This window comes from Nerophis lumbriciformis, linkage group LG08, assembly GCF_033978685.3.
Source record: "Nerophis lumbriciformis linkage group LG08, RoL_Nlum_v2.1, whole genome shotgun sequence".
In the NCBI taxonomy this organism is placed as follows: Eukaryota; Metazoa; Chordata; class Actinopteri; order Syngnathiformes; family Syngnathidae; genus Nerophis; species Nerophis lumbriciformis.
The window spans coordinates 51,184,900-51,329,078 of record NC_084555.2 but is presented as its reverse complement, the minus strand read 5'-3'; the positions used below and the strand labels follow the sequence as shown (position 1 = coordinate 51,329,078).

General features: G+C 40.3%; 1 protein-coding gene across 5 annotated transcripts; it reads left to right on the top strand.

Moving 5' to 3' along the window:
- Positions 1–60,398: 60,398 nt before the first annotated feature.
- On the top strand, positions 60,399–105,665 carry mbip (MAP3K12 binding inhibitory protein 1). Of its 5 annotated transcripts, none has more exons than XM_061969179.2 (10): positions 60,399–60,841; positions 61,776–61,943; positions 73,700–73,816; positions 81,046–81,258; positions 81,803–81,899; positions 84,537–84,602; positions 89,324–89,479; positions 89,554–89,651; positions 105,362–105,400; positions 105,487–105,665. In XM_061969179.2, exons 2-10 carry the CDS (start codon positions 61,818–61,820, stop codon positions 105,592–105,594), a joined length of 1,020 nt encoding a protein of 339 aa, XP_061825163.1. In that variant the 5' UTR covers positions 60,399–60,841; positions 61,776–61,817; the 3' UTR covers positions 105,595–105,665. The 5 variants fall into 5 exon arrangements, with proteins under 5 accessions (XP_061825163.1, XP_061825162.1, XP_061825164.1 ...); XM_061969178.2 differs by having other exon boundaries at positions 84,534–84,602; XM_061969180.2 differs by lacking the exon at positions 73,700–73,816 and having other exon boundaries at positions 84,534–84,602.
- Positions 105,666–144,179: the final 38,514 nt, after the last annotated feature.

Below are 144,179 nucleotides of genomic sequence, written 5' to 3'. Positions count from 1 at the left end.
ATGCCTATTGGACATGTTTAGGACACCCTAGTAAGGATGCTTATTGGATACTTTAAGGATACTATTAAAAATACTTATTGGACACTTTTAGGACACTATTAAGGATGCCTATTGGGCACTTTTAGGGCACCTTAGCTAAGATGCCTATTGGACATGTTTAGGACACCCTAGTAAGGATGCTTATTGGACACTTTAATGACACTATTAAGGATGCTTATTGGACACTTTTAGGACACTATTAAGGATGCTTATTAGACACTTTAGGACACCTTAGTAAAGATGCCTATTGGACATGTTTAGGACACCCTAGTAAGGATGCTTATTGGACACTTTAATGACACTATTAAGGATGCTTATTGGACACTTTGAGGACACTATTAAGGATGCTTATTAGACACTTTAGGACACCTTAGGAAATATGCCTTTTGGACATGTTTAGGACACCCTAGTAAGGATTCTTATTGGACACTTTAAGGACACTATTAAGGATTCTTATTGGACACTTTAAGGACACTATTAAGGATGCCTATTGGACACTTTAAGGACACTATTAAGGATACTTATTGGACACTTTAAGGACACTATTAAGGATGCTTATTGGACACTTTATGGACACTATTAAGGATGCCTATTGGGCACTTTTAGGGCACCTTAGCTAAGATGCCTATTGGACATGTTTAGGACACCCTAGTAAGGATGCTTATTGGATACTTTAAGGACACTATTAAAGATACTTATTGGACACTTTTAGGACACTAGTAAGGATGCTTATTGGATACTTTAAGGACACTATTAAAGATACTTATTGGACACTTTTAGGACACTATTAAGGATGCTTATTGAAAATTTTAGGACACCTTAGGAAATATGCCTTTTGGACATGTTTAGGACACCCTAGTAAGGATTCTTATTGGACACTTTAAGGACACTATTAAGGATGCCTATTGGGCACTTTTAGGGCACCTTAGCTAAGATGCCTATTGGACATGTTTAGGACACCCTAGTAAGGATGCTTATTGGATACTTTAAGGATACTATTAAAAATACTTATTGGACACTTTTAGGACACTATTAAGGATGCCTATTGGGCACTTTTAGGGCACCTTAGCTAAGATGCCTATTGGACATGTTTAGGACACCCTAGTAAGGATGCTTATTGGACACTTTAATGACACTATTAAGGATGCTTATTGGACACTTTTAGGACACTATTAAGGATGCTTATTAGACACTTTAGGACACCTTAGTAAAGATGCCTATTGGACATGTTTAGGACACCCTAGTAAGGATGTTTATTGGACACTTTAATGACACTATTAAGGATGCTTATTGGACACTTTGAGGACACTATTAAGGATGCTTATTAGACACTTTAGGACACCTTAGGAAATATGCCTTTTGGACATGTTTAGGACACCCTAGTAAGGATTCTTATTGGACACTTTAAGGACACTATTAAGGATTCTTATTGGACACTTTAAGGACACTATTAAGGATGCCTATTGGACACTTTAAGGACACTATTAAGGATACTTATTGGACACTTTAAGGACACTATTAAGGATGCTTATTGGACACTTTAAGGACACTATTAAGGATGCCTATTGGGCACTTTTAGGGCACCTTAGCTAAGATGCCTATTGGACATGTTTAGGACACCCTAGTAAGGATGCTTATTGGATACTTTAAGGCCACTATTAAAGATACTTATTGGACACTTTTAGGACACTATTAAGGATGCTTATTAGACACTTTAGGACACCTTAGGAAATATGCCTTTTGGACATGTTTAGGACACCCTAGTAAGGATTCTTATTGGACACTTTAAGGACACTATTAAGGATGCCTATTGGGCACTTTTAGGGCACCTTAGCTAAGATGCCTATTGGACATGTTTAGGACACCCTAGTAAGGATGCTTATTGGATACTTTAAGGATACTATTAAAAATACTTATTGGACACTTTTAGGACACTATTAAGGATGCCTATTGGGCACTTTTAGGGCACCTTAGCTAAGATGCCTATTGGACATGTTTAGGACACCCTAGTAAGGATGCTTATTGGACACTTTAATGACACTATTAAGGATGCTTATTGGACACTTTTAGGACACTATTAAGGATGCTTATTAGACACTTTAGGACACCTTAGTAAAGATGCCTATTGGACATGTTTAGGACACCCTAGTAAGGATGCTTATTGGACACTTTAATGACACTATTAAGGATGCTTATTGGACACTTTTAGGACACTATTAAGGATGCTTATTAGACACTTTAGGACACCTTAGTAAAGATGCCTATTGGACATGTTTAGGACACCCTAGTAAGGATGCTTATTGGACACTTTAATGACACTATTAAGGATGCTTATTGGACACTTTGAGGACACTATTAAGGATGCTTATTAGACACTTTAGGACACCTTAGGAAATATGCCTTTTGGACATGTTTAGGACACCCTAGTAAGGATTCTTATTGGACACTTTAAGGACACTATTAAGGATTCTTATTGGACACTTTAAGGACACTATTAAGGATGCCTATTGGACACTTTAAGGACACTATTAAGGATACTTATTGGACACTTTAAGGACACTATTAAGGATGCTTATTGGACACTTTATGGACACTATTAAGGATGCCTATTGGGCACTTTTAGGGCACCTTAGCTAAGATGCCTATTGGACATGTTTAGGACACCCTAGTAAGGATGCTTATTGGATACTTTAAGGACACTATTAAAGATACTTATTGGACACTTTTAGGACACTATTAAGGATGCTTATTAGACATTTTAGGACACCTTAGGAAATATGCCTTTTGGACATGTTTAGGACACCCTAGTAAGGATTCTTATTGGACACTTTAAGGACACTATTAAGGATGCCTATTGGGCACTTTTAGGGCACCTTAGCTAAGATGCCTATTGGACATGTTTAGGACACCCTAGTAAGGATGCTTATTGGATACTTTAAGGATACTATTAAAAATACTTATTGGACACTTTTAGGACACTATTAAGGATGCCTATTGGGCACTTTTAGGGCACCTTAGCTAAGATGCCTATTGGACATGTTTAGGACACCCTAGTAAGGATGCTTATTGGACACTTTAATGACACTATTAAGGATGCTTATTGGACACTTTTAGGACACTATTAAGGATGCTTATTAGACACTTTAGGACACCTTAGTAAAGATGCCTATTGGACATGTTTAGGACACCCTAGTAAGGATGTTTATTGGACACTTTAATGACACTATTAAGGATGCTTATTGGACACTTTGAGGACACTATTAAGGATGCTTTTTAGACACTTTAGGACACCTTAGGAAATATGCCTTTTGGACATGTTTAGGACACCCTAGTAAGGATTCTTATTGGACACTTTAAGGACACTATTAAGGATTCTTATTGGACACTTTAAGGACACTATTAAGGATGCCTATTGGACACTTTAAGGACACTATTAAGGATACTTATTGGACACTTTGAGGACACTATTAAGGATGCTTATTGGACACTTTAAGGACACTATTAAGGATGCCTATTGGGCACTTTTAGGGCACCTTAGCTAAGATGCCTATTGGACATGTTTAGGACACCCTAGTAAGGATGCTTATTGGATACTTTAAGGCCACTATTAAAGATACTTATTGGACACTTTTAGGACACTATTAAGGATGCCTATTGGGCACTTTTAGGACACCTTAGTAAAGATGCCTATTGGACATGTTTAGGACACCCTAGTAAGGATGCTTATTGGATACTTTAAGGACACTATTAAAGATACTTATTGGACACTTTTAGGACACTATTAAGGATGCTTATTAGACACTTTAGGACACCTTAGGAAATATGCCTTTTGGACATGTTTAGGACACCCTAGTAAGGATTCTTATTGGACACTTTAAGGACACTATTAAGGATTCTTATTGCACACTTTAATGACACTATTAAGGATTCTTATTGGACACTTTAATGACACTATTAAGGATTCTTATTGGACACTTTAAAGACACTATTAAGGATGCTTATTAGACACTTTAGGACACCTTAGGAAGTATGCCTTTTGGACATGTTTAGGACACCCTAGTAGGGATTCTTATTGGACACTTTAATGACACTATTAAGGATTCTTATTGCACACTTTAATGACACTATTAAGGATTCTTATTGGACACTTTAAGGACACTATTAAGGATGCCTATTGGGCACTTTTAGGACACCTTAGTAAAGATGCCTATTGGACATGTTTAGGACACCCTAGTAAGGATGCTTATTGGATACTTTAAGGACACTATTAAAGATACTTATTGGACACTTTTAGGACACTATTAAGGATGCTTATTAGACACTTTAGGACACCTTAGGAAATATGCCTTTTGGACATGTTTAGGACACCCTAGTAAGGATTCTTATTGGACACTTTAAGGACACTATTAAGGATGCCTATTGGGCACTTTTAGGGCACCTTAGCTAAGATGCCTATTGGACATGTTTAGGACACCCTATTAAGGATGCTTTTTGGACACTTTAATGACACTATTAAGGATGCTTATTGGACACTTTTAGGACACTATTAAGGATGCTTATTAGACACTTTAGGACACCTTAGTAAAGATGCCTATTGGACATGTTTAGGACACCCTAGTAAGGATGCTTATTGGATACTTTAAGGACACTATTAAAGATACTTATTGGACACTTTTAGGACACTATTAAGGATGCTTATTAGACACTTTAGGACACCTTAGGAAATATGCCTTTTGGACATGTTTAGGACACCCTAGTAAGGATTCTTATTGGACACTTTAAGGACACTATTAAGGATGCCTATTGGGCACTTTTAGGGCACCTTAGCTAAGATGCCTATTGGACATGTTTAGGACACCCTAGTAAGGATGCTTATTGGATACTTTAAGGATACTATTAAAAATACTTATTGGACACTTTTAGGACACTATTAAGGATGGCTATTGGGCACTTTTAGGGCACCTTAGCTAAGATGCCTATTGGACATGTTTAGGACACCCTAGTAAGGATGCTTATTGGATACTTTAAGGACACTATTAAAGATACTTATTGGACACTTTTAGGACACTATTAAGGATGCTTATTAGACACTTTAGGACACCTTAGGAAATATGCCTTTTGGACATGTTTAGGACACCCTAGTAAGGATTCTTATTGGACACTTTAAGGACACTATTAAGGATGCCTATTGGGCACTTTTAGGGCACCTTAGCTAAGATGCCTATTGGACATGTTTAGGACACCCTAGTAAGGATGCTTATTGGACACTTTAATGACACTATTAAGGATGCTTATTGGACACTTTTAGGACACTATTAAGGATGCTTATTAGACACTTTAGGACACCTTAGTAAAGATGCCTATTGGACATGTTTGGGACACCCTAGTAAGGATGCTTATTGGATACTTTAAGGACACTATTAAAGATACTTATTGGACACTTTTAGGACACTATTAAGGATGCTTATTAGACACTTTAGGACACCTTAGGAAATATGCCTTTTGGACATGTTTAGGACACCCTAGTAAGGATTCTTATTGGACACTTTAAGGACACTATTAAGGATGCCTATTGGGCACTTTTAGGGCACCTTAGCTAAGATGCCTATTGGACATGTTTAGGACACCCTAGTAAGGATGCTTATTGGATACTTTAAGGATACTATTAAAAATACTTATTGGACACTTTTAGGACACTATTAAGGATGCCTATTGGGCACTTTTAGGGCACCTTAGCTAAGATGCCTATTGGACATGTTTAGGACACCCTAGTAAGGATGCTTATTGGACACTTTAATGACACTATTAAGGATGCTTATTGGACACTTTGAGGACACTATTAAGGATGCTTATTAGACACTTTAGGACACCTTAGGAAATATGCCTTTTGGACATGTTTAGGACACCCTAGTAAGGATTCTTATTGGACACTTTAAGGACACTATTAAGGATTCTTATTGGACACTTTAAGGACACTATTAAGGATGCCTATTGGACACTTTAAGGACACTATTAAGGATACTTATTGGACACTTTAAGGACACTATTAAGGATGCTTATTGGACACTTTATGGACACTATTAAGGATGCCTATTGGGCACTTTTAGGGCACCTTAGCTAAGATGCCTATTGGACATGTTTAGGACACCCTAGTAAGGATGCTTATTGGATACTTTAAGGACACTATTAAAGATACTTATTGGACACTTTTAGGACACTATTAAGGATGCTTATTAGACACTTTAGGACACCTTAGTAAAGATGCCTATTGGACATGTTTAGGACACCCTAGTAAGGATGCTTATTGGACACTTTAATGACACTATTAAGGATGCTTATTGGACACTTTGAGGACACTATTAAGGATGCTTATTAGAGACTTTAGGACACCTTAGTAAAGATGCCTATTGGACATGTTTAGGACACCCTAATAAGGATTCTTATTGGACACTTTTCGGACACTATTAAGGATGCTTATTGGGCACTTTAAGGACACTATTAAGGATGTGCATTGGACACTTTATGACACTTTAGTAAAGATGCCTATTGGACATGTTTAGGACACCCTAGTAAGGATTCTTATTGGACACTTTACGGACACTATTAAGGATTCTTATTGGACACTTTAAGGACATTATTAAGGATGCCTATTGGGCACTTTTAGGGCACCTTAGCTAAGATGCCTATTGGACATGTTTAGGACACCCTAGTAAGGATGCTTATTGGATTCTTTAAGGACACTATTAAATATACTTATTGGACACTTTTAGGACACTATTAAGGATGCCTATTGGGCCCTTTTAGGACACCTTAGTAAAGATGCCTATTGGACATGTTTAGGACACCCTGGTAAGGATGCTTATTGGACACTTTGAGGACACTATTAAGGATGCTTATTAGACACTTTAGGACACCTTAGTAAAGATGCCTTTTGGACATGTTTAGGACACCCTAATAAGGATTCTTATTGGACACTTTTCAGACACTATTAAGGATGCTTATTAGACACTTTAAGGACACTATTAAGGATGTGCATTGGACACTTTAGGACACTTTAGTAAAGATGCCTATTGGACATGTTTAGGACACCCTAGTAAGGATTCTTATTGGACATTTTAATGACACTATTAAGGATGCTTATTGGACACTTTTAGGACACCGTAGTAAAGATGCCTATTGGACATGTTTAGGACACCCTAGTAAGGATTCCCTATTGGACACTTTAATGACACTATTAAGGATGCTTATTGGGCACTTTAAGGACACTATTAAGGATGCTTATTGGGCACTTTAAGGACACTATTAAGGATGTGCATTGGACACTTTAGGACACTTTAGTAAAGATGCCTATTGGACATGTTTAGGACACCCTAGTAAGGATGCTTATTGGACACTTTAATGACACTATTAAGGATGCTTATTGGGCACTTTAAGGACACTATTAAGGATGCTTATTGGGCACTTTAAGGACACTATTAAGGATGTGCATTGGACACTTTAGGACACTTTAGTAAAGATGCCTATTGGACATGTTTAGGACACCCTAGTAAGGATGCTTATTGGACACTTTAATGACACTATTAAGGATGCTTATTGGGCACTTTAAGGACACTATTAAGGATGTGCATTGGACACTTTAGGACACTTTAGTAAAGATGCCTATTGGACATGTTTAGGACACCCTAGTAAGGATTCTTATTGGACATTTTAATGACACTATTAAGGATGCTTATTGGACACTTTTAGGATACCGTAGTAAAGATGCCTATTGGACATGTTTAGGACACCCTAGTAAGGATGCTTATTGGATTCTTTAAGGACACTATTAAATATACTTATTGGACACTTTTAGGACACTATTAAGGATGCTTATTGGGCCCTTTTAGGACACCTTAGTAAAGATGCCTATTGGACATGTTTAGGACACCCTGGTAAGGATGCTTATTGGACACTTTGAGGACACTATTAAGGATGCTTATTAGACACTTTAGGACACCTTAGTAAAGATGCCTTTTGGACATGTTTAGGACACCCTAATAAGGATTCTTATTGGACACTTTTCAGACACTATTAAGGATGCTTATTAGACACTTTAAGGACACTATTAAGGATGTGCATTGGACACTTTAGGACACTTTAGTAAAGATGCCTATTGGACATGTTTAGGACACCCTAGTAAGGATTCTTATTGGACATTTTAATGACACTATTAAGGATGCTTATTGGACACTTTTAGGATACCGTAGTAAAGATGCCTATTGGACATGTTTAGGACACCCTAGTAAGGATGCTTATTGGATTCTTTAAGGACACTATTAAATATACTTATTGGACACTTTTAGGACACTATTAAGGATGCCTATTGGGCCCTTTTAGGACACCTTAGTAAAGATGCCTATTGGACATGTTTAGGACACCCTGGTAAGGATGCTTATTGGACACTTTGAGGACACTATTAAGGATGCTTATTAGACACTTTAGGACACCTTAGTAAAGATGCCTTTTGGACATGTTTAGGACACCCTAATAAGGATTCTTATTGGACACTTTTCAGACACTATTAAGGATGCTTATTAGACACTTTAAGGACACTATTAAGGATGTGCATTGGACACTTTAGGACACTTTAGTAAAGATGCCTATTGGACATGTTTAGGACACCCTAGTAAGGATTCTTATTGGACATTTTAATGACACTATTAAGGATGCTTATTGGACACTTTTAGGACACCGTAGTAAAGATGCCTATTGGACATGTTTAGGACACCCTAGTAAGGATTCCCTATTGGACACTTTAATGACACTATTAAGGATGCTTATTGGGCACTTTAAGGACACTATTAAGGATGCTTATTGGGCACTTTAAGGACACTATTAAGGATGTGCATTGGACACTTTAGGACACTTTAGTAAAGATGCCTATTGGACATGTTTAGGACACCCTAGTAAGGATGCTTATTGGACACTTTAATGACACTATTAAGGATGCTTATTGGGCACTTTAAGGACACTATTAAGGATGTGCATTGGACACTTTAGGACATTTTAGTAAAGATGCCTATTGGACATGTTTAGGACACCCTAATAAGGATTCTTATTGGACACTTTTCGGACACTATTAAGGATGCTTATTGCGCACTTTAAGGACACTATTAAGGATGTGCATTGGACACTTTAGTAAAGATGCCTATTGGACATGTTTAGGACACCCTAGTAAGGATTCTTATTGGACACTTTAATGACACTATTAAGGATGCTTATTGGACACTTTATTTCAGAATATTTGTTTTCGTGATAAAATAGGTCACAAAAACTCTTTAAAAGGCTATTTTCTAAGCTTTTGTTCAATTGTAACATGGTAAATATAACAGAATATAAAGATAACATTCATTTTAAACCCAGCATACGCAACTTTTGGTTCATAATATTTGTTTATTGGCAAATGTGTATTTGTTTTTCTTAGTTACATTTCACTTCCATTTCCCGGTTGTGGACGGTAAAAACGGCGGTGGAGCAGCTCCGAGACCACATGCTGTGTCTGAGGTTTTGCTTTCCTAACCCCTCCACTGATCCCCATTGCCTGGGCGCGGGCCAATCAGGGCCCACCCACACGCTCATTACCCCCGCTGGCCTGCGACATGACACGGGAACAAAGTAGACATTAAGCAACATTAAACCCTGCGATGGAAGTCATCAGGAGGCCGTTATCTCGCAATGAAGGCAAACACATGCGCGGCGATACACACACACACTAATCAATAGAGGCCCCCAGCCCGGACAAAGGGAGAGGGGAGGGGTCCGTGTACCCGCCCGCCCCCAAGCCTCCTCGCCTCCCTTTACTCCTGGAAAGGGAAATCAATTAGAATGTGGGCTTCTTTCAGTCCATTTGCAATAATGGCGTCTGCTTTGAAGATCATTTGTGCTCAGGTCACTAAGACGACACACGGCTCACGTCCAAGTGTCCTGGTAGGGTGGACACTTTACTAAGGATGCTTAGTGGACATGTTCAGGACACTTTACTAAGGACGCTTAGTGGACATGTTCAGGACACTTTACTAAGGATGCTTAGTGGACATGTTCAGGACACTTTTAGGGAGGATGCTTAGTGGACATGTTCAGGACACTTTACTAACGACGCTTAGTGGACACGTTTAGGACACTTTACTAAGGATGCTTAGTGGACATGCTCAGGACACTTTACTAAGGACGCTTAGTGGACATGCTCAGGACACTTTACTAAGGACGCTTAGTGGACATGTTTAGGACACCCTAGTAAGGATGCTTATTGGAAACTTTAAGGACACTATTAAGGCTGCTTATTGGAAACTTTAGGACACATTAGTGAAGATGCCTTTTGGACATTTTTAGGACACCCTAGTAAGGATGCTTATTGGACAGTTTTAAGGACACAATTAAGGATACTTATTGGACACTTTAAGGACACTATTAAGGATGCTTATTGGACACGTTTAGGACACTATTAAGGATGCTTATTGGACACTTTAAGGACACTATTAAGGATGCTTATTGGACACGTTTAGGACACTATTAAGGATGCTCATTGGACACTTTAGGACACATTAGTGAAGATGCCTTTTGGACATTTTTAGGACACCCTAGTAAGGATGCTTATCGGACAGTTTTAAGGACACTATTAAGGATGCTTATTGGACACTTTAAGGACACTATTAAGGATACTTATTGGACACTTTAGGACACCTTAGTGAATATGCCGTTTGGACATGTTTATGACACCCTAATAAGGATTCGTATTGGATACTTTTAGGACAGTATTAAGGATTCTTATTGGATACTTTTAGGACACTTTTAAGGATACTTATTGGACACTTTAAGGACACTATTAAGGATACTATTAACGATACTTATTGGACACTTTAAGGACACTATTAAGGATACTATTAAGGATACTTATTGGACACTTTAAGGACACTATTAAGGATACTATTAAGGATACTTATTGGACACTTTAAGGACACTATTAAGGATGCGTATTGGATACTTTAAGGACACTATTAAGGATACTTATTGGACACTTTAAGGACACTATTAAGGATGCTTATTGGACACTTTAGGACAATATTAAGGATGCTTATTGGACACTTTAAGCACACTATTAAGGATGCTTATTGGACACTTTAAGGACATTATTAAGGATGCTTATTGGGCACTTTTAGGACACCTTAGTAAAGATGCCTATTGGACATGTTTCGGACACCCTAGTAAGGACGCTTATTGGACACTTTAAGGACATTATTAAGGATACTTATTGGACACTTTAAGGACACTATTAAGGATGCTTATTGGACACTTTAGGACACCTTAGTGAATATGCCTTTTGGACATGTTTAGGACACCCTAATAAGGATTATTTTTGGATACTTTTAGGACACTATTAAGGATACTTATTGGACACTATTAAGGATGCTTATTGGATACTTTTAGGACACTGTTATGGATGCTTATTGGACACTTTAAGGACACTATTAAGGATACTTATTGGACACTTTAAAGACACTATTAAGGATGCTTATTGGATACTTTAAGGACACTATTAAGGATACTTATTGGACACTTTAAGGACACTATTAAGGATGATTATTGGATACTTTAAGGACACTATTAAGGATGTTTATTGGACACTTTAGGACACATTAGTGAAGATGCTTTTTGGACATTTTTAGGACACCCTAGTAAGGATGCTTATCGGACAGTTTTAAGGACACTGTTAAGGATACTTATTGGGCACTTTTAGGACACAATAGTAAAGATGCCTATTGGACATGTTTAGGACACTCTAGTAAGGATGCTTATTGGACACTTTAAGGACACTATTAAGGATACTTATTGGACACTTCAGGACACCTTAGTGAATATGCCTTTTGGACATTTTTAGGACACCCTAATAAGGATTCTGATTGGATACTTTTGGGACACTATTAAGGATACTTATTGGACACTTTAAGGACACTATTAAGGATGCTTATTGGATACTTTAAGGACACTATTAAGGATGCTTATTGGACACTTTAAGGACACTATTAAGGATGCTTATTGGACACTTTAGGACACTATTACGGATGCTTATTGGACACTTTACGGACACTATTAAGGATATTTATTGGACACTTTAAGGACACTATTAAGGATACTTATTGGATTCTTTAAGGACACTATTAAGGATACTTATTGGACACTTTAATGACATTATTAAGAATACTTATTGGACACTTTTTGACACCTTAGTGAATATGCCTTTTGGACATGTTTAGGACACCCTAATAAGGATTCTTATTGGATACTTTTAGGACACTATTAAGGGTACTTATTGGACACTTTAAGGACACTATTAAGGATGCTTATTGGATACTTTAAGGACACTATTAAGGATGCTTATTGGACACTTTAAGGACACTATTAAGGATGTTTATTGGACACTTTAAGGACACTATTAAGGATGCTTATTGGATACTTTAAGGACACTATTAAGGATGCTTATTGGATACTTTAAGGACACTATTAAGGATGTTTATTGGGCACTTTAAGGACACTATTTGTACTGTAAAATTCTGGCAACGAAACTAAAAATTACTTTAAATTAGATAGATAGATAGATAGATGGATAGATAGATAGATAGATAGATAGATAGATAGATAGATAGATAGATAGATAGATAGATAGATAGATAGATAGATAGATGGATAGATAGATAGATAGATAGATAGATAGATAGATAGATAGATAGATAGATAGATAGATGGATAGATAGATAGATAGATAGATAGATAGATAGATAGATAGATAGATAGATAGATAGGGACGGACCGACCGACCGACCGACCGACCGACCGACCGACCGACCGACAGACAGACAGACAGACAGACAGACAGACAGACAGACAGACAGACAGACAGACAGACAGACAGACAGACAGACAGACAGACAGACAGACAGACAGATAGATAGATAGATAGGTAGGTAGGTAGGTAGGTAGGTAGGTAGATAGATAGATAGATAGATAGATAGATAGATAGATAGATAGATAGATAGATAGATAGATAGATAGATAGATAGATAGATAGATAGATAGATAGATAGATAGATAGATAGATAGATAGATAGATAGATAGATAGTACTTTATTGATTCCTTCAGGAGAGTTACCTCAGGAAAATTGAGATTGAATTTAAAAAGTAAAAAGTAAATAATAAGTATATATTATTATAGTTATAAAGCGCACCAGATTTTAATGTTTTATAGTCCAAAAAATTCGGAACCTGCCTTAATTTGTACAGGACACCTTTGGCCACCGAGGTGCTAGTTTTTTATCACGTAAAATGTGCGCTTCACGTTTTTACAGTAAATATAAAACAGTTATTTTTACAGTAAAATTCTGGCGACGGAAATACAGATTTTTTTTTTTTTTTACCATAAAATCAACTTTTCTGTAAATGGAAAAACAGCACCGCTGTTATTTTTAGGGTCAAATTATAGCGATTGAGGCACCATTTTTTGTTGTTTTGGTGTTTTTTTGACAGGAGGAAGCAGACTGTGATGTTTGAGAGATGTTTTACTCCATCATTGTGATCTGCATGCATGATTTTTATTCATCCTTGCTTTTACCAAAGCTCCCCTGGTTGGTTGCTATAGCGTTTTCAAGCACCACTCTGCTAACTCCCCCACCCCCACACGGACATGCTCTGCACACTTATAATAAATTATCCTCAAGTGAAGGGGGAGGGGGGGAATATTACCAAAAAAAAAAAAATCAAATAAAAATCCAAAAAGGAGCCTGACCAGAGCTGGACGGCCGCACTTGAGTTGGCTTTCTACATGCGAGGGCGCAGTCTGGATCGGGTGTTGCTGTTACCGCGAGGCAAAGTCTTGAGGATGCGCCTCGTCGTCGTCGTCGCCTGAAGTGCGAACACATGCGAGGAGAGCAGCGATTTGCTGATTAATTAAACACGTCCCCCTCACAATGCTTCATAGCGGCAAGTTTAGTGGCGCACAAGTGCCGATGTCAATCACACCCCTTTACGCCGGCGTCTTCGCCAAATTGAATGCAGATTGAAAATATCTTTTGGGCTCTTGACTCGGGGCCTATTCACCGCCCCGTTCAATTGACTTTGCCGCCGTAGCGCGCCGACACACAAACGTCAATAAACGGGCGGGAAATCCTTGTGGTGAATGCTCGCGCTCACTTAGAAGAAGAGTGTTATAGAATAAAGCAATATTTGAATGGAGTCGTCGCACGCAACTTTAAAATGGTTTCATGCAAGGTTCCCGACGACCGGGGTGGATATCCAATCAATCTTTTCCAGGGTCGGACTGAGACGCCTTCGTTTTTAATCAGGCTTTAGCATCCTTTAAGTCAGAGCTGGGCAAATATTGTGGCCCCCGGGTGCTGGCTGTCCAGAGTCGGGACCCGGGGTGGACCGCTCGCCTGTGCATCGGTTTGGGAAACATCTCTGCACTGCTGACCCGTCTCCGCTCGGGATGGTTTCCTGCTGACCCCACATTGGACTGGACTCTTACTATTATGTTAGATCCACTATGGACTGGACTCTTACTATTATGTTAGATCCACTATGGACTGGACTCTGACTATTATGTTAGATCCACTATGGACTGGACTCTTACTATTATGTTAGATCCACTATGGACTGGACTCTTACTATTATGTTAGATCCACTATGGACTGGACTCTGACTATTATGTTAGATCCACTATGGACTGGACTCTCACTATTATGTTGGATCCACTATGGACTGGACTCTCACACTATTATGTTAGATCCACTATGGACTGGACTCTTACTATTATGTTAGATCCACTATGGACTGGACTCTCACTATTATGTTAGATCCACTATGGACTGGACTGTCACTATTATGTTAGATCCACTATGGACTGGACTCTCACACTAATATGTTACATCCACTATGGACTGGACTGTCACTATTATGTTAGATCCACTATGGACTGGACTCTCACACTAATATGTTACATCCACTATGGACTGGACTCTCACACTAATATGTTACATCCACTATGGACTGGACTCTCACTATTATGTTAGATCCACTATGGACTGGACTCTCACACTAATATGTTAGATCCACTATGGACTGGACTCTCACTATTATGTTAGATCCACTATGGACTGGACTGTCACTATTATGTTAGATCCACTATGGACTGGACTCTCACACTAATATGTTAGATCCACTATGGACTGGACTGTCACTATTATGTTAGATCCACTATGGACTGGACTCTCACACTAATATGTTAGATCCACTATGGACTGGACTCTCACTATTATGTTAGATCCACTATGGACTGGACTCTCACACTATTATGTTAGATCCACTATGGACTGGACTCTCACTGTTATGTTAGATCCACTATGGACTGGACTCTCACACTATTATGTTAGATCCACTATGGACTGGACTCTCACTATTATGTTAGATCCACTATGGACTGGACTCTCACTATTATGTTAGATCCGCTATGGACTGGACTCTCACTATTATGTTAGATCCACTATGGACTGGACTCTCACTATTATGTTAGATCCACTATGGACTGGACTCTCACACTATTATGTTAGATCCACTATGGACTGGACTCTCACTATTATGTTAGATCCACTATGGACTGGACTCTCACACTATTATGTTAGATCCACTATGGACTGGACTCTCACTATTATGTTAGATCCACTATGGACTGGACTCTCACTATTATGCTAGATCCACTATGGACTGGACTCTCACTATTATGTTAGATCCACTATGGACTGGACTCTTACTATTATGTTAGATCCACTATGGACTGGACTCTGACTATTATGTTAGATCCACTATGGACTGGACTCTCACTATTATGTTAGATCCACTATGGACTGGACTCTCACACTATTATGTTAGATCCACTATGGACTGGACTCTCACTATTATGTTAGATCCACTATGGACTGGACTCTCACTATTATGTTAGATCCACTATGGACTGGACTCTCACTATTATGTTAGATCCACTATGGACTGGACTCTCACACTAATATGTTAGATCCACTATGGACTGGACTCTCACTATTATGTTAGATCCACTATGGACTGGACTCTCACACTATTATGTTAGATCCACTATGGACTGGACTCTCACTATTATGTTAGATCCACTATGGACTGGACTCTCACACTATTATGTTAGATCCACTATGGACTGGACTCTCACTATTATGTTAGATCCACTATGGACTGGACTCTCACTATTATGCTAGATCCACTATGGACTGGACTCTCACTATTATGTTAGATCCACTATGGACTGGACTCTTACTATTATGTTAGATCCACTATGGACTGGACTCTGACTATTATGTTAGATCCACTATGGACTGGACTCTCACTATTATGTTAGATCCACTATGGACTGGACTCTCACACTATTATGTTAGATCCACTATGGACTGGACTCTCACTATTATGTTAGATCCACTATGGACTGGACTCTCACTATTATGTTAGATCCACTATGGACTGGACTCTCACTATTATGTTAGATCCACTATGGACTGGACTCTCACACTAATATGTTAGATCCACTATGGACTGGACTCTCACTATTATGTTAGATCCACTATGGACTGGACTCTCACACTATTATGTTAGATCCACTATGGACTGGACTCTCACTATTATGTTAGATCCACTATGGACTGGACTCTCACACTATTATGTTAGATCCACTATGGACTGGACTCTCACTGTTATGTTAGATCCACTATGGACTGGACTCTCACACTATTATGTTAGATCCACTATGGACTGGACTCTCACTTTTATGTTAGATCCACTATGGACTGGACTCTCACTATTATGTTAGATCCACTATGGACTGGACTCTTACTATTATGTTAGATCCACTATGGACTGGACTCTCACTATTATGTTAGATCCGCTATGGACTGGACTCTCACACTATTATGTTAGATTCACTATGGACTGGACTCTCACTATTATGTTAGATCCACTATGGACTGGACTCTCACTATTATGTTAGATCCACTATGGACTGGACTCTCACTATTATGTTAGATCCACTATGGACTGGACTCTCACTATTATGTTAGATCCACTATGGACTGGACTCTCACTATTATGTTAGATCCACTATGGACTGGACTCTCACTATTATGTTAGATCCACTATGGACTGGACTCTCACTATTATGTTAGATCCACTGTGGACTGGACTCTCACTATTATGTTAGATCCACTATGGACTGGACTCTCACTATTATGTTAGATCCACTATGCACTGGACTCTCACTATTATGTTGGATCCACTATGGACTGGACTCTCTCACTATTATGTTAGATCCACTATGGACTGGACTCTCACTATTATGTTGGATCCACTATGGACTGGACTCTCACTATTATGTTAGATCCACTATGGACTGGACTCTCACACTATTATGTTAGATCCACTATGGACTGGACTCTCACTATTATGTTAGATCCACTATGGACTGGACTCTCACTATTATGTTAGATCCACTATGGACTGGACTCTCTCACTATTATGTTAGATCCACTATGGACTGGACTCTCACACTATTCTGTTAGATCCACTATGGACTGGACTCTCACTATTATGTTAGATCCACTATGGACTGGACTCTTACTATTATGCTAGATCCACTATGGACTGGACTCTCACTATTATGTTAGATCCACTATGGACTGGACTCTTACTATTATGTTAGATCCACTATGGACTGAACTCTTACTATTATGTTAGATCCACTATGGACTGGACTCCTACTATTATGTTAGATCCACTATGGACTGGACTCTCACTATTATGTTAGATCCACTATGGACTGGACTCTCACACTAATATGTTAGATCCACTATGGACTGGACTCTCACTATTATGTTAGATCCACTATGGACTGGACTCTCACACTATTATGTAAGATCCACTATGGACTGGACTCTCACTATTATGTTAGATCCACTATGGACTGGACTCTCACTGTTATGTTAGATCCACTATGGACTGGACTCTCACACTATTATGTTAGATCCACTATGGACTGGACTCTCACTATTATGTTAGATCCACTATGGACTGGACTCTCACTATTATGTTAGATCCGCTATGGACTGGACTCTTACTATTATGTTAGATCCACTATGGACTGGACTCACTATTATGTTAGATCCACTATGGACTGGACTCTCACACTATTATGTTAGATTCACTATGGACTGGACTCTCACTATTATGTTAGATCCACTATGGACTGGACTCTCACTATTATGTTAGATCCACTATGGACTGGACTCTCACTATTATGTTAGATCCACTATGGACTGGACTCTCACTATTATGTTAGATCCACTATGGACTGGACTCTCACACTATTATGTTAGATTCACTATGGACTGGACTCTCACTATTATGTTAGATCCACTATGGACTGGACTCTCACTATTATGCTAGATTCACTATGGACTGGACTCTCACTATTATGTTAGATCCACTATGGACTGGACTCTTACTATTATGTTAGATCCACTATGGACTGGACTCTGACTATTATGTTAGATCCACTATGGACTGGACTCTCACTATTATGTTGGATCCACTATGGACTGGACTCTCACACTATTATGTTAGATCCACTATGGACTGGACTCTTACTATTATGTTAGATCCACTATGGACTGGACTCTCACTATTATGTTAGATCCACTATGGACTGGACTCTCACTATTATGTTAGATCCACTATGGACTGGACTCTCACACTAATATGTTAGATCCACTATGGACTGGACTCTCACTATTATGTTAGATCCACTATGGACTGGACTCTCACACTATTATGTTAGATCCACTATGGACTGGACTCTCACTATTATGTTAGATCCACTATGGACTGGACTCTCACACTATTATGTTAGATCCACTATGGACTGGACTCTCACTGTTATGTTAGATCCACTATGGACTGGACTCTCACACTATTATGTTAGATCCACTATGGACTGGACTCTCACTTTTATGTTAGATCCACTATGGACTGGACTCTCACTATTATGTTAGATCCGCTATGGACTGGACTCTTACTATTATGTTAGATCCACTATGGACTGGACTCACTATTATGTTAGATCCACTATGGACTGGACTCTCACACTATTATGTTAGATTCACTATGGACTGGACTCTCACTATTATGTTAGATCCACTATGGACTGGACTCTCACTATTATGTTAGATCCACTATGGACTGGACTCTCACTATTATGTTAGATCCACTATGGACTGGACTCTCACTATTATGCTAGATTCACTATGGACTGGACTCACACTATTATGTTAGATCCACTATGGACTGGACTCTCACTATTATGTTAGATCCACTATGGACTGGACTCTCACTATTATGTTAGATCCACTGTGGACTGGACTCTCACTATTATGTTAGATCCACTATGGACTGGACTCTCACTATTATGTTAGATCCACTATGCACTGGACTCTCACTATTATGTTGGATCCACTATGGACTGGACTCTCTCACTATTATGTTAGATCCACTATGGACTGGACTCTCACTATTATGTTGGATCCACTATGGACTGGACTCTCACTATTATGTTAGATCCACTATGGACTGGACTCTCACACTATTATGTTAGATCCACTATGGACTGGACTCTCACTATTATGTTAGATCCACTATGGACTGGACTCTCACTATTATGTTAGATCCACTATGGACTGGACTCTCTCACTATTATGTTAGATCCACTATGGACTGGACTCTCACACTATTCTGTTAGATCCACTATGGACTGGACTCTCACTATTATGTTAGATCCACTATGGACTGGACTCTTACTATTATGCTAGATCCACTATGGACTGGACTCTCACTATTATGTTACATCCACTATGGACTGGACTGTCACTATTATGTTAGATCCACTATGGACTGGACTCTCACACTAATATGTTACATCCACTATGGACTGGACTCTCACACTAATATGTTACATCCACTATGGACTGGACTCTCACTATTATGTTAGATCCACTATGGACTGGACTCTCACACTAATATGTTAGATCCACTATGGACTGGACTCTCACTATTATGTTAGATCCACTATGGACTGGACTGTCACTATTATGTTAGATCCACTATGGACTGGACTCTCACACTAATATGTTAGATCCACTATGGACTGGACTGTCACTATTATGTTAGATCCACTATGGACTGGACTCTCACACTAATATGTTAGATCCACTATGGACTGGACTCTCACTATTATGTTATATCCACTATGGACTGGACTCTCACACTATTATGTTAGATCCACTATGGACTGGACTCTCACTGTTATGTTAGATCCACTATGGACTGGACTCTCACACTATTATGTTAGATCCACTATGGACTGGACTCTCACTATTATGTTAGATCCACTATGGACTGGACTCTCACTATTATGTTAGATCCGCTATGGACTGGACTCTCACTATTATGTTAGATCCACTATGGACTGGACTCTCACTATTATGTTAGATCCACTATGGACTGGACTCTCACACTATTATGTTAGATCCACTATGGACTGGACTCTCACTATTATGTTAGATCCACTATGGACTGGACTCTCACACTATTATGTTAGATCCACTATGGACTGGACTCTCACTATTATGTTAGATCCACTATGGACTGGACTCTCACTATTATGCTAGATCCACTATGGACTGGACTCTCACTATTATGTTAGATCCACTATGGACTGGACTCTTACTATTATGTTAGATCCACTATGGACTGGACTCTGACTATTATGTTAGATCCACTATGGACTGGACTCTCACTATTATGTTAGATCCACTATGGACTGGACTCTCACACTATTATGTTAGATCCACTATGGACTGGACTCTCACTATTATGTTAGATCCACTATGGACTGGACTCTCACTATTATGTTAGATCCACTATGGACTGGACTCTCACTATTATGTTAGATCCACTATGGACTGGACTCTCACACTAATATGTTAGATCCACTATGGACTGGACTCTCACTATTATGTTAGATCCACTATGGACTGGACTCTCACACTATTATGTTAGATCCACTATGGACTGGACTCTCACTATTATGTTAGATCCACTATGGACTGGACTCTCACACTATTATGTTAGATCCACTATGGACTGGACTCTCACTGTTATGTTAGATCCACTATGGACTGGACTCTCACACTATTATGTTAGATCCACTATGGACTGGACTCTCACTTTTATGTTAGATCCACTATGGACTGGACTCTCACTATTATGTTAGATCCACTATGGACTGGACTCTTACTATTATGTTAGATCCACTATGGACTGGACTCTCACTATTATGTTAGATCCGCTATGGACTGGACTCTCACACTATTATGTTAGATTCACTATGGACTGGACTCTCACTATTATGTTAGATCCACTATGGACTGGACTCTCACTATTATGTTAGATCCACTATGGACTGGACTCTCACTATTATGTTAGATCCACTATGGACTGGACTCTCACTATTATGTTAGATCCACTATGGACTGGACTCTCACTATTATGTTAGATCCACTATGGACTGGACTCTCACTATTATGTTAGATCCACTATGGACTGGACTCTCACTATTATGTTAGATCCACTGTGGACTGGACTCTCACTATTATGTTAGATCCACTATGGACTGGACTCTCACTATTATGTTAGATCCACTATGCACTGGACTCTCACTATTATGTTGGATCCACTATGGACTGGACTCTCTCACTATTATGTTAGATCCACTATGGACTGGACTCTCACTATTATGTTGGATCCACTATGGACTGGACTCTCACTATTATGTTAGATCCACTATGGACTGGACTCTCACACTATTATGTTAGATCCACTATGGACTGGACTCTCACTATTATGTTAGATCCACTATGGACTGGACTCTCACTATTATGTTAGATCCACTATGGACTGGACTCTCTCACTATTATGTTAGATCCACTATGGACTGGACTCTCACACTATTCTGTTAGATCCACTATGGACTGGACTCTCACTATTATGTTAGATCCACTATGGACTGGACTCTTACTATTATGCTAGATCCACTATGGACTGGACTCTCACTATTATGTTAGATCCACTATGGACTGGACTCTTACTATTATGTTAGATCCACTATGGACTGAACTCTTACTATTATGTTAGATCCACTATGGACTGGACTCCTACTATTATGTTAGATCCACTATGGACTGGACTCTCACTATTATGTTAGATCCACTATGGACTGGACTCTCACACTAATATGTTAGATCCACTATGGACTGGACTCTCACTATTATGTTAGATCCACTATGGACTGGACTCTCACACTATTATGTAAGATCCACTATGGACTGGACTCTCACTATTATGTTAGATCCACTATGGACTGGACTCTCACTGTTATGTTAGATCCACTATGGACTGGACTCTCACACTATTATGTTAGATCCACTATGGACTGGACTCTCACTATTATGTTAGATCCACTATGGACTGGACTCTCACTATTATGTTAGATCCGCTATGGACTGGACTCTTACTATTATGTTAGATCCACTATGGACTGGACTCACTATTATGTTAGATCCACTATGGACTGGACTCTCACACTATTATGTTAGATTCACTATGGACTGGACTCTCACTATTATGTTAGATCCACTATGGACTGGACTCTCACTATTATGTTAGATCCACTATGGACTGGACTCTCACTATTATGTTAGATCCACTATGGACTGGACTCTCACTATTATGTTAGATCCACTATGGACTGGACTCTCACACTATTATGTTAGATTCACTATGGACTGGACTCTCACTATTATGTTAGATCCACTATGGACTGGACTCTCACTATTATGCTAGATTCACTATGGACTGGACTCTCACTATTATGTTAGATCCACTATGGACTGGACTCTTACTATTATGTTAGATCCACTATGGACTGGACTCTGACTATTATGTTAGATCCACTATGGACTGGACTCTCACTATTATGTTGGATCCACTATGGACTGGACTCTCACACTATTATGTTAGATCCACTATGGACTGGACTCTTACTATTATGTTAGATCCACTATGGACTGGACTCTCACTATTATGTTAGATCCACTATGGACTGGACTCTCACTATTATGTTAGATCCACTATGGACTGGACTCTCACACTAATATGTTAGATCCACTATGGACTGGACTCTCACTATTATGTTAGATCCACTATGGACTGGACTCTCACACTATTATGTTAGATCCACTATGGACTGGACTCTCACTATTATGTTAGATCCACTATGGACTGGACTCTCACACTATTATGTTAGATCCACTATGGACTGGACTCTCACTGTTATGTTAGATCCACTATGGACTGGACTCTCACACTATTATGTTAGATCCACTATGGACTGGACTCTCACTTTTATGTTAGATCCACTATGGACTGGACTCTCACTATTATGTTAGATCCGCTATGGACTGGACTCTTACTATTATGTTAGATCCACTATGGACTGGACTCACTATTATGTTAGATCCACTATGGACTGGACTCTCACACTATTATGTTAGATTCACTATGGACTGGACTCTCACTATTATGTTAGATCCACTATGGACTGGACTCTCACTATTATGTTAGATCCACTATGGACTGGACTCTCACTATTATGTTAGATCCACTATGGACTGGACTCTCACTATTATGCTAGATTCACTATGGACTGGACTCACACTATTATGTTAGATCCACTATGGACTGGACTCTCACTATTATGTTAGATCCACTATGGACTGGACTCTCACTATTATGTTAGATCCACTGTGGACTGGACTCTCACTATTATGTTAGATCCACTATGGACTGGACTCTCACTATTATGTTAGATCCACTATGCACTGGACTCTCACTATTATGTTGGATCCACTATGGACTGGACTCTCTCACTATTATGTTAGATCCACTATGGACTGGACTCTCACTATTATGTTGGATCCACTATGGACTGGACTCTCACTATTATGTTAGATCCACTATGGACTGGACTCTCACACTATTATGTTAGATCCACTATGGACTGGACTCTCACTATTATGTTAGATCCACTATGGACTGGACTCTCACTATTATGTTAGATCCACTATGGACTGGACTCTCTCACTATTATGTTAGATCCACTATGGACTGGACTCTCACACTATTCTGTTAGATCCACTATGGACTGGACTCTCACTATTATGTTAGATCCACTATGGACTGGACTCTTACTATTATGCTAGATCCACTATGGACTGGACTCTCACTATTATGTTACATCCACTATGGACTGGACTGTCACTATTATGTTAGATCCACTATGGACTGGACTCTCACACTAATATGTTACATCCACTATGGACTGGACTCTCACACTAATATGTTACATCCACTATGGACTGGACTCTCACTATTATGTTAGATCCACTATGGACTGGACTCTCACACTAATATGTTAGATCCACTATGGACTGGACTCTCACTATTATGTTAGATCCACTATGGACTGGACTGTCACTATTATGTTAGATCCACTATGGACTGGACTCTCACACTAATATGTTAGATCCACTATGGACTGGACTGTCACTATTATGTTAGATCCACTATGGACTGGACTCTCACACTAATATGTTAGATCCACTATGGACTGGACTCTCACTATTATGTTAGATCCACTATGGACTGGACTCTCACACTATTATGTTAGATCCACTATGGACTGGACTCTCACTGTTATGTTAGATCCACTATGGACTGGACTCTCACACTATTATGTTAGATCCACTATGGACTGGACTCTCACTATTATGTTAGATCCACTATGGACTGGACTCTCACTATTATGTTAGATCCGCTATGGACTGGACTCTCACTATTATGTTAGATCCACTATGGACTGGACTCTCACTATTATGTTAGATCCACTATGGACTGGACTCTCACACTATTATGTTAGATCCACTATGGACTGGACTCTCACTATTATGTTAGATCCACTATGGACTGGACTCTCACACTATTATGTTAGATCCACTATGGACTGGACTCTCACTATTATGTTAGATCCACTATGGACTGGACTCTCACTATTATGCTAGATCCACTATGGACTGGACTCTCACTATTATGTTAGATCCACTATGGACTGGACTCTTACTATTATGTTAGATCCACTATGGACTGGACTCTGACTATTATGTTAGATCCACTATGGACTGGACTCTCACTATTATGTTAGATCCACTATGGACTGGACTCTCACACTATTATGTTAGATCCACTATGGACTGGACTCTCACTATTATGTTAGATCCACTATGGACTGGACTCTCACTATTATGTTAGATCCACTATGGACTGGACTCTCACTATTATGTTAGATCCACTATGGACTGGACTCTCACACTAATATGTTAGATCCACTATGGACTGGACTCTCACTATTATGTTAGATCCACTATGGACTGGACTCTCACACTATTATGTTAGATCCACTATGGACTGGACTCTCACTATTATGTTAGATCCACTATGGACTGGACTCTCACACTATTATGTTAGATCCACTATGGACTGGACTCTCACTATTATGTTAGATCCACTATGGACTGGACTCTCACTATTATGCTAGATCCACTATGGACTGGACTCTCACTATTATGTTAGATCCACTATGGACTGGACTCTTACTATTATGTTAGATCCACTATGGACTGGACTCTGACTATTATGTTAGATCCACTATGGACTGGACTCTCACTATTATGTTAGATCCACTATGGACTGGACTCTCACACTATTATGTTAGATCCACTATGGACTGGACTCTCACTATTATGTTAGATCCACTATGGACTGGACTCTCACTATTATGTTAGATCCACTATGGACTGGACTCTCACTATTATGTTAGATCCACTATGGACTGGACTCTCACACTAATATGTTAGATCCACTATGGACTGGACTCTCACTATTATGTTAGATCCACTATGGACTGGACTCTCACACTATTATGTTAGATCCACTATGGACTGGACTCTCACTATTATGTTAGATCCACTATGGACTGGACTCTCACACTATTATGTTAGATCCACTATGGACTGGACTCTCACTGTTATGTTAGATCCACTATGGACTGGACTCTCACACTATTATGTTAGATCCACTATGGACTGGACTCTCACTTTTATGTTAGATCCACTATGGACTGGACTCTCACTATTATGTTAGATCCACTATGGACTGGACTCTTACTATTATGTTAGATCCACTATGGACTGGACTCTCACTATTATGTTAGATCCGCTATGGACTGGACTCTCACACTATTATGTTAGATTCACTATGGACTGGACTCTCACTATTATGTTAGATCCACTATGGACTGGACTCTCACTATTATGTTAGATCCACTATGGACTGGACTCTCACTATTATGTTAGATCCACTATGGACTGGACTCTCACTATTATGTTAGATCCACTATGGACTGGACTCTCACTATTATGTTAGATCCACTATGGACTGGACTCTCACTATTATGTTAGATCCACTATGGACTGGACTCTCACTATTATGTTAGATCCACTGTGGACTGGACTCTCACTATTATGTTAGATCCACTATGGACTGGACTCTCACTATTATGTTAGATCCACTATGCACTGGACTCTCACTATTATGTTGGATCCACTATGGACTGGACTCTCTCACTATTATGTTAGATCCACTATGGACTGGACTCTCACTATTATGTTGGATCCACTATGGACTGGACTCTCACTATTATGTTAGATCCACTATGGACTGGACTCTCACACTATTATGTTAGATCCACTATGGACTGGACTCTCACTATTATGTTAGATCCACTATGGACTGGACTCTCACTATTATGTTAGATCCACTATGGACTGGACTCTCTCACTATTATGTTAGATCCACTATGGACTGGACTCTCACACTATTCTGTTAGATCCACTATGGACTGGACTCTCACTATTATGTTAGATCCACTATGGACTGGACTCTTACTATTATGCTAGATCCACTATGGACTGGACTCTCACTATTATGTTAGATCCACTATGGACTGGACTCTTACTATTATGTTAGATCCACTATGGACTGAACTCTTACTATTATGTTAGATCCACTATGGACTGGACTCCTACTATTATGTTAGATCCACTATGGACTGGACTCTCACTATTATGTTAGATCCACTATGGACTGGACTCTCACACTAATATGTTAGATCCACTATGGACTGGACTCTCACTATTATGTTAGATCCACTATGGACTGGACTCTCACACTATTATGTAAGATCCACTATGGACTGGACTCTCACTATTATGTTAGATCCACTATGGACTGGACTCTCACTGTTATGTTAGATCCACTATGGACTGGACTCTCACACTATTATGTTAGATCCACTATGGACTGGACTCTCACTATTATGTTAGATCCACTATGGACTGGACTCTCACTATTATGTTAGATCCGCTATGGACTGGACTCTTACTATTATGTTAGATCCACTATGGACTGGACTCACTATTATGTTAGATCCACTATGGACTGGACTCTCACACTATTATGTTAGATTCACTATGGACTGGACTCTCACTATTATGTTAGATCCACTATGGACTGGACTCTCACTATTATGTTAGATCCACTATGGACTGGACTCTCACTATTATGTTAGATCCACTATGGACTGGACTCTCACTATTATGTTAGATCCACTATGGACTGGACTCTCACACTATTATGTTAGATTCACTATGGACTGGACTCTCACTATTATGTTAGATCCACTATGGACTGGACTCTCACTATTATGCTAGATTCACTATGGACTGGACTCTCACTATTATGTTAGATCCACTATGGACTGGACTCTTACTATTATGTTAGATCCACTATGGACTGGACTCTGACTATTATGTTAGATCCACTATGGACTGGACTCTCACTATTATGTTGGATCCACTATGGACTGGACTCTCACACTATTATGTTAGATCCACTATGGACTGGACTCTTACTATTATGTTAGATCCACTATGGACTGGACTCTCACTATTATGTTAGATCCACTATGGACTGGACTCTCACTATTATGTTAGATCCACTATGGACTGGACTCTCACACTAATATGTTAGATCCACTATGGACTGGACTCTCACTATTATGTTAGATCCACTATGGACTGGACTCTCACACTATTATGTTAGATCCACTATGGACTGGACTCTCACTATTATGTTAGATCCACTATGGACTGGACTCTCACACTATTATGTTAGATCCACTATGGACTGGACTCTCACTGTTATGTTAGATCCACTATGGACTGGACTCTCACACTATTATGTTAGATCCACTATGGACTGGACTCTCACTTTTATGTTAGATCCACTATGGACTGGACTCTCACTATTATGTTAGATCCGCTATGGACTGGACTCTTACTATTATGTTAGATCCACTATGGACTGGACTCACTATTATGTTAGATCCACTATGGACTGGACTCTCACACTATTATGTTAGATTCACTATGGACTGGACTCTCACTATTATGTTAGATCCACTATGGACTGGACTCTCACTATTATGTTAGATCCACTATGGACTGGACTCTCACTATTATGTTAGATCCACTATGGACTGGACTCTCACTATTATGCTAGATTCACTATGGACTGGACTCACACTATTATGTTAGATCCACTATGGACTGGACTCTCACTATTATGTTAGATCCACTATGGACTGGACTCTCACTATTATGTTAGATCCACTGTGGACTGGACTCTCACTATTATGTTAGATCCACTATGGACTGGACTCTCACTATTATGTTAGATCCACTATGCACTGGACTCTCACTATTATGTTGGATCCACTATGGACTGGACTCTCTCACTATTATGTTAGATCCACTATGGACTGGACTCTCACTATTATGTTGGATCCACTATGGACTGGACTCTCACTATTATGTTAGATCCACTATGGACTGGACTCTCACACTATTATGTTAGATCCACTATGGACTGGACTCTCACTATTATGTTAGATCCACTATGGACTGGACTCTCACTATTATGTTAGATCCACTATGGACTGGACTCTCTCACTATTATGTTAGATCCACTATGGACTGGACTCTCACACTATTCTGTTAGATCCACTATGGACTGGACTCTCACTATTATGTTAGATCCACTATGGACTGGACTCTTACTATTATGCTAGATCCACTATGGACTGGACTCTCACTATTATGTTACATCCACTATGGACTGGACTGTCACTATTATGTTAGATCCACTATGGACTGGACTCTCACACTAATATGTTACATCCACTATGGACTGGACTCTCACACTAATATGTTACATCCACTATGGACTGGACTCTCACTATTATGTTAGATCCACTATGGACTGGACTCTCACACTAATATGTTAGATCCACTATGGACTGGACTCTCACTATTATGTTAGATCCACTATGGACTGGACTGTCACTATTATGTTAGATCCACTATGGACTGGACTCTCACACTAATATGTTAGATCCACTATGGACTGGACTGTCACTATTATGTTAGATCCACTATGGACTGGACTCTCACACTAATATGTTAGATCCACTATGGACTGGACTCTCACTATTATGTTATATCCACTATGGACTGGACTCTCACACTATTATGTTAGATCCACTATGGACTGGACTCTCACTGTTATGTTAGATCCACTATGGACTGGACTCTCACACTATTATGTTAGATCCACTATGGACTGGACTCTCACTATTATGTTAGATCCACTATGGACTGGACTCTCACTATTATGTTAGATCCGCTATGGACTGGACTCTCACTATTATGTTAGATCCACTATGGACTGGACTCTCACTATTATGTTAGATCCACTATGGACTGGACTCTCACACTATTATGTTAGATCCACTATGGACTGGACTCTCACTATTATGTTAGATCCACTATGGACTGGACTCTCACACTATTATGTTAGATCCACTATGGACTGGACTCTCACTATTATGTTAGATCCACTATGGACTGGACTCTCACTATTATGCTAGATCCACTATGGACTGGACTCTCACTATTATGTTAGATCCACTATGGACTGGACTCTTACTATTATGTTAGATCCACTATGGACTGGACTCTGACTATTATGTTAGATCCACTATGGACTGGACTCTCACTATTATGTTAGATCCACTATGGACTGGACTCTCACACTATTATGTTAGATCCACTATGGACTGGACTCTCACTATTATGTTAGATCCACTATGGACTGGACTCTCACTATTATGTTAGATCCACTATGGACTGGACTCTCACTATTATGTTAGATCCACTATGGACTGGACTCTCACACTAATATGTTAGATCCACTATGGACTGGACTCTCACTATTATGTTAGATCCACTATGGACTGGACTCTCACACTATTATGTTAGATCCACTATGGACTGGACTCTCACTATTATGTTAGATCCACTATGGACTGGACTCTCACACTATTATGTTAGATCCACTATGGACTGGACTCTCACTGTTATGTTAGATCCACTATGGACTGGACTCTCACACTATTATGTTAGATCCACTATGGACTGGACTCTCACTTTTATGTTAGATCCACTATGGACTGGACTCTCACTATTATGTTAGATCCACTATGGACTGGACTCTTACTATTATGTTAGATCCACTATGGACTGGACTCTCACTATTATGTTAGATCCGCTATGGACTGGACTCTCACACTATTATGTTAGATTCACTATGGACTGGACTCTCACTATTATGTTAGATCCACTATGGACTGGACTCTCACTATTATGTTAGATCCACTATGGACTGGACTCTCACTATTATGTTAGATCCACTATGGACTGGACTCTCACTATTATGTTAGATCCACTATGGACTGGACTCTCACTATTATGTTAGATCCACTATGGACTGGACTCTCACTATTATGTTAGATCCACTATGGACTGGACTCTCACTATTATGTTAGATCCACTGTGGACTGGACTCTCACTATTATGTTAGATCCACTATGGACTGGACTCTCACTATTATGTTAGATCCACTATGCACTGGACTCTCACTATTATGTTGGATCCACTATGGACTGGACTCTCTCACTATTATGTTAGATCCACTATGGACTGGACTCTCACTATTATGTTGGATCCACTATGGACTGGACTCTCACTATTATGTTAGATCCACTATGGACTGGACTCTCACACTATTATGTTAGATCCACTATGGACTGGACTCTCACTATTATGTTAGATCCACTATGGACTGGACTCTCACTATTATGTTAGATCCACTATGGACTGGACTCTCTCACTATTATGTTAGATCCACTATGGACTGGACTCTCACACTATTCTGTTAGATCCACTATGGACTGGACTCTCACTATTATGTTAGATCCACTATGGACTGGACTCTTACTATTATGCTAGATCCACTATGGACTGGACTCTCACTATTATGTTAGATCCACTATGGACTGGACTCTTACTATTATGTTAGATCCACTATGGACTGAACTCTTACTATTATGTTAGATCCACTATGGACTGGACTCCTACTATTATGTTAGATCCACTATGGACTGGACTCTCACTATTATGTTAGATCCACTATGGACTGGACTCTCACACTAATATGTTAGATCCACTATGGACTGGACTCTCACTATTATGTTAGATCCACTATGGACTGGACTCTCACACTATTATGTAAGATCCACTATGGACTGGACTCTCACTATTATGTTAGATCCACTATGGACTGGACTCTCACTGTTATGTTAGATCCACTATGGACTGGACTCTCACACTATTATGTTAGATCCACTATGGACTGGACTCTCACTATTATGTTAGATCCACTATGGACTGGACTCTCACTATTATGTTAGATCCGCTATGGACTGGACTCTTACTATTATGTTAGATCCACTATGGACTGGACTCACTATTATGTTAGATCCACTATGGACTGGACTCTCACACTATTATGTTAGATTCACTATGGACTGGACTCTCACTATTATGTTAGATCCACTATGGACTGGACTCTCACTATTATGTTAGATCCACTATGGACTGGACTCTCACTATTATGTTAGATCCACTATGGACTGGACTCTCACTATTATGTTAGATCCACTATGGACTGGACTCTCACACTATTATGTTAGATTCACTATGGACTGGACTCTCACTATTATGTTAGATCCACTATGGACTGGACTCTCACTATTATGCTAGATTCACTATGGACTGGACTCTCACTATTATGTTAGATCCACTATGGACTGGACTCTTACTATTATGTTAGATCCACTATGGACTGGACTCTGACTATTATGTTAGATCCACTATGGACTGGACTCTCACTATTATGTTGGATCCACTATGGACTGGACTCTCACACTATTATGTTAGATCCACTATGGACTGGACTCTTACTATTATGTTAGATCCACTATGGACTGGACTCTCACTATTATGTTAGATCCACTATGGACTGGACTCTCACTATTATGTTAGATCCACTATGGACTGGACTCTCACACTAATATGTTAGATCCACTATGGACTGGACTCTCACTATTATGTTAGATCCACTATGGACTGGACTCTCACACTATTATGTTAGATCCACTATGGACTGGACTCTCACTATTATGTTAGATCCACTATGGACTGGACTCTCACACTATTATGTTAGATCCACTATGGACTGGACTCTCACTGTTATGTTAGATCCACTATGGACTGGACTCTCACACTATTATGTTAGATCCACTATGGACTGGACTCTCACTTTTATGTTAGATCCACTATGGACTGGACTCTCACTATTATGTTAGATCCGCTATGGACTGGACTCTTACTATTATGTTAGATCCACTATGGACTGGACTCACTATTATGTTAGATCCACTATGGACTGGACTCTCACACTATTATGTTAGATTCACTATGGACTGGACTCTCACTATTATGTTAGATCCACTATGGACTGGACTCTCACTATTATGTTAGATCCACTATGGACTGGACTCTCACTATTATGTTAGATCCACTATGGACTGGACTCTCACTATTATGCTAGATTCACTATGGACTGGACTCACACTATTATGTTAGATCCACTATGGACTGGACTCTCACTATTATGTTAGATCCACTATGGACTGGACTCTCACTATTATGTTAGATCCACTGTGGACTGGACTCTCACTATTATGTTAGATCCACTATGGACTGGACTCTCACTATTATGTTAGATCCACTATGCACTGGACTCTCACTATTATGTTGGATCCACTATGGACTGGACTCTCTCACTATTATGTTAGATCCACTATGGACTGGACTCTCACTATTATGTTGGATCCACTATGGACTGGACTCTCACTATTATGTTAGATCCACTATGGACTGGACTCTCACACTATTATGTTAGATCCACTATGGACTGGACTCTCACTATTATGTTAGATCCACTATGGACTGGACTCTCACTATTATGTTAGATCCACTATGGACTGGACTCTCTCACTATTATGTTAGATCCACTATGGACTGGACTCTCACACTATTCTGTTAGATCCACTATGGACTGGACTCTCACTATTATGTTAGATCCACTATGGACTGGACTCTTACTATTATGCTAGATCCACTATGGACTGGACTCTCACTATTATGTTACATCCACTATGGACTGGACTGTCACTATTATGTTAGATCCACTATGGACTGGACTCTCACACTAATATGTTACATCCACTATGGACTGGACTCTCACACTAATATGTTACATCCACTATGGACTGGACTCTCACTATTATGTTAGATCCACTATGGACTGGACTCTCACACTAATATGTTAGATCCACTATGGACTGGACTCTCACTATTATGTTAGATCCACTATGGACTGGACTGTCACTATTATGTTAGATCCACTATGGACTGGACTCTCACACTAATATGTTAGATCCACTATGGACTGGACTGTCACTATTATGTTAGATCCACTATGGACTGGACTCTCACACTAATATGTTAGATCCACTATGGACTGGACTCTCACTATTATGTTAGATCCACTATGGACTGGACTCTCACACTATTATGTTAGATCCACTATGGACTGGACTCTCACTGTTATGTTAGATCCACTATGGACTGGACTCTCACACTATTATGTTAGATCCACTATGGACTGGACTCTCACTATTATGTTAGATCCACTATGGACTGGACTCTCACTATTATGTTAGATCCGCTATGGACTGGACTCTCACTATTATGTTAGATCCACTATGGACTGGACTCTCACTATTATGTTAGATCCACTATGGACTGGACTCTCACACTATTATGTTAGATCCACTATGGACTGGACTCTCACTATTATGTTAGATCCACTATGGACTGGACTCTCACACTATTATGTTAGATCCACTATGGACTGGACTCTCACTATTATGTTAGATCCACTATGGACTGGACTCTCACTATTATGCTAGATCCACTATGGACTGGACTCTCACTATTATGTTAGATCCACTATGGACTGGACTCTTACTATTATGTTAGATCCACTATGGACTGGACTCTGACTATTATGTTAGATCCACTATGGACTGGACTCTCACTATTATGTTAGATCCACTATGGACTGGACTCTCACACTATTATGTTAGATCCACTATGGACTGGACTCTCACTATTATGTTAGATCCACTATGGACTGGACTCTCACTATTATGTTAGATCCACTATGGACTGGACTCTCACTATTATGTTAGATCCACTATGGACTGGACTCTCACACTAATATGTTAGATCCACTATGGACTGGACTCTCACTATTATGTTAGATCCACTATGGACTGGACTCTCACACTATTATGTTAGATCCACTATGGACTGGACTCTCACTATTATGTTAGATCCACTATGGACTGGACTCTCACACTATTATGTTAGATCCACTATGGACTGGACTCTCACTGTTATGTTAGATCCACTATGGACTGGACTCTCACACTATTATGTTAGATCCACTATGGACTGGACTGTCACTTTTATGTTAGATCCACTATGGACTGGACTCTCACTATTATGTTAGATCCACTATGGACTGGACTCTTACTATTATGTTAGATCCACTATGGACTGGACTCTCACTATTATGTTAGATCCGCTATGGACTGGACTCTCACACTATTATGTTAGATTCACTATGGACTGGACTCTCACTATTATGTTAGATCCACTATGGACTGGACTCTCACTATTATGTTAGATCCACTATGGACTGGACTCTCACTATTATGTTAGATCCACTATGGACTGGACTCTCACTATTATGTTAGATCCACTATGGACTGGACTCTCACTATTATGTTAGATCCACTATGGACTGGACTCTCACTATTATGTTAGATCCACTATGGACTGGACTCTCACTATTATGTTAGATCCACTGTGGACTGGACTCTCACTATTATGTTAGATCCACTATGGACTGGACTCTCACTATTATGTTAGATCCACTATGCACTGGACTCTCACTATTATGTTGGATCCACTATGGACTGGACTCTCTCACTATTATGTTAGATCCACTATGGACTGGACTCTCACTATTATGTTGGATCCACTATGGACTGGACTCTCACTATTATGTTAGATCCACTATGGACTGGACTCTCACACTATTATGTTAGATCCACTATGGACTGGACTCTCACTATTATGTTAGATCCACTATGGACTGGACTCTCACTATTATGTTAGATCCACTATGGACTGGACTCTCTCACTATTATGTTAGATCCACTATGGACTGGACTCTCACACTATTCTGTTAGATCCACTATGGACTGGACTCTCACTATTATGTTAGATCCACTATGGACTGGACTCTTACTATTATGCTAGATCCACTATGGACTGGACTCTCACTATTATGTTAGATCCACTATGGACTGGACTCTTACTATTATGTTAGATCCACTATGGACTGAACTCTTACTATTATGTTAGATCCACTATGGACTGGACTCCTACTATTATGTTAGATCCACTATGGACTGGACTCTCACTATTATGTTAGATCCACTATGGACTGGACTCTCACACTAATATGTTAGATCCACTATGGACTGGACTCTCACTATTATGTTAGATCCACTATGGACTGGACTCTCACACTATTATGTAAGATCCACTATGGACTGGACTCTCACTATTATGTTAGATCCACTATGGACTGGACTCTCACTGTTATGTTAGATCCACTATGGACTGGACTCTCACACTATTATGTTAGATCCACTATGGACTGGACTCTCACTATTATGTTAGATCCACTATGGACTGGACTCTCACTATTATGTTAGATCCGCTATGGACTGGACTCTTACTATTATGTTAGATCCACTATGGACTGGACTCACTATTATGTTAGATCCACTATGGACTGGACTCTCACACTATTATGTTAGATTCACTATGGACTGGACTCTCACTATTATGTTAGATCCACTATGGACTGGACTCTCACTATTATGTTAGATCCACTATGGACTGGACTCTCACTATTATGTTAGATCCACTATGGACTGGACTCTCACTATTATGTTAGATCCACTATGGACTGGACTCTCACACTATTATGTTAGATTCACTATGGACTGGACTCTCACTATTATGTTAGATCCACTATGGACTGGACTCTCACTATTATGCTAGATTCACTATGGACTGGACTCTCACTATTATGTTAGATCCACTATGGACTGGACTCTTACTATTATGTTAGATCCACTATGGACTGGACTCTGACTATTATGTTAGATCCACTATGGACTGGACTCTCACTATTATGTTGGATCCACTATGGACTGGACTCTCACACTATTATGTTAGATCCACTATGGACTGGACTCTTACTATTATGTTAGATCCACTATGGACTGGACTCTCACTATTATGTTAGATCCACTATGGACTGGACTCTCACTATTATGTTAGATCCACTATGGACTGGACTCTCACACTAATATGTTAGATCCACTATGGACTGGACTCTCACTATTATGTTAGATCCACTATGGACTGGACTCTCACACTATTATGTTAGATCCACTATGGACTGGACTCTCACTATTATGTTAGATCCACTATGGACTGGACTCTCACACTATTATGTTAGATCCACTATGGACTGGACTCTCACTGTTATGTTAGATCCACTATGGACTGGACTCTCACACTATTATGTTAGATCCACTATGGACTGGACTCTCACTTTTATGTTAGATCCACTATGGACTGGACTCTCACTATTATGTTAGATCCGCTATGGACTGGACTCTTACTATTATGTTAGATCCACTATGGACTGGACTCACTATTATGTTAGATCCACTATGGACTGGACTCTCACACTATTATGTTAGATTCACTATGGACTGGACTCTCACTATTATGTTAGATCCACTATGGACTGGACTCTCACTATTATGTTAGATCCACTATGGACTGGACTCTCACTATTATGTTAGATCCACTATGGACTGGACTCTCACTATTATGCTAGATTCACTATGGACTGGACTCACACTATTATGTTAGATCCACTATGGACTGGACTCTCACTATTATGTTAGATCCACTATGGACTGGACTCTCACTATTATGTTAGATCCACTGTGGACTGGACTCTCACTATTATGTTAGATCCACTATGGACTGGACTCTCACTATTATGTTAGATCCACTATGCACTGGACTCTCACTATTATGTTGGATCCACTATGGACTGGACTCTCTCACTATTATGTTAGATCCACTATGGACTGGACTCTCACTATTATGTTGGATCCACTATGGACTGGACTCTCACTATTATGTTAGATCCACTATGGACTGGACTCTCACACTATTATGTTAGATCCACTATGGACTGGACTCTCACTATTATGTTAGATCCACTATGGACTGGACTCTCACTATTATGTTAGATCCACTATGGACTGGACTCTCTCACTATTATGTTAGATCCACTATGGACTGGACTCTCACACTATTCTGTTAGATCCACTATGGACTGGACTCTCACTATTATGTTAGATCCACTATGGACTGGACTCTTACTATTATGCTAGATCCACTATGGACTGGACTCTCACTATTATGTTAGATCCACTATGGACTGGACTCTTACTATTATGTTAGATCCACTATGGACTGAACTCTTACTATTATGTTAGATCCACTATGGACTGGACTCCTACTATTATGTTAGATCCACTATGGACTGGACTCTCACTATTATGTTAGATCCACTATGGACTGGACTCTCACACTAATATGTTAGATCCACTATGGACTGGACTCTCACTATTATGTTAGATCCACTATGGACTGGACTCTCACACTATTATGTTAGATCCACTATGGACTGGACTCTCACTATTATGTTAGATCCACTATGGACTGGACTCTCACACTATTATGTTAGATCCACTATGGACTGGACTCTCACTGTTATGTTAGATCCACTATGGACTGGACTCTCACACTATTATGTTAGATCCACTATGGACTGGACTCTCACTATTATGTTAGATCCACTATGGACTGGACTCTCACTATTATGTTAGATCCGCTATGGACTGGACTCTTACTATTATGTTAGATCCACTATGGACTGGACTCACTATTATGTTAGATCCACTATGGACTGGACTCTCACACTATTATGTTAGATTCACTATGGACTGGACTCTCACTATTATGTTAGATCCACTACGGACTGGACTCTCACTATTATGTTAGATCCACTATGGACTGGACTCTCACTATTATGTTAGATCCACTATGGACTGGACTCTCACTAGTATGTTAGATCCACTATGGACTGGACTCTCACTATCATGTTAAATCCACTATGGACTGGACTCTCACACTATTATGTTAGATCCACTATGGACTGGACTCTCACTATTATGTTAGATCCGCTATGGACTGGAATCTTACTATTGTGTTAGATCCACTATGGACTGGACTCTCACTATTATGTTAGATCTACTATGGACTGGACTCTCACGCTATTATGTTAGATCCACTATGGACTGGACTTTCACTATTATGTTAGATCCACTATGGACTGGACTCTCACTATTATGTTAAATCCACTATGGACTGGACTCTCACTATTATGTTAGATCCACTATGGACTGGACTCTCACTATTATGTTAGATCCACTATGGACTGGACTCTTACTATTATGTTAGATCCACTATGGACTGGACTCTCACTATTATGTTAGATCCACTATGGACTGGACTCTAACACTATTATGTTAGATCCACTATGGACTGGACTTTCACTATTATGTTATATCCACTATGGACTGGACTCTCACTATTATGTTAGATCCACTATGGACTGGACTCTCACTATTATGTTAGATCCACTATGGACTGGACTCTTACTATTATGTTAGATCCACTATGGACTGGACTCTCACTATTATGTTAGATCCACTATGGACTGGACTCTCACACTAATATGTTAGATCCACTATGGACTGGACTCTCACTATTATGTTAGATCCACTATGGACTGGACTCTCACACTATTATGTTAGATCCACTATGGACTGGACTCTCACTATTATGTTAGATCCACTATGGACTGGACTCTCACACTATTATGTTAGATCCACTATGGACTGGACTCTCACTGTTATGTTAGATCCACTATGGACTGGACTCTCACACTATTATGTTAGATCCACTATGGACTGGACTCTCACTATTATGTTAGATCCGCTATGGACTGGACTCTTACTATTATGTTAGATCCACTATGGACTGGACTCTCACTATTATGTTAGATCCACTATGGACTGGACTCTAACACTATTATGTTAGATCCACTATGGACTGGACTCTCACTATTATGTTAGATCCACTATGGACTGGACTCTTACTATTATGCTAGATCCACTATGGACTGGACTCTCACTATTATGTTAGATCCACTATGGACTGGACTCTCACTATTATGTTAGATCCACTATGGACTGGACTCTCACTATTATGTTAGATCCACTATGGACTGGACTCTCACTATTATGTTAGATCCACTATGGACTGGACTCTCACTATTATGTTAGATCCACTATGGACTGGACTCTCACACTATTATGTTAGATCCACTATGGACTGGACTCTCACACTATTATGTTAGATCCACTATGGACTGGACTCTCAGATTATTATGTTAGATCCACTATGGACTGGACTCTCACTATTATGTTAGATCCACTATGGACTGGACTCTCACACTATTATGTTAGATCCACTATGGACTGGACTCTCACACTATTATGTTAGATCCACAACTGACTGGACTCTCACACTAGTATTTTAGATCCACTATGGACTGGACTCTCACTATTATGTTAGATCCACTATGGACTGGACTCTCACTATTATGTTAGATCCACTATGGACTGGACTCTCACTATTATGTTAGATCCACTATGGACTGGACTCTCACACTATTATGTTAGATCCACTATGGACTGGACTCTCACTATTATGTTAGATCCACTATGGACTGGACTCTCACTATTATGTTAGATCCACTATGGACTGGACTCCCACTATTATGTTAGATCCACTATGGACTGGACTCTCACACTATTATGTTAGATCCACTATGGACTGGACTCTCACTATTATGTTAGATCCACTATGGACTGCACTCTCACTATTATGTTAGATCCACTATGGACTGGACTCTCACTATTATGTTAGATCCACTATGGACTGGACTCTCACTATTATGTTAGATCCACTATGGACTGGACTCTTACTATTATGCTAGATCCACTATGGACTGGACTCTCACTATTATGTTAGATCCACTATGGACTGGACTCTCACTATTATGTTAGATCCACTATGGACTGGACTCTCACTATTATGTTAGATCCACTATGGACTGGACTCTCACTATTATGTTAGATCCACTATGGACTGGACTCTTACTATTATGCTAGATCCACTATGGACTGGACTCTCACTTCTATGTTAGATCCACTATGGACTGGACTCTCACACTATTATGTTAGATCCACTATGGACTGGACTCTCACTATTATGTTAGATCCACTATGGACTGGACTCTCAGACTATTATGTTAGATCCACTATGGACTGGACTCTAACACTATTATGTTGGATCCACTATGGACTGGACTCTCACAATATTATGCTAGACCCACTCGACTTCCATTGCATCTGGTCTTGTTATGTTTGACTAAGGGGAGATGACGGCAACAGACACCATGGGACAGTATGTACAATGATTCATTATATATATAGTCAATAAATATATATATATATATATATATATATATATATATATATATATATATATATATATATATATATATATATATATATGATAATAACAACCAATACTACTAAACTATAAAATGGAGTGTGTGACCAAAATACAAGACCGTGTAGTGTAAGACTATGTGTGTAATTATCTGTTGTGTGTTACCGTGATGTTGAAACAAGGAGAGGGAACAAGGCAGGAAGACAGTCTGAGGGGCAGGCAGATGATCCAGGGCACGAGAGAGAGGCGTCAGAGTTCCGAGTCCAAAGTGGGGGTCGAGGATGGAGGAAGGCAGTCCAAATGCACAATGATAAAGACTCAGGAAGGAAGGTACACCAAGCGAACTACGGGAGAACAAACAAGGATGTCAGACACGAGGGAAAAACGCAGAGAGAGAGAGCATAAGCGTTACGGTATCCAAAGAGGTAAACTAAGTCCCCGCATGGATCCTTGGGTCCACTGGTCCTTTATCCAGCTCGCCCTCATCAGTCCCAGGTGTGCAGATTGCCGATTGTGTGCAGGCTTGTCGCTGCGTGGGCGTGCTGTGCTCAGCGTGAGCGGGGGCGTGTCCGGGCGAACTGTGACACTCAGTTGCAGGAGGGAAGCGGGTTCGAATCCACGCCGTGACAGGTCTCCCCACATCTGCGGTCCTCTCCAAGGTTTCTCACAGTCATTCTCATTGACATCCCACTGGGTTGTGAGTTTTTCCTTGCCCTTATGTGGGCTTTGTACCGAGGATGTCGTTGTGGCTTGTGCAGCCCTTTGAGACACTTGTGATTTAGGGCTATATAAATAAACATTGATTGATTGATTGATTGATTGATATATTTGAACATGCTGAGCCCATACCCTCTTATTCCTAATTTCCTATATCGTAATATATGTATAGTTCTTCCGTTCTGAATATCTTAATTTATACAGCCCTACCTTTCTATTCCTGATTTCCTATATCTTAATACATTTGTAGCTCTTCTCTTCTATTCATATATTTTAATATACGCAACCCCATACCCTTCTATTCCTGATTTCCAATATCTTAATATATTTATAGCCCTACCCATCTATTTATATATCTTAATATGGGCAACCCCGTCCTTCCATTCCTAATTTCATTTATCTTAATATATGCGTAGCCCTACCTTTCTATTCATATATTTCAACATGCTGAGCCCATACCCTTCTATTCCTTATTTCCTATACCTTAATACATTTGTAGCCCTACCCCATACTTGCCAACCCTCCCGGATTTTCCGGGAGACTCCCGAAATTCAGCGCCTCTCCCGAAAACCTCCCGGGACAAATTTTCTCCCGAAAATCTCCCGAAATTCAGGCGGACTCAGGTCCTCCACAATATAAAAACGCGTACCTGCCATCACGTTATAACTATAGAATGGTGGAGGGCGAGTTCTTGGTTTCTTATGTGGGTTTATTGTTAGGCAGTTTCATTAACGTCCTCCCAGCGTGGCAACAACACACAACAACAGCAGTCACTTTTTTTGTATACCGTAAAGCAGTTCGTCTGCAGTAAACAGCAATGTTGTGACACTCTTAAACAGGACAATACTGCCATCTAGTGCATTTGATGAAAGCACTTTTGTGCGTGCCACACACATCAATGCATCATCAGAGAGGTTCAGCATGGTTCGAAAAATAGTGACAGAGAATAGAACAAGGATGGACAATTCAACCCTTAACTCAACAATGAGTAGATGAGTGTTATGTGTGTATATGTGTAAATAAATGAACACTGAAATTCAAGCATTTATTTTATATATATATATATATATATATATATATATATATATATATATATATATATATATATATATATATATATATATATATATATATATATGTATATGTCTTAATAAGGTTATCCAAAAAATAGTGCTCGATACCGTAGTAGAGCGCAATATATGTATGGCAGCCATGACAGCAACCACCCACCCACCCCCACGAAAAGAATACCTACCGGAATTAATAAAAGGCTATCGATGCTGTCATCTGGTAAAGCTGAATTTGACCAAGCAACCCACCCGTACCAAAAAGCACTTGATGAAAGCGGATACAATTTCACCCTCACCTATGAACCCACGCCAGGAAACCAACCAAAAAAGAACAGAAAACGAAACAACATCATCTGGTACAACCCCCCATACAGCAAAAACGTCTCAACTAACATTGGCCACAAATTCCTCACTCTGATCGACAAACACTTCCCCAAAGGCAACACCCTAAGAAAAGTATTCAACAAGAACAACATTAAATTGAGCTACAGCTGTATGAACAATATACGACAGATTATCTCAAACCACAACAAAACAATTGCAAATGAGCCGTCGGCCCCCAGACAGAGCGACTCCAAAACCAACAAAGGCTGCAACTGCCGCAAGAAACCTGATTGCCCTCTCAACGGGGGGTGCTTACAAACATCAGTTGTTTACCAATCTAAGGTAACACGCAAGGACATTAACACATCCGACACATATGTAGGATTAACCGAGGGAGAGTTTAAAACCAGATGGAACAATCACAAGGCTTCTTTCAGGAACCAAAACCTGCGGAATACCACAGAACTCAGCAAACACATTTGGGACCTCAAAGACAATAATGTTGAATATTCAATAACATGGCAAATTCTTGCATCCAGCACACCTTACAATAGTGGTAATAAAAGATGCAACCTATGCTTGAAAGAGAAACTGTTTATTATTTACCGTCCAGACCTGTCATCCCTCAACAAGCGCAGCGAAATTGTATCAGCATGCCGCCACAGACGGAAACGCCTCCTAGGTAACACATGAGCCAATCACCACGCCCCTACGCCAGCCTGTACCTACCCACTCTGTGCCCTATATAAACCATGGTATGTGAATGCTTCCATTCAAATCTCCTGATGATTGAGGGAACCCCTCATGAAACAGGCCTGTAGAGATGAAGTAGTCTTGTGATTTTTTTCCCACACGTACATATATTGCGCTCTACTACGGTATCGAGCACTATTTTTTGGATAACCTTATTAAGACATATATATATATATATATATATATATATATATATATATATATATATATATATATATATATATATATATGAAATACTTGACTTGGTGAATTCTAGCTGTAAATATACTCCTCCCCTTTTAGCCACGCCCCCCAACCACGCCCCTGTCCCACCCCGACCACGCCCACCCCCACCTCCCGAAATCGGAGGTCTCAAGGTTGGCAAGTATGCCCTACCCTTCCATTCTTATATTTTAATATACGCAACCCATACCCTTCTATTCCTAGTTTCCAATGTCTTAATATAATTATAGTCCTATCCTTTTATTCATATAGCTTATTATAATTCAACTGCCACCTGTATTTTTGTCATACTCTCATGTTTGATGGCAATAAAGCGATCTATTCTATTTGTGCAACCCTACTTAATATATGTAAAGCCATACCCTTCTACTCGTACATCTTAATATACACAGCCCCAAACGTTTGTATTCCTATATTGTCATGTCTGTGTGATCATGTTTTGTTTTAGTAATGTTCGGTTTAAATTTTGGACTTTTTGTGCACTTTTGTTTTGTTTTGTCACCATAGCAACCATTAGTTTCACCTGTCACGTCACGCACCTGTTCCACGTTTGGACTCATTGTGCACTCTTGTCACCATAGCAACCATTAGTTTTCACCTGTCACGTCACGCACCTGTTTCACGTTTTGAGTCACGCACCTGCTTTCACTAATCATGTCCAGAGTATTTAAGTTCATTCATTTTCTGTTGTTCGTCCTGACGACATCCCCGCATTTATGCTCCTGCACACTCTCCACACCCTGATGACCCTTGCTACTCTTTTTTTCATGCCGGCTCCATGCCAAGTAAGTTTTTGTTTGTTAAGCCACAGTTAGTGTTTTGTTTAATTGTTCATAGTGCTGTTCATAGTTGCCAATGTGCAAGTTTTGTGTTTAAAGTCTAGTTTTGTACCTCCGCCCCTGTGCGCGCTTTTCGTTTATTCCTTTTTTGATAGTTTAAATAAATCATGTACCCACCTTCAAGCCTTGACCAGTCCAGTTCATTTGCACCACGGGAGAACAAACCAAGCCATAGTCCAAATCTTGACATATATGTTATAAGGACTACCTTTCTATACACTTTAACATACACAACCCCACTCTTTTATTCCTGATTTCCAATATCTTAATATACCCTTCTATTCCTAAAATATCCTCATTTATGCCTACTCTTTTGGAGCTCACCTCTACCAGTGGGCCCGGGGTGCAGAAGCAAGCGCGCCTGCTGCTCTTTTGGCAGGAAATCAATACAGAGGGAAATGTGTCCTAATCATCTGTACATTTACCATCACAATCAACAATCAAAGCCAAGACCCTGAACCTTTATTCGCAGGCCCGAGCGCAACAATTTCTCCCACTGTGAAAGGCACGCCAAATTAGAACCCTCGGCTCGGGTTAGCGGCGCCTAATGGCTCTGACTGCTAAACGAGGTTATGTAAATGAGGATAAATGTAGGCAGCGGGCCCCCAGGTGACAGGTGCAGTCGCACTTTAAAAAAAAAAGAAGGAAAAAAAAAAAGGGGGGTGGCGGGGAGAAATCAAACAGGAGGTAATACGGCGAAACGCATTTCTGTTTAATTAGAATATAAAAAGTAGTGTAAGTTTAGAGAATGTTAAGACGGCATGATCACAAGTGGACACCTCATTAGGTACACCTGCATGATCAAGTACAGTATTCATCGTGTTGTAATAATAATTCAACATTAAAACCCATTCATCCTTTTCTTTGCATTGTCAGACCCTACAAGTGGAAAAAGAAGAGAGCATATGTTGTCCACTGAGGGATGCACACACAAAAAAATTAAGTATGTTGGGCCCGATTTAATATATTACATTTTCTTATTTTTTTCAAATTTTTTTTTTTTCAATATATTTTCAAAACCAGTAGAATATATTGATTGTTTTTTTGTTTTTTTTTAACAAAAAAGTTTGGTCATGGCGACCCAGAAGGGTCTCAGTCAATAAGATGTTAAAAATGTGTCATATTTCATTTCTTTCAATGTGCATCATAACAGAAAGGGGTAATATTAAAAAATTGGATAGATGCTAAAAGTCCAACTCATACTGACTGGTATACACACATAATAAATACTGACTGGTATACACACATAATAAATACTGACTGGTATACAAGCATAATAAATACTGACTGGTATACACACATAATACATACTGACTGGTATACACACATAATAAATACTGCCGGGTATACAGACAGAATACATACTGACTGGTATACACACATAATAAATACTGACTGGTATACACACATAATAAATACTGACTGGTATACACACATAATAAACACTAACTGGTATACACACATAATAAATACTGACTGGTATACACACATAATAAATACTGACGGGTATACACGCATAATAAATACTGCCGGGTATACAGACATAATAAATACTGACTGGTATACACACATAATAAATACTGACTGGTATACACACATAATAAATACTGACTGGTATACACACATAATAAATACTGACTGGTATACACACATAATACATACTGACGGGTATACACACATAATACATACTGACTGGTATACACATATAATAAATATTGACTGGTATGCACACATAATACATACTGATTGGTATACACACATAATAAATACTGACTGGTATACACATATAATACATACTGACTGGTATACGCACATAATACATAATGACTGGTATACACACATATGCATACTGACTGGTATATACACATAATACATACTGACTGGTATACACACATAATAAATACTGACTGGTATACACACATAATGAATACTGACTGGTATACACACATAATACATACTGACTGGTATACACACATAATAAATACTGACTGGTATACACACATAATACATACTGACGGGTATACACACATAATACATACTGACTGGTATACACATATAATAAATATTGACTGGTATGCACACATAATACATACTGATTGGTATACACACATAATAAATACTGACTGGTATACACATATAATACATACTGACTGGTATACGCACATAATACATAATGACTGGTGTACACACATATGCATACTGACTGGTATATACACATAATACATACTGACTGGTATACACACATAATAAATACTGACTGGTATACACACATAATGAATACTGACTGGTATACACACATAATACATACTGACTGGTATACACACATAATACATACTGACTGGTATACACACATAATAAATACCGACTGGTATAAACACATAATAAATACTGACTGGTATACACACATAATAAATAGTGACTGGTATACACATATAATACATACTGACTGGTATACACATATAATACATACTGACTGATATACACACATAATAAATAGTGACTGGTATACACACATAATACATACTGACTGGTATACACACATAGTAAATACTGACTGGTATACACACATAATACATACTGATTGGTATACACACATACTACATAATGATTGGTATATACACATATGCATACTGACTGGTATACACACATAATACATACTGACTGGTATATACACATAATACATACTGACTGGTATACACACATAATAAATACTGACTGGTATACACACATAATGAATACTGACTGGTATACACACATAATACATACTGACTGGTATACACACATAATACATACTGACTGGTATACACACATAATAAATACCGACTGGTATAAACACATAATAAATACTGACTGGTATACACACATAATAAATAGTGACTGGTATACACATATAATACATACTGACTGGTATACACATATAATACATACTGACTGATATACACACATAATAAATAGTGACTGGTATACACACATAATACATACTGACTGGTATACACACATAGTAAATACTGACTGGTATACACACATAATACATACTGATTGGTATACACACATACTACATAATGATTGGTATATACACATATGCATACTGACTGGTATATACACATAATACATACTGACTGATATACACACATAATAAATACTGACTGGTATACACACATAATAAACATTGACTGGTATACACACATAATGAATACTGACTGGTATACACACATAATAAATACTTACTGGTATACACACATAATAAATACTGACTGGTATACACACATAATAAATACTGACTGGTATACACACATAATAAATACTGACGGGTATACACACATAATAAATACTGACTGGTATACACACATATTACATACTGACTGTTATACACACATAATACATACTGACTGGTATACACACATAATAAATACTGACTGGTATACACACATAATAAATACTGACTGGTATACACACATAATAAATAGTGACTGGTATACACACATAATACATACTGACTGGTATACACACATAATACATACTGACTGGTATACACACATAATAGATACCGACTGGTATACACACATAATAAATACTGACTGGTATAAACACATAATAGATACCGACTGGTATACACACATAATAAATACTGACTGGTATAAACACATAATACATACTGACTGGTATACACACATAATAAATACCGACTGGTATACACACATAATAAATACTGACTGGTATAAACACATAATAAATACTGACTGGTATACACACATAATAAATACTGACTGGTATACACACATAATACATACTGACTGGTATACACACATAATAAATACTGACGGGTATACACACATAATAAATACTGACTGGTATACACACATAATACATATTGACTGGTATACACATATAATAAATACTGACTGGTATACACACATAATACATAATGACTGGTATACGCACATATACATACTGACTGGTATACACATATAATACATACTGACTGGTATACACACATAATAAATAGTGATTGGTATACACACATAATACATACTGACTGGTACACACATATAATACATACTGACTGGTATACACACATAATACATACTGACTGGTATACACATATAATACATACTGACTGGTATACACACATAATACATACTGACTGGTATACACATATAATACATACTGACTGGTATACACGCATAATACATACTGACTGGTATGCACACATAATACATACTGACTGGTTTACACACATAGTAAATACTGACTGGTATACACACATAATAAATACTGACGGGTATACACACATAATAAATACTGACTGGTATACACACATAATAAATACTGACTGGTATACACACATAATAAATACTGACTGGTATACACACATAATACATACTGACTTGTATACACGCATAATAAATACTGACTTGTATACCCGCATAATACATACTGACTGGTATACACACATAATAAATACCAACTGGTATACACACATAATACTTACTGACTGGTATACACACATAATAAATACTGACTGGTATACACGCATAATAAATACTGACTGGTATACACACATAATAAATACTGACTGGTATACACACATAATGAATTATGACTGGTATACACACATAATACATACTGACTGGTATACACACATAATAAATAGTGACTGGTATACACACATAATGCATACTGACTGGTATACACACATATGCATACTGACTGGTATACACATATAATACATACTGGCGGGTATACACACATAATAAATACTGACTGGTATACACACATAATAAATACTGATTGGTATACACAAATAATAAATACTGACTGGTATACACAAATAATAAATACTGACTGGTATACACACATAATAAATACTGACTGGTATACACACATAATAAATACTGACTGGTATACACACATAATACATACTGACTGGTATACACACATAATAAATACTGACTGGTATACACACATAATAAATACTGACTGGTATACACACATAATACATACTGACTGGTATACACGCATAATAAATACTGACTGGTATACACACATAATAAATACTGACTGGTATACACACATAATACATACTGACTGGTATACACACATAATAAATACTGACTGGTATACACACATAATAAATACTGACTGGTATACACACATAATACATACTGACTGGTATACACGCATAATAAATACTGACTGGTATACACACATAATAAATACTGACTGGTATACACACATAATACATACTGACTGGTATACACACATAATAAATACTGACTGGTATACACACATGTTTTTAGGAACTTGGCTCGGCCTGTCAAACCGTGTCAAGTGTTACAGTTGGGCTGCAGTTTCCGAGGGCGGCGTGGGCGAATAACGCCCCGGAGACAAATTAAACCGAGAGACTTGTCTTCAGACCCCCTTTTTCCTAAAATGATTAACCCTTCTCGAGGGCTTTAGTAGACGTGTGAGTGCTGGTGCTTTCTGCTTGCCAGTAGCTGTCATTTTCCCGTTGTTGCCCTCATCAGTCTCTCGCTCGCCATTATGCGACAAGAAGGGAAAATGTCTGAATGGAGCAGGGAGATTTTCCCACAGTCACTCAACCCTCGCACACACATGCAGTAAAATAGCCATTGTGGTCGCAGGTTCCTAACTCAATGGTCTCAGCGGCAATGTTCTCATTACCCAATGGCCATTCTTCATTCCTGCTGGACGAGTGAGTAATCAAGTCATGATAAAGTCAGCTGGGTTTACTACTCCTCAACAGTATTATTACTGCAATATGTGCACGCATTTTCTTAATAAAGTGTGTAGAAATATACTTCAAAAGTACACTTCATTCATTAACGGTGTTACAAAAAAGATCAGTTATAATAATACATCATGTTGGATATAGAGAACATACAAACACTTTATTGAATCTAAAATACTGAAATTCCACCACATAGTGAATTTGCAAACAGCTAAAAGCAAACTATAACCTGCTAGCCAAGAATGTTCAACAATTCTTCTCAACAAAAGAGGAGAGAAAATTTTTTAATTTAAAACATTTGTACGCACATACAACACTTAAGACCTTCAGTATATCAGTATGTGCAATTACATCAAATTTCCCCCAGGGATCAATAAAGTACTTTCTATTCTATTCTATTCTAAATGATGGAATGGATTAAGGAAAGAAATCAAACAATGTACTAATAAAATGATCTACTCAGTGGCTTAGTGGTTAGAGTGTCCACCCTGAGATCGCTATGTTGTCTTACAGTCTACTTCTTTAAGACGTTTGTCTTACAGTCTACTTCTTTAAGACGTTTGTCTTACAGTCTACTTCTTTAAGACGTTTGTCTTACAGTCTACTTCTTTAAGACGTTTGTCTTACAGTCTACTTCTTTAAGACGTTTGTTTTACAGTCTACTTCTTTCAGAGGTTTGTCTTACAGTCTACTTCTTTAAGAGGTTTGTCTTACAGTCTACTTCTTTAAGAGGTTTGTCTTACTGTCTACTTCTTTAAGACGTGCGCCTTACAGTCTACTTCTTTAAGACATTTGTCTTAAGGTCTACTTTAAGACGTTTGTCTTACAGTCTACTTCTTTAAGACGTTTGTCTTACAGTCTACTTCTTTAAGACATTTGTCTTACAGTCTACTTCTTTAAGACGTTTGTTTTACAGTCTACTTCTTTAAGACGTTTGTCTTACAGTCTACTTCTTTAAGATGTTTGTCTTTCGGTCTACTTTTTTAAGACGTTTGTCTTACAGTCTACTTCTTTAAGACGTTTGTCTTACAGTCTACTTCTTTAAGACGTTTGTCTTACAGTCTACTTCTTTAAGATGTTCGTCTTACAGTTGTCATGACTTGGACTTTGGCTTGGTTTGTTCTCCCGTGGTGCAAATGAACTGGACTGGTCAAGGCTTGAAGGTGGGTACATGATTTATTTTAAACTATCAAAAAAGGAATAAACAAAAGGCGCGCACAGTGGCGGAGAATAAAACTAGACTTTAAACACAAAACTTGCACATTGGCAGAAACTATGAACAATTAAACAAAACACTAACTGTGGCTTAACAAACAAAAACTTACTTGGCATGGAACCGGCATGAAAAAAAGAGTAGCAAGGGTCATCAGGGTGTGGAGAGTGTGCAGGAGCATAAATGTGGTGATGTCGTCAGCACGAACAACAGAAAATGAATGAACTTAAATACTATGGACATGATTAGTGAAAGCAGGTGCGTGACTCAAAACGTGAAACAGGTGTGTGACGTGACAGGTGAAAACTAATGGTTGCTATGGTGACAAGAGTGCACAATGAGTCCAAACCTGGAACAGGTGCGTGACGTGACAGGTGAAACTAATGGTTGCTATGGTGACAAAACAAAACAAAAGTGCACAAAAAGTCCAAAATTTAAACCGAACATTACTAAAACTAAACATGATCACACAGACATGACAGAATCCCCCCCTTACGGACAGATCCCAGATGTCCAAAAGCAGAAAATATCAACAAGAGTCATGGGAGGGCGGGAGGGGGACATGGCGGTGGGTCGCCAGGCCAGGTGTCCCCGTATCCACCGGGGCAGAGTTAGGTGGCGGCGGCGAGTGGAACGCCGCTGCAGCAGGCGAGGCGGGCGCCCAGGGAATGGCCACATTCGTGGCCGACTGGGAGGTGGGCGCACTTGGCGTGGCGGACGACCAGGTAGCGGCCATATCCGTGGCCGACGAGGAGGCAGGCGCGTCGTCATCGTGGCAGGCGTGGCTTGGCGTGGTGAGTCAGGCGGCGAAGCTCGGCGTGGCGCGTCAGGCGGCGAAGCTCGGCGTGGCGCGTCAGGCGGCGAAGCTCGGCGTGGGTCTTGGTATAGGTCTTGGTCTTGGCGTGGGTCTTGGTCTTGGCGTGGCAGGTCTTGGTCTTGGCATGGCGGGTCTTGGTCTCGGCATGGCGGGTCTTGGTCTTGGCATGGCGGGTCTTGGTCTTGGCATGGCGGGTCTTGGTCTTGGTCTTGGCATGGCGGGTCTTGGTCTTGGTCTTGGCATGGTGGGTCTTTGTCTTGGTCTTGGCATGGCGGGTCTTGGCGTCGTGGAGCTGCGACTGGCGGCACTTGGCGTCGTGGAGCTGCGACTGGCGGCACTTGGCGTCGTGGAGCTGCGACTGGCGGCACTTGGCGTCGTGGAGCTGCGACTGGCGGCACTTGGCGTCGTGGAGCTGGTACCGGAGCTTGGCGTCGTGGAGCTGGTAGCGGAGCTTGGCGAGGAACTTGGCATGGTGGAGCTGGTGCGGCAACAGGTGCTAGCCTCGGTGCAGGTGGAGGTGGCCTAGCTGGGGGTTGCGGCTTGGCAGGTCGGAAGACTGGTGAGGGCGGTCGTGCTGGAGGCTGTGGCTTGACAGGTCGGAAGACTGGTGGTGGCGGCCGTGCTGGAGGCTGTGGTTTGGCATGGTGATGCCGAGCCACCCCACCAACACAGCTCCCGACCCCAGCCCCCCCCTCAAGGGGCGGATACCAGACGCGCTCCCTGCGGTCTGGAACTCTCTCTAGGGGTGGGCGGAGGGAGGTCTGGAGGAGGGCTGAAATTTCCCCTTTAAGTTGTCCACAATGTTTTGTTTTTTTATCCCCCACCTGGGGTTGTGTGGGCGGAAAAAAAGAAAAAAATTGTGACGGGGGCGGGACTTGAGTCTTGGGGGGCGGGGCATGAGTCTTGGGGGCGGGGCATGAAATTTGGGACGTGGCTTGGACTGATTAGACCTAATCTCTAAAAACATGTTTTGATAATGTTTTATCAAAATCATGCCATTAGTGTCTTTTGTTGGAGGCGGGTGTTCAAAAGAAAAAGAGTTCAAAAAAAAATCCTGGGCTGTGATGTCATCCTGGGGAAGCTGGGCAGACTGTTGCTTGCTTCCGCCCGGAGGGGGCGGGGCTTGTGGGAGCGGCGTGTCCCGCTGGCTCGCGGAAGTCCTTCCTGGCGTCCCTCGCCTTTGGCGGCGCTTCCGTGGCTGGGATGACGCGCCAACGTCCCCGGGCCAAACGGAGCTGATCGGCACCAGTTTGCCGGTCGGACCCCACATGAGATCCTTGCGCTCCTTGGGGGAATAGCGGAGCGTCTCAGCTTCCATGGCGCGCAGGACCTCCCACGTTCCTTCGTCCAATCTTGCGGGAGAACTTTTCAGCTGACGACATCTGTCATGACTTGGACTTTGGCTTGGTTTGTTCTCCCGTGGTGCAAATGAACTGGACTAGTCAAGGCTTGAAGGTGGGTACATGATTTATTTTAAACTATCAAAAAAGGAATAAACAAAAGGCGCGCACAGTGGCGGAGAATAAAACTAGACTTTAAACACAAAACTTGCACATTGGCAGAAACTATGAACAATTAAACAAAACACGAACTGTGGCTTAACAAACAAAAACTTACTTGGCATGGAACCGGCATGAAAAAAAGAGTAGCAAGGGTCATCAGGGTGTGGAGAGTGTGCAGGAGCATAAATGTGGTGATGTCGTCAGCACGAACAACAGAAAATGAATGAACTTAAATACTATGGACATGATTAGTGAAAGCAGGTGCGTGACTCAAAACGTGAAACAGGTGCGTGACGTGACAGGTGAAAACTAATGGTTGCTATGGTGACAAGAGTGCACAATGAGTCCAAACCTGGAACAGGTGCGTGACGTGACAGGTGAAACTAATGGTTGCTATGGTGACAAAACAAAACAAAAGTGCACAAAAAGTCCAAAATTTAAACCGAACATTACTAAAACTAAACATGATCACACAGACATGACAACAGTCTACTTCTTTAAGACGTTTGTCTTACAGTCTACTTCTTTAAGACGTTTGTCTTACAGTGTTTGTCTTACAGTCTACTTCTTTAAGATGTTCGTCTTACAGTGTTTGTCTTACAGTCTACTTCTTTAAGACGTTTGTCTTACAGTCTATTTCTTTAAGACGTTTGTCTTACAGTCTACTTCTTAAAGAAGTTTGTCTTACAGTATTTGTCTTACTTGTCAACTTCTTTAAGACGTTCGTCTTACAGTCTACTTCTTTAAGACGTTTGTTTTACTGTCAACTTCTTTAAGATGTTTGTCTTACAGTCTACTTCTTTAAGACGTTTGTCTTACAGTCTACTTCTTTAAGACGTTTGTCTCACAGTCTACTTCTTTAAGACGTTTGTCTTACAGTCTACTTCTTTAAGACGTTTATCTCACAGTCTACTTCTTTAAGACGTTTGTCTTACAGTCTACTTCTTTAAGATGTTTGTCTTACAGTGTTTGTCTTACAGTCTACTTCTTTAAGACGTTTGTCTTACAGTCTACTTTTTTAAGACGTTTGTCTTACAGTGTTTGTCTTACAGTCTACTTCTTTAAGACGTTCGCCTTACTGTCAACTTCTTTAAGACGTATGTCTTACAGTCTACTTCTTTAAGACGTTTGTCTTACAGTCTACTTCATTAAGACATGTGTCTTAAGGTCAACTTCTTTAAGACGTTTGTCTTACTGTCTACTTCTTTAAGACGTTCGTCTTACAGTCTACTTCTTTAAGACGTTTGTCTTACAGTCTACTTCTTTAAGACGTTTGTCTTACAGTCTACTTCTTTAAGACGTTTGTCTTACAGTCTACTTCTTTAAGACGTTTGTCTTACAGTCTACTTCTTTAAGACGTTTGTCTTACAGTCTACTTCTTTAAGACGTTTGTCTTACAGTCTACTTCTTTAAGACGTTTGTCTTACCGTCAACTTCTTTAAGACGTTTGTCTTACAGTCTACTTCTTTAAGACGTTTGTCTTACAGTCTACTTCTTTAAGACGTTTTTCTTACAGTCTACTTCTTTAAGACGTTTGTCTTACAGTCTACTTCTTTAAGAGGTTTGTCTTACAGTCTACTTCTTTAAGACGTTTGTCTTACAGTCTACTTCTTTAAGACGTTTGTCTTACAGTCTACTTCTTTAAGACGTTTGTCTTACAGTCTACTTCTTTAAGACGTTTGTCTTACAGTCTACTTCTTTAAGACGTTTGTCTTACAGTCTACTTCTTTAAGACGTTTGTCTTACAGTCTACTTCTTTAAGACGTTTGTCTTACAGTCTACTTCTTTAAGACGTTTGTCTTACAGTCTACTTCTTTAAGACGTTTGTCTTACCGTCAACTTCTTTAAGACGTTTGTCTTACAGTCTACTTCTTTAAGAGGTTTGTCTTACAGTCTACTTCTTCAAGACGTTTGTCTTACAGTCTACTTCTTTAAGACGTTTGTCTTACAGTCTACTTCTTTAAGACGTTTGTCTTACAGTCTACTTCTTTAAGACGTTTGTCTTACAGTCTACTTCTTTAAGACGTTTGTCTTACAGTCTACTTCTTTAAGACGTTTGTCTTACAGTCTACTTCTTTAAGACGTTTGTCTTATAGTCTACTTCTTTAAGACGTTTGTCTTACAGTCTACTTCTTTAAGACGTTTGTCTTACAGTCTACTTCTTTAAGACGTTTGTCTTACAGTCTACTTCTTTAAGACGTTTGTCTTACCGTCAACTTCTTTAAGACGTTTGTCTTACAGTCTACTTCTTTAAGACGTTTGTCTTACAGTCTACTTCTTTAAGACGTTTTTCTTACAGTCTACTTCTTTAAGACGTTTGTCTTACAGTCTACTTCTTTAAGAGGTTTGTCTTACAGTCTACTTCTTTAAGACGTTTGTCTTACTTGTCAACTTCTTTAAGACATTGTCTTACAGTCTACTTCTTTAATACGTTTGTCTTATAGTCTACTTCTTTAAGACGTTTGTCTTACTTGTCAACTTCTTTAAGACATTTGTCTTACAGTCTACTTCTTTAAGACGTTTGTCTTACTGTCAACTTCTTTAAGATGTTTGTCTTACAGTCTACTTCTTTAAGACGTTTGTCTTACAGTCTACTTCTTTAAGATGTTTGTCTTACAGTCTACTTCTTTAAGACGTTTGTCTTACAGTCTACTTCTTTAAGACGTTTGTCTTACAGTCTACTTCTTTAAGACGTTTGTCTTACCGTCTACTTCTTTAAGACGTTTGTCTTACTTGTCAACTTCTTTAAGACATTTGTCTTACAGTCTACTTCTTTAAGACGTTTGTCTTACAGTCTACTTCTTTAAGACGTTTGTCTTACTTGTCAACTTCTTTAAGACATTTGTCTTACAGTCTACTTCTTTAATACGTTTGTCTTATAGTCTACTTCTTTAAGACGTTTGTCTTACTTGTCAACTTCTTTAAGACATTTGTCTTACAGTCTACTTCTTTAAGACGTTTGTCTTACAGTCTACTTCTTTAAGACGTTTGTCTTACAGTCTACTTCTTTAAGACGTTTGTTTTACAGTCTACTTCTTTAAGACGTTTGTCTTACAGTCTACCTCTTTAAGGCGTTTGTCTTACAGTCTACTTCTTTAAGACGTTTGTCTTACAGTCTACTTCTTTAAGACGTTTGTCTTACAGTCTACTTCTTTAAGATGTGTCTTAAGGTCAACTTCTTTAAGACGTTTGTCTTACAGTCTACTTCTTTAAGACGTTTGTCTTACAGTCTACTTCTTTAAGATGTTTGTTTTACAGTCTACTTCTTCAAGACGTTTGTCTTACAGTCTACTTCTTCAAGACGTTTGTCTTACAGTCTACTTCTTTAAGACGTTTGTCTTACAGTCTACTTCTTTAAGACGTTTGTCTTACAGTCTACTTCTTTAAGACGTTTGTCTTACTGTCAACTTCTTAAAGACGTTTGTCTTACAGTCTACTTCTTTAAGACGTTTGTCTTACTGTCAACTTCTTTAAGACGTTTTTCTTACAGTCTACTTCTTTAAGACGTTTGCCTGACAGTCTACTTCTTTAAGACGTTTGTCTTACAGTCTACTTCTTTAAGACATTTGTCTTACAGTCTACTTCTTTAAGACGTTTGTCTTACAGTCTACTTCTTTAAGACGTTTGTCTTACAGTCTACTTCTTTAAGACGTTTGTCTTACTGTCAACTTCTTTAAGATGTTTGTCTTACAGTCTACTTCTTTAAGACGTTTGTCTTACAGTCTACTTCTTTAAGACGTTTGTCTTACTGTCAACTTCTTAAAGACGTTTGTTTTACAGTCTACTTCTTTAAGACGTTTGTCTTACTGTCAACTTCTTTAAGACGTTTTTCTTACAGTCTACTTCTTTAAGACGTTTGCCTGACAGTCTACTTCTTTAAGACGTTTGTCTTACAGTCTACTTCTTTAAGACATTTGTCTTACAGTCTACTTCTTTAAGACGTTTGTCTTACAGTCTACTTCTTTAAGACGTTTGTCTTACAGTCTACTTCTTTAAGACGTTTGTCTTACTGTCAACTTCTTTAAGATGTTTGTCTTACAGTCAACTTCTTTAAGACGTTTGTGTTACAGTCTACTTCTTTAAGACGTTTGTCTTACAGTCTACTTCTGTAAGACGTTTGTCTTACAGTCTACTTCTTTAAGAGGTTTGTCTTACAGTCTACTTATTTAAGACGTTTGTCTTACAGTCTACTTCTTTCAGACGTTCGTTTTACAGTCTACTTCTTTAAGACGCTCGTCTTACAGTCTACTTCTTTAAGACGTTTGTCTTACTGTCAACTTCTTTAAGACGTTTTTCTTACAGTCTACTTCTTTAAGACGTTTGCCTGACAGTCTACTTCTTTAAGACGTTTGTCTTACAGTCTACTTCTTTAAGACGTTTGTCTTACAGTCTACTTCTTTAAGACGTTTGTCTTACTGTCAACTTCTTTAAGATGTTTGTCTTACAGTCAACTTCTTTAAGACGTTTGTCTTACAGTCTCCTTTAAGACGTTTGTCTTACAGTCTACTTCTTTAAGACGTTTGTCTTACAGTCTACTTCTTTAAGACGTTTGTCTTACAGTCTACTTCTGTAAGACGTTTGTCTTACAGTCTACTTCTTTAAGAGGTTTGTCTTACAGTCTACTTATTTAAGACGTTTGTCTTACAGTCTACTTCTTTCAGACGTTCGTTTTACAGTCTACTTCTTTAAGACGCTCGTCTTACAGTCTACTTCTTTAAGACGTTCGTCTTACAGTCTACTTCTTTAAGACGTTTGTCTTACAGTCATGTGTGATGTATCATGTTGTATGCATGCATGTGTGATGTATCATGTTGTATGCATGCATGTTCCAAATAAACTCAAACTCAACTCGAGTCAAATAATCTGATTGTTATTACTCCGGTACTCTTACCTTGTTCTGTATATTGTACAGTATTTTGTATATTGTACATGATTGCTTATTATTTGTATAGGGCAGGGCCGACATCCGGGCAACTGAGCTACATACGGGTTCTTCGAGCCATAGCAACCTGACTGGCGTTGAAAACAAACCGTCGCCATTACTCTTTAACCTGTCGACCTGCGCTGATTAAACCTGTCATTCTGCCTCCAAAATGCCAAAAAACTGTGTTGTTTTTGGTTGTGCAAACCACAACTGGAAACAGGGAAAACAAAGGTCGTATTCTGTTCTGCCAAAGCGTGCTAAAAGCCCACAGAGACGGGACAAATGGCTCGCAGCTTTACACCGGGAAAACGAGGACGGTTCTCACTGGAGTCCCCCAAAATCCCGGGTCGTGTGTTCGGATCACTTCGTTTCTGGTAAATATAAGGAACAAAAATCCACCTTCTTAACCACAACTTGGCCATACCGTCCATGCTAATGTTGAACCCGTTGAATTTTTACTGAATAACGTTCGACAGCTGAAGTTGTTGTTGTTGCACAACAATAACATACGGTATAAAGGCTATTTTCGAAAACCGGTTTCATTTAAATTTGCACTTAACGGTTGGGTTTTTAAAAACCAATAAACCCTATAATTTTCATGTTGCCATTTAATCAACTTTTCAAGACAGTCGTAAAATGCTGTCTGCAAGTCTCCTTTGTTGTAATCAAACATTACTTGTAGTTGTAGCCCTCAAATCTCTCAATATTTTTTCATTTTTTCCCCTCTCAGGACGACCTGTAAAGAATCCCATGCACCCTGAATATGCACCATCCATCTTACCTCACCTGCCACAGAGTGGAAAGAAGGCATCCCATAGGATGGACAGTTACGAGCGACATCAACTGACAACTTCAAAGCGTGAATCGGCAGCAGAGAACTCAAAAAGTACAAAGAAACACTGTGGGAAACGACTACCTTTCAGTGATCTAACGGAAAGGACAAATGAGTGTGAAAACATTGAGCCTGCTGCAAAAACACCTGTAATTTTAAATAAATAATTCAGTTAAAAACAGGAACAGTAATTCAGCAAATAATAAATCTTAATACTGAACTGAATTTGAATGAGCTCTCTACAGATATAATAAATATACAGATACTGGTAGCCACCGTGTCATCCTTATTATCATTTATCAACATACCTTGGGTGATTTAACAATTTTTATGTGATTTATTCGTTATATAACAACCGAAGCTAACAACCGACCTGGTGCGCTTGTGAGGTAGACATAAAGATTTCCAAATTCCATGTCCGGCCATTGTGTAGGATTATCAGTCCACGCATCTGCTGGAAGGCGGTAAGGGCAGTCGTTTAATCCAACTACAGAACATTTTAACTCGTATCTTAACCTAGCCTCACTGGAAAGACTATTTACATAATCATAGGCCATTTAGAACAGTTTAAAATGCCGTGAAACCTCGTTAAATGCCTTTTCTGTCAATGCTGTGTTCGCTGTGAGCTGGTTTGTTTTCAACGAATTCAATATGGCGACCGGTTGCTAGGGGATTGGAGGGCGGAAGTGACGTAGGTCCGCCCTCGCCTATTGGATAGTAGTCTGTTTATTTCAATTCTTATTTTTTTATCTTTATTACTTCTTGTGTACTTTATGTTTATCCCATATTTGTTTCCACTACCGCACCTTAAATTGGAGTCCTTAATCTCGTTGTATGCAAATATAATGACAATAAAGTCCATTCTATTCTACTGTATTCTATTCTATAAAAGTCGTTGAAATATTGCACGTTGGCACTGTTGACTATCTTTGCTCCGCCCATTTTCATGACGCAGTACTTACGTAATCGTTCATTTCCGGTTTTTCAGCCAATCAGCGATGAGCAGTTCGGCCGCTGACGTCACAGTGAAATGGCGACCAGGGCGCGGAAGCCGAGCGGTTCTCGTTCTACGGGCGGCGAGTCCAGTAAGAAAATGTCCAGCGCCTCCGACTGCCTGGGTGTGCTGTTGGAGCTGCTGGTGGACTTTGGAAGAGAGGTTAGTTCGGGTGGTTTCTGCGTGCCGTGAAAGTGTTCTACAGCCAAGTGCCGGGTTAGCTAACAGCTAGCATGCTAACGCTAGCAGCGGCAGTCAACACAACAATGAGCAGCAACTCGTGAGAAAACATTTTTAAGTTGATTTTAGAGCAAATTTAATACATTTCTATACATTTTAATATGTACAAATCACCCAGTGTGCCAAATATTATTTTCTGTTAAAATAAGTTTGTTTACATTTACAGTGTGCGCGCGCATGCGCGTCTGCGTGCACATTGTCTTTTATTTTATTTTATAAACCTTTATTTATAAATGTCAACATTTATAAACAGTTGAGAAATAATACAAAAACAGTATAAAACAGCGCCAGGGTTTTTTAAATTCAAAGTAACTAAAATAAAATGCAAACTGTATATCCATCCATCCATCCATCTTCTTTCGCTTATCCGAGGTGGGGTCGCGGGGGCAGCAGCCTAAGCAGGGAAGCACAGACTTCCCTCTCCCCAGCCACTTCGTCCAGCTCTTCCTGTGGGACCCCGAGGCGTTCCCAGGCCAGCCGGGAGACATAGTCTTCCCAACGTGTCCTGGGTCTTCCCCGCGGCCTCCTACCGGTCGGACGTGCCCTGAACACCTCCCTAGGGAGGCGTTCGGGTGGCATCCTGACCAGATGCCCGAACCACCTCATCTGGCTCCTCTCCATGTGGAGGAGCAGCGGCTTTACTTTGAGCTCCACCCGGATGGCAGAGCTTCTCACCCTATCTCTAAGGGAAAGACCCGCCACCCGGCGGAGGAAACTCATTTCAGTACCCGTGATCTTGTCCTTTCGGTCATAACCCAAAGCTCATGACCATAGGTGAGGATGGGAACGTAGATCGACCGGTAAATCGAGAGCTTTGCCTTCCGGCTCAGCTCCTTCTTCACCACAACGGATCGATGCAGCGTCCGCATTACTGAAGACGCCGCACCGATCCGCCTGTCGATCTCACGATCCACTCTTCCCTCACTCGTGAACAAGACTCCGAGGTACTTGAACTCCTCCACTTGGGGCAAGATCTCCTCCCCAACCCGGAGATGGCACTCCACCCTTTTCCGGGCGAGAACCATGGACTCGGACTTGGAGGTGCTGATTCTCATCCCAGTCGCTTCACACTCGGCTGCGAACCGATCCAGTGAGAGCTGAAGATCCTGGCCAGATGAAGCCATCAGGACCACATCATCTGCAAAAAGCAGAGACCTAATCCTGCAGCCACCAAACCAGATCCCCTCAACGCCCTGACTGCGCCTAGAAATTCTGTCCATAAAGGTTATGAACAGAATCGGTGACAAAGGGCAGCCTTGGCGGAGTCCAACCCTCACTGGAAACGTGTCCGACTTACTGCCGGCAATGTGGACCAAGCTCTGACACTGATCATACAGGGAGCGAACTGCCACAATAAGACAGTCCGTTACCCCATACTCTCTGAGCACTCCCCACAGGACTTCCCGGGGTACACGGTCGAATGCCTTCTCCAAGTCCACAAAGCACATGTAGACTGGTTGGGCAAACTCCCATGCACCCTCAAGGACCCTGCCGAGAGTATAGAGCTGGTCCACAGTTCCACGACCAGGACGAAAACCACACTGTTCCTCCTGAATCCGAGGTTCGACTATCCGGCGTAGCCTCCTCTCCAGTACACCTGAATAGACCTTACCGCGAAGGCTGAGGAGTGTGATCCCACGATAGTTGGAACACACTCTCCGGTTCCCCTTCTTAAAGAGAGGAACCACTACCCCGGTCTGCCAATCCAGAGGTACCGCCCCCGATGTCCACGCGATGTTGCAGAGTCTTGTCAACCAAGACAGCCCCACAACATCCAGAGCCTTCAGGAACTCCGGGCGGATCTCATCCACCCCCGGGGCCTTGCCACCGAGGAGCTTTTTAACTACCTCGGCAACCTCAGCCCCAGAAATAGGAGAGCCCACCACAGATTCCCCAGGCCCTGCTTCCTCATAGGAAGACGTGCTGGTAGGATTGAGGAGGTCTTTGAAGTATTCTCTCCAAACTGTATATATATTTATATATATTAGGGGTGTAACGGTACACAAAAATTTCGGTTCGGTACGTACCCCGGTTTATAGGTCACGGTTCGGTTAATTTTTGGTACAGTAAGAAAACAACAAAATATACATTTTTGGGTTATTTATTTACCAAATTTGCAAAATCGGAACCGTGGATAGGTCAATAATTCATAATAACATTGATTTTGATTCAATGTTATGTTTTGAGCAATGACAGTTTGAAAGAAAAAAAAACAGTTTTGTTTTATTAGTCAACATTGCAACTTTTTCTAAATTACATTTAACCTTTAAGTTTTTTTATTTCACTTTTGTTATGATTTTGTTTATTTTAATAGTATTTTTGGAATGTGCCGTGGGCCTTTAAAACATTAGCTGTGGGCCGCGAATGGCCTCCGGAGCACACTTTTGACACCCCTGCTATAGTTAACAAAAAAATTAAATGTGATAAATCTATGGATAACAAGCATGGCGACGCATGCGCGTTTATCATAACTCTCTCTCGCTCTCTCTGTCTCTGCCCCTCCCTCACCAATGCTGCTGCGCGCACAATTTGTTTTGTTTTTAACCCCTTCTTAACCCTGAACGTACATTGAAAATACACGCAACCCTAACTCAAAATGCCGGACATTTGAGGCATTTAAGAAACTCCGCCCTGTAGAGATGCGCGGTTTGCGGACACAACCGCGGAGTCCGCGGATTATCCGCGGGTCGGGCGGTTGAAATAAAAAAAAATTAGATTTTATCCGCGGGTCGGGTCGGGCGGTTGAAATAAAAAAAAATTAGATTTTATCCGCGGGTCGGGTCGGGCGGTTGAAATAAAAAAAAATTAGATTTTAAATAGATTCAGGCGGGTGGCAGTTAAACCAATTCGGAAATATATATACATAGTTAAATGTTGTTACCCACATATACGAAAAACGAGCAGGCACCTGCAGCATATGCCACAACAGAAGAAGAAAAAAAAAAGAGATGGACACTTTTACGGAGCGGAGAAGGGACGCCTCGCCGGGGCCGGGACCGAGGCCCCTTCCCCCGAGAGGGCCCCACCGGGAGCCGTAGCTGAGGTGATCCGCGAGAAGGGCCCGACGCACGTCCAGGGTCACCACCGCGCCCACCGCACCGACACCCCGCCTTCGCCGCGGCCGGCGTCACGCGCAGCCCGCCACCCCCGTGGCCGGGGGATCGTAACAGGGGTCACTCCACGCGCTCCGCCCGCGCAGCTTACCTGCCCGCCGCCCCCGTTGCCGGGGGCACGTAACAGGGGTCACTCCGCGCGCAGTGCGCTCACGAAAGGGGTGGGGCTCACCCTGGTGAGCCGAGTGGGCCACTTTTGGTAAGCAGAACTGGCGCTGCGGGATGAACCGAACGCCGGGTTAAGGCGCCCGATGCCGACGCTCATCAGACCCCAGAAAAGGTGTTGGTTGATATAGACAGCAGGACGGTGGCCATGGAAGTCGGAACCCGCTAAGGAGTGTGTAACAACCCACCTGCCGAACCAACTAGCCCTGAAAATGGATGGCGCTGGAGCGTCGGGCCCATACCCGGCCGTCGCCGGCAGCGAGAGCCGCGAGGGCTAGGCCGCGAGGGCTAGGCCGCGACGAGTAGGACGGCCGCCGCGGTGCGCGCTGAAGCCTCGGGCGCGAGCCCGGGTGCGAGGGACATCGCACCTCCACGCGCTTGGAGGTGCGCTCAGCGCGGCTCCCAGATGATTGCGCACTGGTGTGCGTCTGGGCCGTGACAGCGTGGCACGCATTGAATGTCTCTGCTAAATTGGGTCAGTCTCCTTTCTTTAACAGCCAAAAGCTTTATAACCTCACTAATGCCTTGCATCGTCTATATTAGATATATAACAACGGGCGGGTGCGGTTTTGATTAAATGTTAGTTCGGGTGGATGCGGATGGTTGACGACTTTTGTGATGCGGTTGCGGATGAAATAATTGCCTATCCGCGCATCTCTACCGCCCTGACAGCTCCGCAAAAGAGGACATGTCCGGTGAAAAGAAGACGTATGGTCAGTCTATCCTAGCCCGTTAGCTGCTAGCATGCCGTGTGTTGTGCCTCGGTGTGCATTGTTTACACAACGTGCGTTACGCTACTTAATATGTCCGTGTGGAAACCCGTTCGGTACACCTTCGAACCGAACCGGAACCCCTGTACCGAAACGGTTCAATACAAATACACGTACCGTTACACCCCTAATATATATATATATATATATGTATATATATATATATATATATATATGTATGTATATATATATATATATATATATATATATATATATATATATATAAAACAAACAAAGTGCAAAGCCATAGGCTCACTCAATTTCAGTAAATAACTTAAATTTGGAACACAGCATCATCGTTTTCACGTGCACTTTGTAATTGACAGAAGCCATTTCATCATGTGTTATTTTTTAACCACATGATACGTTTAAATCTATTACCCACGTGGGATTGATGGCAACTTACAATCTTTAAAATCATTTTTGAAAAATCAGTCTTGTTGTTAATTTTGTGGGCAGTTTGGTACATTGTACATAATAAAAAAAAGTCACAATTCATATAGTCTATAATTAACAAAGCCTAACCAAGATTTCATTGTGCCAGGTAATGAACCAATGACACAATCATCTTGACGTTGAACACACTGCACTCGAGCGAATGAAGGCCATACTTAGTCAACAGCCAATGCAAACACTGTCATGAACATGTGCCAAAAAAGTGAAACCTCACGAAACGACGACGACGACAAACACTTTTTGGAAGAATATTTGCACCACGACACAACAAAAACACCACACCTGCGGCACAAACTCTTCCGGGTCCCTACAATTTAGTGGATCTACACCTAACATCCACTGTAATGATACCACGTACAATAGCGTATCTAGTCGAGACGACTATGAATACATCGATATTTTTTAACATCGCATAATCTTCTTTCCTTTTTAAAAAAAATGTATATTATGTTTATAAACTCAGTAAATATGTCCCTGGACACATGAGGACTTTGAGTAAGACCAATGTATGATCCTGTAACTACTTGGTATCAGATTGATACCCAGATTTGTGGTATCATCCAAAACTAATGGAAAGTATCAAAGAAGAGAAGAATACGTGTTTATTACATTTTAACAGAAGTGTAGAAAATAAGCAGATATTAACAGTAAATGAACCAGTAGATGAATAATTAATTTTCCACCACTTGTCCTTAATAGTTTTGACAAAATAATAGGTGTATAAATGACACAATATGTTACTGCATACGCCAGCAGACTAATTAGGAGTTTTTGTTTGGACACAATTGTAATTAAAGCTGCAAGCAGCGATGGACGGGACCGACTTTGACAGCACATAAAATCCGAACCGAAACAGTAATTAAAACTCTTTGGTCAACTTTTAATCAGAAGGGTTTAATCTCTCTCCTGTGCTAGTTTGAAGCCGACACGACAAACGCGCTCAGAGGAGATAATGTTTGAAAAAAGGTGACCGGTTTTTACAAAACTTTTGTTTTGAAGGGGGAATTGCAAACTTCCTGTTGATTTTTGCTGGGGGTTGTCAGTATATGAAATGTAGGTCTAAGTGAGACCTACATAGAGGTTTTTGTTTCATGTCTCTAAGATATTCTTACTGGAAGTTACAGGCAGTTTTGTGTCTGTGTTTTCTTCCTAGGGGGCGCTAGAGCGCAATTTTGAGTTTTGGGGTTGGGTTTTTTATTAGATCGCAATTTTTGCCAGTCCGGATGTGTGTGTCTAGTTTGGTGAGTTTTGAAGCATGTTAAGGGGGTCAAATTACTGGTCAAAGAAGCAAAAGTGTCTGTTTTTACTAAAATTGTGTTTTGAAGGGGGAATTGACAACTTCTTGTTGATTTCTGCTGAAGAATGTCAATGTATGAAATCTAGGTTTAAGTCAGACCTACATAGAGGTTTTTGTTTCATGTCTCTACGACATTCCTACCGGAAGTTACAAGCAGTTTTGTCTGTGTTTTTTCCTAGGGGGCGCTAGAGCGCAATTTTGAGTTTTGGGTTGTTGTTTTTTTTTTTATTAGATGGCAATTTTCGCCCGTCCTGATGTGTGTGTCAAATATGGTGAGTTTTGAAGCATGTTAAGAGGGTCAAATTAGAGCACAAAGAGGTGGCGGAATAATTATAATAATAAAACGCACAAAATACAATAGGGTCCTCTGTCCCAAAGGGACATTGCGGTCCCTAATAAGAAATGTATGTTAATGAACCCTAAGATTTTTTTGTTAAAATAAAGCCAAAAATGACATTTTTTTGTGGTCCCCTTTATTTTGAAAAGTACCGAAATACTTTTGGTACCGGTACCAAAATATTGGTATCGGGACCACACTAATACACACACACCGAACACCCACTGGCAGAAATGTGGATCGGCGTCTATAAATCATACTGCAAGCCGGTTATAATATTTAGAAAGTATAGTGTGGGGGGGGGGGCGTGGCCTGCGGACCTGCAGCAAAGCGGGATGTGCCAGGACCGGCTTCGAGATCAGCGACAGGTGCGTAGATGGCACCTGTCACTCTGTTAAAAGGCAGCAGGCGGGAGGAGAGAGTTGTTGGAGCGAGAGCGAGTCTGAGACGGACAAAAACTATCGCTGGAAAGCAAGAGAAACCCATCCATCCATCCATCTTCTTCCGCTTATCCGAGGTCGGGTCGCGGGGGCAGCAGCCTAAGCAGGGAAGCCCAGACTTCCCTCTCCCCAGCCACTTCGTCCAGCTCCTCCCGGGGGATCCCGAGGCGTTCCCAGGCCAGTCGGGAGACATAGTCTTCCCAACGTGTCCTGGGTCTTCCTCGTGGCCTCCTACCGGTCGGACATGCCCTAAACACCTCCTTAGGGAGGCGCTCGGGTGGCATCCTGACCAGATGCCCGAACCACCTCATCTGGCTCCTCTCGATGTGGAGGAGCAGCGGCTTTACTTTAAGCTCCCCCCGGATGACAGAGCTTCTCACCCTATCTCTAAGGGAGAGCCCCGCCACCCGGCGGAGGAAACTCATTTCGGCCGCTTGTACCCGTGATCTTGTCGTTTCGGTCATAACCCAAAGCTCATGACCATAGGTGAGGATGGGAACGTAGATCGACCGGTAAATTGAGAGCTTTGCCTTCCGGCTCAGCTCCTTCTTCACCACAACGGATCGATACAGCGTCCGCATTACTGAAGACGCCGCACCGATCCGCCTGTCGATCTCACCATCCACTCTTCCCTCACTCGTGAACAAGACTCCGAGGTACTTGAACTCCTCCACTTGGGGCAAGATCTCCTCCCCAACCCGGAGATGGCACTCCAACCTTTTCCGGGCGAGAACCATGGACTCGGACTTGGAGGTGCTGATTCTCATCCCAGTCGCTTCACACTCAGCTGCGAACCGATCCAGTGAGAGCTGAAGATCCTGGCCAGATGAAGCCATCAGGACCAAATCATCTGCAAAAAGCAGAGACCTAATCCTGCAGCCACCAAACCGGATCCCCTCAACGCCTTGACTGCGCCTAGTAATTCTGTCCATAAAAGTTATGAACAGAATCGGTGACAAAGGGCAGCCTTGGCGGAGTCCAACCCTCACCGGAAACGTGTCCGACTTACTGCCGGCAATGCGAACCAAGCTCTGACACTGATCATACAGGGAGCGGACCGCCACAATCAGACAGTCCGAAACCCCATACTCTCTGAGCACTCCCCACAGGACTTCCCGAGGGACACGGTCGAATGCCTTCTCCAAGTCCACAAAGCACATGTAGACTGGTTGGGCAAACTCCCATGCACCCTCAAGGACCCTGCCGAGAGTATAGAGCTGGTCCACAGTTCCACGACCAGGACGAAAACCACACTGTTCCTCCTGAATCCGAGGTTCGACTATCCGGCGTAGCCTCCTCTCCAGTACACCTGAATAGACCTTACCGGGAAGGCTGAGGAGTGTGATCCCACGATAGTTAGAACACACCCTCCGGTTCCCCTTTTTAAAGAGAGGAACCACCACCCCGGTCTGCCAATCCAGAGGTACTGCCCCCGATGTCCACGCGATGCTGCAGAGTCTTGTCAACCAAGACAGCCCCACAGCATCCAGAGCCTTAAGGAACTCCGGGCGGATCTCATTCACCCCCGGGGCCTTGCCACCGAGGAGCTTTTTAACTACCTCAGCAACCTTCAGCCCCAGAAATAGGAGAGCCCACCACAGATTCCCCAGGCACTGCTTCCTCATAGGAAGACGTGTTGGTGGGATTGAGGAGGTCTTCGAAGTATTCCCTCCACCGATCCACAACTTCCGCAGTCAAGGTCAGCAGAACACCATCCGCACCATACACTGTGTTGGTAGTGCACTGCTTCCCCTTCCTGAGGCGGCGGATGGTGGTCCAGAATCGCTTCGAAGCCGTCCGGAAGTCGTTTTCCATGGCTTCCCCGAACTCCTCCCATGTCCGAGTTTTTGCCTCCGCGACCGCTGAAGCCGCACACCGCTTGGCCTGTCGGTACCTGTCCGCTGCCTCAGGAGTCCCATGAGCCAAAAGAACCCGATAGGACTCCTTCTTCAGCTTGACGGCATCCCTCACCGCCGGTGTCCACCAACGGGTTCTAGGATTACCGCCACGACAGGCACCAACTACCTTGCGGCCACAGCTCCAATCAGCCGCCTCGACAATAGAGGTGCGGAACATGGTCCACTCGGACTCAATGTCCAGCACCTCCTTCGTGACATGTTCAAAGTTCTTCCGGAGGTGGGAATTGAAACTCTCTCTGACAGGAGACTCTGCCAGACGTTCCCAGCAAACAATCACAATGCGTTTGGGCCTGCCAGGTCTGTCCGGCATCCTCCCCCACCATCAAGAGAAACTTTATTGAAAAATAAAACAGTGTTGTAACCCTGATCCGGGCTCTTGTGGCGATGTTTGGTGGTCCGAGGAACCCACTGGAGGGAAACCTCCACAATTTGCCATGTGACTCTCCCCTCCCGGCTGCTGCCTTTTAACAGAGCGACAGGTGATTAGATAACCAGGCCCAGGTGGGCCATCTACGCACCTGTCGCTGATCTCAAAGCCGGTCCTGGCACACCCCGCTTCACTTATGGTCCGTACTATGATGTAATCATAGTAGTATCGACTAGATATGCTATTGTACTTGGTATCATTACAGTGGATGTCAGGTGTAGATCCACCCGTGGCATTTGTTTACATTGTATCCTCCTACGGTGTGTAGTGAAGCATGTTTAGCTGTTCCTCGTCCTCCAGTGATAATTCTACTTGTAAGAAACTCACTTTATGTGTCGCCATGGAGGCCAGGATTAGTGATTTAGAAGTAGCTAAAACACTGCTGACTGCGGATGGATTTTAGCTGCTAGCTCGCTAGCCATGTCTTAAAGCACCTCTTCCTGAGGGTGTTTCAGTGTTATAACTTCACCTTTATTGTTAGTTTTTAGGCCAAGATGCGTCCATTCTCCCTTTTCTGTCTACACACTGTGTCTGCTTGTAAGTACTCCGTGTGTGTGTGCGCTGCCCAACATGCTCCTCTCCTCGTAAAACCAGCAATGTCACGGCGTGTTGTCATGTCCGGGAACCGTTACTTTTCACACTGAGTATAGTACCGTTTTGATTCATTGGTACCGCGTTACTATACTAGTACCGGTATACTGTACAACCCTAATACATTAAATACATACTTACAGCGTGTATATAAAACATTGATGGAGGTTTTGGGGTGTTTTAGAGCGCTTTATAGGTGGAATCCATTACCTCTATTGTTAACAGACTTTTACTAATGTTTATTTACGATTTATCCATCCATCCATCCATCCATCTTCTTCCGCTTATCCGAGGTCGGGTCGCGGGGGCATCAGCTTAAGCAGGGAAGCCCAGACTTCCCTCTCCCCAGCCACTTCGTCCAGCGCCTCCCGGGGATCCCGAGGCGTTCCCAGGCCAGCCGGGAGAGATAGTCTTCCCAGCGTGTCCTGGGTCTTCCCCGTGGACTCCTACCGGTCGGACGTGCCCGAAACACCTTCCTAGGGAGGCGTTCGGGTGGCATCCTGACCAGATGCCCGAACCACCTCATCTGGCTCCTCTCGATGTGGAGGAGCAGCGGCTTTACTTTGAGCTCCCCCCGAATGACAGAGCTTCTCACCCTATCTCTAAGGGAGAGCCCCGCCACCCGGCGGAGGAAACTCATTTCGGCCGCTTGTACCCGTGATCTTGTCCTTTCGGTCATGACCCAAAGCTCATGACCATAGGTGAGGATGGGAACGTAGATCGACCGGTAAATCGAGAGCTTTGCCTTCCGGCTCAGCTCCTTCTTCATCACAACGGATCGATACAGTGTCCGCATTACTGAAGACGATGCACCGATCCGCCTGTCGATCTCACGATCCACTCTTCCCCCACTCGTGAACAAGACTCCGAGGTACTTGAACTCCTCCACTTGGGGCAAGATCTCCTCCCCAACCCGGAGATGGCACTCCACCCTTTTCCGGGAGAGAACCATGGACTCGGACTTGGAGGTGCTGATTCCCATCCCAGTCGCTTCACACTCGGCTGCGAACCGATCCAGTGAGAGCTGAAGATACTGGCCGGAGGAAGCCATCAGGACCACATCATCTGCAAATAGCAGTGACCTAATCCTGCAGCCACCAAACCAGATCCCCTCAACGCCCTGACTGCGCCTATAAATTCTGTCCATAAAGGTTATGAACAGAATCGGTGACAAAGGGCAGGCAGCCTTGGCGGAGTCCAACCCTCACTGGAAACGTGTCCGACTTACTGCTGGCAATGCGGACCAAGCTCTGACACTGATCATACAGGGAGCGAACTGCCACAATAAGACAGTCCGCTACCCCATACTCTCTGAGCACTCCCCACAGGACTTCCCGGGGTACATGGTCGAATGCCTTCTCCAAGTCCACAAAGCACATGTAGACTGGTTGGGCAAACTCCCATGCACCCTCAAGGACCCTGCCGAGAGTATAGAGCTGGTCCACAGTTCCACGACCAGGACGAAAACCACACTGTTCCTCCTGAATCCGAGGTTCGACTATCCGGCGTAGCCTCCTCTCCAGTACACCTGAATAGACCTTACTGGGAAGGCTGAGGAGTGTGATCCCACGATAGTTGGAACACACCCTCCGGTTCCCCTTCTTAAAGAGAGGAACCACCACCCCGGTCTGCCAATCCAGAGGTACCGCCCCCGATGTCCACGCGATGTTGCAGAGTCTTGTCAACCAAGACAGCCCCACAACATCCAGAGCCTTAAGGAACTCCGGGCGGATCTCATTCACCCCCGGGGCCTTGCCACCGAGGAGCTTTTTAACTACCTCGGCAACCTCAGCCCCAGAAATAGGAGAGCCCACCACAGATTCCCCAGGCCCTGCTTCCTCATAGGAAGACGTGCTGGTAGGATTGAGGAGGTCTTCGAAGTATTCCCTCCACCGATCCACAACATCCGCAGTCGAGGTCAGCAGAGCACCAGCCCCACCATACACGGTGTTGACACTGCACTGCTTCCCCTTCCTGAGGCGGAGGATGGTGGTCCAGAATTGCTTCGAAGCCGTCCGTATTTACGATTTAGAATGTATAAAAAGAAGAAAAACATAGGAGTTCTTGTTTCGTATAGGGATTGTAAATGATAGGCAAAATGTCAAAAAAGCGCAGTTCCCCTTTAACCGTGCTAATCATCATTACTTTGTGTCTACAATGCAGCTCAACTTAGGCGACGCGGCGCTGAGAGTGGACGCCAACGTGGATGCTGCGAGTCTTCAGTCTTTGGACGCAGCTCACGTTTACAGCTGTTTGCAGCAGCACATCACTAACTTACAGGTGATCACTAAGAACTGCTTGAATTGTTATATATTTATATAAGAATAAATGTTATGTATATATTAGGGGTGTAACGGTACGTATATTTGTATTGGGGTTTCGGTTCGGTTCGGAGGTGTACTCGGAGTTTCCACACAAACATATTAAGTAGCCGCCTCCTTCCTTCTGCCTCTGTCTTTGTCAGTACTCTACACCCAGCATTGTCCCACCCACACAACCATCTGATTGGTTACAAACAGAGCGGTAACAGCCAATCAGCAGTGCGTATTCAGAGCGCATGTAGTCAGTGCTTAGCGTTTAGCAGGTGAGCATCAGGCAGCGGACTCTCCCCAAATGATAATAAACACCTCCCAGTCAACTACTAGTAACATCACTATGAGCCCGTTGACCTTCAAATCAAATCAAATCAACTTTATTTATAAAGCACATTTAAAATTTACCACAGGGGTAGCCAAAGTGCTGTACAATGGGCAGGTTAAAAGGTAATACGAGTACCGAGCAAACACAACACAACACAAACAAAACACGATAAAAAATAAATAAATAAAATAGAATACATAAAAACATAAAAACAGGTTCACAGCAGGTGTATTATGGGGCGCCATTGCAGGATGGATATCACTCAGTGTTAAAAGCCATGGAATAAAAGTATGTTTTTAAGAGAGATTTAAAAACAGGAAGAGAGGAGGCTTGTCTAATACTCAGAGGTAGGTCGTTCCAGAGCTTGGGAGCAGCAGCGGCGAAAGCTCTGTCACCTCTAAGCTTCAGCCTTGTGTCAGGGACCGTCAACAGCAGCTGATCGGCTGATCTTAAGGATCGAGTGGGGCAGTAAGGCTGAAGGAGGTCGGAGAGATAGGTTGGCGCGAGGTTGTTTAGACATTTAAAAACAAATAAAAGGAGTTTAAAATTGATTCGATAACGCACAGGGAGCCAGTGAAGGGACGCTAATATAGGGGTGATGTGCTCACGTCTGCGGGTCTGTGTTAGCAGACGAGCAGCAGAGTTCTGTACGAGCTGCAGGCGGGCGAGGGAGGCCTGGCTAATGCCTACATACAGGGCGTTGCAGTAGTCAAGACGAGTCAAGATAAAGGCGTGGATTCTTCTAGAAATATAAAAGGCAGCTCAGCTCGCTCGCAGTCCTGGCTTGAGGTGAAGGCTAATTCGCTTTTAGCGTAACGTTAGCTCATTTTGCGGTGTGTGTGTGTGTGTGTGTGTGTTACGGACAGCAAAGCCCTGTCTGTCTGTTATTTCACTTTACCTTTTTCTGTGTTGAAGCAGCAAAAAAGGACATTATGTTAAATGAAGAGTTTCTGTCTGTGATAGTTGATATAATAATGTAAGTGCATCATTAAGCCTACATGAACTCCATGGTGTTCAGGGATGAATAGCCTCTCCTATTGCTATTGTACCATTTTTACAGCTATAGTTTACATTAATCATTAGTAATGGAGCAGCCTAGTTTTGAATGGCAGGGTCCCTGCTATCACATGCTGATAAAAATATAACATTTACATAATAAATCAACTACAGGCTTCCCAAATGCTGTAATAAATTAAGCATGATGAGTTGACTTGAAACTGTCTAATGTTGCACTTTTTATATGTAGAAGAAAAGTTTTGTCATTTTATTTCATCTGACAACTTGAGGCAGTTTAATGTTGATTAACGTGGGCAGAATTATTATAGTGTTCCCAATGTTTAAAGGATAAAGCCGTTGTTTACAAATTTGGTAAATAAATAACCCCAAAATTTCTATTTTGTTGTTTTCTTACTGTACCGAAAATTAACCGAGCCGTGACCTCTAAACCGAGGTATGTACCGAACCGAAATTTTTGTGTACCGTTACACCCCTAGTATATATATATATATATATATTTATATATATATATATATATATATATATATATATATATATATTAGGGATGTCCCGATCCGATATTTGGATCGGATCGGCCGCCGATATTTGCCAAAAAATGCGTATCGGCAAGGCATGGGAAAATGCCGATCCAGATCCAGTTTAAAAAAAACTCCGGTCCGTGTTTTTCAACGCACAGATTTAAATAATACATTCCACTTTTCTGCTGCTCCCTATTTCCGTTCCGCATTATCCAGCACACCTTCAACACATCCACAGGTCTGTGGATTCTCACGCAGTTGCTTTTAGCTGCTGGCATTACACGACAGGCTCTTCTCACTCTTTCCTGTGTCTCCCTCTCACAGACAGCAAGTGCACCTTCTTACACACGTCACATACTGTCACGTCATACGTCACATACGTATACGTCCTCCCCGAGCAGAGAGGTAGCAGCATGGCTAATGTTAGCTGTGATGCTAGCGCAGCCGTGCGAGCAACGCTCCCTCTAAGGTGCTCGCCTGTGCAATTGCGCACTGTGTAAGCGTCCTCTGCGCATAGCAAATCTATGCCACGCACAAAATCAAATAAAAAAATAAGCGCATAACAATTTTCGACACACGGACACGACAGAGAAAACAGTTTTCGTCATCATTGTTCAAATATTGCGATGTCTGTCGAGACGCTTATCTCCATTCGGTGCCACACGCCCACACCATCAAAATGCTGAGGCAAAAATTTCCACATCAACACCGTATGAAAAAAATAGTGATTTTTTTAGTTGTGATTTCCTTCTCTGCATGAAAGTTTAAAAGTAGCATATATTAATGCAGTACGAAGAAGAATGTTTTAATGTAGACATGCAAGCATTGAAAGAACATTTTGAAAATCAAGACTACATTTCCTGCAAATGGGTGCATTTCTACCCTATATTTTAACTTTAGATTTATTCTCATATCAAACTCTTTTGGCTGTCTTTGACACTTACCGTATTTTCCGCACTATAAGGCGCACCGGATTATTAGCCGCACCTTCAATGAATTACATATTTCATAACTTTGTCCACCAATAAGCCGCCCCGGATTATAAGCCGCGCCTACGCTGCGCTAAAGGGAATGTCAAAAAAACAGTCAGATAGTTCAGTCAAACTTTAATAATATATTGAAAACCAGCGTTCTAACAACTCTGTCCCAAAATGTACGCAAATGTGCAATCACAAACATAGTAAAATTCAAAATGGTGTAGAGCAATAGCAACATAATGTTGCTCGAACGTTAATGTCACAGCACACAAAATAAACATAGCGCTCACCTTCTGAAGTTATTCTTCATTCGTAAATCCTTCGAATTCTTCGTCTTCGGTGTCCGAATTGAAAAGTTGCGCAAGCGTGGGATCCAAAAATGGCCGGCTCCGTCTCGTCGAAGTCATCGGATTCAGTGTCGCTGTTGTTGTGCAGCAGTTCTGTGAATCCTGCCTTCCGGAAAGCTCGGACCACAGTTGTGACCGAAATATCTGCCCAGGCATTTACGATCCACTGGCAAATGTTGGCGTATGTCGACCGGCGCTGTCTGCCCGTCTTAGTGAAGGTGTGTTCGCCTTCGGAGCTGTGTGAAAAAAGCCACCCGGCCTCTTCGCGTAAACTTCCCTTAACCACTCGCTCATCTTTTCTTCATCCATCCATCCCTTCGAGTTAGCTTTTATGATGACGCCGGCTGGAAAGGTCTCTTTTGGCAAGGTCTTCATTTTGAATATCACCATGGGTGGAAGTTAGCATGGCAAGCTAGAACCACAGTGAAGGATGACTTCTCATTCCCTGTGGTGCGAATATTCACCGTACGTGCTCCCGTTCCACAGTGCGGTTCACAGGAATATCAGTTGCTGTGAAATACGGTAGTAATCCGTGTGCGGATGGAGAGATTGCGTCTTTTTATGAACCGGATCCTTGTCGCTTAGTAGGAGCCATTTTGTGGTCTTTACAGATGTAAACAGGAAATGAAACGTACGGTGATATCCGCGCGTTTTTTCTTCTTCTTCCGGGGGCGGGTGGTTGCTTACAGTAGAAGAAGAAGCGCTTCCTGTTCTATGGGGGCGGGTGCTTTCCTTGGCGGTTGCTTGTGTAGAAGAAGAAGCGCTTCCTGTTCTACCGGGAAAAAAGATGGCGGCTGTTTACCGAAGTTGCGAGATCGAAACTTTATGAAAATGAATCGTAATAAAGCGCACCGGGTTATAAGGCGCACTGTCAGCTTTTGAGAAAAATTGTGGTTTTTAGGTGCGCCTTATAGTGCGGAAAATACGGTACATCAGGCGCCCCCCTCCACACCCTGGATTATAAATAATGTAAGTAATTCAATGTGATTATCTTGTGTGATGACTGTATTATGATGATAGTATATATCTGATAGTATATATCTGTATCATGAATCAATTTAAGTGGACCCCGACTTAAGCAAGTTGAAAAACGTATTGGGGTGTTACCATTTAGTGGTCAATTGTACGGAATATGTACTTCACTGTGCAACCTACTAATAAAAGTCTCAATCAATCAATCAAAACACATAGAATCATCATACTGCTGTGATTATATGCATCAAGTGTTCATTCAAGGCTGAGGCAAAATATTGAGATATATATAGTGTATCGCAATATGGCCTAAAATATCGCAATATTAAAAAAAGGCCATATCGCCCAGCCCTAGTTTCAATGATGCCATTTCTGTTTGTCATGTATAATTTTGTCTATTTTGTGTTTATCCTTGAATAAACAGGTCAGTTTCTTGTTACCAACCATTGTGTATTATTCAAACTCCCCTAATTCAGCTGGCTAGTTGTTATCAAGAGTACTAAAACCCTTTTCAACATGATTCTGACAACTAAGTAGGCTAAATAACTTTAAACTTTAATACATGCTCGGATAGGCCAGTATCGGTCAGTATCTGTATCGGTCAGTATCGGTATCGGATCGGAAGTGCAAAAACAATATCTGTATCGGATCGGAAGTGCAAAAACCTGGATCGGGACATCCCTAATAAATATATATATATATATATCAGTGTTTCCCACAGGACAGGCATCTATTTGTGGTGGTGTGGTCAGGAGGTGGAGGGTGGCGGCGGCAGCGGCGATGACCAAGAAGAACGCGGAGTTGGAATATAATTACAACATTTTATGTACATATTTATATACAGATTTGAACAATTAGTGATTCACTGAAATATATTTATTAATTGTGGTTCTTACAAAAAATATATCTTATAAAATATAAAAGCTAAAATGTCTCTTAAAGCTCTGCCCCTTTAATTAGTGAATACTAAATAATTTAACTTTAGCCTACTACTACAACCATATTATTTACCAGCAACATGAAGTGAAACAGAGGCAGAGGTGTCCTGCCACAGTCAGTCAACCTCCTCCTCCTCCTCCTGCTGCTGCTGAACAGGTCGCACCTGTTGTCCGGACTGTAGGCCTACCTCCTCTCCAAGTCGAGCCCTTTTCGGCCGTTGAAAATATTTTTCTATACTCATCTGTGTGAAGGAGTGAACATCCAACATTAGAATTTATTACTAACGAGCAGAACCGCTCTATGTACAGTGCCGTCTAACCTTAAGCGGCAGCAGCTCAACACATGCAGGGTTCAACGTTAAGGTTTTTTTCTACTTGCCCGACTTCTCAAATCTACTTGCCCCAATATTTTTACTTGTCCTGCCTAGGTTTTTTTCTGGCTGTGTAGTGTTCATGGCTTATATCTTACTAAAATCCTTCCTGTTGACTATTTACAACACTACACAGTATTTATTATTATTATTATTATTATTATTATCTATAATTACATTTAAATGGCATTGCATATATGTAAAATTAAATGCTATTTCACATTATTTGACCAGTAGCAGTTACACTCATCTGAACAGGTCAGCCACCTGTTTAAAGCCCGATCACAGTTGAAATCTTGAAATGAACGGCCTTTAATGGCCAAAACATTAACCTGGACAACATTTTAACAGCTGGTTGGCTCAGATTTTATTATTTTCATTGCATTCACATGCTGCAGTGGACAGTGGACAATTTAGCTTCAGTCCATGTGTGTTTATCAGGGGCGCTGCTAGGGATTTTGGGCCCCATGAAAATAATCTTTACAGGGCCCCCAACACAGCGGCAACATTTTTTGATGCTATTTTACATACAATTATGCATTTTAATGGTATTTTTGACTATCATTACCATATTTTTAAAAGAAGAACAGCATCACAGTTGACATGTACAGCAGGGGAAGAACTGAGCACTCTGAATACAATGGAATTCATTTTGAGTCATTTATTTGCTGCACCACTAATTCTTAAATTGGAAATAAACTCTTATTGAATAAGAACAGCTTGATAAATGTTTCACTGGATTGATTATTTAACTAATATAGCAGTAAAATGTAAAAATCCAGAGTTTTCTTGAGCTAGCTTATTACCACAGACAGGGACAAAGTTAATATGCATAACTTTCCACCACAACTAACAAACCCACCTTTTTTTTGGAAATATTGGGTGACATATTGTCGACCCTTCAACTCCTTCTCCTCTCTTATTTTCTTTTCCTTTCTTTTTTGGCTGCCTGATTTTTGAGGCATACTGCTGTCTCCTCTGCTTTGCCGCTGTCTGTGACAAATCGCCGGTGCGCTACCTGCAGCTGATCCAGTCGGACTGAACCATTTTACGTAAATAGAGGGGGGGGAGGGAGGGCCCTGCAGGGGTTGATGCTTCCAAAACAAATAAAGGTATTGTTACCAGGACATGGAAAATAAAACATATGTGATTATATGTTAGTTAATAACTTAGTGTCATTATTTTTCTGTATTATAATTTCATCATCATTAGGGCCCCCCTCCATCATGGGCCCCTAGAATCCGTCTCCTTTACCCCCCTTTTCGGCGCCCCTGCTGCCACCGTCAGTGAAACGCTCGGTGAAATCGCGGATTAACGTTAAATATATGACGAGCCGCGAGCGATGCAGCTATAACCTATATACTTATAACCTTTATTACCCTCGTATTTTGATCCCGTCCGTCCGTCCCTCTTCTTCTTCTTCTTCTTCTTCTTCTTCTTCTTCTGGCCCACCAGGTGAATTAAGTGCTATTGGCGGAGTTACAATGCTACCGCCACCTACTGCACCGGAGTTGTAACTACAAGCAACATTCACAGACAGTCCCATTGCTTTTATGAGCGGTCGAGCGAGTCAAAAGCCGAAAAATCCATTTGTGGCGGACGTAATTCTTTCGTGGCGGGCCGCCACAAATAAATGAATGTGTGGGAAACACTGTGTATATATATATATATATATATATATATAGGAATATACAGTATGTGTTATGGTGTTCCACTTTTCTTTGTTCAGACTGTGTCAGAAAGCCTGAGGACCCTGACGAAGGCTCACAGTCACACATTATTAGCGACTAAGAAGGAGACACCACGTGACGCCGTGTCCACCACGTCTGCTCTTGAAGACCCGACCCCGCCCGAGCGAGGCCCTCCCCTCCCCGACGCCACGGCAGCAGCGTCAGAGGCGACCAGTGACGTCCTGGTGCAGATCCGAGCGGGCAAGTCCGAGGTCCGTTTAAGTCAGGCAGCTGTCGAGCCCTCTTTATTTTTATTTATTGTCTTTTACTCCATGTCACACAAAATGAATAATCGTTGGTAATTGACTGCACAGAGAGCCGATGACTAGGCGAGTCGGGGAGAGGGAATAAAGGGGGGGGGTCTTTTAGCGGCGTGGTCCGCTAGAAGAGACCACGTTGCTGGAGGGCTCTGAGAGAGGGCCGGGTCCTTGATGGATTATGAAGTGGATGCTCATTACTCTGAGATTGGATGTGGATGGAGGACAAGAGGCCCCCATTCTGTTGCGCATTTATTTTGGTAGCCAAGCAAACAGTATTCATATTCCATCATGTGATGTCCGCCAGCGTGTTTTGCCTACCTGGGATTGCAATCGTCATTTTGCCTCATGCAAATTGCCGTTTGCCTCGGTGTGTTATCATTTCGCCTACAGCCGCGGCGACGACAACAAAAAAACAATTTTGCCTTTCTGCCCCACCTTTGAATATTTTATCGATCGATCGTCTGTCATTATCTGTTGTCGTCTCTCCCTTCTGTAGATCGAGCGGAGAATATCTGCATTTATGGAGCGCAAGCAGATGGAGATCAATGAAAACAATGTGCGCGAGTTTTGCAACGTGATCGACTGCAATCAGGGTGAGGATGGAGCGGGGGGGGGGGAGGAGGCGTGTGGGAGGGGAGCTTTGAATGTGTCAGGTTGGAGTGGGAGCCGCCACACAGATTGCCAATGTTTGGGAGAGAGCTGATTTCCACAAGGCGAGAGGTCAGCCTGAACTGCAGCGAGAGCACGGCTCAAGTGGCTAACGGCCTCCAAAAACGCGGCCGGCTTAGCGGAGAACAACACGTTAGCGACTAGAGCAGGGGTGTCCAATCTTTTCCATCTAGGGCCGCACACTGAAAAATCAAAGAATTTGGGGGCCATTTTTAAAACCAATATAATATATAGTTTTTTTTTTCACGTTTAGGGGTCCCCTTAAGTTTGGTCCTGGTGAACCGGAAGGGTCTCAGTCATGAAAATGTAAAAAAAATAAGTAATCTATCAATTTGTCTTATTCAACGCTTAAATCTCTAGATCAGGGGTGTCAAAGTCGTTTTCACTGAGGGCCACATGGCAGTTATGTTTGGCCCCAGAGGGCAGCTTCTAACAGTGAATACTATTATTACACCATTTTTTTATGCATTTTATTAATTTTTTTTTTTTTCTAACTAAAATGTAAAAAAAAATATGGTAAGTTGCAAAAATGTCACCTCAAAATGTAATGAATATTACTGTAAATGGTTTTTATGGTAAAAAAAAAAAAAAGGCAGCTCAGTTGCCAGAATTTTACAGCAAAATTTACATTTGTTTTTTTATACTTTAATTTATTTTTTTTAATGCAATTTTACAGTAAAATTTTGGCACCTACGGTTAAAAAAACATTTTTAACCGTAAATCAACAACTGTAGATTTTTTGGTGTATAACTATAAATGCTAAAACGTCACCACAGTTTATTACAGTAAAATAAAGTACAGTTTTTTTTCATTTAGAGAAAAATGCTGTAAAAACCACAGTAAATTTTGCAATTTTACCATGCAATCTATTGCTATTTTTACATTGCACAATTTGATGGATAACTTGGTTTGAAATCATTATTATTAGTATTTATTTTTATTTTAAAAATGGTTTGAATGTTTGACCATATATTTTTGCATAATTAGACAATATTTAAGTTAACATAATTTAACATAATTTGCGATTACACTTAATTTTTTTTGGCCCTCGAAAGCCTGGAAATAATAATAAAATGATATATATAAAAAACATATATATAATATTCCACTTTGGAATTTTTTTGGGGGAAAATATGGCATATTTAATTTTTTTGCCATAAAAACAAGGCTTTGACAAAAAGGGTATACAACATAAAAAAAAACAAAATAATTTATATCGACAGTTGATCTAGTGCACAGGTGTCAAACTCAAGGCCCGGGGGCCAGATGTGGCTCGCCACTTAATTTTTTTTGGCCCTCGAAAGCCTGGAAATAATAATAAAATAATATTTAAAAAAAATAAAAATGTATATATATATATACATATATATATATATATATATATATATATATATATATATATATATATATATTTTTTTTTTTATATATATATATGTATATATGTACATACATATATATATATATATATATATATATATATATATATATATATACATATATGAGTTTGACACAGGTGTCAAACTCAAGGCCCGGGGGCCAGATGTGTCTCACCACTTCATTTTTTTATCGACAGTTGATCTAGTGCACAGGTGTCAAACTCAAGGCCCGGGGGCCAGATGTGTCTCACCACTTCATTTTTTTTGGCCCTCGAAAGCCTGGAAATAATAATAAAATAATATTTAAAAAAAATAAAATATATATATATATATATATACATATATATATATATATATATTTTTTTTAAATATTATTTTATTATTATTTCCAGGCTTTTGAGGGCCAAAAAAATGAAGTGGCGAGACACATCTGGCCCCCGGGCCTTGAGTTTGACACCTGTGCACTAGATCAACTGTCGATATAAATTTTTTTTTTTTTTTTTATGTTGTATACCCTTTTTTATATATATATATATATATATATATATATATATATATATATATATATATATATACATAATGTTTTTTTTTTTTTTTTTTTTTTTTTTAAATATTATTTTATTATTATTTCCAGGCTTTTGAGGGCCAAAAAAAATGAAGTGGCGAGCCACATCTGGCCCCCGGGCCTTGAGTTTGACACCTGTGCACTAGATCAACTGTCGATATAAATTATTATTATTTTTTTTTTATGTTGTATACCCTTTTTGTCAAAGCCTTGTTTTTATGGCAAAAAATTTAAATATGCCATATTTTCCCCCAAAAAAATTCCAAAGTGGAATATTTGAAGTAATAGTAGCCTTAAATAGGTCAATAATTCATAACAACATTGATTTTGATTCATTATTATTTTTTTAGCAATAACCGTTTTAAAAAATCCAGCTAAAATGATTCGCAAACTTTGGATGTATTTAGGTGTCATAAATCAGATATATATGATAATAGCTTCAATATAGAGGCAACTTGTTTTTCCACTCTACTGCTGGTTAAAGAAATTAGCTGCGGACAGCAAGTGGCCCCCCGGCGGTACATTGGACACCCCTAAACTAGAGCCACGTTGCACACGCTCGTGGCGATGGCGTTTTTGTTCTTTTTTTAATTGTATTTCTCTCGCTTTCTGCCCAGCAGAGAACAGTTGTGCCAGAACCGATGCAGTGTTTACGCCTTACCCGGGATTTAAAAGCCACGTGAAAGGTGGGATTTATTATTAAAATGTACTGTTTTGTGTTTTCAACACAACTGCAATCTACCTGTGGCATTGGATTGGTGGCGATGCCTTTGTCTGATTTGAATGATCGACCATGGTGCATCTGAGCAAATATACAAATTAAACTCGCTGTTTTAAAGTAAAAAGATTGAAAAGCTGTGAGTGGTCGCTGCTTTGAAAACTCACAAAGTCGCGCTTGCTTAAATGCTAACATAAAAAGAAGAGACATTAACGTATTTCCCCATTAAGAAACGACATACCTCAGTCTAAACGTGTATGAACACATTGCTGTCTGAACAACTAAGCTATTCAATTATTTAATTGAACCCACAAAATCATCATCTGAGAAATACAAGACTCTGGTGCGTTCAAGGACCTTTTCAAAAGTGTAGGACAACCAAAAAGTAGAACGCCCACCAGAAATAAAAAATAATAGATTTTATTTGCACCGCACTTTTCATTTAAATAAATCTTTAAAGTGCAAAGCAATATTTATAACATTAAAAGTTTAGTCACTAGAACAGATGAAATGCTAAGACTAAAACACTATCAGTAAAGAATAAGAAACACAAAACATGCAAAATAGTTCTAAAAGTGTATTTATTTTAGGTATTTAAAAAAATATAATAAATTCAGTGCGTGTATAAGTACTTGTTGAGCATTTTTCAACAATAATGCCAATAAAATAACGGCGCTAATTTTGGTCAGAATAACCGTGATATACAATGTTAACAACACGAACACTTGGCCATCACTCCAGCAGCACTGAGAGCGCACTCGGCCTCAGAAATGTAATTTAAAACACTATCAGTAAAGAATAAGAAACACGAAACATGCAAAATAGTTCTAAAAGTGTGTATTTATTTTAGGTATTTAAAAATAATAATAATTTCAGTGCGTGTATAAGTACTTGTTGAGCACTTTTCAACAATAATGCCAATATGATAACGGTGCTAATTTTGGTCACAATAACCGTGATATAAAATGTCCATAACACGAACACTTGGCCATCACTCCAGCAGCACTGAGAGCGCACTCGGCCTCAGAAATGTAATTTAAAACACTATCAGTAAAGAATAAGAAACACAAAACATACAAAATAGTTCTAAAAGTGTGTATTTATTTTAAGTATTTAAAAAAATATAATAATTTCAGTGCGTGTATAAGTACTTGTTGAGCACTTTTCAACAATAATGCCAATATGATAACGGTGCTAATTTTGGTCAGAATAACCGTGATATAAAATGTTAACAACACGAACACTTGGCCATCACTCCAGCAGCACTGAGAGCGCACTCTGCCTCAGAAATGTAATTTAAAACACTATCAGTAAAGAATAAGAAACACAAAACATGCAAAATAGATCTAAAAGTGTGTATTTATTTTAGGTATTTAAAAAAAATATAATAATTTCAGTGCGTGTATAAGTACTTGTTGAGCATTTTTCAACAATAATGCCAATAAAATAACGGTGCTAATTTTGGTCAGAATAACCGTGATATAAAATGTTAACAACACGAACACTTGGCCATCACTCCAGCAGCACTGAGAGCGCACTCGGCCTCAGAAATTTAATTTAAAACACTATCAGTAAAGAATAAGAAACAGAAAACATGCAAAATAGATCTAAAAGAGTGTATTTATTTTAGGTATTTAAAAATAATAATAATTTCAGTGCGTGTATAAGTACTTGTTGAGCACTTTTCAACAATAATGCCAATAAAATAACGGTGCTAATTTTGGTCAGAATAATCGTGATATAAAATGTTAACAACACGAACACTTGGCTATCCCTCCAGCAGCACTGAGAGCGCACTCTGCCTCAGAAATGTAATTTAAAACACTATCAGTAAAGAATAAGAAACAGAAAACATGCAAAATAGATCTAAAAGTGTGTATTTATTTTAGGTATTTAAAAATAATAATAATTTCAGTGCGTGTATAAGTACTTGTTGAGCATTTTTCAACAATAATGCCAATAAAATAACGGTGCTAAATTTGGTCAGAATAACCGTGATATAAAATGTTAACAACACGAACACTTGGCCATCACTCCAGCAGCACTGAGAGCGCACTCGGCCTCAAAAATGTAATTTAAAACACTATCAGTGAAGAATAAGAAACACAAAACATGCAAAATAGTTCTAAAAGTGTGTATTTATTTTAGGTATTTAAAAATAATAATAATTTCAGTGCGTGTATAAGTACTTGTTGAGCACTTTTCAACAATAATGCCAATAAAATATCGGTGCTAATTTTGGTCAGAATAACCGTGATGTAAAATGTTAACAACACAAACCCTTGGCCATCACTCCAGCAGCACTGAGAGCGCACTCGGCCTCAGAAATGTAATTTAAAACACTATCAGTAAAGAATAAGAAACACAAAACATGCAAAATAGTTCTAAAAGTGTGTATTTATTTTAGGTATTTAAAAAAATATAATAATTTCAGTGCGTGTATAAGTACTTGTTGAGCATTTTTCAACAATAATGCCAATAAAATAACGGTGCTAATTTTGGTCACAATAACCGTGATATAAAATGTTAACAACACGAACACTTGGCCATCCCTCCAGCAGCACTGAGAGCGCACTCTGCCTCAGAAATGTAATTTAAAACACTATCAGTAAAGAATAAGAAACACAAAATAGTTCTAAAAGTGTGTATTTATTTTAGGTATTTAAAAAAATATAATAATTTCAGTGCGTGTATAAGTACTTGTTGAGCACTTTTCAACAATAATGCCAATAAAATAACGGTGCTAATTTTGGTCAGAATAACCGTGATATAAAATGTTAACAACACGAACACTTGGCCATCACTCCAGCAGCACTGAGAGCGCACTCGGCCTCAGAAATGTAATTTAAAACACTATCAGTAAAGAATAAGAAACACAAAACATGCAAAATAGATCTAAAAGTGTGTATTTATTTTAGGTATTTAAAAATAATAATAATTTCAGTGCGTGTATAAGTACTTGTTGAGCACTTTTCAACAATAATGCCAATATGATAACGGTGCTAATTTTGGTCACAATAACCGTGATGTAAAATGTTCATGACACGAACACTTGGCCATCACTCCAGCAGCACTGAGAGCGCACTCTGCCTCAGAAATGTAATTTAAAACACTATCAGTAAAGAATAAGAAACACAAAACATGCAAAATAGTTCTAAAAGTGTGTATTTATTTTAGGTATTTAAAAAATTTAAGAATTTCAGTGCGTGTATAAGTACTTGTTGAGCACTTTTCAACAATAATGCCAATATAATAACGGTGCTAATTTTGGTCACAATAACCGTGATATAAAATGTCCACAACACGAACACTTGGCCATCACTCCAGCAGCACTGAGAGCGTACTCGGCCTCAGAAATGTAATTTAAAACACTATCAGTGAAGAATAAGAAACACAAAACATGCAAAATAGATCTAAAAGTGTGTATTTATTTTAGGTATTTAAACAATTTAAGAATTTCAGTGCGTGTATAAGTACTTGTTGAGCACTTTTCAACAATAATGCCAATAAAATAACGGTGCTAATTTTGGTCAGAATAATCGTGATATAAAATGTTAACAACACGAACACTTGGCCATCACTCCAGCAGCACTGAGAGTGCACTCGGCCTCAGAAATGTAATTTAAAACACTATCAGTAAAGAATAAGAAACACAAAACATGCAAAATAGTTCTAAAAGTGTGTATTTATTTTAGGTATTTAAAAAAATATAATAATTTCAGTGCGTGTATAAGTACTTGTTGAGCACTTTTCAACAATAATGCCAATAAAATAACGGTGCTAATTTTGGTCACAATAACCGTGATATAAAATGTCCATAACACGAACACTTGGCCATCACTCCAGCAGCACTGAGAGCGCACTCGGCCTCAGAAATGTAATTTAAAACACTATCAGTAAAGAATAAGAAACACAAAACATGCAAAATAGTTCTAAAAGTGTGCATTTATTTTAGGTATTTAAAAAAATATAATAATTTCAGTGCGTGTATAAGTACTTGTTGAGCACTTTTCAACAATAATGCCAATATGATAACGGTGCTAATTTTGGTCAGAATAACCGTGATATAAAATGTCCATAACACGAACACTTGGCCATCACTCCAGCAGCACTGAGAGTGCACTCGGCCTCAGAAATGTAATTTAAAACACTATCAGTAAAGAATAAGAAACACAAAACATGCAAAATAGTTCTAAAAGTGTGTATTTATTTTAGGTATTTAAAAAAATATAATAATTTCAGTGCGTGTATAAGTACTTGTTGAGCATTTTTCAACAATAATGCCAATAAAATAACGGTGCTAATTTTGGTCAGAATAACAGTGATATAAAATGTTAACAACACGAACACTTGGCCATCACTCCAGCAGCACTGAGAGCGCACTCGGCCTCAGAAATGTAATTTAAAAAAATAACAACTCTACAGAAATTACCATAATTGGCTCATTTTAAAATATTCCATTAAAATAAGATTTTCATATTGAAAGCATTTAATTTTACTGACACACTCAAACGTTACCGAAAACTGGTACCGTTGAGTACCGGTATTGATTACCTGGTACCGTGAACTGGTACCGTATCGGTTTAAATGTGAAAGGTGCCCATCCCTACTTGGGAGACGGGGCCTGGCGGAGGTCTGCGTTTTCCGAGTGCTTTCCTAGTTGTCCCTTTTGTGAATGTTTCCGTGCAGTCACGCGGGTAGTCAACACGTACGGCCCTCAGACGCGCACGGGGCTCCAAGGAGAGGCCTTCGACCAGGCACGGAGCTTGGCCACGCGCGACTGCGGCAATCCGGCCGTCGAGGAACGCCTCAACAACATGGAATTTCACCTCAAACTCCCGACAGGTAAGGTCTTTTCACAATAAAAGTGTTGTTTGGAATAGAAGGTTGTCGTTTATGCACAGTGTTTTGTTACGCAGCGGGACCGGTTCCATTGAGCGTCTACCAGAGGTTGAAGAAGCTGGAGGACCGCATCCTGCAGTTAGAGGGACTCTCACCAGAATACTTCCAGTCCACAGTGAGCACTTTAAGGCTTTTATTGACTGCATTCAACAGATTTCCTTACACTTCCTGCGGAAAAGGGTTTGTTGATGGAGCTATGAGCAGATTTCTTAATACCAGATTTTGTATGTTCACTTGTCAACAACGCTACAGTTCAATGACAAAGTAGAAGGGCACACTCACGCAGAATTTAACCTGCTTGCTCGTGCCCGCATTGCCCGCCCGTGGCCAAACCAAACCCCATGAGGCACCATTAGTCACACGACATGGGGGGGAAAAAAGAGCAGCCGATTTTTAGCCGACTGCAGAGAGCGAGAACAAAAGATGTGGCATGGCGAGGAGGGAGAGGTGCCATGTCACCGCCATTGTGTCGGAGCGGCAGTCATAACTTGTATTACTCTCGCTGCTGAGGTCAGCATTTTACTTCCATACAGTTAGCAGCATGGTTCTTTAAGGTTTTGGCGCAGACCTGGGCAAATTAAGGCCCGGGGGCCACATGCGGCCCGTTAAGCTTTTCAGTCCGGCCCGCCGGACATTCCCGAATAATTTTTTTAGATCTTTAACCGTGACCGCCATTATGATGTGCAGTGATGTTTCTAATGACCATAAGTCTTGAATTATACAAAGGGGGGTGATGTTCATATGTTGTCAATATTCAGTGTTTTATCGGTCATAGTTAATATTGTAAATCCCGCATTCTTTATTTTCATGTACATTATTGTGAAGTTTTGTATTAGTGTTCCTAAAAATCAGATATACCGGCCCCCAGACACATGTTTTTCTCTGAATTTGGCCCCGGAGTCAAACTAATTGCCCAGGCCTGATCTAAAGATAATATTTTTTTGCTTTGTTGTTTGAGTCTGTTTCGAGAGTATGACAACAGTAGAACTAAAAACGCGACCTATCACCAAAAGCACTATTAATTTGTTACTACTAGGGGTGTAACGGTACGTGTATTTGTATTCAACCGTTTCGGTACGGGGGTTCCGGTTCGGTTCGGAGGTGTACCGAACGAGTTTCCACAGGGACATATTCAGTAGCGTAATGCACGTTGTGTAAACAATGCACACCGAGGCACAACACACGGCATGCTAGCAGCTAACGGGCTAGGATAGACTGACCATACGTCCTCTTTTCACCGGACATGTCCTCAGGGCGGAGTTTCTTAAATGCCTCAAATGTCCGGCATTTTGAGTTAGGGTTGCGTGTATTTTCAATGTACGTTCAGGGTTAAGAAGGGGTTAAAAACAAAACAAATTGTGCACGCAGCAGCATTGGTGAGGGAGGGGCAGAGACAGAGACAGAGAGAGAGAGTTATGATAAACGCGCATGCGTCGCCAGGCTCTGCTTTTTATCCATAGATTTATCACATTTTATTTTTTATTATCTATAGCAGGGGTGTCAAAAAAGTGTGCCCTGGAGGCCACAGCTAATGTTTTAAAGGCCCACGGCACATTCTAAAAATATTATTAAAATAAACAAAAACATAGCAAAAGTGAAATAAAAAAGGTTAAATGTAATTTAGAAAAAGTTGCAATGTTGACTAATAAAACAAAGCTGGTATTTTTTCTTTCAAACTGTCATTGCTCAAAACATAATATTGAATCAAAATCAATGTTATTATGAATTATTGACCTATCCAAGGTTCCGATGACTTCACATCAAATATTCCACTAAGAAAAATATTTTTGGTGGAAGATTTTGCAAATTTGGAAAATAAATAACCCAAAAATGTATATTTTGTTGTTTTCTTACTGTACCGAAAATGAACCGAACCGTGACCTCTAAACCGAGGTAGGTACCGAACCGAAATTTTTGTGTACCGCTACACCCCAAGTTACTACCTATTACTGCTAAGTGTTGGATAGCTTCCTTTTACACTTACATGACAGGTGTGCTCAAATGCATACCTGCCAACTACTCCGGTTTTCCCGTAATTAGTACGGTTTTCATCAACCTATTCCGGGTTACGGTTGCAGTGATTAAAAAATACGGTTTTTCATTAATTAAAAAAAAAAAATTTTTTAAAAGGTTTTATTCACGAAATCGCGTAACAACAATGACAATCGACACTGCTTCCCGTAATTCCTATCGAGCCATTCCGAATGCCATGCGCGAGGCTATTTATAGCACCGCTGTCAAGCACGAGGCACCAGTTGCCATTGTTTCCAAACGAGCGAACGATCATGGAATCAGCCGGAGAAAAATCGCAAACGAGTCTTAAACCGAAAAGAAAACTGCAGTCATTCCGTGAAGAATATTCAAAAGCCTATCCGGGAATAATTATCCGTTCCAAAAAGGGTGAAAACTACGCGAATTGCACCTTGTGCAGACAAAAAATTTCGATCGGACACGGAGGAATTAGCGATGTAAAAGACCACGTTGGGACAAAAAAACACAAGTCTAATGCCGTAAACTTATCATAAAGTTACCATATCATTTTTGCAGTATGATCAATCTGATAGAATAAATTTGGATTTTAGCCACAAAAAGGTAATGACACCAATGTTATCTATTGGAATTGTTTAGTACTGTTATACTGTTAAAAGTGTTTATACTATTTATGCTTTCAAGTCCAAGTTGAAGAAATCTTGTTAAATGTTGACAGCATAACTACCAAAATACAGAAGTATGTCCTTAATATTTTTTGCAGTGCTATTTCTGTTGAAAAGTTCAAATGATTACATTAGAGATGTGATGTGCCACTTTTCAAGTGTCTGATGGCTTAAATTAATTTTCATTCATTTTTCATATTTTGAATTCTTTTGAAAGGCTTACAAAAAAAGCTACATTTGAATTGTAATTCCGTGCTATTGACAGGACTATTAATTTTAATGAAGTTAGCTTACCACAGTGGTTCTCAAACTTTTTTTGTCATCCCCCACTTTGGACAAGGGGGAGTTTTCAAGCCCCACCTGCCCCCATTGCCCCAACAGAGCGCTAATGCCAAGCTTTAACATTTTCAAATTCATTGAACATCAAGTTGTATACATTCAAACTCAATAACATAAAATAACATCAAGTTCTATAATAAATAAAATAACTGTGCAGCTGTGGTATAACGTGCATCAAGTTCAATAATAAATAAAATAACTTCCATCAAGTTCAATAATAAATAAAACAAAAGTGTTATAACTTGCATCAAGTTCAATAATAAATCAAAAAAGTGTTATAACTTGCATCGCGTTCAATAATAAATAAAAAAAACTGTTATAACTTGCATCAAGTTCAATAATAAATCAAAAAAAGTGTTATAACTTGCATCACGTTCAATAATACATCAAAAAAAGTGTTATAACTTGCATCAAGTTAAAAAATAAATCAAATAAAAGTGTTATAACTTGCATCAAGTTCAATAATAAATCAAAAAAAGTGTTATAACTTGCATCAAATTTAATAATAAATCAAAAAAAGTGTTATAACTTGCATCAAGTTCAATAATAAATCAAAAAAAGTGTTATAACTTGCATCACGTTCAATAATAAATAAATAAAAAAGTGTTATAACTTGCATCAAGTTCAATAATAAATAAATTAAAAGTGTTATAACTTGCATCAAGTTCAATAATAAATCAAATAACTTGCATCAAGTTCAATAATAAATCAAAAAAAGTGTTATAACTTGCATCAAGTTCAATAATAAATAAAACAAAAGTGTTATAACTTGCATTAAGTTCAATAATAAATCAAAAAAAGTGTTATAACTTGCATCAAGTTCAATAATAAATCAAATAACTTGCATCAAGTTCAATAATAAATAAAATAAAAGTGCCACTTTGCAATATTTGCAAAAAAAAAAGGAGGAGCTATGCATTTGGCAAGACAGGGCAAGTGACAGCACTTTTCCCCGGGAGAGCCACCTTGCTTCACTGTATGATCAGCTCCCATTTCCTCACGCAGTGCAGAGAACAGTCGCACTTTCAGTGGTCGTGTTTTGATCAAATTTACCGCGCTCACAACATCTGTTAAAACCTCATTGAGTTCGGGGCTGAGCTACCTTGACGCGAGTGCTTCCCGGTGAATGACACAGTGTGTGCCCGTCAGATTTTTGTTTCTCTGCAGGCGCTGGCTCTGGCTCGACGACCTTTGAGGTGCGAGTCACAATTGTATATATTTGTGTAATTGTGGTCCACACATTAGCCTGCTACCCATCCGCGCGAAAGTTTGTTCCGCTTAGCCCCGCCCCCATTAGTTACTGTTGCTATGTCTGTCAAACTTCCGCTCGTACCGAGAAATATAAAGCCTACGGTAAAAATAAGTACCGGTAATTTCCATTTATTTATATAGCGGATTTCACAGACAGAATCACAAAGTGATTTACAGTGTGTATAGAAAATGAAAGCATAGTAAAAAAAAAAATCTAAGAATATAATAATAAAAAAAATAATTTAAAGTGAAATTTCCTCCCGTTCCTCGCGCCCCACCTGTCATGTCTCTATTCCCCACAAGTGGGGCGCGCCCCACACTTTGAGAAATGCTGGCTTACCATGTTTACAGTATGATAATTGTGATAGAAATGTGAATTTTAGGCACAGAATATTTTTTTACAATTGAACAAGGCAGTAGATTATACAAGCTTGGACAGAAAGTTAATAATGACACCAATTTTTTTTTTTATGGAATTGTTTAGTACTGTTTTACCATTTGTTTACTGTAAAAAGTGTTTATACTGTTTATACTTTCAATTAACAAATTGAAGTCTTGTGAAAGGTTGACAGGATAACTGGCATTAACTGTCAAAATAATTTCAAACTATTGAAGTTAGCTTACAGAATAAACATGTCAATCAACCCATATGATTTTTGCTGTAATATTTTTGTTTTGAAAAGTCACTGTGACTGATAGAAAAGTGATGGTTTTAGCAACATTTTAACCTGTCTGAATGCTAATAATCATTTTGCGTGGGGGGGCGAACCTGAACCCCCCACCAAGACTTTGTCCTGGACCTACCGGGGCCTGCGGCCCCTGGACCCTGGCTACTAGGTTTTTCTGATTTCAAAAGTTGGCAGGTATGCAAATGTTACAGTACAAGTAAAATATTTAAACACTTGTGATTTCAAAAGTTCAACCCGTGAAAGCAAACACTGGTTTATTTTACGGTGATAACTAAGATTACTGCCGCAGGCGTCGTGTTCCACCTCCGACTGAATTATTTCTGGTGGGCTTGACATGTCAGCAAGAAGGACTTCTTCCCATTTTGATGTGACCTGCTGGAGGAAGTGAGTCCAGCCGGCGTGTTCACTGCCGGCGTTAAGAGTGTGCTTGAGATGAGCTGCACTGCTCTCCATGCCGCCCGTCAGTCAGTCAGTCAGTCATCACAGCATGGCGTGCTCTTCATGCGCTTTTCACTCTCTGCATGTTTGTGCGAGCGCAGATGTCGAGTGTCTCTGAATAAGCGGATGGGGTTCTTACCACTAGTACCACCCACTTTTTTCTTTCTTTTTATGAAAAATAAGGTATTTTGGGGTATTTTGCTTATGCAGTTTCACTCAGTTGGCCCACAATAGCAGTGAGTGTTTTTCCAGAGGCTTCTTACTCGACGTTTGCAAATCCTCCAGATTAAAGACCATTTGCAAAAAGTGCAAAATGGATAATATTATGGGACAAATGTTGCAGGCAGAACATGAACAAGAAGCTTCTGGAAACACTGCTGAGGAGGAACTACAAACCCCAAAAGCAGTGAAGTTGTCACGTTGTGTAAATGGTAAATAAAAAGAGAATACAACAAATCCTTTTCAACTTATATTCAATTGAATAGACTGCAAAGACAAGATATTTCATGTTTACACTGAGAAACTGATATTTTTGACCGTGAAGTAGAGATGCACGGATAGGCAATTATTTCATCCGCAACCGCATCAAAAAGTCGTCAACCATCCGCCATCCACCCGATCTAACATTTAATCAGAACCGCATCCGCCCGCACCCGCCCGTTGTTATATATCTAATATAGATGATGCAAGGCATTAGTGAGGTTATAAAGCTTTTGCCTGTTAAAGAAAGGAGACTGATCCAATGCAGCACAGACATTCGCGTGCCACGCTGTCACGGCCCAGACGCACACCAGTGCGCAATCATATGGGAGCCGCGCTGAGCGCACCTCCAAGCGCGTCTCGCTGCCGGCGACGGCCGGGTATGGGCCCGACGCTCCAGCGCCATCCATTTTCAGGGCTAGTTGATTCGGCAGGTGGGTTGTTACACACTCCTTAGCGGGTTCCGACTTCCATGGCCACCGTCCTGCTGTCTATATCAACCAGGGTGAGCCCCAACCCTTTCGTGAGCGCACTGCGCGCGGAGTGACCCCTGTTACGCGCCCCCGGCAACAGGGGTGGCGGGCAGGTAAGAACATGAACATGAACATGAACATGAACAAGAAGCTTCTGGAAACACTGCTGAGGAGGAACTATAAACCCCAAAAGCAGTGAAGTTGTCACGTTGTGTAAATGGTAAATAAAAGAAGAATACAATGATTTGCAAATCCTTTTCAACCTATATTCAATTGAATAGACTGCAAAGACAAGATATTTCATGTTTACACTGAGAAACTGATATTTTTGACCGTGAAGTAGGCAATTATTTCATCCGCAACCGCATCAGAAAGTCGTCAACCATCCGCCATCCACCCGATCTAACATTTAATCAGAACCGCATCCGCCCGCACCCGCCCGTTGTTATATATCTAATATAGACGATGCAAGGCATTAGTGAGGTTATAAAGCTTTTGCCTGTTAAAGAAAGGAGACTGATCCAATGCAGCACAGACATTCGCGTGCCACGCTGTCACGGCCCAGACGCACACCAGTGCGCAATCATATGGGAGCCGCGCTGAGCGCACCTCCAAGCGCGTCTCGCTGCCGGCGACGGCCGGGTATATGGGCCCGACGCTCCAGCGCCATCCATTTTCAGGGCTAGTTGATTCGGCAGGTGGGTTGTTACACACTCCTTAGCGGGTTCCGACTTCCATGGCCACCGTCCTGCTGTCTATATCAACCAGGGTGAGCCCCACCCCTTTCGTGAGCGCACTGCGCGCGGAGTGACCCCTGTTACGCGCCCCCGGCCACGGGGGTGGCGGGCAGGTAAGCTGCTTACCTGCTGCGCGTGACGCCGGCCGCGGCGAAGGCGGACGAGGCGGGGTGTCGGTGCGGTGGGCGCGGTGGTGACCCTGGACGTGCGTCGGGCCCTTCTCGCGGATCGCCTCAGCTACGGCTCCCGGTGGGGCCCTCTCGGGGGAAGGGGCCTCGGTCCCGGACCCCGGCGAGGCGTCCCTTCTCCGCTCCGTAAAAGTGTCCATCTCTTCTGTTGTGGCATATGCTGCAGGTGCCTGCTCGTTTTTCGTATGTGGGTAACAACATTTAACTATGTATATATTAGAGATGCGCGGTTTGCGGGCACAACCGCGGAGTCCGCGGATTATCCGCGGATCGGGCGGATGAAATTTAAAAAAATTAGATTTTATCCGCGGGTCGGGTCGGGTCGGGCGGTTGAAATAAAAAAAAATTAGATTTTAAATAGATTCAGGCGGGTGGCAGTTAAACCAATTGGGAAATATATATACATAGTTAAATGTTGTTACCCACATACGAAAAACGAGCAGGCACCTGCTGCATATGCCACAACAGAAGAAAAAAAAAAAAAGAGATGGACACTTTTACGGAGCGGAGAAGGCCCCCGACGCCTCGCCAGGGTCCGGGACCGAGGCCCCTTCCCCCAAGAGGGCCCCACCGGGAGCCGTAGCTGAGGCGATCCGCGAGAAGGGCCCGACGCACGTCCAGGGTCACCACTGCGCCCACCGCACCGACACCCCGCCTCGTCCGCCTTCGCCGCGGCCGGCGTCACGCGCAGCAGGTAAGCAGCTTACCTGCCCGCCACCCCCGTGGCCGGGGGCTCGTAACAGGGGTCACTCCGCGCGCTCCGCCCGCGCAGCTTACCTGCCCGCCACCCCTGTTGCCGGGGGCGCGTAACAGGGGTCACTCCGCGCGCAGTGCACTCACGAAAGGGGTGGGGCTCACCCTGGTTGATATAGACAGCAGGACGGTGGCCATGAAAGTCGGAACCCGCTAAGGAGTGTGTAACAACCCATCTGCCGAATCAACTAGCCCTGAAAATGGATGGCGCTGGAGCGTTGGGCCCATACCCGGCCGTCGCCGGCAGCGAGACGCGCTTGGAGGTGCGCTCAGCGCGGCTACCATATGATTGCGCACTGGTGTGCGTCTGGGTTGTGACAGCGTGGCACGCGAATGTCTGTGCTGCATTGGATCAGTCTCCTTTCTTTAACAGGCAAAAGCTTTATAACCTCACTAATGCCTTGCATCGTCTATATTAGATATATAACAACGGGTGGGTGCGGGCGGATGGCGGGCGGGTGCGGTTCTGATCAAATGTTACATCGGGTGGATGGCGGATGGTTGACGACTTTCTGATGCGGTTGCGGATGAAATAATTGCCTATCCGCGCATCTCTGAATTGGTTTAACTGCCACCCGCCTGAATCTATTTCAAATCTTTTTTTTTTTTTATTTCAACCGCCCGACCCGCGGATAAAATCTAATTGTTTTTAATTTCATCCGCCCGATCCGCGGACTCCGCGGTTGTGTCCGCAAACCGCGTATCTCTACCGTGAAGAGATCCTGAGGTCCATTGTTGTGCCATTCACTGGAGACCATCACCTCATGTTGCAGCATGACAATGCACGGCCCCACGTTGCAAGGATCTGTACACAAATCCTGGAAGCTGAAAACATCCCAGTTCTTGCCTGGCCAGCATACCCACCGGACATGTCTGGGATGCTGTGGATGGGCGTATACGACAGCGTGTTCCACTCTCCAGCAACTTGGCGCAGAATTTGAAGCGCAGTGGAGCAACATTCCACAATCAACAACCTCATCAACTGGCCTTTTATTATGGGCAGCCTCACTCACCCGTGCAATAATCATGCTGTTTAATCAGCATCTTGACATGCCACACCTGTGAGGTGGGATGGATTATCTTGGCAAAGAAGAAATGCTCACTAACACAGATTTAGACAGATTTGTGAACAGTATTTGAAATACAAATCCCTGATTCCATATGAGTTGGGAAATTGTGTAAGATGTAAATATAAACGGAATACAATGATTTGCAAATCCTTTTCAACCCATATTCAATTGAATGCACTACAAGGACAATATATTTGATGTTCAAACTCATAAACTTTATTATTTTTTTGCAAATAATAATTAACTTAGAATTTCATGGCTGCAACACGTGCCAAATTAGTTGGGAAAGGGCATGTTCGCCACTGTGTTACATGGCCTTTCCTTTTAACAACACTCAGTAAACGTTTGGGAACTGAGGAGACACATTTTTGAAGCTTCTCAGGTGGAATTATTTCCCATTCTTGCTTGATGTACAGCTTAAGTTGTTCAACAGTCCGGGGGTCTCTGCTATTTTAGGCTTCATAATGCGCCACACATTTTCAATGGGAGACAGGTCTGGACTACAGGCAGGCCAGTCTACCGTAGTACCCGCACTCTTTTACTATGAAGACGTGGCTTGGCATTGTCTTGCTGAAATAAGCAGGGGCGTCCATGGTAACGTTGCTCCAAAACCTGTATGTACCTTTCAGCATTAATGGTGCCTTCACAGATGTGTAAGTTACCCATGTCTTGGGCACTAATACACCCCCATACCATCACACATGCTGCCTTTTACACTTTGCGCCTATAGCAATCCGGATGGTTCTTTTCCTCTTTGGTCCGGAGGACACGATGTCCACAGTTTCCAAAAACAATTTGAAATGTGGACTCGTCAGACCACAGAACACTTGTCCACTTTGTATCAGTCCATCTTAGATGAGCTCAGGCCCAGCGAAGCCGACAGCGTTTCTGGGTGTTGTTGATAAACGGTTTTCGCCTTGCATCGCAGAGTTTTAACTTGCACTTACAGATGTAGCGACCAACTGTAGTTACTGACAGTGGGTTTCTGAAGTGTTCCTGAGCCCCTGTGGTGATATCCTTTACACACTGATGTCGCTTGTTGATGCAGTACAGCCTGAGGGATCGAAGGTCACGGGCTTAGCTGCTTCCGTGCAGTGATTTCTCCAGATTCTCTGAACCCTTTGATGATATTACGGACTGTAGATGGTGAAATCCCTAAATTCCTTGCAATAGCTGGTTGAGAAAGGTTTTTCTTAAACTGTTCAACAATTTGCTCACGCATTTGTGGTGACCCTCGCACCATCCTTGTTTGTGAATGACTGAGCATTTCATGGAATCTACTTTTATACCCAATCATGGCACCCACCTGTTCCCAATTAGCCTGCCCACCTGTGGGATGTTCCAAACAAGTGTTTGATGAGCATTCCTCAACTTTATCAGTATTTATTGCCACCTTTCCCAACTTCTTTGTCACGTGTTGCTGGCTTCAAATTCTAAAGTTAATGATTATTTGCAAAAAAAAAAATGTTTTTATCAGTTTGAACATCAAATATGTTGTCTTTGTAGCATATTCAACTGAATATGGGTTGAAAATCAAGGTTCAAGGTTCAAGGTTCAACTTTATTGTCCCCGCGGGGAAATTTGTCTTGGGCACAGTGCATCATTGCTTTCTTAACATACCCAAAAACAACAGAACAAAAACACAAGCACAGACACAACCATACAACTAACATTTAAACATCAGAACATGGAGCTTGATAGACATAGGTGGCACTTTGATGTAGGCATAAAATCTACAGTATGGAGATAAAGATAAAGTACCAATGTGCAATGCACTAGAGCTCATGGATAAAGTGCTGTGTGCTAAAGTGCTTAGTTCTAAAGTGCTATGTGCTAAAGTGCTATGTGCTAAAAAAGTGCTAACCTATGTATTAAAATTCTATTGCACATTGTTGGTCAGCTTAATGGAGGCTGGAACAAATGATAATTTAAGGCGGTTAGATTTGCATAGTGGGACCCGGAGTCTTCTCCCTGATGGCAGGGTTCCATATTCAGGAAAGAGTGGGTGTTGTGAGTTGGAAATAATTTTCTTAGCTTTTTTCCTAACTGCCTGCTCATAGATGCTCTGTATAGGCTCATATTCTTTCAATGATTTGCAAATCATTGTATTCCGTTTATATTTACATCTAGCCCAATTTCCCAACTCATATGGAAACGGGGTTTGTAAATAGTTTGTGTGTATAGTGAAAGTTTTACATCTTTGAGTTCAGGTCATGAAAAATGGGAGCAAAAACAAAAGTGTTGTGTTTATATTTTTGTTCAGTTTATATCCAAAAATAACAAAAGCCACCAGAATAATGTTGCATTGTGCGACTTTGATATACTTATAGACGACGTACAAAACGACACAATAAGTGGACTGTTAGTCCATCGGTGACCATTTGCTAATGTTTACTTTATATGACATTAACTACGAGAGTGTTCTATCTCTTAAAACAACAGAATACAGAAGGATGAGAACAGAGACGTCAATAAAGTCATTTGGAAATGACTTGATGGCACTAGACTGGGAAAATATATGTCAGGATTTCTAAAAATGTTCAGAGTATATTATGTCCTTTGAATAAAATTAATAGGAAATTCAAGTGCAGTGACCATCTTTGGATACCCATTAGGCTGCTAAAAGCCTGCAAAAAGAAAAATACTCCTTACAGAGAATTCATTAGACTGAGAAGTAAAGATGCTGATAGTAGATAAAAAATAAATTTAGCAATATAATGACAACAGTAAAAAAAATACATTTTGATTTAGAAAACTTTAGAAGAAAATAAAAACAACACTAAATGAATATGGGACATACCGTATTTTCCGCACCATAAGGCGCCCTGGGTTATAAGCCGCGCCTTCAATGAACGGCATATTTCAAAACTTTGTCCACCTATAAGCCGCCCCGTGTTGTAAGCCGCATCTAACTGCGCTAAAGGAATGTCAAAAAAACAGTCAGATAGGTCAGTCAAACTTTAATAATATATTAAAAACCAGCGTGATGTGGGCGCGCATGGAGTCGTATATCAACATGGACAGAGCTGCGTGAAAAAAGCCACCCGGCCTCTTCGCGTAAACTTAAACTTACCTTAACCACTCGCTCATCTTTTCTTCATCCATCCCTTCGAGTTAGCTTTTATGATGACGCCGGCTGGAAAGGTCTCTTTTGGCAAGGTCTTCCTTTTGAATATCACCATGGGTGGAAGTTTCTGGCCATTAGCATGGCAAGCTAGAACCACAGTGAAGGATGACTTCTCATTCCCTGTGGTGCGAATATTCACCGTACGTGCTCCCGTTGTATCCACAGTGCGGTTCACAGGAATATCAGTTGCTGTGAAATAGTAATCCGTGTGCGGATGGAGAGATTGCGTCTTTTCATGAACCGGATCCTTGTCGCGTAGTAGGAGCCATTTTGTGGTCTTTACAGATGTAAACAGGAAATGAAACGTACGGTAATATCCGCGCGCTTTTTCTTCTTCTACGCGGGCGGGTGGTTGCTTACAGTAGAAGAAGAAGCGCTTCCTCTTCTATGGGGGCAGGTGCTTACCTTGGCGGTTGCTTGTGTAGAAGAAGAAGCGCTTCCTGTTCTACCGGGAAAAAAGATGGCGGCTGTTTACCGTAGTTGCGAGATCGAAACTTTATGAAAATGAATCGTAATATTAATCCATATATAAAGCGCACCGGGTTATAAGGCGCACTGTCAGCTTTTGAGAAAATTTGTGGTTTTTAGGTGCGCCTTATAGTGCGGAAAATACGGTATACAATGATTTGCAAATCCTTTTCAACTTATAATTAATTGAATAGACTGCAAAGACAACATATTTAACGTTCCAACTGGTAAACATTTGTATTTTTTGCAAATATTAGCTCATTTGTAATTTGATGCCTGCAACATGTTTCAAAAAAGCTGGCACAAGTGGCAAATAGACTGAGAAAGTAGAGGAATGCTCCTCAAACACTTATTTGGAACATCCCACAGGTGAACAGGCTAATTGGGAACAGGTGGGTGCCATGATTGGGTATAAAAGCAGTTTAAATGAAATGCTCAGTCATTCACAAACAAGGACGGGGGTGGGGGGTCACCACTTTGTCAACAAATGCATGAGCAAATTGTTTAAAAACAACATTTCTCAACCAGCTATTGCAAGGAATTTAGGGATTTCACCATCTACGCTCCGCAATATCATCAAAAGTTTCAGAGAATCTGGAGAAATCACTGCACGTAAGCAGCTAAGCCTGTGACCTTTGATCCCTCAGGCGGTACTGCATCAAAAACTTGACATCAGTGTGTAAAGGATATCACCACATGGGGCTCAGGAACACTTCAGAAAACCACTGTCAGTAACGACAGTTGGTCGCTACATCTGTAAGTGCAAGTTAAAACTCTACGATGCAAAGCCAAAGCCATTTATCAACAACACCCAGAAACGCCGCCGTCTTCGCTGGGCCCGGGCTCATCTAAGATGGACTGATGCAAATTGGAAAAGTGTTTCAAATTGTTTTTGGAAACTGTGGACATCGTGTCCTCCGGAACAAAGAGGAAAAGAACCATCCGGATTGTTCTAGGCGCAAAGTGTGAAAATCCAGCATCTGTGATGGTGTATTAGTGCCCAAGGCATGGGTAACCTACACATCTGTGAAGGCACCATTAATGCTGAAAGGTACATACAGGTTTTGGAGCAACATATGTTGCCATCCAAGCAACGTTATCATGGACGCCCCTGCTTATTTCAGCAAGACAATGCCAAGCCACGTGTTACAACTGTCATGTCTGTGTAATCATGTTTTGTGTTAAGTCATGTTTTTGTTTAGTTATAGGACTCTTTAGTTTCTGTCTTTTCACTCCCTTGTCTTGTTTCCATGATTACCCCATTAGTTTCACCTGTTCCACGTTTGGACTCATTGTGCACTCTTGTTTGTCACCATAGCAACCATTACTTTTCACCTGTCACGTCACGCACCTGTTTCACGTTTTGAGTCACGCACCTGCTTTCACTAATCATGTCCATAGTATTTAAGTTCATTCATTTTCTGTTGTTCGTCCTGACGACCTCTCAACACATTTATGCTCTGTTCATGCCTGATACTTCTTTTCATGTCAGTTCCTCAAGCAACTACTTTTGTCCAAGCCAAGTAAGTTTTTGTTCCATATTTATAGTCTTTTTGGTTTCATAGTTTGTTCTCCGCCATTGTGCGTGTTTTTTGTTTGTACTTTTTTGCTATGGTCTTTTGGTTATATAGTTTTATTCTCCGCCACTGTGCGCGCTTTCATTTATTCCTTTTTTTGATAATAATAAATCATGTACCTTCATTCCCGTCTCGCACGAGCCAACTTTCCGTTGCATCCTGGAAAAGCACACACCCCCGGACCAAGTCTTGACAACAACAGCGCGGCTTCATAGTAAAATCAATCAATCAATCTTTATTTATATAGCCCTAAATCACAAGTGTCTCAAAGGGCTTCACAAGCCACAACGACATCCTCGGTACAAAGCCCACATACGGGCAAGGAAAAACTCACCCCAGTGGGACGTCGATGTGAATGACTATGAGAAACCTTGGAGAGGACCGCATATGTGGGTAACCCCCCCCCCTGTAGGGGAGACCGAAAGCAATGGATGTCGAGTGGGTCTGACATAATATTGTGAGAGTCCAGTCCATAGTGGATCCAACATAATAGTAAGAGTCCAGTCCATAGTGGGGCCAGCAGGACACCATCCCGAGCGGAGACGGGTCAGCAGCGCAGAGATGTTCCCTGCCGATGCACAGGCGAGCGGTCCACCCCGGGTCCCGACTCTGGACAGCCAGCACTTCATCCATGGCCACCGGACCTGTGCCCCCCCCCTCAAGGAAAAGGGGAGCAGAGGAGAAAAGAAAAGAAACGGCAGATCAACTGGTCTAACAGGGGGGCTATTTAAAGGCTAGAGTATACAAATGAGTTTTAAGATGGGACTTAAATGCTTCTACTGAGGTAGCATCTCTAATTGTTACCGGGAGGGCATTCCATAGTACTGGAGCCCGAATAGAAAACGCTCTATAGCCCGCAGACTTTTTTTGGGCCCTGGGAATCACTAATAAGCCGGAGTTCTTTGAACGCAGATTTCTTTCCGGGACATATGGTAATCGACAAGATAGGACGGAGCTAGACCGTGTAGTATTTTATACGTAAGTAGTAAAACCTTAAAGTCACATCTTAGTAAAAGAGTGCGGGTACTAGACTGGCCTGCCTGTAGTCCAGACATTGAAAATGTGTGAAGGCTAAAATATGAGAAGGGAGACTGTTGAACAACTTAAGCTGTACATCAAGCAAGAATGGGAAAGAATTCCACTTCAAAAATGTGTCTCCTCAGTTCCCAAACCTTTACTGAGTGTTGTTAAAAGGAAAGGCCATGTAACACAGTGGTAAAAATGCCCCCCTGACAACTTTTTTGCAATGTGTTGCTGCCATTAAATTCTAAGTTAATGATTATTTGCAAAAAAAACATGTTTTATAGTGTGAACATGAAATATCTTGTCTTTGCAGTGTATTCAATTGAATATAAGTTGAAAAGGATTTGTTGTATTCTCTTTTTATTTACCATTTACACAACGTGACAACTTCACTGCTTTTGGCTTTTGTAACAAATACAGCAACTACAAATCTACAGATGAATTAAGGCTACTTTCCATATCCTGATGCCGACTGTCAGATGAGTAAATTAGTTCAGCAGCTGAGGCCAAAATGAAAAGTAATCTAAGCTACTCACCAAGGTCTGTGCTTCTTTGTAGAACCTGGCGCACAAACGACTCAAGACGTCGCCTGCTCAGGTTTGTTGTATTCTTCCCTCCTGCATCCATCCTGGACTTTGCCATTTGCTCCTTCTAACACCGGTCTGTCTCTTTGTCCTTTTCAGGCCTGCAGCCTGACGGAGTTGGACGAAAAGATCAACGCCGTCAGGGCGGCCCTGCGAAAGAAGGCCGACGAGTTCAGACCCGAGTACGGATCAGAGTACCCGCTTTGACCTCAGGTGGAATACTCGTACAGTTAAGTGTAGTATTTCTAAAAAAATAAACCCACATTTCTTGCATAAAAGTTGGACTTTTTAAGCCGTTTTTTGCCGACATTACACACAAATATAATTGCAACACTTTTTTAGATAACAAGAGGTCAAATGATGTCCCTTTTAAAAATGTCTTTATGTGATGTCTTTTTAAATTACCTGCACATAAAATTATATTTTCTGTTGTATTTAATTCTACTTTTAGATGACAAGTCCAAGGCATACTTGCGTTATAAATAAATAAATGATAAATGGGTTATACTTGTATAGCGCTTTTCTACCTTCAAGGTACTCAAAGCGCTTTGACAGTATTTCCACATTCACCCATTCACACACTGATGGCGGGAGCTGCCATGCAAGGCGCTAACCAGCAGCCATCAGGAGCAAGGGGTGAAGTGTCTTGCTCAAGGACACAACGGACGTGACTAGGATGAATCATCTTCATGTAAGTATAAAAACTATTTTATATATATTAAGTATAAAATGCTGGAAAAAATATTTTCTACAGGTAAAAAACGATTCGCAAGTAAAAAAAAATGTTATGCAAGTAAAAATATAAATACAAATTTAAATAGAAAAAAATAAAGAATTGGCAAGTAAAAAAAAAGTTTTCTCCAGGTAAAAAATCAACTTCATGCAAGTATAAAAACAATTTTCTCTTAAAAAAAAGCTGGAAAAAAACGATTCACAAGTAAAAAAAAAAAAATTGTATGCAAGTAAAAAAAATGTTTTTCAATAGAAAAAAAAGATTCAAGTAAAAAAAATAAAAGTTTTTTCAACGGAAAAAAAAAACGTTTTCCTCCAAGTATGAAATCAACTTCATGCAAGTATAAAAACAATTTTCTGAGAATTCAAAATAAAAAAATTTCTCTAGGTATAATACGCTGGAAAAATATTTTCTAGAGGTAAAAAACGATTCGCAAGTAAAAAAAAAAGCGTTTTCTCCAAGTATGAAATCAACTTCATGCAAGTATAAAAAAAAATATTTTCTCCTAGTATAAAACGCTGAAAAAAAATATTTTCTGCAAGTAAAAAAAAATGTTTTATGCAAGTAAGAAAAATATGTATTTTCAATGGAAAAAAAACAATTTGAAAGTAAAAAAAAAAAAACAGTATTCTTCAAGTATGAAATCAACTTCATGCAAGTATAAAAAAAATATTTTCTCCTAGTATAAAACGCTGAAAAAAATTTTTTTTCTGCAAGTAAAAAAAAATGTTTTATGCAAGTAAGAAAAATATGTATTTTTAATGGAAAAAAAACAATTTGAAAGTAAAAAAAAAAAAAAAAAATATATATATATATATATATATATATATAATCATCTTTTGTTCTTTCACCTGCCAGGTAGATGGATTGCTGTTATGATGCTGTCGGACTCACTTATAGTGGGTTTACTTCTGGACAGCCAGTTAACATCAAGTCATTTACAAAAGGTAAACATGGAGCTAGCAGTTACACAGCGGATAAGCACGCAATAGCACACAAGCTAGACCAGGGGTCGGCAACCTTTACCAGTCAAAGAGCCATTTTGACCAGTTTCGCAAATTATAGATAACAATGGGAGCCGCACTCCTCTCTGAGCTGCCACCTTAACGTGGTAGAGGAGTTTGCGTGTCCCAATGATCCTAGGAGCTATGTTGTCCGGGGACTTCCATGCCCCCTGGTAGGGTCTCCCAAGACAAACAGGTCCTAGGTGAGGGATCAGACAAAGAGCAGCTCGAAGACTTCTATGGAAATGCAAGAACCGAGACTCAGATTTCCCTCGCCCGGACGCGGGTCACCGGGGCCCCCCTCCGGAGCCAGGCCCGGAGTTGGGGCACGATGGCGAGCGCCTGGTGGCCGGGCCTGTCCCCATGGGGCCCGGCCGGGCACAGCCCGAAGAGGCAACGTGGGTCCCCCCTCCAATGGGCTCACCACCCATAGCAGGGGTCATAGAGGTCGGGTGCAATGTGAGCTGGGCGGTAGCCGAAGGCAGGGCACTTGGCGGTCCGATCCTCGGCTACAGAAGCTAGTTCTTGGGACGTGGAACGTCACCTCGCTGGGGGGGAAGGAGCCTGAGCTAGTGCGCGAGGTAGAGAAGTTCCGGTTGGATATAGTCGGACTCACCTCGACGCACAGCAAGGGCTCTGGAACCAGTTCTCTCGAGAGGGGCTGGACTCTCTTCCACTCTGGCGTTGCCAGCAGTGGGAGGCGACGGGCTGGGGTGGCAATTCTTGTTGCCCCCCGGCTCAGAGCCTGCATGTTGGAGTTCAACCCGGTGGACGAGAGGGTAGCTTCCCTCCGCCTTCGGGTGGGGGGACGGGTCCTGACTGTTGTTTGCGCTTACGCGCCAAACAGCAGCTCAGAGTACCCACCCTTTTTGGATTCACTCGAGGGAGTACTTGAGAGTGCTCCCCCGGGTGATTCCCTCGTTCTACTGGGGGACTTCAACGCTCATATTGGCAACGACAGTGAAACCTGGAGAGGCGTGATTGGGAAGAATGGCCGCCCGGATCTGAACCCAAGTGGTGTTTTGTTATTGGACTTTTGTGCCCGTCACGGATTGTCCATAACGAACACCATGTTCAAGCATAAGGGTGTCCATATGTGCACTTGGCACCAGGACACCCTAGGCCGCAGTTCTATGATCGACTTTGTAGTTGTGTCATCGGATTTGCGGCCTCATGTTTTGGACACTCGGGTGAAGAGAGGGGCGGAGCTTTCTACCGATCACCACCTGTTGGCTGCGATGGTGGGGGAGGATGCCGGACAGACCTGGCAGGCCCAAACGCATTGTGAGGGTTTGCTGGGAACGTCTGGCAGAGTCTCCTGTCAGAGAGAGTTTCAATTCCCACCTCCGGAAGAACTTTGAACATGTCACGAGGGAGGTGCTGGACATTGAGTCCGAGTGGACCATGTTCCGCACCTCTATTGTCGAGGCGGCTGATTGGAGCTGTGGCCGCAGGGTAGTTGGTGCCTATCGTGGCGGTAATCCTAGAACCCGTTGGTGGACACCGGCGGTGAGGGATGCCGTCAAGCTGAAGAAGGAGTCCTATCGGGTTCTTTTGGCTCATGGGACTCCTGAGGCAGCGGACGGGTACCGACAGGCCAAGCGGTGTGCGGCTTCAGCGGTCGCGGAGGCAAAAACTCGGACATGGGAGGAGTTCGGGGAAGCCATGGAAAACGACTTCCGGATGGCTTCGAAGCGATTCCGGACCACCATCCACCGCCTCAGGAAGGGGAAGCAGTGCTCTACCAACACCGTGTATGGTGCGGATGGTGTTCTGCTGACCTCGACTGCGGAAGTTGTGGATCGGTGGAGGGAATACTTCGAAGACCTCCTCAATCCCACCAACACGTCTTCCTATGAGGAAGCAGTGCCTGAGGAATCTGTGGTGGGCTCTCCTATTTCTGGGGCTGAGGTTGCTGAGGTAGTTAAAAAGCTCCTCGGTGGCAAGGCCCCGGGGGTGGATGAGATCCGCCCGGAGTTCCTTAAGGCTCTGGATGCTGTAGGGCTGTCTTGGTTGACAAGACTCTGCAGCATCGCGTGGACATCGGGGGCAGTACCTCTGGATTGGCAGACCGGGGTGGTGGTTCCTCTCTTTAAAAAGGGGAACCGGAGGGTGTGTTCTAACTATCGTGGGATCACACTCCTCAGCCTTCCCGGTAAGGTCTATTCAGGTGTACTGGAGAGGAGGCTACGCCGGATAGTCGAACCTCGGATTCAGGAGGAACAGTGTGGTTTTCGTCCTGGTCGTGGAACTGTGGACCAGCTCTATACTCTCGGCAGGGTCCTTGAGGGTGCATGGGAGTTTGCCCAACCAGTCTACATGTGCTTTGTGGACTTGGAGAAGGCATTCGACCGTGTCCCTCGGGAAGTCCTGTGGGGAGTGCTCAGAGAGTATGGGGTTTCGGACTGTCTGATTGTGGCGGTCCGCTCCCTGTATGATCAGTGTCAGAGCTTGGTTCGCATTGCCGGCAGTAAGTCGGACACGTTTCCGGTGAGGGTTGGACTCCGCCAAGGCTGCCCTTTGTCACCGATTCTGTTCATAACTTTTATGGACAGAATTTCTAGGCGCAGTCAAGGCGTTGAGGGGATCCGGTTTGGTGGCTGCAGGATTAGGTCTCTGCTTTTTGCAGATGATTTGGTCCTGATGGCTTCATCTGGCCAGGATCTTCAGCTCTCACTGGATCGGTTCGCAGCTGAGTGTGAAGCGACTGGGATGAGAATCAGCACCTCCAAGTCCGAGTCCATGGTTCTCGCCCGGAAAAGGGTGGAGTGCCATCTCCGGGTTGGGGAGGAGATCTTGCCCCAAGTGGAGGAGTTCAAGTACCTCGGAGTCTTGTTCACGAGTGAGGGAAGAGTGGATCGTGAGATCGACAGGCGGATCGGTGCGGCGTCTTCAGTAATGCGGACGCTGTATCGATCCGTTGTGGTGAAGAAGGAGCTGAGCCGGAAGGCAAAGCTCTCAATTTACCGGTCGATCTACGTTCCCATCCTCACCTATGGTCATGAGCTTTGGGTTATGACCGAAAGGACAAGATCACGGGTACAAGCGGCCGAAATGAGTTTCATCCGCCGGGTGGCGGGGCTCTCCCTTAGAGATAGGGTGAGAAGCTCTGTCATCCGGGGGGAGCTCAAAGTAAAGCCGCTGCTCCTCCACATCGAGAGGAGCCAGATGAGGTGGTTCGGGCATCTGGTCAGGATGCCACCCGAGCGCCTCCCTAAGGAGGTGTTTAGGGCATGTCCGACCGGTAGGAGGCCACGAGGAAGACCCAGGACACGTTGGGAAGACTATGTCTCCCGGCTGGCCTGGGAACGCCTCGGGATCCCCCGGGAGGAGCTGGACGAAGTGGCTGGGGAGAGGGAAGTCTGGGCTTCCCTGCTTAGGCTGCTGCCCCCGCGACCCGACCTCGGATAAGCGGAAGAAGATGGATGGATGGATGGAATGGGAGCCGCAAAATTTATTTGAAATTTTAAATGAAATAACACTGCATACAAAATTTTCTTTTTGCTTTGTGCTACGTACATACCTGCCAACTACTCCGGTTTTCCCGTAATTCGTACGGTTTTCATCAACCTATTCCGGGTTACGGTTGCAGTGATAAAAAATACGGTTTTTCATTAATTTAAAAAAAAAAAAGGGTGAAAACTACGCGAATTGCACCTTGTGCAGACAAGATTTTTCGATCGGACACGGAGGAATTAGCGATGTAAAAGACCACGTTGGCACAAAAAAACACAAGTCTAATGCCGTTGCTAGCGATACAAGTGGAAAACTTTCAACATTTTTCGTCGCCCAAACAGATTCTTTGGATGTGATAAATGCCGAAGTTTTATTTACGGAGGCAATAATTGAGCATGGATTTCCAATCGCACTGGCTGATCACATGGGACAGTTAAATGTTTGTAATGCAACCTTTAAAAATCTTTACGCGGTGATCGCGGTCCCAAAAATAAACTTTTCTTGCATGATAATGTCCAGAAAAATTCGCTTTATATTACTATAGAGTCCTTTTAACGAATGAGTTTGATGGTTTATCACAAACCTTAAATGAAAGAAGTCCTTTGTTCTCCTGCACCATGCATGCGCTTTGGCCTTGCTTCGTGTTTGGTGCGCAATCCTGTCGGCTGTATTTCACAGCACGACATACTGTTAAAAGTGTTTATACTATTTATGCTTTCAAGTCCAAGTTGAAGAAATCTTGTTAAATGTTGACAGCATAACTACCAAAATACAGAAGTATGTCCTTAATATTTTTGCAGTGCTATTTCTGTTGAAAAGTTCAAATGATTACGGTACATTAGAGATGTGATGTGCCACTTTTCAAGTGTCTGATGGCTTAAATTAATTTTCATAAATTTTTCATATTTTGAATTCTTTTGAAAGGCTTACAAAAAAACTACATTTGAATTGTAATTCCATGCTATTGACAGGACTATTAATTTTAATGAAGTTAGCTTACCATGTTTACAGTATGATAATTGTGATAGAAATGTGAATTTTAGGCACAGAATATTTTTTACAATTGAACAAGGCAGTAGATTATACAAGCTTGGACAGAAAGTTAATAATGACACCAATTTTTTTTTTAATGGAATTGTTTAGTACTGTTTTACCATTTGTTTACTGTAAAAAGTGTTTATACTGTTTATACTTTCAATTAACAAATTGAAGTCTTGTGAAAGGTTGACAGGATAACTGGCATTAACTGTCAAAATAATTTCAAACTATTGAAGTTAGCTTACAGAATAAACATGCCAATCAACCCATATGATTTTTGCTGTAATATTTTTGTTTTGAAAAGTCACTGTGACTGATAGAAAAGTGATGGTTTTAGCAACATTTTAACCTGTCTGAATGCTAATAATCATTTTGCGTCGGGGGGCGAAGCCCTGAACCCTCCACCAGGACTTTGTCCTGGACCTACCGGGGCCTGCGGCCCTTGGACCCTGGCTACTAGGTTTTTCTGATTTCAAAAGTTGGCAGGTATGTACGTATAAACCAGGGGTCTCAGACACGCTGCCCACACCCTTATATGAAATTTGAAAGCTGGTGCGGCACGCGGGTTTTAAATGACTGGCGCTTGTAAGCGTCATGCGTGCCGTGATGGTACAGCATATAGCACCCACGACAACCAAAGTGCCTGATCAGCCACACGTTGTATGGTGTTTCCGCTTGCTCACGGAGGTGACAGCAAGGCATACTTGTTCAAGAACCACACAGGTTACACTGACGGTGGCGGTATAAAAAAAAACACTCTTACTAATAATGCGCCACACTGTGAACCCACACCAAACAAGAATGACGAACACATTTCGGGAGAACATCTGCACAGTAACGCAACATCAACACAACAGGACAAATACCCAGAATCCCATGCAGCCCTAACTCTTCCGGGATACATTATACACCCCCGCTACCAAACCCCGCCCACCTCAACCGACGCACAGAGGGAGCAGGGTTGGGGTGGGGACGGGGTTTGGTGGTAGCAGGGGTGTATAATGTAGCCCGGAAGAGTCAGGGCTGCATGGGATTCTGGGTGTTTTTTTCTGTTGTGTTTATGTTGTGTTAAGGTGCAGATGTTCTCCCGAAATGTGTTTGTCATTCTTGTTTGGTTTTGGTTCAAAGTGTGGCGCATTATTAGTAAGAGTGTTAAAGTTGTTTTATATGGTCACCGTCAGTGTAACCTGTGTGGCTGTTGACAAAGTATGCCTTGCTGTCACGTACGTGTGCAAGCAGAAGATGTATATTGTATAACAAGTGTTGGGCTGGCACGTTGTTAATACAGATTGTAGAGAGCGCCAAATGTTGTACCATCATGGCACGCCCTTATTATAGCTGTAAGGGTGAAAATCGGTGAATATTACTCCCGGGAGTTTTCTGCGAGAGGCACTGAAATCCGGAAGTCTCACGGGAAAATTGGGGGGTTCAGCAAGTAAGCTGCTGAGCCGCATCAGAGTGATCAAAGAGCCGCATGCGGCTTCGGAGCCGCGGGTTGCCGACCCCTGAGCTAGACATATGTAATATGTCTAAAACAGCACATTTATCAATATAAACAAGTATCAAATACTTTTAGTTGCATATTACTTTCACACACAGTACAAAATTTTATTTCGTAATGCGCTTTAACTTTTGTGAATTATTGTGACCACAAGGTGTCGCCCCCCCAAAAAAATATAAGCAAAAGTCCATTCAAGACGGTTTATAATAAACAGGTTACTGTGTTTCATACCTACCATTGTTCTGTTTGACTCATTTCACTTACTCAGACCTTGTCCAAAATTGCACAAAAATAATAAAGGCATGATCCCTGCTGATATCGTATCACATCAAAATCGGTATCGTCGCGGTAAATCAAAGTGAAATTGAAAGTGTATTGTAGGTTAACTACGATCAAAGTATTGGACAGGACGTGGGAAATGTGTAAATATTTTTGTACTTTGTATAAGAAAAAAATGGGCATACAAAACAATCCTTTTATCTTGTTATCTGTCGTTCATTCATTCACCCGTAGGCTCGTAATGCTCAATCTCAACAACATACCTGCCAACTACTCCGGTTTTCCCGTAATTAGTACGGTTTTCATCAACCTATTCCGGGTTACGGTTGCAGTGATAAAAAATACGGTTTTTCATTAATTAAAAAAAAAAAATGTTTTTAAGTTTTATTCACGAAATCGCGTAACAACAATGACAATCGACACTGCTTCCCGTAACTTCCTATCGAGCCATTCCGAATGCCATGCTCGAGGCTATTTATAGCACCGCTGCCAAGCACGAGGCACCAGTTGCCCATTGTTTCCAAACGAGCGAACGATCATGGAATCAGCCGGAGAAAAATCGCAAACGAGTCTTAAACCGAAAAGAAAACTGCAGTCATTCCGTGAAGAATATTCAAAAGCCTATCCGGGAATAATTATCCGTTCCAAAAAGGGTGAAAACTACGCGAATTGCACCTTCTGCAGACAAGATTTTTCGATCGGGCACGGAGGAATTAGCGATGTAAAAGACCACGTTGGGACAAAAAAACACAAGTCTAATGCCGTTGCTAGCGATACAATTTGGATTTTAGCCACAAAAAGGTAATGACACCAATGTTATCTATTGGAATTGTTGAGTACTGTTATACTGTTAAAAGTGTTTATACTATTTATGCTTTCAAGTCCAAGTTGAAGAAATCTTGTTAAATGTTGACAGCATAACTACCAAAATACAGAAGTATGTCCTTAATATTTTTGCAGTGCTATTTCTGTTGAAAAGTTCAAATGATTACATTAGAGATGTGATGTGCCACTTTTCAAGTGTCTGATGGCTTAAATTAATTTTCATTCATTTTTCATATTTTGAATTCTTTTGAAAGGCTTACAAAAAAACTACATTTGAATTGTAATTCCATGCTATTGACAGGACTATTAATTTTAATGAAGTTATCTTACCATGTTTACAGTATGATAATTGTGATAGAAATGTGAATTTTAGGCACAGAATATTTTTTTACAATTGAACAAGGCAGTAGATTATACAAGCTTGGACAGAAAGTTAATAATGACACCAATTTTTTTTTTTTTAATGGAATTGTTTAGTACTGTTTTACCATTTGTTTACTGTAAAAAGTGTTTATACTGTTTATACTTTCAATGAACAAATTGAAGTCTTGTGAAAGGTTGACAGGATAACTGGCATTAACTGTCAAAATAATTTCAAACTATTGAAGTTAGCTTACAGAATAAACATGTCAATCAACCCATATGATTTTTGCTGTAATATTTTTGTTTTGAAAAGTCACTGTGACTGATAGAAAAGTGATGGTTTTAGCAACATTTTAACCTGTCTGAATGCTAATAATCATTTTGCGTGAACCCCCCCACCAGGACTTTGTCCTGGACCTACCGGGGCCTGCGGCCCCTGGACCCTGGCTACTAGGTTTTTCTAATTTCAAAAGTTGGCAGGTATGCAACAACCACAATGCACCTGCTCCCGCTCTTTTTTTACATCCGGTTTTCCGCAATGAATTGTGGAACATGCAGTATCTTAGTTAACCCTTTGTTAGGCTATGAAGTAGAAAACAACTCGATTCGGTGTCAGTGTTTCTCAAATAATCAATATCAAATACATGTATGAATCAAATCAATTCCCTTTTAACTGTAAATCATAATAGATTCATGTATCAGCAATGAAATCAAGTATGCAAATTATGAATGATCATCACACATGAACTATATAACCCATAAGTTACAACATGTATTGTTACATCGGTAATTTGAAGTTCTATCCACCAAATTTAAGGTGCATTTTGTTTGCATGTACAGTACAGGCCAAAAGTTTGGACACACCTCATTCACAACACAACTGATGGTCCCAACCCCATTGATAAAGCGAGACATTCCACTCATCAACCCTGATAAGGCACACATTTAAAAAAAACAAAAAACACTTGAAATATTTACAATATTATATTTACAACAATAATAAAAACGTCATATTTGTGGATTGGTTTGAAGCAAAAAGATTTGAAGCATTGAAAGGTAAAAAAAAAAAACCCATCATATATGACTTACTTGGAACACGTTTATGAGTTTGAGCATTTTTCTGCGAATGAAATATAAAAAAATGGAAAAAATGGTCATAGTTCCAAAAATAATAATGGATAGAAAACTGTTATGATTTTTTGGACCTGTTAAAGGCAGTAATTACCTCATGTAAAATATTCCACTTTGCAACTCATTTTCCCCCATAATTATTCATCTATTTTGTTAAAAAAAAAAAAGAGCATAAAACAAATATATAAACATGGTATATCTAGACCAGTGGTTCTTAACCTGGGTTTGATGGAACCCTAGGGGTTCGGTGAGTCGGCCTCAGGGGTTCGGCGGAGGTTCGAGACTAGGGATGTCCCGATCCGATATTTGGATCGGATCGGCCGCCGATATTTGCAAAAAAATGCGTATCGGCAAGGCATGGGAAAATGCCGATCCAGATCCAGTTAAAAAACAACAACTCTGCTCCGTGTTTTCCAACGCACCTATTTAAATAGTACATTCCACTTTTCTGCTGCTCCCTATAATTTCCGTTCCGCATTTTCCAGCACACCTTCAACACATCCACAGGTCTGTGGATTCTAACGCAGTTGCTTTTAGCTGCTGGCATTACACGACAGACTCTTTTCTGTGTCTCCCTCTCACAGACAGCAAGCGCACCTTCTTACACACGTCACATACTGTCACGTCATACGTCACATACGTATAAGCCCTCCCCGAGCAGAGAGGTAGCAGCATGGCTAACGTTAGCTGTGATGCTAGCGCAGCCGTGTGACCAACGTTCTCTCTAAGGTGCGCGCTTGTGCAATTGCGCACTGCTCAAACGTCCTCTGCGCATAGCAATTATATGCCACGCACAAAATCTAATAAAAAAATAAGCGCATAACAATTTTCGACACACGGACACGACAGAGAAAACAGTTTTCGTCATCATTGTTCAAATATTGTGACGTCTGTCGAGACGCTTATCTCCGTTCGGTGCCACACGTCCACACCATCAAAATGCCGAGGCAAAAATTTCCACATCAACACCGTATGAAAAGATTTGTGATTTTTTTAGTTGTGATTTCCTTCTCTGCATGAAAGTTTAAAAGTAGCATATATTAATGCAGTATGAAGAAGAATGTTTTAATGTAGACATGCAAGCATTGAAAGAACATTTTGAAAATCAAGACTACATTTCCTGCAAATGGGTGCATTTCTACCCTATATTTTAACTTTAGATTTATTCTCATATCAAACTCTTTTGGCTGTCTTTTTGACACTTACATCCGGCGCCCCCCTCCACACCCTGGATTATAAATAATGTAAATAATTCAATGTGATTATCTTGTGTGATGACTGTATTATGATGATAGTATATATCTGATAGTATATATCTGTATCATGAATCAATTTAAGTGGACCCCGACTTAAACAAGTTGAAAAACTTATTGGGGTGTTACCATTTAGTGGTCAATTGTACGGAATATGTACTTCACTGTGCAACCTACTAATAAAAGTCTCAATCAATCAATCAAAACACACAGAATCATCATACTGCTGTGATTATATGCATCAAGTGTTCATTCAAGGCTAAGGCAAAATATCGAGATATATATCGTGTATCGCAATATGGCCTTAAAATATCGCAATATTAAAAAACGGCCATATCGCCCAGCCCTTGTTTCAATGATGCCATTTCTGTTTGTCATGTATAATTTTGTCTATTTTGTGTTTATCCTTGAATAAACAGGTCAGTTTCTTGTTACCAACAATTGTGTATTATTCAAACTCCCCTTATTCAGCTGGCTAGTTGTTATCAAGAGTACTAAAACCCTTTTCAACATGATTCTGACAACTAAGTAGGCTAAATAACTTTAAACTTTAATACATGCTCGGATAGGCCATTATCGGTCAGTATCGGTATCGGATCGGAAGTGCAAAAACAATATCGGTATCGGATCGGAAGTGCAAAAACCTGGATCGGGACATCCCTAGTCGAGACACACCCGACTCATCGTGTAAATACAAATTTCTCCCTATCGGCGTATTACGAATACGGCAACATTTGACTGATTTGCAGGTGTGTAATATGTTGTGAGTTTATGCACTGTGTTGGTTTTGTTGTTTGAACAAGGTGATGTTCATGCACGCTTCATTTTGTGCACCTGTAAAAAAACATGGTAACACTTTAGTATGGGGAACATATTCACCATTAATTAGTTGCTTATTAACATGCAATTTAGTAACATATTGGCTCTTAACTAGTCATTATTAAGTAGTTATTAATGCCTTATTCGGCATGGCCTTATTATAACCTTACCCTCTAACCCTAACACTAACCAAATAACTCTAAATTAATTCTTTGTTATTTAGAATATGTTCCCCATATTAAAGTGTTACTAAAAACATATAACTTTGTCTTGAATTTGAAAAAAACAAACATTTTATTTTTCACTAGAGAAGGGTTCGGTGAATGCGCATATGAAACTGCTGGTTAAGAATCACTGATCTAGGATAAGTCTGAAGCTGTTGAAGAATTTAAAGTCTTTCAAGTAAAAAGTGCGTCCGCCTCACAATACGAAGGTCCTGGGTTCGATCCTGCGCTCGGGATCTTTCTGTGTGGAGTTTGCATGTTCTCCCCGTGACTGCGTGGGTTCCCTCCGGGTACTCCGGCTTCCTCCCACCTCCAAAGACATGCACCTGGGGATAAGTTGATTGGCAACACTAAATTGGCCCTAGTGTGTGAATGTTGTCTGTCTATCTGTGTTGGCCCTGTGATGAGGTAGCAACTTGTCCAGGGTGTACCCCGCCTTCCGCCCGAATGAAGCTGAGATAGGCTCCAGCACCCCCCCGCTACCCCGGACGGGACAAGCGGTAGTAAATGGATGGATGGAAGTAAAAATAATAATAATAATACAGTACAGGCCAAAAGTTTGGACACCTTATTTCAATGTGTTTTATTTATTTTTATGACTATTTACATTGTAGATTGTCACATCAAAACTGTGACACCTGTAAGTGAAAACCATTTCAGGTGACTACCTCTTGAAGCTCATGGAGAGAATGCCAAGAGTGTAATCGGAGCAGAGGGTGGCTATTTTGAAGAAACTAGAATATAAAACATGTTTTCAGTTATTTCACCTTTTGTGTTAAATACATAACTCCACATGTGTTCATTCATAGTTTTGATGTGACAATCTACAACAGGGGTGCTCACACTTTTTCTGCAGGCGAGCTACTTTTCAATTGATCAAGTCGTGGGGATCTACCTCATTCATATATATCATTTATATTTACTTATTTATGACATATATGTTTTTGTTAATAAGTTAAAGGTGTTTAATGATAATGCAATCATGTTTAACACATAGTTAATATTGTTAATACATTAAAGGTGTTTAATGATAATACAAGAATGTTTAATACATATAGTTAATATTGTTAATAAATTAAAGGTGTTTAATGATAATACAAGTATGTTTAATACATATAGTTAATATTGTTAACAAGTTAAAGGTGTTTAAAGATAATGCAAGCATGTTTGATACGTATAGTTAATATTATTAATAAGTTAAAGGTGTTTAAAGATAATACAAGCATGTTTAACACATAGTTAATATTGTTAACAAGTTAAAGGTGTTTAATGATGATACAAGCATGTTTAACACATATAGTTCATATTGTTAACAAGTTAAAGGTGTTTAATGATAATACAAGCATGTTTAACACATATAGTTCATATTGTTAACAAGTAAAAAGGTGTTTAATGATAATACAAGCATGTTTAACACATATAGTTAATATTGTTGTCAAGTTAAGGTGGTTAAAGATAATACAAGCATGTTTAACACATATAGTTAATATTGTTAATAAGTTAAAGGTGTTTAATGATAATACAAGCATGTTTAACACATATAGTTAATATTATTAAGTTAAAGGTGTTTAAAGATAATACAAGCATGTTTAACACATATAGTTAATATTGTTAACAAGTTAAAGGTGTTTAATGATAATACAAGCATGTTTAACACATATAGTTAATATTGTTAACAAGTTAAAAGTGTTTAAAGATAATACAAGCATGTTTAACACATATAGTTAATATTGTTAACAAGTTAAAAGTGTTTAAAGATAATACAAGCATGTTTAACACATATAGATTCCTTTCTTTCATGAAGACAAGAATATAAGTTGGTGTATTACCTGATTGTGATGACTTGCATTGATTGTAATCAGACAGTGGTGCTAAAAACGTCCGCATTTTCGAATGGAGGAGAAAAAAGTCCTCCTTTCTGTCCAATACCACATGAAAGTGGTTGGTTTTTGGCATCTTATTTGTCCAGCTTCCATACTCCTTTGTATACACTTTACAAGAAATACATTGTCGGCAAACTCCGTAGCTTGCTAGCTTGTGCACGTCAGCTTTCCGAGACTCTTGTTTTGTTAGCGCAATTGTGCAGTCGGTCTTTGGAGTTTTGACGACAGGTACGACGCCAGAGTCTGTTGAAATAAAGTGTTTCTCGCCTTCCAGTCGGTAATTTTAATGAGCTGGCAGCAGCCAGCATCATCTCAGAAGACCGTCGGGTGCCGTGAATGTCAATCAAGTGACGAAAGTGACGTCATAGTGAAGATTTATGATCGCTCATTTTTAGGACTATTTTTTTAATGCCTGGCTGGTGATCGACTGACACACCCTCCGAGATCGACCGGTAGATCGCGATCGTCGTAATGAGCACCCCTGATCTACAATGTAAATAGCCATGAAAAGAAAGAAAACCCATGTGTGTCCAAACTTTTGGCCTGTACTGTATGTGTAAATATTGACCTTTTTCCTTTTTAATTCAGTGTTTGCATTTGTATTTCTTTCATATTTGCGTTCAAATCAATCAATCAAAATGTATATCGCCTTTAAAACTGATATAGCCTTTTTATCCCCAGGTGTCTCAAAATACATAACTTCCCACTTCTTGACGCGCTTAACTTGACACCAGGAAGAAAATGCGTGTTATTGGTTATCAATGATTGGACTAATTGACGAGCAGACAAAGCAAACAAGCAGCTAACAGCGAGCGCACGTGTTTGTGCGCACCGCTGTGTGTAATTGAGAGGAAGCTGAGCGAGGGCACCTGATTTCTGTGCCTGACTGCTGCGTGCTGATGATCAGCGCTAATGGTTGTCATTATGACAAATGACCTGATTACTGCTACCCTTGTTTGCGAAACATCTCCCAGACCCAACAAACCGGCGGCGCCGCCTAAACGGGCCGCCGCTGAGCTCGACTCTACCGTCGTCTTTTTTTTTTTTTTTTGCTGTGAAAGGCCGTCGACTAAGGCGGCAATTATGTTTTTATTGTGTTTCCAGCCAGGCAGGCACAATTGACTTTCATTTCACTTAACATGAATGCTGATAAATAACCAAAAACGATCTTGTTTACCCATTTAGTTTCAGTCCACACGCTAATACTCCTACTGCAGAAAGTAGGGTTGTCCCCATACCAATATCATACTTGCCAACCTTGAGACCTCCGATTTCGGGAGGTGGGGAGGTGGGGGGTGTGGTCGGGGGTGGGACGGGGCGTGGTTGGGGCGGGGGCGTGGTTAAGAGGGGAGGAGTATATTGACAGCTAGAATTCACCAAGTCAAGTATTTCATACATATATACAGGTAAAAGCCAGTAAATTAGAATATTTTGAAAAACTTGATTTATTTCAGTAATTGCATTCAAAAGGTGTAACTTGTACATTATATTTATTCATTGCACACAGACTGATGCATTCAAATGTTTATTTCATTTAATTTTGATGATTTGAAGTGGCAACAAATGAAAATCCAAAATTCCGTGTGTCACAAAATTAGAATATTACTTAAGGCTAATACAAAAAAGGGATTTTTAGAAATGTTGGCCAACTGAAAAGTATGAAAATGAAAAATATGAGCATGTACAATACTCAATACTTGGTTGGAGCTCCTTTTGCCTCAATTACTGCGTTAATGCGGCGTGGCATAGAGTCGATGAGTTTCTGGCACTGCTCAGGTGTTATGAGAGCCCAGGTTGCTCTGATAGTGGCCTTCAACTCTTCTGCGTTTTTGGGTCTGGCATTCTGCATCTTCCTTTTCACAATACCCCACAGATTTTCTATGGGGCTAAGGTCAGGGGAGTTGGCGGGCCAATTTAGAACAGAAATACCATGGTCCGTAAACCAGGCACGGGTAGATTTTGCGCTGTGTGCAGGCGCCAAGTCCTGTTGGAACTTGAAATCTCCATCTCCATAGAGCAGGTCAGCAGCAGGAAGCATGAAGTGCTCTAAAACTTGCTGGTAGACGGCTGCGTTGACCCTGGATCTCAGGAAACAGAGTGGACCGACACCAGCAGATGACATGGCACCCCAAACCATCACCCAACCATGCAAATTTTGCATTTCCTTTGGAAATCGAGGTCCCAGAGTCTGGAGGAAGACAGGAGAGGCACAGGATCCACATTGCCTGAAGTCTAGTGTAAAGTTTCCACCATCAGTGATGGTTTGGGGTGCCATGTCATCTGCTGGTGTCGGTCCACTCTGTTTCCTGAGATCCAGGGTCAACGCAGCCGTCTACCAGCAAGTTTTAGAGCACTTCATGCTTCCTGCTGCTGACCTGCTCTATGGAGATGGAGATTTCAAGTTCCAACAGGACTTGGCGCCTGCACACAGCGCAAAATCTACCCATGCCTGGTTTACGGACCATGGTATTTCTGTTCTAAATTGGCCCGCCAACTCCCCTGACCTTAGCCCCATAGAAAATCTGTGGGGTATTGTGAAAAGGAAGATGCAGAATGCCAGACCCAAAAACGCAGAAGAGTTGAAGGCCACTATCAGAGCAACCTGGGCTCTCATAACACCTGAGCAGTGCCAGAAACTCATCGACTCCATGCCACGCCGCATTAACGCAGTAATTGAGGCAAAAGGAGCTCCAACAAAGTATTGAGTATTGTACATGCTCATATTTTTCATTTTCATACTTTTCAGTTGGCCAACATTTCTAAAAATCCCTTTTTTGTATTAGCCTTAAGTAATATTCTAATTTTGTGACACACGGAATTTTGGATTTTCATTTGTTGCCACTTCAAATCATCAAAATTAAATGAAATAAACATTTTAATGCATCAGTCTGTGTGCAATGAATGAATATAATGTACAAGTTACACCTTTTGAATGCAATTACTGAAATAAATCAAGTTTTTCAAAATATTCTAATTTACTGGCTTTTACCTGTGTATATATATACATTCGAGATGCGCGGATAGGCAATTATTTAATGCGCAACCGCATCAGAAAGTCGTCAACCATCCGCCATCCACCCGATCTAACATTTGATCAGAACCGCACCCGCCCGTTGTTATATATCTAATATAGACGATGCAAGGCATTAGTGAGGTTATAAAGCTTTTGCCTGTTAAAGAAAGGAGACTGATCCAATGCAGCACAGACATTCGCGTGCCACGCTGTCACGACCCATACGCACACCAGTGCGCAATCATATGGGAGCCGCGCTGAGCGCACCTCCAAGCGCGTCTCGCTGCCGGCGACGGCCGGGTATGGGCCCGACGCTCCAGCGCCATCCATTTTCAGGGCTAGTTGATTCGGCAGGTGGGTTGTTACACACTCCTTAGCGGGTTCCAACTTCCATGGCCACCGTCCTGCTGTCTATATCAACCAGGGTGAGCCCCACCCCTTTCGTGAGCGCATTGCGCGCGGAGTGACCCCTGTTACGCGCCCCCGGCAACAGGGGTGGCGGGCAGTTAAGCTGCGCGGGCGGAGCGCGCGGAGTGACCCCTGTTACGAGCCCCCGGCCACGGGGGTGGCGGGCAGGTAAGCTGCTTACCTGCTGCGCGTGACGCCGGCCGCGGCGAAGGCGGACGAGGCGGGGTGTCGGTGCGGTGGGCGCGGTGGTGACCCTGGACGTGCGTCGGGCCCTTCTCGCGGATCGCCTCAGCTACGGCTCCCGGTGGGGCCCTCTCGGGGGAAGGGGCCTCGGTCCCGGACCCCGGCGAGGCGTCCCTTCTCCGCTCCGTAAAAGTGTCCATCTCTTCTTTTTTTTATTTCTTCTGTTGTGGCATATGCTGCAGGTGCCTGCTCGTTTTTCGTATGTGGGTAACAACATTTAACTATGTATATATATTTCCCAATTGGTTTAACTGCCACCTGCCTGAATCTATTTAAAATCTAATTTTTTTTTATTTCAACCGCCCGACCCGACCCGACCCGCGGATAAAATCAAATTTTTTTAAATTTCATCCGCCCGATCCGCGGATAATCCGCGGACTCCGCGGTTGTGCCCGCAAACCGCGCATCTCTAATATATATATATACATATATATATATATATATATATATATATGTATATATCCTGAAAATATGCAAACAAAACTGTGTTTAGATAATTGATACTTCAAACTTGCATAAATGAATATTAAGGAATATAACATAACTTGGCTTCTGAGAGCTTCAAAATGTAATGAATAAAATGCTAAAGTTGTTGATAAACAAGCAATTATTTTAATAATTAAATATGGTCATTTTAATGAATTATTATGATCATTTAAAATTAATTATTTCCAATATGTTTATTTTAATGTATAATTCTATGGCTGGATGTAATAAGGAGTCAGAAAAAATACAAATAAAAATACAATTAATTTTGAAGTTTTTAGCAAAATATAGTAAAAATGTATTTAGTTGTTTTTTTTTAAATTAATAAATATATTTATTTTAAGGTAAGATAAACATAATAATACAATTTATCTCTAGTCTGGATGATTTAGTTCTTGTCAACCTGTACCAGTACCAAAAGGTATTTCGATACTTTTCTAAATAAGGGGGACCACAAAAAATGTCATTATTGGCTTTATTTGAACAAAAAATCATAGTGTACATGAAACATTTGTTTATTGTTGTAATTTAGTCCTTAAATAAAACAGTGAACATACTAGACAACTTGTCCTTTAGTAGTAAGTAAACAAACAAAGACTCCTAATTGCAAAAAAGTTGTCACAGGGGCATTTTTACCACTGTGTTACATGGCCTTTTCTTTTAACAACACTCAGTAAAGGTTTGGGAACTGAGACACATTTTTGAAGTGGAATTCTTTCCCATTCTTGCTTGATGTACAGCTTAAGTTGTTCAACAGTCTCCCTTCTCATATTTTAGCCTTCACACATTTTACTATGAAGCCACGCTGTTGTAACACGAGGCTTGGCATCGTCTTGCTGAAATAAGCAGGGGCGTCCACGATAATGTTGCTTGGATGGCAACATATGTTGCTCCAAAAGCTGTATGTACCTTTCAGCATTAATGGTGCCTTCACAGATGTGTAAGTTACCCATGCCTTGGCCACTAATACACCCCCATACCATCACACATGCTGCCTTTTACACATTGCGCCGAGAACGATCCGGATGGTTCTTTTCCTCTTTGTTCCGGGGGACATGACGTCCACAGTTTCCAAAAACAAGACCACAGAACACTTTTTTCAATTTTGCGTCAGTCCATCTTAGATGAGCTCGGACCCAGCGAAGCGTTTCTGGGTGTTGTTGATAAATGGCTTTGGCTTTGCATAGTAGAGTTTTAACTTGCACTTACAGATGTAGCGACCAACTGTAGTTACTGACAGTGGTTTTCTGAAGTGGTCCTGAGCCCAAGTGGTGATATCCTTTACACACTGATGTCACGGTTTGATGCAGTACCGCCTGAGGGATCAAAGGTCCGTAATATCATGGCTTACGTGCAGTGATTTCTCCAGATTCTCTGAACCTTTTGATGATATTACGGAGCGTAGATGGTGAAATCCCTAAATTCCTTGCAATAGCTGGTTGAGAAATGTTGTTTTTAAACAATTTGCTCAGGCATTTGTTGACAAAGTAGTGACCCTCGCCCCTTCCTTGTTTGTGAATGACTGAGCATTTCATGGAAGCTGCTTTTATACCCAATCATGGCACCCACCTGTTCCCAATTAGCCTGTTCATCTGTGGGATGTTCCAAATAAGTCTTTGATGAGCATTCCTCAACTTTCTCACTCTTTTTTGCCACTTGTGCCAGCTTTTTTGAAACACGTTGCAGCCATCAAATTCCAAATGAGCTAATATTTGCCAAAAATAACGAAGGTTTTCCAGTTCGAACATTAAATATCTTGTCTTTGTAGTCCATTCAATTGAATATAAGTTGAAAAGGATTTGTTGTATTCTCTTTTTATTTACCATTTACACAACGTGACAACTTCACTAGTTTTGGGTTTTGTACAATCTAAGATGGTGCACTGCAAAAAGTCGGTGTTCAAAAACAAGAAAAAATAATACAAAAATTAGGGGTATTTTTATTTGAACTAAGCAAAATTATCTGCCAATAGAACAAGAAAATTCAGCTTATCTAGACTTTCCAAAACAAGTAAAATTAGCTAACCTCAATGAACCCAAAAATACCTTAAAATAAGTATATCCTCACTAATAACAAGTGCACTTTTCTTGGTAGAAAAAAAAAAGACCTTTTTGCTCAATATGTTGAAAAATATTCTTAAATGAAGTAAATGCTAGTGCTATTATCTTGACATAATGATATGCGCTCGGCATCATGATTTTTTTTTTTTTCATGCGTGAAGTAAGAAATGATTACCTTAAAAAAAGTAGTTTCATTCTTGTGAGTGTTGATGACACAGCTTTGCAACAGTTGATATTCTAGTTTCAAGCATGTTTTACTCAATATAGGTCATCAAATCTCAGCCACAAGCTGTAATATCTTCCTGAGATCATTTAGGACCAAAACACTCTAACATAAAATCTGCTTAGTGAGAATAATTATCTTATCAGACAGAAAATAAGCAAATATCACCCTTATTTGAGATATTCAGTCTTACTTAGATTTCAGTTTTTGCAGTGGAGAAGTAGCAGAATATGAAAACAACTTACGTATTCAAACCAGCAGACGACATTTTGGTTTATTATGCCACGTCCCTTAATAGGTCACAAAAGACTAAGACTATATTTTACAAGCTTTTGGTGAGTGTGTAAAGGATATCACCACCTGGGCTCAGGAACACTTCAGAAAACCACTGTTAGTAACTACAGTTGGTCGCTACATCTGTAAGTGCAAGTTATAACTCTACTATGCAAAGCCAAAGCCATTTATCAACAACACCCATTAATGATTATTTGCACAAAAATAACGTTTCTCAGTGTGAACATGAAATATCTTGTCTTTGCAGTCTATTCAATTGAATATAAGTTGAAAAGGATTTGTTGAATTCTCTTTTTATTTACCATTTACACAACGTGACAACTTCACTGCTTTTGGGGTTTGTACATAAAAATTGTGAATAATAGCCAACCCCCACCCCAAAAAAAGTGTAATTTCCCTTAAATGTTAACGATGGATTATATTTATATACACTGCAAAAAGTCAGTGTTCAAAAACAAGGGGAAAAAATACAAAAATGAGAGGTATTCTACTTGAAATAAGCAAAATGATCTGCCAATAGAACAAGAAAATTTGGCTTGTCAAGACTTTCCAAAACAAGTAAAATTAGCTAACCTCAATGAACCCAAAAAATACCTTAAAATAAGTATATTCTCACTAATAACAAGTGCACTTTTCTTGATAGAAAAGAAAATGAGTCCTTTTTTCTCAATATGTTGAAAAACATTCTTAAATGAAGTAAATGCTAGTGCCATTATCTTGACATAATGATATGCGCTCGGCATTACATTTCTTGAAACCAGCAAACTTATACTAAAAACTAGTTTATTTTTTCTCAACATATTGAGAATATTTCTCAATATGTTGAGTAGGGATGTCCCGATCCGATATTTGGATCGGATCGGCTGCCGATATTTGCCAAAAATTGCGTATCGGCAAGGCATGGGAAAATGCCGATCCAGATCCAGTTTAAAAAAAACAAACTCCGGTCCGTGTTTTCCAACGCACCGATTTAAATAATACATTCCACTTTTCTGCTGCTCCGTAATTTCCGTTCCGCATTTTCCAGCACACCTTCAACACATCCACAGGTCTGTGAATTCTCACGCAGTTGCTTTTAGTTGCTGGCATTACACGACATGCTCTTCTCACTCTTTCCTGTGTCTCCCTCTCACAGACAGCAAGTGCACCTTCTTACACACGTCACATACTGTCACGTCATGCGTCACATACGTATACGTCCTCACCGAGCAGAGAGGTAGCAGCATGGCTAACGTTAGCTGTGATGCTAGCGCAGCCGTGCGAGCAACGCTCCCTCTAAGGTGCTCGCCTGTGCAATTGCGCACTGTTTAAGCATCCTCTGCACATAGCAAATCTATGCCACGCACAAAATCAAATAAAAAAAAATAAGCGCATAACAATTTTCGACACACGGACACGACAGAGAAAACAGTTTTCGTCATTATTGTTCAAATATTGTGACGTCTGTCGAGACGCTTATCTCCATTCGGTGCCACACAAAATGCAGAGGCAAAAATTTCCACATCAACACCGTATGAAAAAATTTGTGATTTTTTTAGTTGTGATTTCCTTCTCTGCATGAAAGTTTAAAAGTAGCATATATTAATGCAGTATGAAGAAGAATGTTTTAATGTAGACATGTAAGCCTTGAAAGAAAATTTTGAAAATCAAGACTACATTTCCTGCAAATGGGTGCATTTCTACCCTATATTTTAACTTTAGATTTATTCTCATATCAAACTCTCTTGGCTGTCTTTTTGACACTTACATCCGGCGCCCCCCTCCACACCCCGGATTATAAATAATGTAAATAATTCAATGTGATTATCTTGTGTGATGACTGTATTATGATGATAGTATATATCTGAATCAATTTAAGTGGACCCCGACTCAAACAAGTTGAAAAACTTATTGGGGTGCTACCATTTAGTGGTCAATTGTACGGAATATGTACTTCACTGTGCAACCTACTAATAAAAGTCTCAATCAATCAATCAAAACACATAGAATCATCATACTGCTGTGATTATATGCATCAAGTGTTCATTCAAGGCTAAGGCAAAATATCGAGATATATATCGTGTATCGTGACATGGCCTTAAAATATTTCAATATTAAAAAAAGGCCATATCGCCCAGCCCTAGTTTCAATGATGCCATTTCTGTTTGTCATGTATAATTTTGTCTATTTTGTGTTTATCCTTGAATAAACAGGTCAGTTTCTTGTTACCAACCATTGTGTATTATTCAAACTCCCCTAATTCAGCTGGCTAGTTGTTATCAAGAGTACTAAAACCCTTTTCAACATGATTCTGACAACTAAGTAGGCTAAATAACTTTAAACTTTAATACATGCTCGGATAGGCCAGTATCGGTCAGTATCGGTATCGGATCGGAAATGCAAAAACAATATCGGTATCGGATCGGAAGTGCAAAAACCTGGATCGGGACATCCCTAATGTTGAGAAATATTCTTAGATGAAGTAAATGCAAGTGCCATTATCTTGACATATGCGCTCGGCATTACATTTCTTGAAACCAGCAAACTTATACTAAAAACTAGTCGGTTTTTCTTAATGGAAAGGAAGCAGTTAAGAATATATTTCTTAACTGCGAGAGATCATTTAGGAACAAAACACTTAAGATTAAAGCTGCAAGCAGCGTTGGTCGGGCCCGCGTATTTGGCAGGTGCTAGTCCTAAGTGTCCCAATACTTTTGTCCAGTTTTAGTCCCAAGTGTCCCAATACTTTTGGCAAGTTGTAGTCCTAAGTGTCCCAATACTTTTGTCAAGTTGTAGTCCCAAGTGTCCCAATACTTTTGTCCAGTTTTCGGCCTAAGTGTCCCAATACTTTTGTCCAGTGGTAGTTATAAGTGTCCCAATACTTTTGTCTACTTTTAGTCCGAAGTGTCCCAATACTTTTGTCTAGTGTACCTACCTTGTCTGCATTGTGTGGGCATGCTGGTGCTTCCTGCTTTTAAGCAGCCATCTTGAGAAAACAGCAGCGCAGCAGCATCAGCGCAGCGGTTCTTTGAAGGCTCATAAAATCAAAACCGGAGCAGTTAAAAAAATTATTTCGATAACTTTTATTTGGAAGGGTTCAATCTCTCTCCTGTGTTAGTTTGAAGCTGAAACGACAAACGCGCTCAGAGGAGATAATGTTTGAAGAAAGGTGACCGGTTTTTACAAAAATTTTGTTTTGAAGGGGAAATTGCAAACTTCCTGTTGATTTCTGCTGAGGGTTGTCAATCTATGAAATGTAGGTCTAAGTGAGACCTACATAGAGGTTTTTGTTTCATGCCTCTCCGACTTTCCCAGTGGGAGTTACAGGCAGTTTTGTCATTTTTTTCTTCCGAGGAGCAGTTTTTTCTGTGTTTTATTCAAAAATTGCGGTAGAGCGCATTTTTGAGATTTGGGGTTAGGTTTTTTTATTAGATCGCAACTTCTGCTAGTCCTGATGTGTGCGTTCAGTTTGGTGAGTATTGAAGCATGTTAAGGGGGTCAAATTACAGCTCAAAGAGGCAAAAGTGACTGTTTTTAGTACTTTTTTGTCTTGAAGGGGGAATTGCCAACCTCCTGTTGATTTTTGCCCGAGGATATACAATTATTAAAACTAGGTCTAAGTCAGACCTATATAGAGGTTTTTGTTTCATGTCTCTCCGACCTTCGTAGTGGGAGTTACGGGCAGTCTAGTTTTTTTCTTTTTCCTAGGGGGCGCTAGAGCGCAATTTTGAGTTTTGGGGTTTGGTTTTTTGATCAAAAGTTTTGCCGTATATTACTGATGTGTGTGTAAATTTGGTGAGTTTTGAAGCATGCTAAGGGGGTCAAATTACAGCGCAAAGTTGCGGAAGAATAATAATAATAATTAAAGCTGCAAGCAGCGTTGGTCGGGCCCGCGTATTTGGCAGGTGCTAGTTGTAAGTGTCCCAATACTTTTGTTTAGTTTTCGTCATAAGTGTCCCAATACTTTTGTCTACTTTTAGTCCGAATTGTCCCAATACTTTTGTCTAGTGTACCTACCTTGTCAGCATAGTGTGGGCATGCTGGTGCTTCGTGCTTTTAAGCAGCCATCTTAAAAAAGCAGCAGTGCAGCAGCATCAGTGCAGCGGGTCTTTGAAGGGTTATAAAATCAAAACCGGAGCCGGTATCAAAACTCTTTCGTCAACTTTTAATCAGAAGGGTTTAATCTCTCTCCTGTGTTAGTTTGAAGCTGAAACGACAAACGCGCTCAGAGGAGATAATGTTTGAAGAAAGGTGGCCTGTTTTTACAAAAATTTTGTTTTGAAGGGGAAATTGCAAACTTCCTGTTGATTTCTGCTGAGGGTTGTCAATCTATGAAATGTAGGTCTAAGTGAGACCTACATAGAGGTTTTTGTTTCATGTCTCTCCGACTTTCCCAGTGGGAGTTACAGGCAGTTTTGTCATTTATTTCTTCCGAGGAGCAGTTTTTTTCTGTGTTTTATTCAAAAATTGCGGTAGAGCGCATTTTTCAGATTTGGGGTTAGGTTTTTTTATTAGATCGCAACTTCTGCTAGTCCTGATGTGTGCGTTCAGTTTGGTGAGTTCTGAAGCATGTTAAGGGGGTCAAATTACAGCTCAAAGAGGCAAAAGTGACTGTTTTTAGTACTTTTTTGTCTTGAAGGGGGAATTGCCAACCTCCTGTTGATTTTTGCCCGAGGATATACAATTATGAAAACTAGGTCTAAGTCAGACCTATATAGAGGTTTTTGTTTCATGTCTCTCCGACCTTCGTAGTGGGAGTTACGGGCAGTCTAGTTTTTTTTTTCTTAGGGGGCGCAAGAGCACAATTTTGAGTTTTGGGGTTTGGTTTTTTGATAAAAAGTTTTGCCGTATATTACTGATGTGTGTGTAAATTTGGTGAGTTTTGAAACATGTTAAGGGGGTCAAATTACAGCTCAAAGAGGCAAAAGTGACTGTTTTTAGTACTTTTTTGTCTTGAAGGGGGAATTGCCAACCTCCTGTTGATTTTTGCCCGAGGATATACAATTATGAAAACTAGGTCTAAGTCAGACCTATATAGAGGTTTTTGTTTCATGTCTCTCCGACCTTCGTAGTGGGAGTTACGGGCAGTCTCCCTGTGGGAGTCCTTATGCAATGGGCCATGCGGGCCCTAACAAGTAAAACACACTAACATAAAATCTGCTTAGTGAGAAGAATTATCTTATCAGACAGAAAACAAGCAAATATCAGCCTTATTTGAGATATTTCATCTTAGATTTCAGTTTTTGCAGTGTAGCACTTTTTTTCCTCATTGATTCAGTCCACATTAATGATGGTGGTAAGCTGCTTTTGCGGAAATGGCCACACATTGACTGACAGACTGACTTCTGGACAATAGACCTCACATTGTGGTGTTTTTTGTCTTCCTAACAAGGAATTGGGAATTAAAAGAAAATTCAATCCATGTTCTTTCAGGTGAACCTCGTTTGTTGCCTGGAGTCCTTCTGTGGACGTTAGACTGGAATGTTCCAGCCAACAAGGGGGCCAAAATTGTGCAGAGAGACCACTTGAGCTTTGCTGCAGCGTTGACAAAATGGGGGGGTGGGTTTGGGGGTTGTCCATTGTTCCCCCTGGAGCTTTTGTCTCAGACACGGTCCCCTCATGAGGGTTAATGAGGACAAATTGGTCCAAGGCTAACAAATGGATTATGCTCTGGGACAAAAGGTTGTATTTTGGGGGCCTGCGTTGGCCGGGCTCCGCCCCTTCATGGGCCCATTGAGCCCGGCGAGCTCGCTGGCGTCTGCCTCAAGTGGCTCGCCAAATATCTCATTATCTTCATCCTGCCTGTTTTAGTTCATCTCGCCAGCCCCACACACCCGGGGACTTACGCCCGCTACACTGCAAAAACTGAAATCACTAACTCAAATAAGGGTGATATTTGCTTATTTTCTGTCTGATAAGATCATTCTTCTCACTAAGCAGATTTTATGTTCGAGTGTTTTACTTGTTTTAAGGGTTTTGCTCCTAAATGATCTCAGTAAGATATTACAGCTTGTTGTTGAGATTTGATGACCTATATTGAGTAAAACATGCTTGAAACTAGAATATCAAGTGTTGCAAAGCTGTGTCAGCAACACTCACAAGTATAAAACTATTTTTTTAAAGTAAGAATTTCTTATTTCTAGCATGAAATAAAAAAAATCCTGACTTTGACACAATTTTGTCTCATAATTAAACTGACAGTTAATATTTAAACATTTAACATGTGACATTTCAAAACAATTTTGAACAGAAATAGTTCATGCACATTCAGATAAATTCTTCAAAATTACAATAAAAAAAAATTGGCCGGGGGCCGGGCTGTATATATATATATATACACATACCTGCCAACTACTCCGGTTTTCCCGTAATTAGTACGGTTTTCATCAACCTATTCCGGGTTACGGTTGCAGTGATAAAAAATACGGTTTTTCATTAATTAAAAAAAAATATTTTTTTAAAATGCGCGAGGCTATTTATAGCACCGCTGCCAAGCACGAGGCACCTGTTGCCATTGTTTCCAAACGAGCGAACGATCATGGAATCAGCCGGAGAAAAATCGCAAATGAGTCTTAAACCGAAAAGAAAACTGCAGTCATTCCGTGAAGAATATTCAAAAGCCTATCCGGGAATAATTATCCGTTCCAAAAAGGGTGAAAACTACGCGAATTGCACCTTGTGCAGACAAGATTTTTCGATCGGACACGGAGGAATTAGCGATGTAAAAGACCACGTTGGGACAAAAGAACACAAGTCTAATGCCGTTGCTAGCGATACAAGTGGAAAACTTTCAACGTTTTTCGGATTTTAGCCACAAAAAGGTAATGACACCAATGTTATCTATTGGAATTGTTTAGTACTGTTATACTGTTAAAAGTGTTTATACTATTTATGCTTTCAAGTCCAAGTTGAAGAAATCTTGTTAAATGTTGACAGCATAACTACCAAAATACAGAAGTATGTCCTTAATATTTTTGCAGTGCTATTTCTGTTGAAAAGTTCAAATGATTACATTAGAGATGGCTTAAATTAATTTTCATTCATTTTTCATATTTTGAATTCTTTTGAAAGGCTTACAAAAAAACTACATTTGAATTGTAATTCCATGCTATTGACAGGACTATTAATTTTAATGAAGTTAGCTTACCATGTTTACAGTATGATAATTGGGATAGAAATGTGAATTTTAGGCACAGAATATTTTTTACAATTGAACAAGGCAGTAGATTATACAAGCTTGGACAGAAAGTTAATAATGACACCAATTTTTTTTTTTAATGGAATTGTTCAGTACTGTTTTACCATTTGTTTACTGTAAAAAGTGTTTATACTTTCAATGAACAAATTGAAGTCTTGTGAAAGGTTGACAGGATAACTGGCATTAACTGTCAAAATAATTTCAAACTATTGAAGTTAGCTTACAGAATAAACATGTCAATCAACCCATATGATTTTTGCTGTAATATTTTTGTTTTGAAAAGTCACTGTGACTGATAGAAAAGTGATGGTTTTAGCAACATTTTAACCTGTCTGAATGCTAATAATCATTTTGCGTCGGGGGGCGAAGCCTGAACCCCCCACCAGGACTTTGTCCTGGACCTACCTGGACCCTGGCTACTAGGTTTTTCTGATTTCAAAAGTTGGCAGGTATGTATATATATATATATATACATATATATATATATATATATATATATATATGTATGTAGGCAGCACGGTGGTAGAGGGGTTAGTGCGTCTGCCTCACAATACGAAGGTGCTGAGTAGACTGGGGTTCAATCCCAGGCTCGGGATCTTTCTGTGTGGAGTTTGCATGTTCTCCCCGTGACTGCGTGGGTTCCCTCCGGGTACTCCGGCTTCCTCCCACCTCCAAAGACATGCACCTGGGGATAAGTTGATTGGCAACACTAAATGGTCCCTAGTGTGTGGATGTGAGTGTGAATGTTGTCTGTCTATCTGTGTTGGCCCTGCGATGAGGTAGCGACTTGTCCAGGGTGTACCCCGCCTTCCGCCCGATTGTAGCTGAGATAGGCTCCAGCGCCCCCCGCGACCCCAAAGGGAATAAGCGGTAGAAAATGGATGGATGGATGGATATATGTATGTAAATATATGTATATGTATGTAAATATATATATATATATATATATACATATATATATATATATATATATATTCCTTTCTCACTAATTGACTGAAAGAGCGCCCACTTGGCGCGATGATGTCATGTTATCGATGGAAAAATGCATGTTTAGACAATGATTTGCCTGAGCGTTGCCTTTTTGCCTTTCCATTAAGACAAATAAACTAGTTTTTAGTGTAAGTTTGCTGGTTTCAAGAAATGTAATATCATTATGTCAAGATAATGGCACTAGCATTTACTTCATTTAAGAATATCTTTCAACATATTGAGAAAAAAGGTCTCATATTTGTTTTTTCTACCAAGAAAAGTGCACTTGTTATGAGTGAGAATATACTTATTTTAAGGTATTTTGGGGTTCATTGAGGTTAGCTAATTGTACTTGTTTTGGAAAACTTGACAAGCCAAATGTTCTTGTTCTATTGGCAGATAATGTTGCTTAGTTCAAATAAAATACTCCTCATTCTTGTATTTTTTTTCCTTGTTTTTGAACACTGACTTTTTGCAGTGTACACACTGCATATTTTGGCAAATATGCTCAAGTTAAAGACTAAGGGCCACAAATTGCATGCCAGGCATATTTTGTGCAATTAAAAAAAACAACTACTTCCACCAAAGTCCTGCAGATGACAGTTAACTGTGTTTTTATTTTACTAGGGATGGGTAGAATTCACATTCGAATCGATTCTGGTACCAATTTTTCAAACTTTTTAGCGTTAATAAATATCAAATGTTTTTGACCAAAGGCAGCGGCTGTTTACGACCCCCATCCCTTTAGAAACAGCTGTTGCTGTTAATAAATATCAATTGTTTTTGATAACAAAGTCTCCTTTTTTTTTGCAACATTTAAAAAATGAGCCTGTCAGCATAATTGTATCTAAGTTATCACAAAACGTGTTTCAATGAGTTCCCGGCGAGCAGACAAAAGCTGACTTTGATCTTACCAGTCAAAAGGCTTGTAAAAACTCCACTGTGTAGGATGGGAAGCGACATGAAGGTGTCGGTTTTCTTTGATGTAAGATTTTGTCTTGACCCGAGATCTACAAAGCAGAGAGGAAGCAGGCCCTGACCCCCCCTTCAGGCACCTTTTCTTTGAACTGTTTTGTGACCAAAGGCAGCGGCTGTTTACGACCCCCGTCCCTTTAGAAACAGCTGTTGCCATGTAATCAGGGCGAAGTTGGTAGAGTGGCCGTGCCAGTAATCGGAGGTTTGCTGGTTACTGGGGTTCAATCCCCACCTTCTACCATCCTCGTCACGTCCGTTGTGTCCTTGGGCAAGACACTTCACCCCTTGCTCCTGATGGCTGCTGGTTAGCGCCTTGCATGGCAGCTCCCGCCATCAGTGTGTGAATGGGTGAATGTGGAAATACTGTCAAAGCGCTTTGAGTACCTTGAAGGTAGAAAAGCGCTATACAAGTATAACCCATTTATCATTTATTTACAATCTTTCGTCAGAGCGTGGTGAGACACTGTACAAGGGTACAGGTCTACGCGTTTCTCTTCATTGAGCCAAATTTAATTCTGTCTCTGTTTAATTCCTTGCTTCTTTGTCTGTTTAATAGATGTCGTCAGGGTTTGAACCTGACAGAGCCGATTATGTTAACTGCTGTCCTGTTCTACCTTGTTTTCTTTATCACATTTCCCAGTCTCATTTATAGGTATGACACAAAGTTGCAAGTCTTAAGATGGCAGTGGTTTATGAGCTGTTGCTCAGTGCGGTCTTTGCCCTCTGTTGCGCCCTACAAAGTGTCAATACTGTAAGTATTGTACACCAGCTGTTTTTGTGCATCTTAGTCGTGGTTCTCATTAACACACTTGGTGGTGTTGAAATAGCCGAGTAAAATCGTGAATGCCTTACCTTTTCTCCTCCAAACATATTGCTGGGTATTGTGGCCAAACAGCTCCATTTTTGTTTCATCTGACCACATAACTTTCTTCCAGGTCTTATCTTTGTCCATGTGATCAGCAGCAAACTTTAGACGAGCCTTAAGGTGTGGCTTCTGGAGCAAGGGGTTCCTTCTTGCATGGGAGCCTCTCAGTCCATGCAAAACACACTTGACTGTGGACACTGACACCTGTGTTCTAGCAGCTTCCAATATATTACAGACCTGTTTGTTGGTGGTTCTCAGTTGACTCTTGATCATCCTGACCAATTTTCCTCTCAGCAGCAGGGGATAGCTTGTGTTTTCTTCCTGATCGTGGCAGTGACAAAACTGTGCCATGCACTTTATACTAAAGAACAATTGTCTGCACAGTTGCTCTTGGGACCTTAAGCTGCTTTGAAATGGCCCCAAGTGACTTTCCTGACTTGTTCAAGTCAATGATTCCTTTTTTTCAGATCTGTGCTGAGTTATTTATTTATTTTGTCCAGTCCATAGTGGATCTAACATAATAGTGTGAGAGTCCAGTCCATAGTGGATCTAACATAATAGTGTGAGAGTCCAGTCCATAGTGGATCTAACATAATAGTGTGAGAGTCCAGTCCATAGTAGATCTAACATAATAGTGTGAGTCCTGTCCATAGTGGATCTAACATAATAGTGAGAGTCCAGTCCATAGTGGATCTAACATAATAGTGAGAGTCCAGTCCATAGTGGATCTAACATAATAGTGAGAGTCCAGTCCATAGTGGATCTAACATAATAGTGAGAGTCCAGTCCATAGTGGATCTAACATAATAGTGAGAGTCCAGTCCATAGTGGATCTAACATAATAGTGAGAGAGTCCAGTCCATAGTGGATCTAACATAATAGTGAGAGTCCAGTCCATAGTGGATCTAACATAATAGTGAGAGTCTAGTCCATAGTGGATCTAACATAATAGTGAGAGTCCAGTCCATAGTGGATCTAACAGTGAGAGTCCAGTCCATAGTGGATCTAACATAATAGTGAGAGTCCAGTCCATAGTGGATCTAACATAATAGTGAGAGTCCAGTCCATAGTGGATCTAACATAATGGTGAGAGTCCAGCCCATATAGTGGATCTAACATAATAGTGAGAGTCCAGTCCATAGTGGATCTAACATAATAGTCTGAGTCCAGTCCATAGTGGATCTAACATAATAGTGTGAGTCCAGTCCATAGTGGATCTAACATGATAGTGAGAGTCCAGTCCATAGTGGATCTAACATAATAGTGAGAGTCCAGTCCATAGTAGATCTAACATAATAGTGAGAGTCCAGTCCATAGTGGATCTAACATGATAGTGAGAGTCCAGTCCATAGTAGATCTAACATAATAGTGAGAGTCCAGTCCATAGTGGATCTAACATGATAGTGAGAGTCCAGTCCATAGTAGATCTAACATAATAGTGTGAGAGTCCAGTCCATAGTGGATCTAACATAATAGTGAGAGTCCAGTCCATAGTGGATCTAACATAATAGTGAGAGTCCAGTCCATAGTGGATCTAACATAATAGTGAGAGTCCAGTCCATAGTGGATCTAACATAATAGTGAGAGTCCAGTCCATAGTGGATCTAACATAATAGTGAGAGTCCAGCCCATATAGTGGATCTAACATAATAGTGAGAGTCCAGTCCATAGTGGATCTAACATAATAGTCTGAGTCCAGTCCATAGTGGATCTAACATAATAGTGTGAGTCCAGTCCATAGTGGATCTAACATGATAGTGAGAGTCCAGTCCATAGTGGATCTAACATAATAGTGAGAGTCCAGTCCATAGTAGATCTAACATAATAGTGAGAGTCCAGTCCATAGTGGATCTAACATGATAGTGAGAGTCCAGTCCATAGTAGATCTAACATAATAGTGAGAGTCCAGTCCATAGTGGATCTAACATGATAGTGAGAGTCCAGTCCATAGTAGATCTAACATAATAGTGTGAGAGTCCAGTCCATAGTGGATCTAACATAATAGTGAGAGTCCAGTCCATAGTGGATCTAACATAATAGTGAGAGTCCAGTCCATAGTGGATCTAACATAATAGTGAGAGTCCAGTCCATAGTGGATCTAACATAATAGTGAGAGTCCAGTCCATAGTGGATCTAACATAATAGTGAGAGTCCAGTCCATAGTAGATCTAACATAATAGTGAGAGTCCAGTCCATAGTAGATCTAACATAATAGTGAGAGTCCAGTCCATAGTGGATCTAACATGATAGTGAGAGTCCAGTCCATAGTAGATCTAACATAATAGTGTGAGAGTCCAGTCCATAGTGGATCTAACATAATAGTGAGAGTCCAGTCCATAGTGGATCTAACATAATAGTGAGAGTCCAGTCCATAGTGGATCTAACATAATAGTGAGAGTCCAGTCCATAGTGGATCTAACATAATAGTGAGAGTCCAGTCCATAGTGGATCTAACATAATAGTGAGAGTCCAGTCCATAGTGGATCTAACATAATAGTAAGAGTTCAGTACATAGTTGGTTGACGATAAAATATTTTCTGTCAGATTTTTTCGCTAAATCCCGTTGAACCGAGAGTCCGATATAAGAAGTGTAAGTTACCGGAGTGAACGTGACCAACTTTTGACGACAAACTGGTGTATTTCCGACTTAGAGATCGTGCTACTCTCGTGCTCGCATTAGAGACGCTTCTGCGTTTGCGTCTTTCCAGAAGTCGACGCCGAACAAAGCGGCCACTTCCTCATTGACTCAGACTAATTCCTGCCTGTCAATCAGCCCCGAGTCTCAGCAAGTTCTTGGGAACCGGTTCTGAAAGGACACAGAGGTGTTCCTTGTGCCCCCTTTTGAATCCGCTCGCATTTCTTTCTCTCTCTCTCTCTCTCTCTTATTCGCCGAGGTCGCAGGAGAGGATTCATATCTATTCATATCTCGGCAACTCTTAATGGGCTCCAGGCCCTCCAGAGAGAAAGCTCTTTCCTGTGACTCGTCAGCTCCAGTCTTTATTCAGCGGTGGCTCCGTGTCAAAAAAGACTGTTGCTCGTTTGAGCGGCAAACAATGGGGAACAAGGCTGAATCTGGAGCGGGGGGGGGGGGACAAAAGACAGAAAACAGGCTTTTCACTCTGCAGAACATTAGATTCGGACACATTTTTGCCACGGCGGTTTCCCCCCCCCCCCCCCCCCCCCCATCATCCTGAGTGCTGTGGCTCTGGTCTTCTAAAGAGACCACCTGTTGGCAACAAGCCTGTTCTTCATTACAGGCAGGCCCATTATCGCAGGGTGAGGAGCGCCACAGGCTAACTTTTTTAGCTTAACCCTGCAGAGCTTTCTAAAGCACCGACGACTGGGAACGGCCCGTTTGCTACTGGAAAATGTGTTTTTTTTCCCCCCGGTAATTTTCAGTGTTGGCAAGGGTTTTTGTTGGCGTGAGAGGAAGTGCTTCGGGGTTTTTTTTAAAGTTGTTAAAGAGCCAGAAAGCTTGCAGGGCTGGTCGACATACATTTTTTGTCAAAGGAGTTTTATACGAACCACAATGGTTGCAGCAAAATAAACTGATTTTTTTTTTAAGTTTGTTTATTTTTATTTATTTTTGCCCCCCACCCCCCTAAAAAAAAATACAAAAATAAAATAAAGTAAGAATAAATTATAGGAGAATAATAGTTATATTTTTTGATGAAAATGCATAATTAGATTGTTCAAATGACGTAAGAATAAATATTTTGATGCGAAAGGGTTACATTTTAATAAAGATATTTATTTTATTTTTTTTCCACAAAGGGGCGGGCTATAATATGCCACAAAATTTGGATTAATCTGTGAAAAATAATATATTTTTTATTGTATTTTTTTAAATCATATTTATTTATTCATTTGGTAGGGAAATCATAAAACAGGTACTGAGAAAACAAACCACCCCCCCACCCCCCAAAAAAAAAAAATTAAATAAAGTAAGAATAATTTATAGAAGAATAATAGTTATAGTTTTTGATGAAAATGCATAACTAGATTTTTGAAATGACGTAACAATAAATATTTTGATGCAAAAGGGTTACGTTTTAATAAAGAACTTTTTTTCCCCCCCACAAAATATACTATAATATGCCACAAAATGTAGATTAATCTGTGAAAATAATATAATAATTTTTATAAAATTGTTTTAAATCATATTTATTTATTCATTTGGTAGGGAAATCATAAAACAGGTACTGAGAAAACAGACCACCGCCCCCCAAAAAAAAAATTTTTTTTAAATAAAGTAAGAATAATTTATAGAATTATAGAAGAATAATAGTTATAGTTTTTGATGAAAATGCATAATTAGATTTTTGAAATGACATATGAATAAATGTTTTAATAAAGAACGGGGTTTTTTGCCCACAAAATATACTATAATATGCCACAAAATGTGGATTAATGTGTGAAAATTATATACTATATATATATTTTTTTTTTGAATCATGGAGAAAGCAGCCCACCCCAAAAATTAAAGTAAGAATAACTTATAGAATTATAGAAGAATAATAGTTATAATTTTTGATGAAAATGCATAATTAGATTTTTGAAATGACGTAAGAATTATATTTTGATGCGAAAGGGTTACATTTTAATAAAGAACTTTTTTTTTTTTTTGTCCACAAAGGGGCGGGCTATAATATGCCACAAAATTTGGATTGATCTGTGAAAATAATATATTTTTTATTTTATTTTTTAAATCATATTTATTTATTCATTTGGTAGGGAAATCATAAAACAGGTACTGAGAAAACAGACCCCCCACCCCCAAAAATTGAAATAAAGTAAGAATAACTTAGAAAATTATAGAAGAATAATAGTTATAGTTTTTGATGAAAATGCATAATTACATTATTGAAATGACGTAAGAATAATTATTTTGATGCAAAAGGGTTACATTTTAATAAAGAACGTTTTTGGGTTTTTTCCACAAAATATACTATAATATGCCACAAAATGTGGATTCATCTGTGAAAATTCTATAATACATTTTTTTTAAATCATATTTATTTATTCATTTGGTAAGAAAATCATAAAACTACTGAGAAAACAGACCACCGCCCCCTCCCCCCCAAAAAATTGTTTTGCAAATAAACTAAGAATATTGTATAGAATTATAGAAGAATAATAGTTATAGTTTTTGATGAAAATGCATAATTACATTATTGAAATGACGTAAGAATAATTATTTTGATGCAAAAGGGTTACATTTTAATAAAGAACGTTTTTGGGTTTTTTCCACAAAATATACTATAATATGCCACAAAATGTGGATTCATCTGTGAAAATTCTATAATACATTTTTTTTAAATCATATTTATTTATTCATTTGGTAAGAAAATCATAAAACTACTGAGAAAACAGACCACCGCCCCCTCCCCCCAAAAAAATTTTTTTGCAAATAAACTAAGAATATTGTATAGAATTATAGAAGAATAATAGTTATAGTTTTTGATGAAAATGCATAATTAGATTTTTGAAATGACGTAAGAATAAATATTTTGATGCGAAAGGGTTACATTTTAATAAAGAACTTTTTTTCCCCCCCACAAAATGTGGATTAATCTGTGAAAATTATATAAGAAATTTTTAATAAAAAAAAAAAATCATATTTATTTATTCATTTGGTAGGGAAATCATAAAACAGGTACTGAGAAAACAGACCACCGCCCCCCCCCAAAAAAAAAATTAAAATAAAGTAAGAATAATTTATAGAATTATAAAAGAATAATAGTTATAGTTTTTGATGAAAATGCATAATTAGATTTTTGAAATGACATATGAATAAATGTTTTAATAAAGAACGGGTTTTTTTGCCCACAAAATATACTATAATATGCCACAAAATGTGTGAAAATTATATACTATACTTTTTTTATTTTTTTTAATCATATTTATTTATTCATTTGGTAGGGAAATCATAAAACAGGTACTGAGAAAACAGCGCCCCCCCCCCCCCAAAAAAAGAAAAAAAAATTAAAGTAAGAATAACTTATTGAATTATAGAAGAATAATAGTTATAATTTTTGATGAAAATGCATAATTAGATTTTCGAAATGACGTAAGAATAAATATTTTGATGCAAAAGGGTTACATTTTAATAAACTTTTTTTTTTCTTCCACAAAGGGGCGGGCTATAATATGCCACAAAATTTGGATTAATCTGTGAAAATTATATAATAATTTTTATTTTATTTTTTAAATCATATTTATTTATTCATTTGGTAGGGAAATCATAAAACAGGTACTGAGAAAACAGACCACCGCCCCCCCCCCCCAAAAAAAATTAAAATAAAGTAAGAATAATTTATAGAATTATAAAAGAATAATAGTTATAGTTTTTGATGAAAATGCATAATTAGATTTTTGAAATGACATATGAATAAATGTTTTAATAAAGAACGTTTTTTTTCCCCCACAAAATATACTATAATATGCCACAAAATGTGGATTAATGTGTGAAAATTATATACTATATTTTTTCTATTTTTTTGAATCATGGAGAAAACAGCCCCCCCAAAAAAAATTAAAGTAAGAATAACTTATAGAATTATAGAAGAATAATAGTTATAATTTTTGATGAAAATGCATAATTAGATTTTTGAAATGACGTAAGAATATATATTTTGATGCGAAAGGGTTACATTTTAATAAAGAACTTTTTTTTTTTTTGTCCACAAAGGGCCGGGCTATAATATGCCACAAAATTTGGATTAATCTGTGGAAATTATATAATAATTTTTATTTTATTTTTTAAATCATATTTATCTATTCATTTGGTAGGGAAATCATAAAACAGGTACTAAGAAAACAGACCCCCCCCCCCCAAAAAAAAAATTGAAATAAAGTAAGAATAACTTGGAAAATTATAGAAGAATAATAGTTATAGTTTTTGATGAAAATGCATAATTACATTATTGAAATGACGTAAGAATAATTATTTTGATGCAAAAGGGTTACATTTTTTTCCACAAAATATACTATAATATGCCACAAAATGTGGATTAATCTGTGAAAATTCTATAATACATTTTTTTTTAAATCATATTTATTTATTCATTTGGTAAGAAAATCATAAAACTACTGAGAAAACAGACCACCCCCTCCCCCCCCCAAATTTTTTTTTAAATAAAGTAAGAATAATTTATAGAATTATAGAAGAATAATAGTTATAATTTTTGATGAAAATGCATAATTAGATTTTTGAAATGACGTAAGAATATATATTTTGATGCAAAAGGGTTACATTTTAATAAACTTTTTATTTTTTTCCACAAAGGGGCGGGCTATAATATGCCACAAAATTTGGATTAATCTGTGAAAATTATATAATAATTTTTATTTTATTTTTTAAATCATATTTATTTATTCATTTGGTAGGGAAATCATAAAACAGTTACTGAGAAAACAGACCACCGCCCCCCAAAAAAACAAAAAATTAAAATAAAGTAAGAATAATTTATAGAATTATAAAAGAATAATAGTTATAGTTTTTGATGAAAATGCATAATTAGATTTTTGAAATGACATATGAATAAATGTTTTAATAAAGAACGGGTTT

What these genes read in the sequence shown, in the direction of transcription:
- mbip (XM_061969178.2), top strand. Translation starts at nt 61,818, where the DNA reads ATGGCGACCAGGGCGCGGAAGCCGAGCGGTTCTCGTTCTACGGGCGGC. An exon ending in CGTGATCGACTGCAATCAGG is followed by an intron (nt 81,900 to 84,533) that starts GTGAGGATGGAG and finishes CTTTCTGCCCAG; the next exon opens with CAGAGAACAGTTGTGCCAGA. An exon ending in TCAAGACGTCGCCTGCTCAG is followed by an intron (nt 105,401 to 105,486) that starts GTTTGTTGTATT and finishes TGTCCTTTTCAG; the next exon opens with GCCTGCAGCCTGACGGAGTT.